Source organism: Impatiens glandulifera, chromosome 1, assembly GCF_907164915.1.
Source record: "Impatiens glandulifera chromosome 1, dImpGla2.1, whole genome shotgun sequence".
NCBI lineage: Eukaryota > Viridiplantae > Streptophyta > Magnoliopsida > Ericales > Balsaminaceae > Impatiens > Impatiens glandulifera.
In genome coordinates, this window is record NC_061862.1 from 22,098,138 (window position 1) to 22,242,316 (window position 144,179).

Below are 144,179 nucleotides of genomic sequence, written 5' to 3' on the forward strand. Positions count from 1 at the left end.
AAGATCATATTTTTCGTCGAAGAAGCCCCGAAAAATGGGGTATTCTCTTCATTGACTACTGACTCTCCATTGGTTATTGAAAATGTAAAGTCCTAAAATCATTGCTCTGTCTTTCACACATCACACATGTCAATGATCAGTTAGACCAGACCCGAATTGAGACCACCCAATCTTCAAATAGTAGGCATGAAGACTTTTCTGCTCAAGTTGTTTGTCACGATGCTCCTATGGGAACCAATCGAATGCATGAATAGGGAGTATCTGAAGAACCTAAGAGTATTCTTCTTCATCATGTCCTTTATGCCTTGGGCGACACACGTGCTACAATGGCCGAAACAAAGAGTCAAGATCATGTGAAATACTTTTCTCAAAATTTGAAAAAAATGACCAAGAATTTCATCTAGCATTTGTTAGGTGGGTCAACCAACCAACTGAGTTAACTCAAGCTCATACAAAGAAGTAATTCCACATAGACCCATAGGACAGAGGTCTTCTAAACCTATTGGACACATTTTTTTTCCATATTAGTTTTTTTAGGTAGCATAGATATCATTATGGGAGAAGTTGATCGTTGAAATGATAATTAATACAACAGAAGCTAGTCTACCATTGCTCGCGCGAGTGCTTCCTACTAAGGCGGAACGCTCCCTTACCAATGTATTTTTACATCCCATAGCTTCGGCAGATTGCTTAGCCCCGTTCATCTTCGGCGCAAGAGCGTTCGATCAGTGAGCGGCTCAATCCTTTTAGTAAAAGATTGGGCCGAATTTAATTGCAATTCAATTAACCACTCTACAGAACCGTATATGAGATTTTCACCTCATACGGGTTCAATTCTTTCAAAGTCATTGGATCCTTTTCTTCGTTCGAAAATATCCTCCCTTCTTCCACTCCGTCCCGAAGAGTAATTAGGACCAATTTAGTCACGTTTTCATGTTCCAATTGAACACTTTCCATTTTCATTTTGAATTATTTTCAAAGGAGAAGATTATTCTCTTTACCAAACAATTCAAATCTTGGATTTTCGAATCGAAAGAGATATTGAGAGAGATCAAGAATTCTCACTATTTCTTAGATTCATGGACCCAATTCAATTTAGTGGGATCTTTCATTCATATTTTTTTCCACCAAGAACGTTTTATAAAACTCTTTGACCCCCGAATTTGGAGTATCCTAATCCTACTTTCACGGTCCCCGATAACGCAACATAAAGACTCCTTAAATTTATTAATATCTTCATTAATTTATATAATTATATAAATTAATTATTTTTAAATATGAAAATTTTCTTACAGAAAAAACTAAATTAAATAAAAAAATCAAGCAATTTCAATGCTTTTTTTTTTCTTAGTTTAGTTGAGAAACTATTCGTAGACCACATAAAAAGGAATATTGATTAATTATTTGATCCATATCCTGGTGACAAAAGATCAATCAATTTTAAATTTAATTTGTTATATTGATTGACAAAGATTCTTCATTTCAAATACACAAAATTGTGAGTTATTGCATTGTTGGTGCGGAAAATATTATAACTAAGAAAATAGGATTTTATTGATAGAATTCTTAAGTAACTACAACTCACTTAATTTTGATATATGAAAACTAATGAGAAACTCTCAATTTAAAGGATAAAATAGAACAATCTAGAACTCAAAGTAAATGCAATTCATGACATTAAATAATGCATCTCTTGAGCTTCATCTTCCTCTCACGATCGATCTTCAACTCTTGAGATTCATCATCACATTTAATGTTTTCCAAGATTATTAATTATTTATTATTTTTAACACCCCTCTTAATTAGTAATCTTGAGTTTCTTCTTGAATTTGTCGAACTTGTCAATCGTGACGGCTTTGGTCATGATATCTGCTGGCTGATCCTCTGTCTTGATAAACTTCATGGAAATTACTTCTTGAGTAACCAAATCTCGAATAAAATGATGTCGTAGTTCAATATGTTTGGACCGAGCATGAAAAACAGGATTCTTTGTCATTGCAATAGCTGACATATTGTCACAATAAATAATTGTCGGCTCACATTGCTCAAACTTCATATCCTTTAAAATTCTTTGAAGCCAAACAACTTCACAAGCTGCATCGGTACATGCTATATACTCTGCTTCGGCTGATGACAATGCCACAGATTTCTGCTTTCTTGAACTCCATGATATTACATTTGATCCAAGACAAAAGATATAACCGGAGGTACATTTTCGATCATCAATCGAGACTGCCCAATCACTATCTGTATAACCAACCAACTTACATTCACTTTCCTTTTTGAATTCAATGCCTTGAGTTTTTGTGCCTTTAAGATATCTAAGGATTCTTTTTGCGGCTGCAAAATGAATTTGACTTGGCTCATTCAAAAATCTAGAAAGCAAGCTTATCGAATGTGTGATATCCGGTCTCGTGTTGAGATAGATTAATGAACCAATCAACTTTCTATAACTAGTTGAGTCAGCTTTCTCACCGTCGTCGTTAACTTGAAAATTTTCATTTAACGCCATAGGAGTGGAGAGGGGCTTGCATTAAATCATATTGAATTTCTTGAGCAGATCTTCAATATATTTTTCTTGAGATAAAAAGATTCTTCCTGGACTTTGCTTAACTTGTATACCAAGAAAATATTTCATGAGTCCCAAGTCTGTCATCTCAAAATCTTTCATCATTTGATTTTTGAATTCTGCCACCATAACTTTGTTTGTTCCAAAATAGATGAGATCATCTACATATAAACATACAATCAAGAAATCTTTGTCAATAGTCTTCACATAGAGAGATGATTCACTTGTACTTCGATTAAAGCCTTTCTTGATGAAAGAGTTATTAATTTTGTTGTTCCACGCTCGGGGTGCCTACTTTAACCCATACAATGCCTTTTTAGTCGATAAACTTTCTTCTCTTTTTCTTTGATCTCAAAACCTTCGGGCTGCTCAACATACACCTCTTCTTGAATTTCTCCATTTAGAAAAGCTGATTTTACATCAAGTTGAAATATATTTACCTCTAACTGAGCTGCAATAGCTACACAAGTACGGATTGTCTCCATTCTTGCAACAGGAGCATAAGTTTCTGAGAAGTCAACTCCTGGTTGTTGAGAATAACCCTTTGTGACAAGTTGAGCTTTATGTTTTTGAATCAAACCATTCTCACTGTACTTTACTTTGTAGACCCATTTTAAACCAATAGTTTTCTTTCCATCTGGCAAGTCCACGAGTTCCCATGTTGAATTTTTCTCAATTGTAGATAACTCGTCCTTCATTGCTTTTTGCCAATATTCTTTTTGAGAAGCTTCTTGGAAGGATTGTGGCTCACAAGAAAATAATCCAAACTCAATTTCATCATAAATGTCTTGAACCATTCGGGTCTTTCTTGGAGGACTATCTGAATCAGGTTCTGAGTCTTGTACAAAAGGTTGAGATGAGCTAGCTTGGGATGTACTAGCTTGGGATGTACTAGCTTGGGATGCAATTGGATCAGTAAATGGTTGTGATCCCAAGTCTTCAACTTCTTTCCCCTTCCAATTCCATGTAGCTTTTTCATCGAAAACAACATCTCGAGATACAATAATTTTGTTGGTCAATGGATTCATCAATCGATATCCCTTGGATTCATCACTGTAGCCAATGAACACAAGTTTTTGGCCTTTCTCTTCAAACTTCTCCCGACTTTGAGATGGGATTAGAGCATAAGCAATACTCCCAAATATTTTTAAATGATCAATGACGGGCTTTTTATCATACCAAGCTTCAAATGGAGTCTTATTTCTGACCGCTTTGGTTGGTGATCGATTGAGAATATATATAGCTGTGTGAACAGCTTCAGCCCAATATAGATTTGGAATTCCCTTTCCTTTCAGCATGCTTCTCGCCATCTCTACAATCGTACGATTTTTTCGTTCAGCTACGCCGTTTTGTTGTGGAGATCTACTGACGGTTAATTGTCTTTTGATACCATTTTCTTTGCAATATTCTGTAAAGGAATTTGAGAGATATTCTCCTCCACGATCAGTTCTCAAGCACTTCATTATATGACCACTTTCCTTTTCAGCTAGAGACTTGAATCGTAAGAAAATAGAAAATGCTTCGGACTTTTGATTAAGAAAATAAATCCACATCATTCTTGTATAGTCATCAACAAAGAGAATGAAATACCTCTTATCTCCAGGAGTAGGAGTTTGCATCGGGCCACATATATCAGAATTGACAAGTTCAAGTGGTCCTTTTGCTCTCCATGTAGTTTTGGGAAATGGGAGCTTGTGCATCTTTCCATAAATACAACCTTCACATATATCATTCATCACTTGAATAGAAGGAAGTCCAACCACCATATTTTTCTCTTTTAGCAGCTGAAGTCCCCGTTGATTTAGATGACCATATCGAAGATGCCAAAGCTTAGACAAATCTTCATTTTCCACTTTTAATGCACAATCATTTTTCAATGGAAACGTGAGAGAAAAAGTCTTATCTTTCATTTCGACAGTTGCCACAACCACATTCTTCTTTTTGTCAAATATTTTGCATCTTCCATCATCAAAATATACCGAGAAGTCCTTCTTAATAAGTTGTCCAATACTAAGAAGATTATATGAAATATTAGGGACATAAAGAACATCCGTGATAAGCTTTTTATTACCTCCCGAAGTTGGAACAGCAATGGTTCATTTTCCTTTCGCATCTTGATAAGAACCATCTCCAAGAACAACGGTTGAAGTAATGTCTGAGTTGAGCTCCACAAACATATCTTTATTGCTGGTCATATGGTTGCTAGCACCGCTATCAAGATACCATCGAATTTTTGACTTCTCTTCACCATTTAGAGAAACAAACATAACGTCATAATCTTCTTTCACAAATTTTGCATCATCTTCTTTCTTCTCCTGATTTTGAAATCGACAATCCCTTTGAGAATGATTAGGGATTTTGCATCTTTTACATTTGAAATAACAATCTTTTGACTCATGATTTGTTTTCTTGTAAATGATACAGGAATAAGAATCACCAGATTGTTGTGGTGCTTTGCCTTTCAACCGAATGTCTTTTCATTTTTCTTACTAAATTTGTTGTGATGGCTTCTTGAAAATACTTCTAGTACTTGCTTGGATTTGAAGGCTTGATCAGTTGATGGAGTACAAGAGCGATTAATTATTTACTCATGTGCTAGAAGAGATCCAGTCAACTCATATATTGTCATCTTGGACAAATCTTTTGATTCTTCAATCGCAGCAGCAACATGATCGAATTTTTGAGGAAGGCTTCGAAGAACCTTTTCAACAACTTTTTTGTCTTTGATTTCATCTCCGCTGCTTTTTATTTGATTGACAATAGTAGAAACACGAGAAGAAAAATCTTGTACCTTTTCTCGATCCTCCATCTTTAGATTGTCAAAAATTTTCCATAGGGCTTGGAGTTTTAATGCGATCGTTTTCTCCGTACCTTGAAATTCCTGTTTCAATATCACCCAAGCATCTTGAGCCTTTTTTACTCCAAAAATACGAGGGAATATGGTTTTCCCAACTCCTTGTTGAATATAGCGCAAAGCTAATGCATCTCGTTTTTTTAGATCCTTTTCAAATTTCGCATATCCTTCGTCATCTTCATCGGGCACATCGAGTTCTTCTTCATCTATCATATCCCAAAGACCTAGGGATATGAAAAATGTTTCCATTTGGCTGCTCCAAAATTCATAGAATTCGCCTTCAAAGATAGGAACTTGACTTGGAGAGTATGAGAATAGAGTAGATGCCATTTCAAGATTGAAACGTAACCTTGCTCTGATACCAAATTTGTTGGTGCGGAAAATATTATAACTAAGAAAATAGGATTTTATTGATAGAATTCTTAAGTAGCTACAGCTCACTTATTTTGATATATGAAAACTAATGATAAACTCTCAATTTAAAGGATAAAATAGAACAATCTAAAACTCAAAGTAAATGCAATTCATGACATTAAATAATGCATCTCTTGAGCTTCATCTTCCTCTCACGATCGATCTTCAACTCTTAAGATTCATCATCACATTTAATGTTTTCCAAGATTATTAATTATTTATTATTTTTAACATGCATAGAATCTATTTGAGTATCTTTAGAAGGTTAGAGCCACCAAGCTTAATTGAATATTAAAAATGTCATAGAAATATTCTTTCAGTCAAAAATCTCCCTTCTATTCTTGAATAGCTGCTATTAAAAGAATTTATATTTTCTTCTCGGTTTGGTCCCAATTGTTAAGTCAACCATAAAGGAATTGAAAAACATGAATGACTTTCATTCAATACTTTATGGCTAAAACGATCAGTATCGGGTCAAATAAGAAGAACTAGAATATGAATCCTCTTTCAAGCGCCTACACCTACCGAGTTCTTTTATAAAGACCCTACATAGCCTAAATCAATTTAGAGACCTCTCAACTGGTGGAAGACTCACATAATAAGATTATTTTCCTACATAGATCTTCTTGTCTTATGGCCCTAATTGTTGCTTATAGGGAGTTTAAAGATCATTTACGCTCTTCGAGACAAGCTCATAGTTTGCTCTTTCCCGTTTTCAATATGCTTATTCTTGAATTTTTCCTTGCCTTTACTGGACAATTTTTGTTATTTTTTATTCACTGATGGATAACAAATTCAAAACCTCCAGCTGGTGATAGTAACACATCCTAATGGAGATCTTCTCTATTTCAGTTGTGGGGATTACAATTTGAAACTCCGTACCTCTGCCGCTCTAAGTGGTCTTTCCTTTGCTGCATCGATATTGCTAGTGAAGCTCTATGATAGAGCACCTTAAGAATTTGTGGCACCATAGTAGAATCATTACCAATGGCATGTTATATGCCTAAGTGCGAAAAGAAAATGCAAGCTTTTTTATGTTGAAATTTACTCAGAGTTCTCTCTCAAAAATATAGTTATTTATGTCTCTCGCGTCAATCCCACAAGCCTCTTATCCATTCAGGCGGGGAGAAGTCAAAATTGAAAAAACTCACATTGGTTTAAGGATAATTAGGCTCGAATTAATGGAACCATCTTGTCATATATATTCAATAAATGAAAAAACATATTCTATATTTGGCCTCTTAGCTCTTTTTGGTTGGTTTTTCTAAAATTAATACCTTAAGTTCGTTAGGGAGATTGATCAAAAATGGGAAGGTGATGAAGGGTTCTCAATCTTTCTTCTATTTCTATTTGATAAGAATAGATATTTTAAATGACTCAAATTCGTAATATCAACAATATTCGTATGACTAATCATTTACTTTAAGACCACTGGGGTAACACCTCGATGTTGACTCATTACATCCTAAGGTTGAAGAAGGTCTAAGGTGTTTGGGATTATCATTTCAAGAGTGAGAAACTGATATTGAATTCCTTAAGGCAAAACTCTTAATTAGATTCTAGGGTTGGACCCCTTGAAAGAAAAAGGTTTTGTGTGTTGTATCGATTTAAACCACATGTCCAAGGCACTATCACGTAGTCATTCTCTTAGATTGAGGACAAGAGGTTGTAGGGGTCATAGTCATATAGCTTGCTTATTGGTGGTTAGACATTCCCCTCCTTATCCTTTATTGCCAAGGAAAGTTTGAAAGCAATAAATGTTTAATGAATATTGTCTATATTGTTATTTTAAAATTATTAATTATAATAATGTATATTTTTTTATACAAACTATTATATTATTATTAAATAAAATTAATATATGTTGAAAATTATAATGAAATTAAGTCTTATAAAATAAAAAATAAAGTTAAATTATTATATTTTGTATTATTATTTTTAAATTATTAATTATAGTAATTGTATATTTTTATACAAAATATTATGTTATTATTATTTTTAAATAAAATTAATAATTGTTAAATAAAATATTATTGTTATTCACGATAGTTGTTCTACAACACTCGCGTGTGATGCACTTTACACGACAGTTGTTCTACAACACTCGCGTGTGATGCACTTTACATGATAGTTGTTGTACATTGCTCTCATGTAATGTGCACTTTACACGATTTCTATTGTACAACGCTATCGTGTGATGCGCATTTTACACGATAGTTGTTGTACATCTCTCGTATTATTGTTATGCTCAAACTTTGTCTCTATTTATATGACATTTGCACTAGCTCTCAAAAAAATGATCTGCCTCATCAAGATTTCGTTTTGAAAAGTTAACACAAGACTTTGAGTCCTCGACAAATAGAAAAGGGTTAAGTTCTCTAAAGAAATTCACAATACTAAAGAAACACTTGATTATATTCACTCAATTTTTTTAGGACGTCTAAAGTACCTTATATAGGAGGTGCATATTATATGTTGATTATTTTATTGATGATTTCTCTAAAAAAAAGTTTGAGATTTCTTTTTAAAATAGAAGAGTGATGTATTCTCTAAGTTTAAGGGATGGAAGATTATGATTGAGAATCGGACTGAGAAGTCAATAAAACGTTTGTGTATCGATAATGGTTTGGAGTATTGTTTTAAAAAGTTCAATACTCTATGTACGAATAAATGAATAATGAGGCACCACACATTGTCTAAAAATTTACAACATAATGGTGTGACAAAGATGATGAATAAGACTTTGATGGATAAGGTGCATTGTATGCTCTTTAATGATGATTTACCAAAGTCATTTTAGGCTGAAGCTGCAGCTTCAACATGTTTCCTTGTCAATCATTTTTCATCAATTGCGGTTGATACACAGACTCTAGAAGAAGTATGGTATGATATTCCTTCTATTTATTTTGATTTGAGAAATTTTTGTTGTTATGCGTATGCTGATGTTGATGAAGGAAAACTGAATACTCGATTTGTGAAGTATATTTTCATCATCCGCAAGTCCGGTATAGATGGTATAAGCTATGATGTCCTGAAACCAAAAGGTAATAATTAGTCAAAATGTTATTTTTTATGAGATAAGATTCAACAAAAGTTTAGGAAGTATGGGAGTTTGATATGAGATCGGAATCCGAACATGTGACAGTATCAACAATAACACCATAGTTATCTTTGTCGCTTGCACCACAATATCATATTGCCACAGATAAATTTATATGTGATATTATGAGAAATGTTATAGTCAAATTCCGAAGATTAATTTTACTGAGGTATTTTCTTTTGTTGTGAAACATATTGTTATTTGAGCATTACTTGCATAATGACAATGCATATTTTGGAGCTTGAGTAGATAGATGTAATGATTTTGTTTCATACCAAGATTTAGTTGAAGACGTCTATATGCATCAACCTAAATGATTTACAGTTTTAAGAGAAAATTACTGTATTTAATATTGAATAAATTATTTTATAGTTTAAAGCAATCGCTAAGGCAATGGTATAAAGTTTTGACACTTTTATGACAACTCGTGACTTTAAAATAAGTAATTTTGATAGTTACGTCTATTTTAAAGCTTATTACGATTGTTCATTTGTTTATTTCCTCTTATATATTGATCATATGAAGATAGTAGTTAGTGATGGAAATGAGATAAAGAAAGTATATGTACAACTTAATAAAGAGTTTGATATGAAGGTTGTTAGATTATGGTGATCGAGATGAGTTTTGATTGGGGCTTGACCTAGGCTTGCGATATAATAAAATAATATAAAATAATATAAAATAAAATCCTAACCGTTTGATATTTGGCCCACTAAGCTCAATTATGTGACTATAAATATATTGTCTATTTTACTTTAATCATAGTGAATTTTTCCTCCTATGCCTGTAGTTTTTCCCATCTTGGGTTTTCACGTAAATCTTGTGTTATTTATCGTGCTTTTTGGTTGATAATTTATCTCTTATTTATCTTGATTAGTCTCATATTTATATCTTGTTGTTCAATAATTGGTATCAGAGCCTTGAACTTTTTTTTATTTTAAGACTATATTTATTTTTGGAGATGTCAAAGTATGAAGTATGGTATTCCGTTATTGGATCACAATACCATATTTTCTTTATGGCAGATAAAGATGTGAGGTTTTCTCACTCAGATGGATTTGGACGAAACTCTATTAGGGTTTGGTAATATGCCCAGTTCATAGACAATAGAAGAGAAAAAAAGAAGAATAGCAAGGCTATGTCTCATATACATCTACATCTATCAAACAACATTCTACAAGATGTTCTAAAGGAGACGAGTGCTGTTGGGTTATGACTGAAACTAGAAAAACTATGTTTGACGAAAAGTTTTACTAGTAAGATGCATTTGAAACAAAATTTATATTTTCATCGTATGTCTGAAGGTACGACTCTACAAGAGCATTTATCAGCATTTAAAGAAACTGTTGCTGATCTGGAAGCCTTGGAATTCAAGTATAATGATGAAGATATAGCTTTAATTTTTTTGTGTTCGTTGCCCCCATAATATATCACATTTCGTAATACTATGTTATTTAGTCGTGATATTATCACGACTAATGATATTTATAATACATTATTCACTAGTATAAAATGAAACATCTTGTTGATTCAACTGACGGTCCGGCAAATAGCTTTATTACTCGAGAGAAAATTCAAGAAAATGGTTTAAAATGTTATCAAACAAATGGATCAAATTCAAGAAAATTTTGGAAGACTTGCCATTACTTCAAGAAAATAGGCCACATAAAATCTGAATGTTGGAAACTACAAAATAAAGTTAAGAAAGAGGATGATATTCTAACTGAAAATCTGACAGAAAATTGCGGCGAAACCAGTATTGTTGATGCTAAAGACAATGAATTCCTCATGCCTTCTATTTTCGATGCAATGTCGCAAAATGATTGGATGCTTGATTATGGTTTTACATATCATGTGTCCCAGTCGAGATTGGTTTTCAACATATGATGCAGTTTCCAAAGGTGTTGTGTTAATGGGAGACAATTAATAATGTAGGATTGTGGGTATGGGAACAATAAAAATCAAGATGTTTGATAAAGCTGTTCGAACACTTGATGATGTGAGACATGTTCCTGATTTGAAGAGAAATCTTATTTCTCTGAGTACCCTCGATTCAAAAGGTTATAAGTACACTATTGTAGATGGAGTTATGCAGGTCAGTAGAGGTGTTTTTGTCGTGAAGAAAGCTAAAAGAAAACTTGATATGTTATATGTTCTTAAAAACTCCACAGTTGCAGGCGATGTTGTTGTCTTTACCTCCTCGTTATCTAATGATGATGTCACAAAATTGTGACATCTGCAACTTGGTCATATAAGTGAGAATGGCATGACCGAGTTGAACAAGCGAGGACTTCTTGATGGGAAAAGTATTAGTAAATTGAAGTTTTTTGAGCATTGCGTCATCAACAATCGGAAAAAAGAGTTAGGTTCTTTAAAATAATTCACAACACTAAAGGAACATTGGATTATATCCACTCTGATCTTTGGGGACCGTCTATAGTGCCTTCTATGGGAGGTGTTTATTATATGTTGATGATTGTTGATGATTTCTCCAGAAAAGTTTTAGTTTTTTTCTTGAAACAAAAGAGTGATGTGTTCTTTAAGTTTAAAGAGTGGAAGACTATGATTGAGAAACAGACAAGGAAACTAATAAAACGTTTATGTACTGATAATGGTTTAGAGTTCTGTTATGAAGATTTAATTCTTTATACAGAACTGAAGGAATCGTAAGACACCACACAATGCCTAAGAATCCACAACAAAATGGTATTACAGAGAGGATGAATAGAACTTTGATGGAGAATCTGCATTGTATGTTTTTTAATGTTGATTTATCAAAGTCTTTTTGGACCAAAGATGTAACTTTAGCATGTTTCCTCATCAACCGTTCTCCGTTAACTGAAATTAATAAACAAACTCCACAAGAAGTATGGTATGGTATTCCTTCAAGTTATTATAATTTAAGAATTTTTTGTTGTTCGACGTATGCTCATATTGATGAAGGAAAATTGGAGGTTCGATCTATGAAGTGTATTTCATCAACTACAAGTCCGGTGTAAATGGGTATAAGTTATGGTGTTTTGAAATCAGAAAGATTGAGCAAAAATCTAAACTTTTTTGAGATAAAATTCAGCAAGAATTTAGCAAGTAGGTGGAGTTTGACAGCATATCAGAATCTAAACCTACAACATTACTGTCAACTACACTAGAGTTGTTAGATAATTCACCGTTTGCACCACAATATCATATTGCTACAAATAATCCCATATATGAAATTAGAACTCCTCGAGACTCGATGAGGAAGGTTATGGTCAAATTTCAGAGATTGATTTTATTGACATATTTTCTTCAGTTGTGAAACATATTTTGATTAGAGTATTATTAGGCACCGTGGCGATGCATATTTTGGAGCTTGAGCAGTTAGATGTGAAGACTGTATTTCTACATGAAGTTTTAGATGAAGACATATATATGCATCAACCTAAATGATTTACGGTCTTAATAGAAGGACTGTATTTGTTATTTGAAGAAATTCCTTTTTAGTTTAAAGCAATCGCTAAGGCAATGGTATAAAAGATTCAACTCTTTTATGACCACTTATGACTTCAAGAGAAGTGATTTTGATAGTTTTTTCTACTTCAAAATCTTTTATCTTTTCAACAATTTTTATTCTAGTCCTATGAGTTCTCCATTTATAACTCACTTTAAACTCTCTTCAACTATGTCACCTCAGCCTGATAAAGATATTGAGTATTTGTTACGAGCTCTATATTTCATTGCAATTAGTTAATTTATGTATGCAATGATTTGTACTCGATTAAATTTGACATATTTAGTAAATGTAGTTAGCACTAGAAGATACATGATAAATTCAAGTAAAGAGCATTGAAGATCAGTTTAGTGGATCTTACGTTATTTGAAAGGTTCAACGGATATTCACCTACAGTTTGATAGGACTAGAGATGGAGTTGTCAGTTATGTTGACTTTGATTATACTAGCAATCTTAACAGGAGAATATCATTTACATGTTTTGTTTTATGTATTGACGATTTTGCGATTAATTGGAAAATTACTCTATAAAGTGCAGTCGCATTGTTCACTACAGAGACAGAATACATGATCATTACAGAAGTTTGTAAAATTGATAATTGGTTGTAAAACCTATTCGGGGAATTAAGAAGGATTTATTGATGACGATAGTCTTTTGTGATAGTCAAAATGATATTTTTCCAACAAAATACATTAATGTGCGATAACATTTTGTCTATGATGTTATTGCTCGTGGTAATATTGATGTGAACAAAATTAGTACGGTTGATAATCATGCTAATATGATGATGAAGACGCTCCCCATTACTAAGTTTGAGCATTACTCGAACTTAGTTGGTCTTGGTTGATGAAGCCCATAGGGCTTTTGGAAGAGGTGGAGACTGTTATGGTTATTGTCTATATTTTGAAGATCAACTTGTCTTTTGACATACTAGATCTGTGTTAACATGAAGATTATTAGATTATGGTGACCCAAATTGGATTTGATCGGTGCATGTGCCTAAGCTCACATATAATAAAATAAAATCATAACTGTTTGATATTAAGCCCACTAGGCCCAATTATGTGACTATTATTCTTCTCTTTCTAAGTTATAATATTATATTTTAACCATAATGAATTATTCCTCCTCTGCTCGTGGTTTTTTCCGTCTTGGTTTCCACATAAATCTTGTAAATCTTGTGTTATTTATTGTGCTTTCTTGGTTAATATTTCATATTTTTTTATCTTGATTAGTCTCAAATTCATATCCTGTTTTACAATAAAAAAATTAAGAGATACAAATAAATCAAAGATAGAACATCTAGAAAATTATACATAAGTCAAAAATGGTATATTGAGAAAGTCTTTTGATATTTCAACATGTTTGAAGTTTGATGTTATTCCCGTGAGTTTTCATTAACAATTCATTTTAAATTATCTTATAATATGTCACCTTAGTCTAATGTGGATATCGAAAATATGTTACGAGCTTCATATTTCATTACAATTAGTTCATTTATGTATGTACGAGTTTGTACTTTATCAAATTTGACATTTTTAGTAAATAAAGTTAGCAGATACCTGAGAAATTTAAGTAAAGAATATTTAAGAGTAGTTTGTTGGATCTTACACTATTTAAAGGTTTAACGGATGTTCATCTACAATTTGGAAAGACATATTCTTATTAGTGAGCATGTTTCGTACATAATTCATTATCGTACGATTTCTTCTTTCAACCAAGGTTTTGAAAACCGTTCCGGTCATCAACCCGGTTTTTTGGACGAACTTCGGTCCAACCGGTTCAACTAGTTGAACCACTGGTTGGACTGAATTTTAAATTTTAAAAAAATAATTTAAATATATTGGTACATAAATGATATATATATTCAATTATACATGTACAAAATTAATCAAATATTTTTTTAATATTAAGATATTTTCCAAATTTAATACATTTTTTTATTAAACATTAATTTAAAAAGACATCCATAAACGCATAAATTACCAGAGATATTAATTTAATAATTTATAATTATATTAAAATAAAATATAATATATATCTTTATTTCTATAAATTTAATTTAATAAGTAATAAAAAAACTGAAGTATAATTCATCTCTCATCTTTATAAAAAGTACAAAGAGAGAAAGAGGCAGGACAGACTATAAAGAGTACAAAGAGAGAGAAAAAGGCAAGAGATGAAGATGATTTTGGAAAACCTTTCTAACCGGTAATTTCCGGTTTGGATTTCCGGTCGGACCGGATTTTGACCGGTTCGAAAGGTAGACGTATTAAAGTAAAAAATTAAACCGCCTCCTCTAGTGTTTCGCGGTCGGACCGGTTGGACCGGCGGTCCGACCACGTATTTTAAAACCTTGCTTTCAACTACCACATTCTGTTGTGGAGTGAATGAAGTTGTGAGTTGTCTCTTAATTTCTTTTGTCTCACAAAAAGTTTCAAATTCTCTTGATGTGAACTCACCTCCTCTGTCACTTCTTAAACAAGCTACTTTATCTGTACATTCTCTTTAATATAGGCTATGCAATTCTTAAAAGTTTTAAATGCTTCAGATTTTTCACAGTTAAAAAACAAACCCACATTTTTCTACTATAATCATCAATAAAAGAAAGTAAGTACCTTATTATATTTGTAGATACTGGATTTATAGGTCCACATAGATTAGTGTGAACTAGTTGCAAACTCCTATTACTCCTCCATGTACTCCTTTTTATCATCTTGTCTTTATACTATTTTCCCACAAGACATTATTCACATCTCCTTTCTGGTGTTATAATATTTGGTAAGTTATTTACCATATTTTTTAATGTATTTTCTTTACACAAGTATGAATCATTTTTTAGACAATCTTTCTAGAGTACAGTTTACATTTTATCTTTCTGGAGCATAGTTGATAGGTGATATTTCTGGAGCATAGTTGACAGAAACTTTTGAGGCAGCTTGAAAATATGATCTATTTGGACCATAATTGAAAGATCGTGCTATTTGTTTAGTTGAGAAATTGAATAACTTGTTTTTCATCATTTTAGTAGCCACAATTAGCCCATGTCGAAGACTATACACCATGTATTGATCTTTCTCAAACAACATACTTAGCCATTTTCTTGAATTTGCCCCACACTTAGTAAAGAATTTTCATCTTTGGAACATAATAGACATTTGAGATAAAATGATTTGTATCTCCAATCTCTATTCTCACATTTCTTCTTCCTTTAACTTTTTGTTGTGCATTGTTTCCTAATCGAACAATGTGTTTAAAACTTTGATCAAGTTGTTCAAACCATCATTTATCACCACACATGTGATTAGAATAGTTGGAGTCTATGTACCAGACCTTACTCCCTTGTCAATTCTTTGGTTATGTTAAAATCATCAACAAGACATCTTCTTTCTCCTCCTTTGTAAGTTTATCTTTTTTCTTCCTATTTGAGATATTATGACCGATGGTGCCCTAGTGGATGGCAATTATAATATTCAACTAAAGTTTTATCATATGGTCTTCCTCTACCTCTTCCTCGATCTGTATTTCTTCATCTACCTCTCTTGTCACGTCTGCTCTTAAAACTTGTTCTTTTTCTTTAGTCTTTAGGAATTTATGTTCATAAACCTGTAAAGAGTTTTGTAGTTGATCCATACTCATTATTCTAGTGTCTCTAGTCTCTTCGATAGAGACCATCACATAACTTAATCTATCTGTTAAGGTTCTTAGAATCTTTTCCACAATTATAGAATCACCAATTTTTTTTCTCCATTGCTCCTCATTCTGTTAGTAATACCTATAACCTCAGAGAAAAACTCTTTAATGATCTCACAATTCTTTATTTCCAGAAGCGATCTTCTTACTCTCTCATTCCCTCCATATTTAATTTTAAGAGATTCCCAAATAGTTTTTGTTGAACTTCTATCTAGCACCTGCTCGAATGTAGTCTTATCTAAAGATAAAAACATGTCCTTTGTTTTTGCTTCTTCTAACATTGTTAGTTGTTGTCAATCGAGAGCATCAGCTTCATCTAGTTGTTCAACACTTTATTCAACCAGGTTTCACAACCCCTTTCACCTAAGAAAATTATTCATCATTGCACTTTAGTGGTCATAGTACTGACCGTTGAACGCCGAAATCTTGGATAGATCTTTTTTTTCCTCGCCCATCTTCTTCGGTCGTGGCTTAATTCTAAGTTTTCTCTTCTTGATTGTGAAGTTTTCTCTCTCTCAATAGCCCTCAACCTGGAGGGCTATACCAAATGTAAATAAATTATTAAAATCAAAAGTATGTCGCTTTATTGATAAATGAGACTTTAAATAGCCAAAGTAACAAGAATAAATGCGTATCAATTTCTCTCTTTAATTTAAAATTGTAGTGATAGAGAGAGGGAATTTGAGAGAGAATAAGAGATGGAATGATGTATTACTACATCATCACTGGTTGGAAAAATAATAAAAGATGAGGAGAGAGAAGAGAGAAGAGAGAAAAATTTTGTTATTTTTTTGACTAATCAAATTACGCCACATCATTCTCTCTCACATTCTCTCTCAAATTCCCTCTCTCAATCATTTCTCATCATTTAAAGTATTTAATATTTTTTCTCTCTTTAACTTTTTATTATTTAAACTATTTAATAATTTTTTTCTCTTTAAATTTATACTATAAAATCATTATAAATATTCACTTCATCAATTGAAATTGGATCATCATGAGATAAATTCTTAATTATTAAAATAATTTAACTCAAATTATAAATTACTACTATTCAAAATTAAGTATAAAAGAGAAGTTCTAATATTAAGTGCTAGTTGAATTGAATTTTTAATACATCTTATAAGAAAATGAAATATGAGAAAAGAAGAAACTTCTAAAGAGAGAAAAAAAAAAGAAAAAAAAATTTAAAAAAAATAACAAGTTTAGTAAAATATAAATTTATATATTTTATTAATTTGATTTATTCATACTCCTTATTATTACTCATTTTAAAAATATATAAATTAATTAATTATTCACAACAACAAAATTAATAGATACAAAATTAGTTAATTAGATTAAAAAAACAATTAATATTTATTATATTTAACTTCTTATTCTCTTCCACTTTTAAAAAAAATATATAAATTAATTAATTTATTTAAATTTATAAACATATAATTAAAAATTAATAGAGAAAAAGAGAAAAATATATAAATGAAGAGAAAAATATATAAATGAAGAGAAAATATAAATTATTAATGAAAAGAAATAAATAAATATTTTGAATTAGACTTAGTGATCAATCATAATTACCTTTTCACATCATCATTAGTTCCACTTCTGCTACAAAATTTTTGATTCCCTATCATTACTCATAAAAATGGTCAATTGTTACAAGAAGAATGAAGCTACATTGGAGACATGGAGAGTTTCTAATTAAGAAGTTTTTTAATGAAGGTTTTTTTGTGAGCTCGGGCCTTGACGGCAGATTTAGGGTTTCATCATTTTTGTCTTCTTCCAGCGTTGAATCAAGGAGCTGTGTTTATTAGGAGGCTCTACACTCTTGGGCATCGTAATCTTCATGTCCATGGGTATGGGATCACCTTTTGTACTTTGAGTAAGTAGAATTATATTCTAAATAATTAGTTGGGTTAGATATATTTAAAAATTATAAAATTAGTATATAAAAAATCGAATGTCAACAATTACAAGCTTTTAGTAATTTATTAAAATATGATTTTTACATCTCATTTATTGAATTATTTTAAATTTTGAGATATCAGACATAAACTTTCTTTCTACAAGTTATTCTGATCTTATTGTACACCTACACTTGTTGCACTCTATTTCTAATCACTACATACAATAAAATAAGGATAAACGTGTAATCATACAATCCAAAATGGCACCCAAAATGGTACTAATAGCTTAGAAAGCTTCAAAAATACCTTAGGAGACAAACCAAACGATCACATGTTTAAAATCTAAAAATCCGTAAATTCAAAGCTTGAAACTTCAGCTTTAAAGAATTGTTCCCCTCCTATTAGAATAAACAAATTCAAAGTCTTTTGATTCTTCTATTGTGATTTTTATTTTATTTTTCTCTTTTTTCTATTGAAAGTTTAACGAGGTAGCGCATTTTCTCGCACCTCGTTGAATGGGAGTTGACCTCATGGGTTGATTGAGCACACCTCTACTGCTAACTTCGGAGCCAATCTTGTTTGCAGCGTGGCCACCAACGATTTTTCTGATTCAATTAATGTTTTTTAAATTTATAACAGAAACATTAAAGGATTAATTTAAATTTCATAAAAACTAGTTGTTTTTATTTTATTTTTATTTATTTAAAATAGTAATAATTTAATTAATTTAAAATCCAAATAACACTACATCATTTCTAAACTAATTATTTGTTTTAATATCTTGCAATAGTTCGTATAGAAATCTTTTAAAATTATTTGTTGGCTCAATAGACTTTCAAGAACTAAGGAACAACGGAGGCTTGGTCGAGCTAGTCTAGTGATCCGCATACATAATTATTTATACAATCAGGGTGTCTTTGGTATTAGGTATAAGGGGTATAACACTATTGGTATAGTATACCAATAGTGTTTTAATATGATATTTTGTTAGGATTTTATTATAAATTACAACTAGTTCCCTTAGGTACAACATTTTTTTTTTATATCACTTAATTTTAATTTTTCGTTATAATCTTTATTAATATTATATATAACTTATTATTATATAATATATTAAATATATTTTATTTAGTTTTAATATTATTATAATATTTAATTATTTTTAATATATATTTTTAAATATTTCAATATTTTAATTAAAATATATTTATTTATTTTTTAATGATAATTTTATTATTTATTAATTTATATATTTAATTATATTATAAATAATAATTTTATTTTATTACAATTATTAATAATATTTAAATTAAATAAACATAATTTATTATTTATATTATAATTAATTTTTTTATATGTTAATTAAATTTACCTTAATTATTAAATAATAGTACAATAATTTATAATAATAAATAATATTATTTATAATATAAATAAATATAAAATAATTAAAATTTTAAATTAATATCTATACAACTTATACTACCTTCTTATACTATATATCAAGCACAAAATTATAAACCATATACAACTTATACCATTTTTTTAATTCAAACCAAACATCAATAACCTATATAATTTATACTACCTTATATTATTTATACCCTTTTACAATTTATACCTCTATACAACTTATACCCTATATAATTTATACAATTTACCAAACGCTACCTAAGGTTAGTTTCTCGGTAGCTAGTGAGACCATACACATCAAAATTGGATTATTTAAAATTATAAATTTAAATGAAAAATGACTGGTACTGAAATAGTAAAAGTAAATCATTTTTAAAAACATTTAAATAACGTGAAAATAAAAGATAACGGTCAATTTTCTAAGATATTGAAATAGTGAAATTCTAGTTTTGTATTTCTATTGCTTCACGGTATGAATGAATGTGTTGAGTTAGGTTGTGTTGATTAAATTAACTTTATTTGAAAAGAGTTAGATGAATTCAATTTTTATTTGATGAAAATGTAAAGTGTGACAATTTTAGAATATGTCAACTACAAAAAAATTGGTTTTAATTACTGGAATTGATCTTGTGTAAAATATCTCCTAAACATTTGTCTAGAGCTCAAAAGAGAAAATTGAAACAAAGAGATGAGACATTAATTTAAAGTCAAGCCGGTGATATTAACATATATTTTAGTATAAATAACATAACATAAATAAAGGAATTATGAGATAGTTTGGTGATTGAAGAACAAAGTCACTACAAAGTCTCGATGGACGTTTAGACAATAATGGTGATGAATTGTATTCAGAGTTGCTAGTCGTGGGTGTTATTTAACAAATGAAAAAAGAGCAATTGATATTCTACAATGTTTGACAAAACTGAAAGATTCATTCCAAGTATTTACATTACCTATAAGATTTTGTTAATCATACCAGTAATAGTTGCATTGGCAAAAATAAGTTTCTCGAAGTTGAAGTTGATCAAGATTTATCTTTGATGAACAATGTCACATGATAGACTAAATGGGCTAGCAATGTTGTCGATTGAGAAAGAAATAGTTCGTCAAATAGATTATACATATTTTATCAATATTTTTGCCTCTAAAACAGTTAGACGAGTGATATTTATTTAGTTGTTTCAAATATTATTAACTTTTGTCTTTTTATTGATAATGGCATATTGTTTTTGGTTTATATATATATATTGCATATTGAACTTTACCGTAACAAAAGGGACCATTTTTTATTTTTTGCTACAGGCCTTATCGAACACAGGTACGATTATTCTTGCCGTTGGGAATCGTAATCCTCATGTCCATGTTCGAGGTATCATTTGACCTTTTGTGTTTGAGTAAGTAGAAGTATATTCTAAATAATTAGTTGACTTTGAATATATTTAAAATTATAAAATTAGTTTATAAGAAATGGGATGTCAACAATTAAAGCTTTTAGTCATTTTTTAAAATATGATTTTTACATCTCATTTATTGAATTATTTTAAACTTTTGAGACATCAGACATAAACATTCTTTCTACAAGTTATTATAACCCTATCATACACTTACACTTGTAGCACTCTATTTCTAATCACGATGTACAATAAAATGAGGATAAACGTGAGATCATACATGTTAGTAATGTTTAATCCAAAATAATACTTATAGCTTAGAAAGCTTCAAAAATACCTAGGAATAATTCTAGACAAACCAAACGTCACATGTTTAAAATCTAAAATTTCAAAAATTAAAAGCTTAAACTTCAAAAGTGGCGACTTTTAAAACTCCATCTCGTTCTAAAGAATAAATAAACAAACCCCAAGTCCTTTGATTCTTCTATTGTGATTTTTTTCACTTTTATTCTTAAAGAAAGTTTAATGAGTAGTTGTCAAGACGTATAGGTAAGAGACATAGATAAGTCACGCATTTTCTCACAACCTCGTTGACTTAGGGGTTGACCAGGCTCGCTTATTCAACTCATGAGTTGATTGGGCACACCTCTACGGGAGCCGGTCTTGTTTGTAGCTGTCCAGGAGCTGTCAACGATTTTTCTGTTTCAATTAATATTTTTTTTAATCTATAAAATAAACATTAAAGGATTAATTTAAATTTGATAAAATGTAGTCCTTTTCTTTTAATTTTTGTTTATTTAAAATAGTAATAATTTAATTCATTTGAAATCCAATCACGTTAATTGTTTATTTTAATATCTTGCAATAAGTTCGTACAGAAATATATTAAAATAATTTATTGGCTCAACGGACTTTTAAGATTTGAGAGACAAAGGAGGTGTTGGTCGTGGTACGGAGTTCTAAACCCTCTGGTCGACTCAATTACATTAATCATTCATTCTCATCTCCCATTAGTCATTTTTTCGAGCTGTTTCTGGTCTGGTCCACAATATAATACGTAATAATTCATACAATACAATACGTAATAATTCATAATATGCTCCATGTTATTTCCTGTAACTGGTGAGATAATACGAGTCAAAGTTGAATTATTTAAAATTATAAATTTAGATAATAAAAAATTACTGATACTAAAATAGTAAAAGTAAATCAGTTTTAAAAACATTTAAATGACGTGCAAATAAAAGATAACTTTTAATTTTCTAAGATATTGCTACCTAAAGTGTGTATAGTGTTTCATTTTTAACTTTTTAACTAGTAAATAACTATAAATACATTATTTACGGACTTTAAAAATTAGCAACTTTAGTTTAATATATTTTTTATTTAAACAACTTTTTTATTTAAATTTCTTTTTAATAATATATTTTTAAATTATTAAATTTTTTTTTTTTAAATAATAATATTAATATAGTGACTTAGCCTGACCTACCAAATTTTACATGTAAATAACCATTATTTATTATATAATTTAAAATTATTAATTATTCTTTTAAAAGTAGTATATAATACGATTATATATATATATATATATTTAAATATTAAATAAAATAATGAATCCTATTATATTTTTATATATTTTAAAGTGTTGGTAAATATTTATTATTTATATTTATAATTTATTATAATTGTTACTTATTTAACTCATTAAGCTACTCATAATAGTTGTGCATACCAAATTTCAAGTGAAATCATTCTATTGTTCAATTGTTAGGAAACTAATTTAGAGTCCAAATTTATTAAAAAAAAAAAAAAATCACATTACAAATAAATGAATTGTTCTCAACCAAGGTGTAAAAGAACATAAATAGATATTTCGAGAAATAGGTAAAATATAATCTTAACTAGATACATAATAATATTATGTATAATAAATTATTAATTAAAGATATGATTAATTAATCATCTTTTAATTAAGGAAGTTCTAATATTATTGTTATTTGTTGAATACTTCTTATTTTAGGAAGGTGTAATGTTATTGTTATTTGTTGTATACTTTTTGTTATTTTAGAAAGTTCTTTTATAGAAATAGTGTAATTTGTAATATATTTTATTTATGGAAGTTGTAATATTATATTTTAGAAAAATAGTAATTAACTAAAATAGTTAGATTTTGACTTATATATAGCGATTGAGTAGAAAGAAAAAACAAATCATATTGGAGAAGCTAAGAAGAATTAAGATACTTACGATGAATTCGTTATCCATGGAAGTAGCGAAAGAAATGGTTTCGAAGAGAATTATTGAATTGGTGGATTTTCCTAAAGATATTGTTGGAGAAGATCAACGCATGATGAATTGGTCGGATAGACTTCTAGAAGCTAAAAGGCTCCACCTTGAATTTTATCGAACTTTCAATACTAGTCCTCTTCTCCCTTTATATTCTATTAATTCTCCACCACCTCAGAACAATCTTCACCATGTTGATGATTCTGTTTCAACACTACCACCCATGGTTCCTCCTTCTCATACGGTAATTAACTCTCTATCTCTTCTTGTTATGATTAACATGAAAATATTTATTTGAAACTGACTTGTTTGGTCTTGTTTTTCTAAAGAAACCAGAAATCCATACAGACAAGTTGGATAAAGTTGAGGAATGCAATATGGGCTCTTCAACGGCTCAGCAGAATCAGATCAATAAAACAGTATTAATCGGCAGCAATATTCATGTTCCTATTATTATTATTGATGACGACGAAGATGATGCAAACATGAGAGGAGGAGTGGTAGAACAGAGGACGACGATGAATATGACAGAATTCGAGAATAATGCAAAGATGAGTGTAGTGGTAGAAATCGAGGAAGATGATTTGGCAGGTGCTGATGATGATGATCCAATCTACTTCATGGATATAGAAGAATATAATAATAATGATTCGAGTCTAGGAGGAGGAGGCAGCCTGATTGTAGAGGAACATGAAACACCATCATCCAAGGATAGCTGCTGCTTAGAGGAAGACCATCATGAAATAATACTAACAAAAAAAAGGAAACAAGAGACTATGAATGAAAGCAGCAAAAGATACAACTTGAGGGAGAGGTGTTGTAATTGTGCAACTAGATCAAGTCCATTATGGAGAAAAGGTCCGATGGGCAAAAACACCCTTTGCAATGCTTGCGGGATTCGATACAAAAAATATGGACTTCTCAATCCCAGATAGTCAAATATCATATACTATTGTATTCTCTCTTTGGTTTTGCTAGGTTGGTTAATAGATTTTAAAATTTTCAACAGTGTTACATGTTTTTTTATTTAAACTTAGATTCAATTAATCATTTGATATTCACTATTAAACTTTGTTGACAAAAAAATTATATATATAAAGTGTTGAACTCCTACTACATCATTCAGCAGTAAAGATGAAATAAATTAGAGGAATGTAACGCACACATCCACTAATATAATATAATTTATAAACTTACTACAAAATCACTAAATTGCTTCTTTACTCAACCAACTCACACAAATGACCAGTTAACAAACGAGAAAGCGAGGCAGTGGACAGCATTTTCTTCACCGGCAAGGACCTTCCATGCGATGGCCTGTTCGTATGAAATGTGGCGCCCCATCGCCGACATGCAAATTCCACCCGGTAAATATGTAAAACCCTGAAGGATATCATCCATCAGCAAACCAAAACATATGTTTCAATCATATTTACTTACTTGTCATTCAAATAGTAGTATTAGGTGTGTAATTGGAGGCCAAAAATATCAATTATTACCTGCTGCATTATTTTTGACAACTCTGAGAATAATGTTTTTCGTCCAGATTCGTCAAATATCTTGTCCAATGTTATGTCTTGTAATGCCACCAAAGTTGTCTCTAACATGTCGAGCCCCGCCTGGTTTGCAAATATGAATACTGGAAGCGACTACACACAATGTTCAACACCCTCACAAATAAGCATAAAACAGTAAAATTGTGGTAAATGAAGAAAATATACATGTAAATCTTGAGCACAACCACAGATTCTTTCCAATACCTTTGTTGAGCAGCACAGTATGGCATCCTGATGTTGCCACAGTTGCTTTAACATTGCATCCCCACTGCCATGATCAGAGCTCAGCAACTGGTTTCCTATATGGTAACTGAGTAAAAACAATACAGAATCAATAAAAGGATTACAAGTGACTATATAGAACAGACACAAAAGGATCAACTATAACTAGTACTGGTATAAATACAATTAATTACCTATAACTCTGGCAGATCCACTGAGATAGTGTTAAAGCTTCTGGAGAGCTTGCAGATAGCTTTGGTCCTACTGTGGGACTCAACCCAGAAGGAGATATAGCCATGGCAACTCTCTGGACCGAGGAGATTACACTGCGGACATACTGCCTAGCCATTGCAGCAATGTTGTCCTCCATGTTGGTCTCGAATGGGAACTGAAAGGCTATGGTCAAAACTGATCTCATGTTTTGGCTTGATGACGCGTCTGTAGACGAATGACCATTTGCTGGGCCTACTTCAAGACTGGATGTTAGATCCAAGGTCTGGTTTGTTGTCAATACATCCTGAGTATTGGAAAAACAGTTTAAAAAAATTAACAAAAGCAGTTAGTTGTTGAACAGAAATGTTAAACCACAATTGAATAGACTGAACTAATTGAGAGAAATGTGACCATCAAAGACAGTGTTTAACTCAACTGGTTTTGCCTCCAATGGTATGATTCGAAAGCCAGATGGCAGAAGCGGGGAATCATCTGCAAACATTTCATCAATTGGAGCAAACACCAGTTCAGAGCATGCTCCCACAGCATTCTCATCAATTCCACTACATATCTGCCCAAATAAAAGACATGCAGATGTATAAAACTCCACTATTTATCTTATTCTACGAAGTGACTGTATTCTGATCATACCTGGAGTAAATGAATGTCCCTTGACATGAAAGGGTCTTCTTGAGCCAATGGATGACCTTCGAGTCTAACAACTTCAAGCATCTGATCAAATGTTTCAGAAAGGAAAAAATTAGCAAAAGAACAGCCATTAACCAATTTAATGACTACTTCAACTTGTAAGATATAACCAGATGCTATTTTACCCTAAATAACTACTAGGGAACATGTCTCTGTAAGAGCATGCATCTTTTTTGGGAATTAAAAAAGAACTAACATGACACCCCACAGTCATGGTCCCGTTAAAGCATGCATCTTATTATCAAAAGAACAGCCATTAACCAATTTAATGACTACTTCAACTTGTAAGATGTAACCCGATGCTATTTTACCCTAAATAACTACTAGAAAACATGTCTCTGATCAAAAGAACAGCCTTAACCAATTTAATGACTACTTCAACTTGTAAGATGTAACCCGATGCTATTTTACCCTAAATAACTACTAGGGAACATGTCTCTGTAAAAGCATGCATCTTATTATCTTTTAACTTGAGTTCTACGCACACTTTAATTTGTTCAGAGGAAATCATTCCATTGGACAAGCTTACCTCTTGATGTTCAATTGTATGACCTAGTGGCATGATGATTTGACCTCCAGTAAATTTTGTTGGCCTCATGCCTGGGTACGTGTATGGGCTAGTTTTCAACGCAGCAGCAGAATAAGCATCAATGTTGAAGTCAGCCCATTCTGAACGATGCTCCCTAAGGAAACGAACCAGCACTGCAGGTGGAACATTCTGAGAAAGAAAATATGAAATGGCTTAAATTAGAAGATGTTAAGCTGTTGAATGCGGAGTAGATGTGCTATTGTTTGTATTGCTATGGTGAACTTGAGAAATAAGTTGGACAAAATTTCAATCGTCGGGAAACTAATTCGGAGTAAAAAAATTCACATGTATCCAAATACCAAGGACAATATGAAGTTTGCAAAAGCTTACTGGTCAACTAGCCTCAATAACTCCGGTTGGTTTTCAAACAAGTTTGCCAACAATATAATAACTAACTCCAACAAAATAAATAAATGAACTGTTCTCAACTAAGTTAGAACATAATTAGATACTCAGAGTTTTTAGCAGTTAAAGACATAGGGCGAATAGATAAAATCTCATCTTAACTAGAATTGAATCTTGAAGCAATTAAAATGATCTTACTAACAGTAGCATTAAATAACTTAACCAACCAAGTTTATTTTGGATAATATAAATAACCTAACCAACCAAGGAAATCAAACCAATATATATATATATATAGTATATGGATGTCATTTACTCAGGCTTGCAGAAAACTACTAAATATTTTCATTTATTTAACTGTTATACTACCTCCTTGGGTAAAGAGAGATCCTTATTCAACCAAAAGATTGATCTAAGAAAAGCATAGTAGTTTGTATCATCACTTACTCGCAGTAGCATAGATGCCTTAGCACAGAGTACACCTCCAAGTAAAGGCAGTGAATTAGAATGAGAGGATAAAGCACCCAAGCTTTTTGTTGAATTAATGGAAACTATGACATCTTCAGTCTCGTCACAGTTCATTAGTGACCAGCCATCATCATTGAATCCATTGACAGCATCTTGGAAACCCCTGTAAGGAGCACAAAAATCAGAACAGAAGAATTTGGCACACATTCCAATGAAACGAATTTTATAAAATAAAAACTCCTTTGCATCATATTCATCACATAACAAAGGGGTAAAAAAAGTCATGATACCTGCTCAATCTCTGGCTAAATGTTCGCAGAACAGCTGGTTGCCTTCCAAGACCATAAACCACCTCACCACTTGTCTCTTGAGCTATTTGCCTAATATAACGTAGAGCCTTCAACAGAGAAGGCAGAATTAGGATTTGACAATTGGTCTACTGATATTAAGGGAAATGAGGCCTATGTGGACATTTACAATACAATAACACAACGCATGCGCAACTTCTAAGGGGGGCGAATAACCAATTTCCACATAAGCAACTAGTGAAATATATAGCTATAACTCACATAGAAACAATGCAACAAAATTTATCAATGGATACAAACAACAGAGAATAAGAAGTTAAGAAACCACAACTCACCGCAATAGTCATTTTTTGGGCAACTACTTTTGATGATTGATAAAGAGGCCGCAACACCTCTGGCACGCTCCAAGCCTGATATGACGACAAAAGTTGAGAAGTATTCAACGGGAAACTAAAATTGGGAAAATAAGGTAGTCAGAATAAACATACCTCAAGGTTAACATGATCCACTATATGGATAATTGAACCTCCACCCTCACACGGCCGAATCAAATAGCCACTTGGAAGCATTTCTGCTCTAGAAAATTGTGAGACAGCAGCTGGATGTGGTCCGGAACCAGAACCCGACAAGGATCTCTCACAAACCTTATAAAATGGTTGGACAAAAAATTAGTTTTAATTATCCCTTGTGGGAGAACAATAAATGTGATGAAGCACTAGAAAAGCTCACATGATAAATAATGGTGTTACTATGCGAAGTTCTCTATGCACATCAGCATAGAATTTTAAAATAATAGTGTTATGGACTTTTTCAATTATGTTAGTCTATGCTACGAGGTTGATTGGTAATTAGTATATGATTAATAAGTTAATTTACACATAAATAAAAGACCACTACATCAACATGACATTACGGATTATAAACAATTAGATTTACAATTTTTCCACTACATTATCCCAAAGAAAAGGATAGACATACCACAAGACTGCCATTGTCTAAACTTGTGGTGTATCTTAGAGTCCAAAAATCCCGTGCAGGGGCTAGTGTAGTTGGCGCATATGTCTGCAAGCAACTATGAACTTGTTAAGTAGCCTTTTGTTAGTGGCATTTAAGTGAAACATAGTCTGAAACATTATTCTGATTAACCTGAGTGTAGACAAGTTCTATTGTGCCACCATTCCCAGCGGGAAACATCGTGAAAACTTCAAGGCTCCGACAGTCGCGGAACCAAGCTGGGCGATCTTTGAGTATTTCAACTATCTATAAGAAGTTGCATGCCAAGAGCAATTATCATGCATCAGAAGTTTATATCAACATATTAAAATGGTCAAATCAACATATAGAATACATTCCTCTAGCAGACCTTCGTGGGGTCTAAACTAACTAAGCCACAGGCTCTAGCAGCCACACCACTGCAACTCTGTGAAATAGCAAAGATCCCAACCGAATCCGGACCAGGCTGGAAAGATATAGCAATAAATCAGTTTAGAAAAACTTGGACTTAAAAGCTGGATCAATTCATCGAACATGAATAAATATAAGAAAGAAAGTAGCAACCTTCATCCCAGGCATCTGGACCCAATCAACAGCAGTTCCTGTAGCCTTAGAAAGGAACTCTGCCAATGTTTCCTCTGCAATTGACAGGAGTCTGCAGAAACAATAACAGGAATGTTAGAGTGATAATATAAATCTCCAAATCCCTCTACCTTTAAGCCTATGGAAAAATTTTAAGGTTTACCCAGCAGGGTTATTAGCATCTCTTAAGGAATGTTGAGGAGTGGTAACTGCAGATTCACAGCTTCCATCAGTAGTTGCTGCAGATGCCTGTCAACATCAGAAGCATCAATAAGATTTGAAGAACAAAAGCACATCAAAATGTTTAGCAGAAAAACAGGAATATCAAAGATGCCGTTCATGATGAACAAATGTACCCAGCTATGAATTGCTGGGGATTTGAAATGGCATCCCCAGCCTACTTCTAAGTTTGAGGGAATATACAGCATAAGAAAATAAAAATGATAAGGTATGAACATACACTTTGCAGTTGATGCTTCATGAATCCATTCTCGCATACCAAGTGAGAGACCTGTTTTTGCAACCGATCATTTTCCTCCATCAATAACTTATTCATCGCATTCAACTTCCTGTTGACAGACTGAAGCCGTGAAGCCTCCTTGCGTTGCTTCTCGCGACACCTGCATGGCCAAATTAACTTATCGAGTGAATTCCAAACATTTTACTAGATCCAAAATCATGACAAGAAGAAGTAAAACCATAACACACTCTTTAATTGGCTAAATTGAAGGCGTACATACATACATACAAGGGGAGTATCAACAGAAGATGGCAGATTTCATAATGCCAGTACAATGATACATTAGCAATTCATAAAAGGCGCGCGAATAGGTAAAAAACGACCTACTATTGGTCAAACATTTTTAACTTTAAAAAAAAGTGACCTATTAAGAAGATTCAAGAATAAACAAAAGGTGCCCATTCATTACCTACGGTTCTGAAACCAGACTTTGATCTGCTTGGGCTCGATATTTGCTAAAATGGGACACTCCCGGATCAGCTGTTGCCTGCGTAAAGAGCTAGGTTTTGGACACTCTGCATATACCCGTTCAAGAGCTTCCACTTGCTCAGAAGTATAACGAACATATTTCCCAGCGTCGAGATGTTTATCGATGCTATTCTCTCTGTACTGATGTTGCACAACCATCGCCATTTTCGTCACCTTAACAACTCTTAATCTACTTTACTTTTGATCAAATGAAGCCGAAGCTATGTGAAAGAGTCGACTTCTTGATATAAAATGATTGAACCCAGAAGAGTGTCACTTTACTTTTTCGAGGCACAACCACCAACCACCAACCAACCAACCCTCTCACACCTTGCAAATCCAAAATCTGTATTTTTGAAGATACCCTTTGAAATATGGTTATATAAGGATCCAATGACGTAAGAAACCACCTTGTATCAATCTATCTATCTATCTTTCACAAAGGAGTTGTCATCTTAATGTTGAAGAAGCAAATAAATAGTCCTGGATCTAAATCGAGCAGAAAGCAATCAATAATAGTTGAAACCTTGAAACCTCTGAGCTGAGATGAAGTTAAAATGGAATTGAAGCGGTGGCTAAAAGACAAAGTACAAAAGAAGAAAAACAGAAACTCTCATCTCAAATTAGGAGGTTGAGTAAACCACCACCGGCGAAAATACATTGATTGGCAAGGAAGAGTTGTGATCAGTGGACGACGACGGAGGAGACGGGTGAAACCCTAGGCATTCGTTGCTGAGACTAAAAGGAAGAGGAAGAAGAAGATGAGTTGATTTAGAGAGAGAAAAAAGGAAGAAGTGATGTGTCTGGACTCAAAACAGTGGAATAAAAGGAAGAAGACGTTTGTTATTAATTAATTTAATTAATTATTTTATTTTTATGCTCGCAAATCGAGATGATGGACAGTAGCTTCAGTATTTATATATACCTCTGCTATGGTCCTACACTGTTACCTTTATTTTTATTTTAAACCTACTTTGTCAGTAGGCGCCGTAGATTATAATTAATTCTTTTCTTTTCTTTTTTCTCCACTCATTTTCCCAAGTCTTTGTTTTCTTTTTCAAAGAGGTGTTTGATTTCGGCTATTTAAAGTTTTTTTTTTTTTTTCTATCATCATTTAATATATTAAAATTTATTTTAATTTTAATACAAAAATATTTAGTTCATTTATCTTTAATAAATCTAAAATAATTTATTTTTTTATTAAATAATATTTTTTTAGAAACTTATAAAAAAAGTTTATAATATCAAACAAGCCTTTAAGGTTTATTATTTAATAAAAAAAGTTGTTTGAATTTATAATTTGTTGAATTATTATGATATTATTCTGTATTTAGAAATTAAATTTTATAAAATTAAATTAAAATTATTGTAATATTTAGTTAATTAGTTAAAAAAAATATAATTTTAAATATATAAAAAAAATAACTCAAGATAAACAACTTTTCAACGATTCGAAACTTTGTCTAATTTATTAAAATAAACTTAGATTTATTTAAAAAATTGTTTATGGGTTATGATTTTGGGTCTAGATATGTTGTCTCATAATATGTCTTACTAGCTGTTCTATGTTTAAAATTTTTTAGAAAATTTTTATCAATACAATATCGGTAATAAAAAAATTTATACATTTACCTTAACTTGATTTTGGTATATCTTAATTTCGGTACGGTATCAGTATTATACCTTTAATATCTAAAAAATATATTAACTTGAATAAAAAAATCAATTTAATATAATTACTACATAAATGTTACACAAAACTAAAAATTAAAGATATTTAATAGTATCTTTAAAATTCAATATTCTTAAAAACTAGCTAAAGTTAAAAATTAAATTTAATTACAAAATTGGAATTAATAGAAATAACCATAAATATATAATATTCAAGTTAGACTAAAGCTAAACACAAAATTTAGACATGATCTCTTGATACGGGATCCCCTCTCTTTTGACACTCGTTGTGAGGGGGAACAAAGGGATCTTGTAACAGATGATCTTTTCTGGACTTTTCTTTCTCCTTTTTTCTTCATTTGTTTTTTCTCTCCTCGATGTTTCTTAACAAAACACACAGGAAACCTCTTTTAGAAAAAGGTCAACCGATAATCTTTACATCAAATCCTCTAAGGTGAGAAGTTAGACGACCTTTAAGACACGAGGATCACGAGACACATGAAAAAATCACTATAAAAGGAGGAGGATATGGAGAAGGAAGGGGGAGGTAGAAGAGGAAGAAGAGCCAAATAGCTTTGGGGAAGGAATATCCAAAAGGAGAGCTTAGGTAGAGATTGGGCATTCTTGCTCTCGGATAGTGAGGAAGGCATCTTATACCATTCATCGAGCTTCGCTACTCGTATACAGGTACTAACATTTTTATTTTTAGATTTAGAAAACATGACATAGACACATGTTTAGGTTTGGATTTACCTTTAGATGCATACTTTAGGATTAGATAAATAAATAAGGTGTAGAATAATATTATTTTAAATGGCCAAAAGTTTAAAGTAGAGACTGTAATGTGACAAACACGTGAGACATAGCACATGAGTCATTTCTCACGTGTAACCAAGCACCGAACTAAGAACGGAATCTTTAAAACGTGTTTGAACACATAAAATATTTTTCTTTCATAATTTCTGGTGAAGTAAATTAGGTGACGACTCTAAAATGTAAAGCTAGTCTAAATCGACATTTTTAAATACACTTTAGTCATCCTTGCTAGTTTGGTTTCTCGTCTCACTCGAGACCCGAGAGGAATATAAGTTATGGGGAGCGATTGTCGAGCAGTAAAAATCCCTTAGCGGGAATGGTCGATTTTTGGCGTTACAGCTTTTTTGGCGACTCTACTAAGGAGTAGTCGATGCTTAACTTGAAATAAACTTTTGGCCATTTTTTAAAAATAATGTTTTACACCTTCAACCAAAAAATCAAAAAATCAAAAGTAATAAATAAATGCAAAAAATGGTACATCACTCAATTTCGTCTTTCTACTTTCTATGTGGATTGGTTCTAATCTTAGGCTCATTATCCTATATTTTTGAGGTAGTGCACGATGTGTGTTGTGCGACGTCATCTATACACCTATAGTATTATGTGCAAAGATTAGACAATGAGGAATGACAATATGTTCCAAATTTGAGCGATGATACAAGAGAATGAACCTAGATACACAAGATTGATCCTTCTCCCCGACGATGAGGTCCCTTTCGAGATATATGCATCATGGGGATGAGGAGAATTTCCCAATTGAGACGACGCTTCCTCTTGTTGACGAATTTTTATGCTCTCTGGTCGGGGTGAGTGGACTCTCTTTTATGATTTTTTTTATAGAAACAAAATCCTAGCTACGATTCCCAAGACTTAATCATTTGTCGTTCCCGAACGGTCAATCCACGTCGAAAGTCTTTAGTGCCTACTATACTTATGTAAATAAGTGTATACATGTAGTTAGATAGGCGTCCACAAGTACATTATGGCATTTAAAAAACACAACAAAAATGACATCATGTTTGCTTTTCTTTAATGTTTGCTTGTAGGTATGTCTACACCACAACCTTAGACATTTGGATAATCATGATGTGTTCAAGTTAGATAGAATGCCATCTCCCGAGGACGATGACTTAGTCATAAAATTCATAATCAAACCAAAAGTTCAATGCATCTTACTCTTATGAGCGGAACAACACAAAGACGACGACGGTCTTGACAAGAAAGAGATTTGACTTTTATGGTTGAGTTTATACAAGAGGAATGCAAAGCAAACAAAGAAGACGAAATATCAAACGACGGAAAGGAGGAGCTCAAAGAATACTTGATTTTCTTGCCATTGAACGTAAAATCTTTCTTATACTTCACAAAACATTGTGTGCATTATAAGTCAAGTACGAGGGTTAAATTTTGTAACAATTTATTTTGTTTACTACTAACCCACATTAATAATTTCATTTTAAATAAAAATGAAGAGTTGGAAAGTGTCTTCTTATTTCTCCTTAGGTATGCATAAATGACGACACGAGTCGTCATACGATTGATGTGATTTCTCTTCTTAACCATCTTTCTAAGATCCATAGGTTCTTCATAACAAACTAAAAACGAGATTCATTAATTGAAAGCATTACAAAATTCGCATAGATGATTAGGTTTTATGCACATAACATTTGTATTGCATATAGACATTGAAGGATCTTCATTTCATAAGACGCGCTTATGACATTTTGATTTTCCCTTGCTTCGAGACAAGGACGGTCATATCATCTGGACGAAGACATTTCTCAATCTACACAACAATAATGAGAAACATAAAGACGAGAATGGAAACTTTTCCTTAAGGTTCTATACATTGGTATGCTCAACATTATGTGCGTAAGCCCATTTTATCATTTTGAAGAATTTTTTTAATTAATTCAAACAAAAAGAGTAACTAGAAAAGATAACCATGTGGCAATGGAGCAATGCATTGTGGATATACAAGCATGCGAGGTATGTTTCTCGATGTAAAAAAATGAGAGATTATACACTCCATTGACGGGAGGCTATTATAGTTTGATGGAGTTATGACATGTTATCATATGTACATACGATGACATCTCAAAGCAACTCAAGTATGCAAAGATGTTAAGGACAAATACGTGATTTAGGGTTGTCACGCCATTCATCAACCTTCAATTCATGATCATAACTCACAACTTCAGATCTCTATAGCTCAACTAAAGATCAAATACAAGGACGAGAATGGACAACAATCCTCAAATGTCTTGTGCGTTTGGTATGCTTAACAAAATCGAAGTGGCCTCGTTAAATCGTTTTGAAAACATTTGATTCCATTCGAACAAAAGGGTAACTATAATAGCCAACCATGTAAATAAAGCAATGTATTGCGAATAAATAAGCATGCGAGAAATGCTAGACCAGTATCAAAACTGAGAGATGATGCACTCCATCAATGAGAGGCTTATTATAGTTTTGATGTGGCCTTAATAAGTTATTCGTACGACATCTCGGAGTGACTCGAGCAAGTGACAATGTCCGATATAAATCTGAAGTCGTCAATAATTGTGTTTGTTTTATTGGTCTTCAACTAAGACATGATCTCTCAATCATAAGCAATAATTTTAGGTACTAAGACCGCAACTACATCTTAGAATCCAGAACTATTCTTGTGGAAAAGAATCATAATGTTTACTCAAGCTAGTAAGTCAAACATTCAAGGTAAATCACGGAAGGTGATGAAGTACCTCCCGAAAAATCTAAGCACAAAATTTGGACATGATCTCTTGATTATAAGTAATGGTTCTAGGTCCCAAGAACATGACTAAAGTTTAGACTCAAAAACGATGTTCATGGAAGAAAAATCTATGTCTACTCAAATTAGTGAGTCAAACATTCAAGGTAAAATCACAAAAGACAATGAAGGGTCTCCCGGACAACCTAAGGATGCAAATTCTTCCCATAATTGATTGATGGTACAATTGAAGGTATAAAAATGTCATGAATGAAGAATTTAGAAATGATCGACCCTTCGTAGGATTGTATTTGCATATGCATGAATTAACATCATTTGCATTAAAAATATTTGTATCAACAAAAAAATAATGAGAATGACGATAACAACATGAACAGTAATAAAATCCTAGTTTTACGTTAAGGGAACTACAAAATGATGATGAATGAAAAATAAAATAAAATAATATCAGAAAAACATAAACGGTGATAAAACTATAATTCTCATGCTAATGAGTTTTCTAATAAATAGCATCATAATTCATACGCTAGAGTATATAAATAAATGAAAAAATGAAAACCATGAACTACGTTAATGACTTGATACTTTGTCAAAAATACGCCGCCTCAAAGCATCGCAATAGACGCAACAGCAACCTGCATCTTCGTGTTCACTTCTTTTTCGCCAGGTTTCATTCTCTTATCAAAAGATTGGATGATGGAAAAACCAAACAACATATTCACTAGGCCCGGTCATAATTGTCATGTCTCTTTGTAAAAAAACAAATAAGACGATATTCCTAATTTCAATACTATGGGCATTCTTCTAAAAATACGAATAAAAAGTCTATTCCTAAAAAAATAAAAAATGATTTGATATAAGACGTTTATCCCCGATAATGCATTGTAAGTCATCCAAAAAATTAAAAATAAAAGAGATATGATGTAAGACGCTTATCACTGATAGCGCATTCTAAACCATCTGATCAAAAAAAGGAAAAAAAATGAAAAAATATAGAGATGATATGTAAGAAGCATTGTAAGCCATCTTTAAAAAAATGGTCATGAAGCGTAAGTCGTTTACCGCAAGTAGTGTATTCTAAACCATTCAAAATAAATAAATAAATAAATAAACCTAGTTCACACTAGGGGTATTCCAAAAATGAAACCGAAGAAAAAGAATAAAACCCTAGTTCACACTAAGAGAATTTCCAAAATAAAACTAATATTTTACATTTTTGAACTACGTTTCCACTTGATTATTCTCTCAAAATGATACGTAGGAAGTCTTGTCTCGAGGTCCGGCTATAACCATTCGTTTTCAAAAAGATAATGTGAGGAAATGTCGCCAAGATCCCTCTCTCATAAAAAAGAAGACAAGAAAAAAATTAATATTAGAAAACAAGTACGAGCCGAGAAAATAGTGTCCCTTCGACAATTGTTTTAAAAAAGGAACTTGATAATTTCCTAAACGGTTCGAGCAAAGGATATCCAATTGCATCATTTCGTGTATTCACGGCTAATTCTAAAAAAAATGGAAACTCGTGAAAAAATCAAAGCCTAAGCTCAAACCACGTGAATAAAAAAATTGTTCCGCTTCCTAAAAGAAAAGAAAAATGTTTCAAAAAATAAGAGATGACTCAAACTCTAGGCTTAAAAAAATAAATAATAATAAATGAGTCAAAGAAGTCATCAAGGTTGAATCATTGAAATCACCACTACGTATTCATCTAGACTCTTGTCTTTATTGTCTAAAAGCAAAAACGCGAGTGTATCGATTATGTTAGATGTACCTATATTGCTAAAAAAAGAAGAAAAGAAACTTCTCTCATGGTTGAGATTTTGAAATCACCACATAATGCTCACCCAGACTCTCATCCTGATTGTTAAAAGTAAGAGTATATGTATATCGATTATATTAAATATACCAGATCGCTACAAAAAAAAACAAAATATATAATAATACTCAAAGTGGGTGAGACATTGAAACTACCACTCAATGTCATTTAGACTCACGTCTTGATGTGCCTCAAAAGCAACACGAGTGTACCGATTTTGTTAGATAGTACCCCGAGTACAATAAGAGATCTCTCAAGTCGAGAATGACGAAGAATCTCTTCAAAAAAAAATATTAAATAAAGGAAGTGAGACAAAATTTTAAAGCATGTAGCGCAAAGTTAAAAGTTTGATTTAAGACGTTAGAAATAATGCTTGGACAAAAGTTTCTCTTTCATAAAAAAAAAATATATATATATATATATATATATATATATATATATATATATATATATATATATATATATATATATATATATATATATATATCCCAAATAATTGCGAGAACACAAATTCTAAGTGCATTTTTTTATGACATTTGCGTTGTAAAGTCTCAATATCCATGCTCGGATGAGACACTTACATCACCAGTCAACACATTGGCTAGAGTTAAAAGCTAATCATACCATGTTTCATGGACACAAGACGAACATCTTTCAAGATCAAAACCTCTCGACAAGGCAACCAACGAGCACCGAAATCGGGATATTATCGATCATGTGATCGTCATGTTTTATCTATTCATCATTTTAATGCTTTCAAAAATAAATAAATAAAAATGAGTCTAAATAAAACTATAAATTAGGTTGTTTGCAAATGTGGCGTTTATGCTGTCAAATTTGGACATTCATTTTTCAAAAACTCGTCGTAATTTTTTCAAACACTGTCCAAGAAAAGCATTATGTAGACACTCTAATTGTATAATTTTAATATATTAAATGATCTTACAATAAAATTTTATATATTCATTAACATTATTTGCTTCTTTTGTTTTTCAGAATGAAGAGAAATAAAATTAAATAGGGCTCAAGCACGGATGCCGAGACCCCAAACATGCAAAATAAACAGGGCCCAAGCGCAGATGCCTAGACCCTAAAGAAGCAGACTAAACAAGGTCTAGGGGCCAGAAAAGTACTCAGACCCTTCTCAAAAATGTTCCCCTATTATGAGATCCCTTTGTTCCCCTCACGGGGAGGGGCAAAAAAAGTTATATTTAAAAATAAAAAATAATAATTTGACCGTTTTGCCCCTCATAATGAGGGGGAATAGAGGGATAGAGGGGATCTCATAACATGTGATCCTTTCTAGACCATTCTTTCCCATTTTTTCTTTATTTGTTCTTCTCTTTCCCCGATGTTGCTTAACAAAACACACAAGACTTTCAGAAAAAAGCAAACTGATAATCTTTAAATCAAATTCCATAAGGTGAGAAGTCAGACGATCCCTAAGACACGAGGATCACAAGGCACATGAGAAAATTACTAGAAAAGGAGGAGGATCTGGAGAAGGAAGGGGAGGTAGAAGAGGAAGAAGAACCCGATAGGTTTAGGGGAGGAAGATCCAAAAATGAGAGCTCGGGTAAAGATCGGGCGTTCTTGCTCTCGGATAGTGAGGAAGGCATCTTGTACCATTCCTCGAGCTTCGCTACTCATCTACATGTACTAACATTTTTATTTTTAGATTTAGGACCATGACATAGGCACATGTTTTAGGAATAAAATGATATAAACTAGACACATGTTTAGGTTTGGATTTACCTTTAGACGCATGCCCTATGATTGAATAAATAAATAAAGTGTAAAATAATATTATTTTAAATGGCCAAAGTTTAAAGTGGAACCTATAATGTGACAGACACGTGAGACATAACGTGGGAGCCCTTTCTCATGTGTAACCAAGCACCGAACTAAGAACAAAATCTTTAAAACACGTTTAAACACGCAAAATATTTTTCTTTCCTATAAGTAAATTAGGTGGCGACTCTAAAATGTAAAGCTAGTCTAAATCGACATTTTTAAATACACTTTAGTCAAACATTACTATTTTGGTTCATTGTCTCACTCGAGACACGAGAGAATGTGAGTTATGGGGCGCGACTATTGAGTAACGAAAATCTCTTCTCGGAATGGGTCGATTTTTGGCGTTACAATAGTGTTCCCAAAATATATAAGAGTTACTATCTTTTGAGTCATATTTTGTATTTGAGATGAACTTGACAACATATAGACTATATTGAGTATATTATGAAAACTAAATCGAACATTTTATAGTGAAATAAAATTATATATCGTAAAATATAATATTAGAGATTGCATATATTAAATAATATTACAACATAAATATATTTTGATTTGATTTTTAAAAATTATGTTCTTATCATAGTTTTGAAACCCGATCCGGTCATCAACATAGTGAAGGGACTAGGTCATTGGGTTACTAGTTCAACCGGTGGATCAACTGGTTCAACTAGTGGATGAATGAAAAAGTTTGTCATTCTTAGTGTCTACAACTAGAAATGGATAATCTACCCACATGAAACTATAAATAGGTAAACTCAATGGGAACCAAAAAACGGGGAGTGATAAGTGATTTTTTTTAAAATAGGATAAACCCGCTAGGTTAACTCGGACGGTTGGATTTCCTGTCCAATTGGCGGGTTGGCTGAATTTAACTAGGTTGATTACATTTCTAATTTTTTATTAACTCAACCCGGTTTGACAACTGGTTCACCGGGTTTGCCAGTCTGACCGGCGGACCATGCTAGGTTTCAAAACTATGATTTTTATAATTAAATTAATATTAAATTTATTTATTTCCTTCTAAGTATTATATATTAATTTATAAATATTATTTCCGTATACCAAAATTTTGAAAATCACCTATATGTACAAATAAATTCGGTATCGGTATCATACTTTACCTTTTTTTATATACCTAAAAAATCGATATTTTTGATATATTACAGTACAGTATTTTCGATATACCGATAATATCGGTAATTTTTTCTCACCTCTAAAAATACTCTTTAATTTAAATTATTATTATATATTTTATTTATATATTAAATACTTTTAAATAATTTTACTAAAAAAAATATTATCTCCTCAAAATCATTTACCATCATTAATTATTTTATACCTGTGACAAACAAACATGTACATAACCAACTCTAAATCGAGTTATATTTATATATATATATATATATATATATATATATAAACATGACCGGACCGACCGACCAGAGCAGTCCAGCCTTAATTAGTAAATAATTAAATTGGTAGGCAGATGGATTAATAATGGTGGTAGGCAGATGGATTAATAATGGTGGGATGAGGATTAGAGAGAATTTCAAAGTGGTTTCTTAATTCCAGACCTGTTTTTATTTATGCACAAACCCCTAAAACTACGCGCCAAACTTCACTTTTTCATTCTCTATATATAATATTAATATATATTGAAATTTTTTATTCTTCTTTGTTTGATTAACTGACATATTCAAACATATGCTTTGATCTGGTTTGAGAAAGTGGTTGTTGAGTTTTATCAAGATTTTTTTTTTTTTAAATCTATTCGATAAAATTTACAAAAAAATATATATAATAAAATACTTTTATATTTAATATACTAATCTTTTATATTTTCTTTTTTTCTCTATTTCTTATTTGGGGGTTTTTTGTAAAAGATAATATTGTTATTTTAACAAATAAAAAAAATTATTAAATAAATGAATTGATAATTACATTTTAAACAAAAATCTAAAGACCAAATGATCAAACAATCTCTTTATGTATAATTAAGAATGAATTTTTAGTTAATTTGTGTTCTCATATATTATATATTTTGACATCTTTGTGATCAAACCATTTTTATGCATTCAGATGATTTCACCATGTGTAGTCATAGATAAATGTTTATTTTATTTAAATAATTCATTTATAACATGATAAATGCAGTCATTTATAACATATAAATAAAATACTTTAAGTGTAACATCATATTAAATAATAGGAAAGTAAACCCAGTTTTAAAATAGAGAAAAACAAAAAGAAATTATGACAATCAAATTATACACACAACAACCTATAATTATTAGGATAGCTTTATTTAAAGTCAGAGATGAAATAATCAGAAAAATATGTGACCTAGCTAAACGATAAAAATTTATGCAATCCTTCAAAATTATTTATAGCTAGATTTATTTGGTAATCTAGTGACAAATTTAAAGTAGATAGAATATGATTAATTGTGCTGTATAATTTATTATTAACCATATCATGTTAATGCATTAATACTAGGAAACTTCAAAGTTATTTAAACTTTTCACTATGCAATCAACAAAAAGAAAGGCATTTTTTCACCATCCATCAGTAACAGTAAAAAAGTTGATTGCTATGTTTTTTATAAATAATATTAAAAAAACAAAATCATGTATGAATCATCATGCATGGCCCTTCATCTAAGCAACTAATTGTTAATACAACTTTTGACATGTGAGATTAATCATGATTATGAACTTTAAACTTTCCTATTCCAATGAATGATAACTTGCAAAGAATACTTAACACTTGTAGTATTCAAACTAATTAACCATAAATGTGAATTTTTAATATAACTAGACCATTTTAGTTCAAAGAATTAAATAAATCCATTGTGTTTTTTCAAATAAGGATACATCACATGCATAGTTGATAATAATCAGTCTGGATTATACTTGATGGATTACAATTTAAGGGTAATTTTAAATGATAATTAAACATAAAGACCTAGTATTATATGTCACTAGTTAAACTATATATCTTCATATCTCTATATTAAAATGTCAAATGGGATGACTTTCTTTTAAGAGATTTCTTTGTTAGAGTCTACTAATTTGTATATTAAAATAGTATAGAACAATCAATGAGGCATGATGAGTAATAGCAAAGTCAAAATGGGTATGTTTTCTTTCTTCTTTCTTCCTTCTTCTTCTTCTTATTCTTTTTTTTTTCAACTTTAGGTGATTGGGAATTTGGGATTAACAATATTCTTCCACTTTGTCCCCCTTCCTTGAATCTCTCTAGCTAATTTGTCAATCTTTCTTTTTCTTTTGTTTGTTTGCTTTAATGAGAGTGATGTTGTTGTTACTTGTTATACTGTGGGTGGAGGGTTCCCATCCATCTCCTTTTGCCTTGAGCCATTGCTTTTTATTTTATTTTTTTACATTTATATTTAATTTTCTCTCCATAGAGAAGGAATATGTTTAAATCCCCTTAAACCAATTTATTTATGGGGGTCCCTCTTGAAGGGGTCAAAAATCAAAGTCCCCCACTTCTTCTTTGGTGGGGGCCAATTATGTCTGGGCGTGATCCCATGCATCAACCCCTACCAATCCCAAGAGATATGTTGCTTAAATACCCAATAGAATGATGATGAGGTGGACATATCACATTTTGGGTTGTTGAAGTGGAGATTGGACCCCACCACCACCACCACCATGATTATCATCATCATCATCCATTTGCACATGGAGATGGAGGTCTTTTTTTTATTTTATATATATAATTAACAAACAAATCTCTCACAAATAAAGAAAATCAATGTCTAATGTATTTGGTTTTATTTTGATTATAAAATCTCAACATATTTATGTAAATCTAACTAGGTATGTTTGAATAAATTGGTTCTACCCTAGACAAATAGGGAAAATGAGTGTGTCGGTTACTCCCATTGACTCTATAGATATTAAATTTTAGTTGTGGTTTTGAATTGACATTTGTCATAGGCCTCTTGCTCTTGTTACTTTCACCCAAAAAAGTTTTTACCCACAAATGGTTAATAAGAGAAAAGGAAGTGTGTGTGTGTCTTTTGGCAGTTTGGGGTGTAATTTAAGCAAGCAAGCATTTGCTTTTCTTGTGGGTCACCACTCATCACCACCACCACCAGCCTACTTTTTACACCATTTGCATCTGCATTTGCATTGTGGGTGATGATGATGAGTCTCATAGCCATACCCATTTTGCAAAAAAAAAAACATGAGAATGAATGGTCCTTCATAGTAATAATTCCCCTTGTCTCTTCATCCCACATCTCATGACATAACTACCTCTTGTCACCTCTTGTCCCAAACAATATAAATAAATACATGAAGAAGAAAGAAAATGAAAATAACATTCATTCAATCATTCATATGCTTAATCCTAAAGTCTCATAATAATAATGGCACAAGTAAAGTCTTGTATGGTCATATATGGTAATTTTCTTTTCTTATTTAACATGGTCCTGCATGCTTCTTATACACTCTTGCTTTTGAGATGCCAATGACTTGTTTGACCTAGGCTTACTTGAAAATAAACTCTCATCAAACAAGGCCCCAACAATAAAGTGTTTTGAAATCTTTGTCATACATGATTTGTGGTTAATAATACCAATTATGCAATAATAATTAACACCCACAACTTATTGTGAGACAAATTATGAGATTGAAACAAACATTAGGAGACCTACTAGTTGAGATATTGAACACAAATATTAGATACTAATATAATCACCATCAAGTCATAATAAGAGTTTTTTAACCATTAGATTCTACTACTCCAGTCCAGAAGAAACTGATCAATACAAGGCAGCAGCTTCTACAGCTATATTAAACTGCACCCATATATGTAGCTTCCAATATTTAAACGAACATTGTGGCAATAAACAAAAATGGGAGACCCAAAAAGAAAAACATAACAAACAATTACATACCAAACGCTTTGATTTCTCTAGAGGATTGAAATCCTGCATGGGCTTTTCATTATCATCAGATCTTGAGCTGCTCCAAAGATTTTACTGCACTGACTTCTCCTTCTACACGAGGCAATTCCTTTATTGTTGACAAATCTCCATTTGGAAATGGTGGTGAAGAAGGACCCGAAGCTACTTCAGCACGAGGAAGTTGCATAGACAGAGGATGATCATTTTTATTACTCTTATTGTTTCCAGTTCCTTGTGAAGTAGCAGCAGAAGAAGATAATACTACTACAGGTGTATTATTACTATTATTATTATTAACCTTAGGAAGAAGGGGTGAAGAAGAACACACAGCCTGCCTAATACAGACAGGTGGAGGCATTCGAATTGGAAACGGCTGTGCAGAATAAACTGGTACTGCACTTCTTACTGTGACCGGTGGGGCTATTCTACTACTACAGTGAGGAGTTCTTGAATACTGAAAAGGGACATAATGAGGAGCGGTGGGAAACTTCTGGGGCAAGATTGGACCAGTTTCGATCATGGATGGTGGAGTTTTGGGTCTGGTCCTAGAAATCGTCGTCTTTTGGGAAAAGAAGGGCAGGATTTTAGAAGTATTTTGGGGACTTGATGGTCTTCTAGGGGGATTAAGGATTTGAAATTTCTTTTCAAATGGAACAGGTGGAGCATTTGATGATGTTGAAATCTTCGCCTTCAAAAGGTGGTTAAACAAAGCTCGTGCGATTCTAACTTGTTCTAGCTCATCGGTGGTGGTGGTGTTATCTGCATCCGACGACGATGATGATCTAGAAGCAGCAGCATCTCCTTCTTGAGCTACTGTGGTCAAAGCAAATTCAACTTAAGAATTCAAAGCCCAAACAAACAAAGCATTAATATGGAGAATTAGTACTGACATTGCTTAAGAGATGTCCAAGCTGCTAAGGCGGCATTCTTCTCTGCTTGCTTCTTGTTCTTGGCCGGTTCACCAGTAAAGGTGATTCCAGCTAGTTCAACTACACCGGTGAAGACAGGTAAGTGTCCAAGACCAAACCTGAAAGTTGTATATTGAGGCAAAGGCGATCCAACTCTCTGTGCAATCTCTTGCAACAGATTCTTGTAAACACCCGTTTCATCCTAACCACGTAAAGAACATTTTAATTTTAAGCCATTAGAACTATAATAATTCAAATTATTTAGTGGAGCAGAGCATAATATTAGTTTTGAATAACATAACTGATCAGAAATATTAATACACAAACAAGAAAATATGGTTGTGAGCATAAAGAAAATGTGTGGCCAATAGAAACATCATCAATTAATAAATCATGAAGCAAAGCACATGCATATGTACCTAACTCACCCAGCACATTAAATTAATGGAGACAAGACCATAAATTATGGGTGGGTTTTCAAAAGATTTTCCATATATAAAATGCAACTATTTAAGCCGCATCAGCAATAGCTTCTTTGTCTCTGTACATAATCAGTAATCACATTGATCTCAATAACCAGGTAACAATTCAATGAAAAGTGGACAATCTCAAACATGGGTCTTTTTCATATTCATATTAAGGGTGCAATAACAATAACTCTACACTACTACTCTAAAGTCTAAACTAACCTATATAGATTATAGACATAGCATGGTCTTGTACTCTTGTTGGACAACTCCGAGCACAACCCCCACCTCAACTTACAACATCGAAAGTAAAAATCGAACCCATAACATTTTGTCTTTTGGACACGAAACCTGATTATATCCAGTGTGGATAATTAAGCCAAAACAATTGATTGTTGACTGATGCCAAACTAGGGAACTTTCCACATTTAATCAATCACTAACTAATCAAATAATTATTAACAAGTGTGATAGTTTTAGAAAGTAGTTTTTATAAGCCAAACAAGAATCATCCTCATCATAATTTGCTTTGAATTAAGTAAGAAATGAAGGGCATATTGGTAATTTCGCATGTAATCAAAACTCTGCCTCAGAAGATCTGAAATAGGGGTCAAACCGGCTGATCAAGAACGGCGCACGATAGCTCCATTGATCCCTCATCAATTGAAAAATTAAAGAAAATAAGAAAAACAAGTTTAATATTACTTACAAGGATCCTGGCAGCGAGGGAATGGGAAGGACCGTGGGAGGAGAGCGAAGAGAGTGCGACTTCAGCAGCTGCGTGTTCGGCCTGACGGAGAGTTGTGCAATAATTGGGACTCTCGAAGGTCTCGCGGTTGAAATTGACGGTGGCCTTGAAACGCGGGGCATGGTCGGGACCTTCTCTTATGCAGGTGTAGGAAGGGAGATTGAAGCAGCTCCTCTGCGCCAATTCTTGCAGCTGGTTCTTGTACATCTCCTCAGACAGAGTTAGCAATGGAAGTTGAAGTAGTAGTATATCAATATCTAAGGGTGAAGGAGTGTTGGGGAGACGAAGACGATGATGCAGGTGTACTTTGAGAGGATCATGTTATTACTTGTAATGTAATGTTGAAAAAGGTAAAATTGGTTCAAAAAGAACAGATTTTTAGGGTTTTGCTAGAGAAGAAGAAGAAGAGTGGTTAAATCAAATGGACATAAACAGAAAGTGGGAAGAGAGAGAAAGAGATGTTGTTGGCCAGTGAGGAGTAAAGAGGGGTGCTTTTTTGGAGTTATTTTATTGGAATTGTGACTTTGTTTTCAATTTTAAGAATCATTTTTTCTACTATATTATTATTATTATTATTATTATTATTAATTTTAACTTACAATATAAAAACCAATATATGGAAACAGCCCTTGTGTGGGCATTAATGGCAAACAAATTCATTAATATAGCTCACATCCTGACTTGGAAATAAATTACCATTATTTGAAAAAATAAAATGTCAATCACTCTTTTATAAAAAAAAAGTCAGATATATATATGAATTTCAAATATACATAATCTAACATATCCAATGGATATGTATTGAATTGAATAATGTAAGAGCTTGCTTGAGAAATAAAATAAAAAATGATAAAGGAAGTAAATAATTTGACAAGAAATATAATGATGTGATATTTATTAAGTAAATTAAAAATTTAATAAAAGATGAAATTTTTGAATCCTTTCTTGTCAAATTATTGCACTATTTATAACTTCTCATAAAAATTAATTTTTTTTAATGAAAGATTTATTGATTTTTAAAAGATCAAACATTATCAAATGTCTATTCAAGTTTAATTCTTTTCTAAAATAAAATAGTTTTTTTTTTCTATTACCATTTTGGTGTGGGGGCATTAGTGGCAAACAAATTCATTAATATAGCTCACATCTTGACTTTGAAAGAAATTACCACTATTTAAAAGAAAAAATGTCATCACTCTATTAAAAAAAAAAGTCAGATATATGTGAATTTCAAATATAAATAATTTAACATGTGGATGTATTGAATCAAATAATGCAAGAGCTTGTTTGATGTGATAAAATAAAAATAATCTTTATTTAGATTGTTTGAACAAAATAAAATAATCATAATTTAATTTTTTTAAGGAGGGATGATGATATGACAATTTATTTGAAAATAAAAATGAAAAAAATTATGAAAGTCTTTATTTTATAGTAGTTGAAAGTAAATAGGAACAATAATTTACTTACAGTTGAAAATTTACTACCATGTCATAAATACTTTAATGTAGCAATAAATATGGCCATACATACATGCCTTATTAATAATAAATGTGGTCAGTCATTAATACATGAACCTTTATTAAAATCGATGATTGACTTCAGATATATTTAAATATGTATAGTAATAAATAAAATTAAATAAAATTAAATTAAATTAACAGTAACAGAAAAAGAAAAAAAAAGAGAGTACCAAGATTAATAAATATCAAAGAGAAATAAATGACCAAGTATAAATTGAAGGAAATTTATATTAAAAATTAATATGGACAAGCAAATAATAATTAATAAAGAACACATCTTTCCTATTTCCTTCCTCATAAATACAAATATATAAATGTTATTAATATTATTATTATCTAAATAAAGTTGTTATATGAGAAAAATGGGAAATGAAACAAAGAAAAATAGTATGTTATTTATAAGCAGGTTCAAAGTTATAAATAACAAAGAAGATGCAGATAGCTTTGAAACTGTAGAGTGTTTTCTGGTTTTGAAGAAATCATCACCAGGAAAAGGGGCTACTTCCCAGCAGAAATATCTCATTTTCAATGTCTTTCACCCATTCGCATACCCGATTACAGGTCTTTATCGCTGTTTCCTGTAAGCAAAAACCCGTAAAACATACTGTGAAAAGGATAATGTAACGAAAAAATCATTGAAAAATATAAATGAGTGATCAATCTCAGATCCTGCATGCTTCATGTAACAGCCAATGAAGGAAGATTTAACCTGGTTCAATAAGATTGAGTCTGAAACTATTTTTCATCCCTAACAAGAAGCATTAATAGTCATTGTTTAGAGAAAAAACAATAATGGTAAGTAATAGTGTACCTTGTCAGCCAGGGGGTCAAATGCTGCATAGAATTCGAATTCAGGGGTGACCCAGTAAAGCAATACTGTCATATAAAGAACCCATTGCCAGAAAATGGAAGATTAAAGTTTTCTTTTTAGAAAAAAGACTAAATTTAATGGTATAATGACTTTACCATAATTCTCATCTCTTCTAAACTGTGTTTTATGTGGTCCAACATCTTTGTCGTGCATGGAAGCATACATCTTTTGATAACTTATAAACAACCTGCAACCAGATATATATAACTGTCGCACAAAAAAAGAGCGGCAAAGAGAAAATCACATCATAGGTTATTTGTCATTACCTTTTTTGCTGCCGAAAACCATTTATTGGAGAAGAGAGCTCCGAAGACACATATTGGTCTAAGGATATACTATGATACATGAAATGCCAAAGTCCATCAGGACCTCCAATACCCACGAATGTTTCTCTGAATATATCTGATGAATTAGCCACAACCTTGGACTGACGATCTACAGAAGGAGAGGAAGAACCAGTACAAGGTAGATCCTCAACATGCATCCCTCCTTCTAACATAGATCTTTGAGCTTCACCAAGAACGTTTGATTTCAAAAGGACTTTTTCGATGCGTAGCCTGGAAAATGGATCCAACCTTTTTAACAAAGGAAAGGTACATTTCATATAGTAATCTAACATAATCAAATAGGGTTGTGATAAAGATATTCAGGAGGCTGGTTTAACAAGTTTAGTGTAATCTGTTTGAGTCCTGCTCAAGCCGGTAATGACTCAAGGCAGTTAACCCGTTTGTGGGAGCCGACCATGAGCAGATTGAATGCCAATGGGTCTTTGCACCTCCATTCTTTGATGTACGTAACATTTTTCCATTTAATGAAATGAACTTTTTTTAAAAAAAAAACTAAAAACAAATTTAGTGTAATCTAGTGGCACAGACCTTAATTGTTCTCTAATCTAGTAGCACAAACCTTAACTGTTCTATAAAATAACAGAAATAGTTATTTTACCTACAATCTTTGAGATGATAGAAGGCAGATGAACTGGTTGTAAGCAACATTAAGTATGTATCAACCTGGCAAGAAGCACCATGATTCTGAGGAACTCTTGGATGGAAAAAAAATTGTATTAAAAAGTAAAAGAAGAGAATAATGCGTCTTAATTTGTAATTTTGGAAGAATGCATTTGGATTAGTTTTGAGCAGTAACTATTGATTTAGGCTTCACTCACATCAAAATAGCAAACATAAGCATACAAGAATCCCATGGGATTATATCTTGGAAGACAAATTGGAGAGAATGACTCGGACATCCTGCAACAACCAGTAAAACATAGTTTTAGGAATGAAAGTACTATTCCAATTTAGCCGTGCAAAAACTAGTATGGCTAAAAGGGAATTTTGTATGGACCTCTAGCACCTGAAGAAAAAAAACGGGACATTGGTGTGCAAAGCTAAATATGCTTGCCTAAATGATTCTGATGACATGACAAAATTTGAAAGCAGCATCATATCGTCAGGATGAAGTGAAGCTTTTTGTGCACCTACAAGGCTGATCACCTGCATGTGATCCAAACTAGTGCTTATAAAACATCAAAGGAATTCTCACTTCTTCGGTTTTGGTTGAAGGATAGGGGAAGTTCTTTTTGAGTGGTCCGAGGAAAGACCTTGTGTTTGCACATCAATATTGCAAATAGGACACCTGAATCAGCAATGTCTTGCAATATGGAAGCAGTTGCTTGTCTCGTTGCATATGGAAGTGGAAGACATGTGTAAGCATGAAGAAAACTGGCTGGATTCCTGCAGTTGAGGAATTTGACATCTATTTAAATAAACATGAAAACGTCATGATTTTCCCTATAAAGCTGCAGACCCAATTATGAAGGATGAAAAAATAGAAGAACAAAAAGCCTTTTCTACTAAAAGCTGCACAAGTGCAAACAAGTCAAAAGACCAAAAGGAAGGAGCAAGGAAAACAATCTGGATGAATGGATAGTATGGAACAGAGAAAAATAGTTGGCTGTAAGGGAGCATAGAACAAACCAACCAAAAGAGTGGATAAGTGATGAGAAGACGGCATCTGTTCCTCCAAGCAAAGGAGTCATATCAAACTTCGGATTCTTCTCAAAACATCTATTTATAGACTTTGTAAGAATGAGAATCATCTGCATTTAAATTTTTTTATAACGTTAATTTAGTGACTGAAGAAAGAGTTTCATCTCTGCTAGTTACAATATGCTAATAGCGAGCAAATATGCAAAAGGATCATTTCCGTATATATGACAGAATCTTTAAGATTTTAATTTTCAAAGTAGGAAAAAAATGGGTACCTGACCATATATGAGCTCTAACTGTCCTTTGAGTGACTCATAAGTCTCCTCTGTGCAGCTTATGCAAACTAAGTAGATGGAACCTTTTACAAGAAATACCACCTGAAAATGCAACAAAAACTACAAATGCTAATTAATATACAAACTCTATATTTTATGTTTTATCAGGGCATGCTCTAGTAAAATTCATTATATTGTAAATATATTGATCATTCTTCAAAAACTAAGTGAAATACAAAGATGGCTGTAGAAATATATATAAATAGAAGTTAAATATGGCCAGAGTCAGTAATAGGAAGTATCATTAATTCGTGAAGGGAAAACCCATAACACGTGTACACTGAAATACGGTTAATTAAGATCATATACTAAATGAGAAAACATTGATGCCCATGTATGAAAACAAAATCTGAACAATTGTGGAATATTAAAATGAACCCAATTTAAGTGAAAACAGCGCAATATTAGCATGAATAAGAGAATCTGACCTGGTGTTTGCCTGCTCTTACCCATTTAATATGATCTCCCCTGAAAAGTAGATTGCAGGAAACAATTGAATTCTCCTAACTGACATTTCCTCATATTATTTACCAGTTCTAGGAAAGCTCAAACTTGCTGATAATATTCTTGATAAAATATCCAAATGTGTAGATATAGCAAATTATTACCCATTATCAACAAAGGAAATGATAGCTTGTAAAGTTGCTGAAAATCCAGCGAGCTTGTGTTCATCCCCATATCTTTAAGTTGTTACATACATCAATGAGATTATAGAAGATGATTGATCTGAGAAACAAGACAACTAGGCAAAGACAAAACAAGTTGTTGATACCCACCCACCTCGAATAGATTGGTTTGCCAGAATTACTCAAAATGAAAAAGTGTTTCTTTCTTTTCCTCCACGAAACAGAAGCATCATCCTGCATATAATTAATTTGTTATTTTACTAGATGATCCTATTGTGGGGGATCACAGGCATCAAAACTGTTGGCAGCTATATAAATTTTAGTGATAGATTTGATCTTAAGTTTTTAGTAAGTATTTATTAGGATATTTGAAACTTACTCAATTGCTTCTTACTTATATTAGAGTAGAAGTTTGCAACTGTTTAGACCATGTGCATATATACATTAAACAAGTCAAAATGTATGCTTTTTTGACTCACTTCATCGATGTGTCGCTTTCCCGGAACCCACGAAGAAGAAGAAGCTTGAGCAGCCGATCCTTCACGAAATGCATTAATGTGACCAACCTCCTGATCAATTCCAGACGCAGCAGCGATAGGTCTGGTGCCGGTGGGGTTGAATGTCCGGTGTATTTGAGGATGAGAAGAAAAACCAAGAGATGAGGTATCTTCTTCTTCTTCTTCTTCTTCTTCAAGTGAAAGTCCTTCTTGGATGGAAGAGAATTGAGGTTCATTAGGTTGGCCTCCCCCCAAGGCAATGGTTGTTAGCTGAGTTTCGATGGCGTCAAGTGACTGATCAATGGAATTGGGGTTTTGGTCCTCTATTGTGCCGTCGGAGTCAGATGACGTATCGGATTTTAAATCCAACGCCATTGCCGCGATAATTACTGCAATCAAAAAGGCGTTGGACACAAAGTTAACACTTCAATTCGGCATTTCCTCTCCCAATTCTCAAGTCTCACATCCATTCTTGCTTGCTAAATTGCAATTCCAACGGTTGGACGAGTTAACGGACCGGACCTTAGACCGGGAACAGTTTTTTATTTATTTTTATGAGAAAGAGGGTCCTTTGATAAATCAATACGAACTCATCGATGTCAATGGATACTCGTAATTTTGATACCCGTGGATATCTATCCACGATAGTCTCGGGGTTTGAGTATTTTAATTCAGATTCGGGTCGGATGTTGGGAATGAAGAAGGTAACTTTTCGGGTCTGGGGTCGGTCTCAAATCCGATACCCAACTATATATTTTTATTTTATTAGTGTCGCTATTTTGACTTCAACGTCCATGAATGATAAATCCAATTTGATGGGGAAATTGGATGAAATGAACCCTAATACGGACGAAAATATTCCCGTTGCGAGATGATCGTGCCGTCGCGAGACGATCATGCTGAACAATTATACTCAATTTAGTCTTGAATTTCCGTCGCGAGACGATCGTGCCGTCACGAGACGATCGTGCCGTCACGAGACGATCATCCTGAACAATTATATTCAATTTAGTCTTTAATTTTCGTCGCGAGACGATCGTGCTGAACAATTATACTCAATTTAGTCTTTAATTTTCGTCGCGAGACGATCGTGCCATTGCGAGACGATCATGCTGAACAATTATACTCAATTCAGTCTTTAATTTCCGTCGCGAGACGATCATGCTGGACAATTATACTCAATTCAATTCAGTCTTTAATTTCCGTCGCGAGACAATCGTGTCGCGACAAGGTATTTTCATCAGAAAAATAGGAAGTGGTCATTTACACAATTTTTATTAGGCACGAGTAATTTACCCAATTAAGGCAATTATTAAGGTTATTTCATCAAATATCCCGTTTGATGACTATATATGAAGTTTTTGATCCATTGATGATGTTATTATTGATCCAATTTGGAGACAGGTATGTATGTGAATTTGTCGCATATTTTTTTCTTTTGTTTATTTAGAAAAAATCAGCTATAGATGGTCAGTTAAGATTTGACCAAACATTTGCTTACCAAGCCTTACAAAAAAAAAAAATTCACTAAGGTTCAAAATTCTGGGTAAAAATTCTCCGACGCATTATTTCATCTCATTATTTCATCACCCATTTATATAAACATCAAATCAGTTCGTGTTAAAAGTCACGTACAAAAAATTGCTAACTGTTTGGATGTTTTTTTTTTAATTTTTTATATTTTAAAATCTGAATATTCATTATTTTTTATTATTATTTGTAAATTAATATTTTATTTGTATTTTAATAAAATTTAATTTCTTAAAAAAAAATATTAACTTCATTTAAATTGAAATAATAGCATTGGATTTTAAAAAAAGGATATAAAAAAACTCAACCTCTAATCGTGACGATGAGATTAACTTGTGATCTCTCATGCACATATAGTTCTAATTGTCCGGTCAAGCCATAAATAGTAGAGCATTGGATTGGATGTTCCAATCTCATTCTGTTCTGTTCTGATCTCTTAAGTGAATGTTTCAGCATGCAGATGGTGAAAGAAGAAGAAGAGTCTGCCGCGAGGCAAGGCGACGCAATTACAAAGGACTACCAAGATCCGCCACCGGCTCCGTTAATAGATCAGCAAGAGCTAATCAGATGGTCATTTTACAGGGCAGTGATCGCAGAATTCATAGCCACATTGTTATTCCTCTACATCACCATCCTTACATGCATCGGCCACAATAGCCAAACCGATCCCAACAATCCCGACACCAACCAATGCGATGGCGTCGATACTCTCGGCATTGCATGGGCCTTTGGTGGCATGATCTTCGTCCTCGTTTACTGCACCGCCGGCATTTCAGGTACCTAACTTATCATTCTTATTTTAATTTAATTTAATTACATGCATATATATAATTAATATAGGTGGACATATTAATCCGGCTGTGACATTCGGGCTGTTCGTGGCAAGGAGGGTGTCGTTAATCCGATGTATTATGTACATGGTCGCGCAGAGTGTGGGCGCGGTATGTGGCGTAGGATTGGTGAAGGCCTTTCAATCGGCTTACTTTGACAGGTACGGTGGTGGTGCCAACGAGGTCGGATCAGGATACAGTAATCGTACCGCACTTGGAGCCGAGATCATTGGCACTTTTGTTTTAGTCTATACCGTTTTCTCAGCCACGGATCCAAAGAGAAGCGCTAGGGACTCACATGTTCCCGTAAGTAATTTAATTATAAATCATCAAAATCATTTCTTAATTAATTAATAAATAATATATATTTGAAAATCAGGTATTGGCTCCGCTTCCTATTGGATTTGCGGTTTTCGTGGTTCATTTGGCGACAATTCACATCACCGGCACCGGAATCAACCCGGCTAGGAGTTTTGGGGCTGCAGTCATCTATGATAACAAGAAGGTGTGGGATGACCATGTAAGTTGCACTCACTTATATAACAAATAATTAATAAGTTTTATTTATAATTAAATAAAACAAAATGCATTTATATAATATGGCAGTGGATATTCTGGGTTGGACCATTAATTGGGGCAACAGTAGCAGCAATTTATCATGAATATATTCTTAGAGGAACATCTATCAAAGCTGCCTTGACTTCATTCAGGAGCAGCAATACCATGAGTTCTTTCAGGAGTAATGGAGCCTTCAGTTCTTTCAGGAGCCATGCCTAAAATTATTAACATTTGTAATTCCTATTTATTATTAATTATTATTATGTTGTAAAAGCTCATACAAACTTTTTTTATTAAAATATTCTCTTTCTATTTTTATTATCTAAAAGAGCTTCCCACCGACTTTTCCCTCTCTCCACTATCTACCACGTGTCCTCTTATCATTGGTCTCTCTCTCTTTCTCTTTTACGCGGCTCGTCTTTTAGATCTGCTTTCAAGTTTAAGTTTCTACTGGCTAGGGTTTGGATCTCAGATTTCTTCATCTTCTGTTGAGAGAAGCATCGTTTTGCCAATGGCGATGGCTATTCTCTTGGTGCTTCTCTCACTCATCACAATGACTACATCTCAAGATCCGTCTCCTCCAATTCCTATACCACCGAGCCCTTCCCCCGGCGCGCCACTTAGTCCTACACCATCGCCTGAATCGATTTCTTCTCCCCCTGCGCCTCCACCAGATCTACATAGTCCTGCCTCTCCACCGTCTCCAACAAGTGAAGAATCTCCATCTCCAGCTCCAGCTCCTGCGCATGGATTTGCTGCCCCGAGGATCGGCGTCGGTAACTTAGTGGAGGAGGAGACGTCAAAGGAAAAATCTGGAATGAGCGCCGGAAAGAAGGCCGGAATTGCATTTGGAGTGATTGCTGGTCTATGCGTAGTAGGATTTGCAGGATTCGTGTATAAGAAGAGGCAGCAAAACATAGAACGATCTCAGTACGGCTATGGCGCTAGAAGAGAGATTCCTCTATCCTCATTCTAATCTCTAATTCAATTCAATTCAATTGAATTGATCTTGATATTCATATTCATATAGATCAAATCTATGCAATAGTCTATCCCATGCCCTTTTGCATACTTTTAGATAGAGTTGTTGTTATTGGATATTGATGATTAGAAACCAAAAAGAAAAAAGAAAAAAGAAAAAAGATTGTTCAATTATTTTCACAATTTATATTAGAAATATTATTAAGCTCAATCAATGTACTTACTAGTTACTACATATATGTTTGTATTGAATTGCAATTTATTCTTCTGCTGGAGGAGGATCTACCCATCGTCCATTATCTTTAATCAGTTGGATTAAGGCGTCTGTTGCATGCTCCATCTCAATTCCTCGTTTTAGGACCGTCTGATTTATTTTATTTCAAACCATTATTATCAGAAGAAAGAAAGCTTATTATAATATAAATCATAAAAAAAAATGTTGTTACCTTTCCAACATATAGATCAATCTTCCCTGGTGAACCACCAACGTAACCAAAGTCAGCATCCGCCATCTCACCGGGTCCATTCACAATACATCCCATTATAGCAATCTACAAGATTTTACTTTAAATCAGGACTATTATGAATGAAGTATTGATTGATCATTCGTAATTAATCGTGATACAACTTACAGAAACACCGGGTAAGTGCGATGTTTTCTCTCTTATTTCCGCACTTATCTCTTGAAGGTCAAATAGTGTTCTTCCGCAAGACGGGCACGACACGTATTCCTGGAATTACAGTAGAACAATGAGGATGAGGAATCGGGCATCCATATGTTATATATGTGTTTATACTTACTGTCTTTGTATTGCGCATTCTACAGCCTTGTAGCAAATTGAAAGAAGTATTTCTAATGAAATCAAAGTCTTGATCCGGTGCTTCTAAGAGAACGCCGTCTCCAAGCCCATCAACCAATAGTGCTCCGGCATTACTACCGGCACCAATGACCAAATCGTCCCTGCAAATACAAGGATAAACTTTCAAGACCCTAGTTCCAACAAGCATCCTCAACAAGTTTGTAAGACATTACTTGTGAATGCCACTGGGGAACTGAATATGGTGGATTACTGGGAAGTTCAGAACATTTTCAGTAAGAAATTCTAACAGCCTGCAGTAAAAGGAAAGACCAAGTTCAGACCATTTACTTAACTATATAACTACTAATTATGATTTACGATACCTCCTAGCTGCGTGTACTCTGCTGATCTTTTGCTCTGTAAATGGGAGATCATGAAGAATCATCATAGCATCAATGGATTTTAGAATTTCAAGCTGTTCATAAGTTTCATCTCCGCGGAGAGAAACAACCAGGCGTGTTCCTGCAAATTTACTTTTAAATAATGTTCACACGGAAGAAGGCTGCATATCATAAAAGCTCAAAATTAGAAAATGCACCTTCTGGCAAGAGCTTGTGAGCACCGGTTGATATTTCTTTGAGATTTGCAAGAACAATGGCATGAGGTAATGGCTTAGTCAACTGCTCTGACAAAGGAGCAATGACTCCCATGCTTACATCTATCAACCTCTTAAGAGCAAGCCGCTGATCATGGAACAAGGATAATAGTAAAGTGTTTTTTAAAAAGCTTAAATGATGAACTCTTTTTATATTTTAAGAGAGGATTACTTACAGCATCACTGTCGTCTAATGGAGGAAGCTCTCTCAATAAGATAGAATCTACTGTTGCAAGATCCTATATTGATATTTAGTGAATTAATCAGTTGTTTAGAATTGAGGCAATAAATTTCATAGGGGAAAAGAAAAATAGGGTAGTAAACCTTAAAGGGCATGCCCACAACAAGCTTAGCTGCTAGTGATTTGTAGAGGAGCTCAGGTTTCTGGGAAAAAAACAGACAAGAATCAGACAAATTTAATGAAAACAGATGATCATATATATATATGGAGTCCAATTGAGAATAACCTTCAATTGATCCAAGGAAACAGACATAAGAACAGAACCATCGCGGTGTAGTACGCCTCTGTAGTCCACCTCTTCACCCTTCATTAAGCAAACATTAATACTTTAGTTTAGATGTCTTAAAAAGGCATGTAAGAGCCAAAAATAGAAATCCTCCCAACAGAAAAGGATTAAATTTGACCTCTTTCTGTAGAGGCAGTTGACCAGACCGACGTTGAAAATCAAAGTAATTTCTGTGTTTCTCTTCAAATGGTGCCTAACCAAAAAGTTTAACCAAAATAATATTATTTTTTTTATAAAAAAAGATTCTACACTGAACTAATCTTACCACGCCTTGTTGAATTTCAGCAGCTCTTTGTCCGAGGTTAGCCAGCCTCCGACAAGGATCTATCTCCTCTTCTGGAGGCTCTGTAAGGGAGACTCTAATGGTATCACCCAAGCCATCCTGAGTTTTAAATATCAAATGTTATTGGCTCAATCATTATACGGGAATTTGTGTACATTTATTATTAGCAGTTACCTGAAGAAGGGTTCCAATGCCAATGGCAGATTTCATTCGTCCATCTTCACCTTCCCCAGCTTCAGTAACTCCCAAATGCAATGGGTAGTCCCATCCTTGAACATACATTTCAGCCACTAGCAAACGGTATGCCTGAACCATGACAACAGGGTTGCTTGCTTTCATTGAAAACACAAAATTGTGATAGTCCAACTTCCGACAGATTCGAGCAAATTCAAAAGCAGATTCAACCTGTTTTGGATATGAGATCAGTGGAGTTAAATCTACAATTGGAATGAAATTAAGGGCAGTTTAGTAGCAGTAATAGTCAGGGTTGTAAGAATAAATATTCACACCATTCCCCTGGGAGAATCTCCATAGTAGCTCATTATTCGATCTGAAAGACTTCCATGATTTGTTCCAATTCGCATTGCCCTTCCATATTTCTTGCATTTCTCGACCAATGGAGAAAACACCTGCAATAAAAGTGGAAAATGTGTAAATAAACATTTTCTACAGTTAAAATTTGAAAATGCACATCGATCAAGTTTCTATGGACCTCACCTGTTCTATGTGCTCAAGTTCTTTTTGATAGTCATCCTCTGTGTACTCCAGTGTCTCAAACTGAGCCCGTCTATCAGCTGCAACAAGTCACTCTTACAACCAAAAATATAACTTTTTCCCAATATACAATACTGAAAACATTTTCCACTATGATTACCAAAGTTTCCAGGGTTGACACGAATTTTTTCAAAACATTCGGCTACTCTCATAGCAACAGATGGTGCAAAGTGAATGTCAGCCACTAGAGGTATGTTGTAACTGCATGAAATAGGAGATTCCAATGGTAATAAGCAAATGAAGAATTGAGATGCATATTTATATTGATGCAAATAACAATATTTCATAGCCATACTTCTTCTGAACAAGGGAATTTTTAATGTCATAACATGCATCTGCTTCTTTCTTCCCTTGTACAGTTATCCGAACAATATCTGCCCCCTTATCGGCTATTTTGATCACCTGTGACACATATTAACTAACTTCATTATGACAATATCACCTTTTCACATTCTTTTTGTGTCTACCACTTACAATCTTCATCCAATTTTAATCAACATCCATAAGAAAATGTTCTATAAACTCATCATGCTAGTTTGTTGCAAATTCTAATATTTGATCTAATGCTAATACTCCTTTCAGCAACCCTAGACATTTGGCATCTTCTAATTAGAAAAGTAGGATGCACATCTTGCTTCATCTCAACCGTTGACCAGTCATCCATATTTTTTATGTGCATCACAAAAAACATAACAAAAGAGTTAATCTGAATGCATCCTTCATGTGAATCAGTTGAAAGAATTGATGGTAAATAATTAGTATTCAAAAGTGAAGCTATGATGCATAAGAGTGGAAAAAATCAAGTACCTGTTCAACCGTTGCAGCAACATCCTTTGTATCAGTTGTTGTCATAGTTTGAATCCTTATTGGATGCTCGCTCCCAATAGCTACATTGCCCACCATTACTGTCCTAGTCTTCCTTCTAACAGTTTTGTGCGGGGATTCACAGTACTTTTGCCTAGGAACTACATCCACAAAGGTAGGTTTCATGTATTTAGTAGTCTTTACATACTTTAATGGGGCAAACCAAATGCTCAACTTTACATCCAATGTTATTTTCACAATTACTCTATGCTTTATTGAGGTGTTGGGAGGGGAAGATTGGAGAGGTGACAGTGTTTCCTCATTCGGTTAGGAAAACTAGAGGAGCTCAGGTTTGTTTGGTTTATGTTAAGAATAGAGGGGTAGAAAATCTCAAACTTTATAGCATCTTCCACTACTCCAACTAGGAGGGAAAAAAAAAGAGGACAAAGGAAGAGAAGATGAATGATTTAAACAAGAGGTAATATTAGCCTTTCTCTTCTCCTCTCTTCCCTTCCATTCCCTTCTTTCCATTTTAATGAATCCCCTCCATTTTCTTCCTTGGAAATGATACCCTTTAAGAGTATGATGGAAACTATATATAGACTAAGTATCAGAAGTTAAATTTATGATTTGTTCATTATGATCTGTTATAGTTGTAAATACAGAAGAAATAGGTGAACTCTTTGAAAAAATATAAAAGTTAATTCAATACCTAACAGAGTGCTCCCTTCAGATGCAGGCTCAAGTTCAGCCATTTCTGGACCAGGATTTGAGTTTTTAATCACAGAGACACTCCTCCGTCCAAATTTCACCCGCTGCACATCAGAAATCTTCACAAAACCTGCACTTCTTGTTAATCCTAAACCATAATAATCTCTCCTTCTCAGACCAGTGAACGACGCTGGAACAGCTCCAGACGCCATTTTTTCAACCACAAGCTATGTATTAACCTTTACATCCACACAGATAAAAAAAAGAAAATAGTTCATCAGAACAAATTAATCAAATAGTAAGCTAGAGTAGAAAAATAAAACAGAATTTTCCTTCTCAACACAACTCAGTCATAACATCAAACTCACAAAATCGTTCACGATGAACATAAAAGAAGATAATAAGGAAGAAATGAAAGCAAGATGAGCGAAATCTATTACAGGAATCGGAGCGTTCGGTCGCTATTCGGCTCCTGCTCTTCTCCTCCTCTCTAGAGTAGAAATGCTGCACGTACGGATGGCTGATCGAGCTCGAATTGAAGAATCTAGAACGAGAAAGGGACAGAGAGAGAGAGTGGTGGAGAGGATTTTGGTGGGATTAAATGTGAAAATCACTTGCAAAACCAGACAAAACTAGAGCTTGAGCATCTCTCTAATACACTACATGGGCATATGGGGAAATTTGATAATATAACCCTTAAAAGAAGGGTATTTTGATTTTTAACCTTACTAATAAAGTTTTTGTTTTTTAACCTTTTTTTTAAATTTTTTCCAATTTTACCCTTAATAACCTTTTTACTTTTTTTTTTCCTTTTTTCTTTTTTTTTCTTCCTTTTCCTTTCCCCTTCTCCTTCCCGTTTTCCCTTTACTCCCCGTCTCTTCCTCTTCCTGGCGACACTGTCCCTCTCTCTTCCCCGGCGACACAGCCCCGCGCCACCGTCCCTCTCTCTTCCTCGGCGACACAGCCCCACGCTCAACCCCTCTCTTTCCTTTGCTCAACCCTTCTCTCACTATGACCGCATTCTTCGAAACATGGTACTTTTTGCGTTTTCTAGTTGATAGTTTGTTAAAGTGAAAGTTCTTGATATACTTTGGTTGTTCCTCTAATTCTTGCTTTTCATAAGTTATTAAGTAGTATTTAGTTAGAGTTAAAATGCTTAGTTTAGGGTTTGGGCTTTGGGCGTGGCTCTTGGGCGTGGGGCGTGGCCCTTGGGCGTGGGTCGTGGCCCTTAGGCGTGGGTCGTGGCCCTTGGGCGTGGGGCGTGGCCCTTGGGCGTGGGGCGTGAATCCTTGGGCGTGGGTCGTGGCCCTTGGGCGTGGGGCATGGCCCTTGGGCGTGGGGCGTGGCCCTTGGGCGTGGGGCGTGGCCCTTGGGCGTGGGGCGTGGCCCTTGGGCGTGGGGCGTGGCCCTTGGGCGTGGGGAGTGGCCCTTGGGCGTGGGTCGTGGCCCTTGGGCGTGGGTCGTGGCCCTTGGGCGTGGGTCGTGGCCCTTGGGCGTGGGTCGTGGCCCTTGGGCGTGGGGCGTGGCCCTTGGGCGTGGGGCGTGGCCCTTGGGCCTTACTTCCCTACCCTGTTTCTGTTTTCATTATCTTCCTTCACTACTAGCTAGATACCAGTACTAATATCTGATTTGGTCTGTAAAAATAGGGAAATACCTAGAAAGTTATCGAGAAAGATGTCACATTTTTCTTCTGTAAAGACTCTCCTCCTCCTTGGTTCGATGGCAGGTATCCACATTTACTCTTTAATCTCTATTAATCTTGATCATAATACTGTTTGATATTCTAAATAATAAAAAAAAACTTGTATTTATTCTTCTACACATACTGCATCACTAAATTCCTTGTCATTTTTTGTTCTCGTAGTATTTCAGGAGATTTTGGATTCGACCCACTTGGATTAGGTAAGCGTGCATTTGTTTGATAGATTGAAGAAAACCAATCATATGTTAAATGGATGGTTTGATCTCAGGATCTGATTCGGAACTGCTGAAATGGTTTGCACAAGCTGAGCTAATACACAGCAGATGGGCAATGCTTGCTGTGTCTGGAATTCTGATTCCAGAATGGCTAGAAAGTCTGGGGTTTATTGAGAAGTTCTCTTGGTACGATGCAGGAGCACAAGAATACTTCGCAGATTCCACAACTCTGTTTGTGGTGCAATTGGGGCTAATGGGTTGGGTTGAAGGACGGAGATGGGCAGACATAATAAAACCAGGGTGCGTGGATATAGAACCGAGTTTTCCACATAAGAAGAAGCCAGAGGTCGATGTTGGCTATCCAGGCGGGCTTTGGTTCGACCCTTTGATGTGGGGTAGAGGGTCACCGGAGCCAGTGATGGTTCTTAGGACTAAAGAGATCAAGAATGGTCGGCTTGCCATGCTTGCATTCATTGGGTTTGTTTTTCAGACAATTTATACAGGACAAGGCCCTTTAGAGAATCTTTCAGCTCATATTGTTGATCTAGGACACTACAATGTCTTCTCGGTACTGCAACTTTCATGCTTCGATCATATTCTTAATTTTCCAGATTGAAACATCAAATTTTGTACTAATTTTGAAAACATTTGGTTTGCAGGCTTTCACATCGCACTAGTGCTTGCTCTGCAGTAAGGAAGGAGCGCCAAGAATTTACATGCCAACGATGCTGTGTTTCTTCTTGTCTTCTTGATTTTGTCCATTTGCAAATGTAAATATTATTTGAAAATGACCATTCGGATTATTTGTTGGTCAAATCTCGATGTGCTCTTAATGAAAAGATACGAAATTCATGCTATATTTCTATAAGTTTAAACATGGTGAAAGTTAAGTTTAAACATGGTGAAAGTGAAAACCATGATCCAACTTCAGAATTGAGCTCAAATAACATGCCTGAAATTCCTACCTAAGTCAAGTGAATTAGATGCAACTGCATAGAAACTTGACATGAGTTAGGTTACTCAAAAAAAGGATTTCTATTTGACAGAATTCAAACCACTAAATCAAAGATGAGACAAAATTATAATAAATAAAAAGATACTATGTATTATGTAACCCCTGAACTAAGGCATTGCTTGATGTTTTAATGATACTTTTCTATGAATATCTTGTTTTATATAAAAAAAAATATGAAAATTAATCCAACTAAAAAATCAAAAAGTAATAAGTAATGACAAAATATATACTTCCCCTTGAAGTAAGAATCATTTTGTAGATTGTATGATATGTATATACATTATACAATATACATAGGTCCAACTTTAACAATAAATGGCTATATATGACAGGTCGTCCTCATGTTTTTCATGCCTAAACCCGAGCAAATAAATAAATGATTAATTATAGGAGGGAGATCTCTAAAACGACAAGTACAAAATATCACACAACATTGAATCTACATAAAGAATTAACAAAATCTGAATGACTGACAGTAATTATAGCATAATAGATTATTAGTGTAGAGAGAAAGGTGGATTTAATTTGATCATCCTCCCTATCGTTTCACACGCATATCTTTCACACATGAAATGATATGGGGTTTTCCATTTTCAGAATATATATAAAGGTGTGGAATCTGCGAAGTATTCTTGTGCTCCTGCATCGTACCAAGAGAACTTCTCAATAAACCCCAGACTTTCTAGCCATTTTGGAATCAGAATTCCAGACACAGCAAGCATTGCCCATCTGCTGTGTATTAGCTCAGCTTGTGCAAACCATTTCAGCAGTTCCGAATCAGATCCTGAGATCAAACCATCCATTTAACATATGATTGGTTTTCTTCAATCTATCAAACAAATGCACGCTTACCTAATCCAAGTGGGTCGAATCCAAAATCTCCTGAAATACTACGAGAACAAAAAATGACAAGGAATTTAGTGATGCAGTATGTGTAGAAGAATAAATACAAGTTTTTTTATTATTGAGAATATCAAACAGTATTATGATCAAGATTAATAGAGATTAAAGAATAAATGTGGATACCTGCCATCGAACCAGGGAGGAGGAGAGTCTTTACAGAAGAAAAATGTGACATCTTTCTCGATAACTTTCTGGGTATTTCCCTATTTTTACAGACCAAATCAGATATTAGTACTGGTATCTAGCTAGTAGTGAAGGAAGATAATGAAAACAGAAACAGGGTAGGGAAGTAAGGCCCAAGGGCCACGCCCCACGCCCAAGGGTCACGCCCCACGCCCAAGGGCCACGACCCACGCCCAAGGGCCACGCCCCACGCCCAAGGGCCACGACCCACGCCCAAGGGCCACGCCCCACGCCCAAGGGCCACTCCCCACGCCCAAGGGCCACGCCCCACGCCCAAGGGCCACTCCCCACGCCCAAGGGCCACGCTCCACGCCCAAGGGCCACGCCCCACGCCCAAGGGCCACGCCCCACGCCCAAGGGCCACGACCCACGCCCAAGGGTCACGCCCCACGCCCAAGGGCCACGACCCACGCCCAAGGGCCACGACCCACGCCCAAGGGCCACGCCCCACGCCCAAGGGCCACGACCCACGCCTAAGGGCCACGACCCACGCCCAAGGGCCACGCCCCACGCCCAAGAGCCACGCCCAAAGCCCAAACCCTAAACTAAGCATTTTAACTCTAACTAAATACTACTTAATAACTTATGAAAAGCAAGAATTAGAGGAACAACCAAAGTATATCAAGAACTTTCACTTTAACAAACTATCAACTAGAAAACGCAAAAAGTACCATGTTTCGAAGAATGCGGTCATAGTGAGAGAAGGGTTGAGCAAAGGAAAGAGAGGGGTTGAGCGTGGGGCTGTGTCGCCGAGGAAGAGAGAGGGACGGTGGCGCGGGGCTGTGTCGCCGGGGAAGAGAGAGGGACGGTGTCGCCGTGTCGCCAGGAAGAGGAAGAGACGGGGAGTAAAGGGAAAACGGGAAGGAGAAGGGGAAAGGAAAAGGAAGAAAAAAAAAAGAAAAAAGAAAAAAAAAAGTAAAAAGGTTATTAAGGGTAAAATTGGAAAAAATTTAAAAAAAAGGTTAAAAAACAAAAACTTTATTAGTAAGGTTAAAAATCAAAATAACCTTCTTTTAAGGGTTATATTATCAAATTTCCCGGCATATGCTTCCACAGCAGGAAGTTCCTAATTGTTTTCAAATCAGGCCCCTTTACTTTTCAAATACATATTTTGACCCCTGAAGTTTCATTTAATGCTTAAATATTGTCAATTGAAACAAGAATAAGAGGACCATTATGCTTATGTATTATTTTAAGCGTTTCTTTTATTATTATACTCCCGGGCCGTGTTTGACACGATTCACATGCCCTAACTAACATTTGTTCCCATAAAATATAAATAATATGAATTTGTTAAATATTGTATTTAAAAAACATTATTTTTTTTAAAAAAATTTAAAAGTATTAAAAGTATTAACCTGATATATATTTATATATATATATTTTAATATTTTAGTTAATGAATTAAATATATAATTAATAAGTGATATATGAAATAATATTTAATTATATTATAATTTTTATAAAAAAAAATGTTCGAATTGGTCCTTATTGATGGTTAATTAAGATTTTGGACTATTTGTTTCAAATCTTACCATTTGAGACTCTATTATTGTTAAAATTATACACGAAGTTTTGTCTTAATGGTTTCAAACGTAGTTAATTTTAACTATCGAATTTTCAATGAATTGAGGAATTTCACTATTAATCCTATAAAATTCGGTAGTCAAAATCTTCTGAGATTCTATAGTTAAATTATAACATAATTTTTATTTATTTATAAATATAATGTAATAATAAGTTAACGATGTTTGAAATCGTTAAAGTAAAATCTCGTTTTTGTATAATTTCAAGAATATAAAATCTTTAAATTATTTAGTTTAAAAGAGATGTGCGAAATTCCCAGTGGCCACAATTTGACCATTCCTGCTTATTTTTTTTTCTTTCAAATAACATATCCTTATATACAAGATCATATGAAGCTAAAATGGAAATATGAAAAACCTTCTTAATATACTTTTTTTTAAACTTGTAATATGAGTTTTTTTACTACGTAATATTATGACAAATTAGATTGGAGTGGTTCAAATTATTGTCATAAAATATGTTTCTTAGCTAGAAGGTAACATTCACTATCTCCAAAACTGGAATTTACTCAGGAACGATGAATATGAAGTGATAGTAAAATGGTCTGTTGCAACAATGAGGGAGTTAATGAATGCTTCTAAATCAAAAACATATACTATCATAAGTAATTCTACATAGAAAATCAATGAAGTCTGGAAAAACAACATTGGGAAAAAGGTTGAAGATCATGCATACAAATGAAAAATCTACTTGGGCAATGTACAAACAAAAGTGGAGGTACTGAATTCTTCTTTTGAATTTAAATTGCCTGTTATAGTAGAAGAAAATTGTGTTCGGGAATGAGAAAATATAGTGGTGGGAAACAACATAGGAAAGAATAGAGTTTCCTTCATAGTCACCAAAGAGGCACTTATGAAGCAATAGGAGGAAAAGGGATTGGAGAAAATTTCAACGAATGTACATGATCTCTACTTTCTAAAATTTAAGAAGGGATCAAATCTGGATGAAATTATGGAAAATGGGCATACATATATTGGATCCAACTACATGAAGTTGGAAAAATGGTTTGAAGATTTGAACCTATTAAGCAAGCCTAAAGAAACAACTCAGATATGGTTCAAACTTTGAAATATCCCTGCACACATGTATAATGTAGAAGCTCTTAGTCATTTTACAGGTTTATTGGGTACGCCCACTAGTAAAAAATCGACCTTTACCGACGGTTTTTTACGAAGGTTTTATAAAACTCTCCTAAATACTCCCGAGAGGAATAAATCTTTCGGTATTAAAAATAGATTCCGAGAGGGGTGTAAAACCTTCGGTTTTATTAATTATTACCGAAAGTTCTTTGTAGAACTTTCGGTTTTTACCTTCCCAAAAAACCAAAAATAATTCTAAGTGTTGGATGTGGGTTAATTGCGAAGGTTTTTACAAAAACCTTCGGTTTTGCAATCCCGGAGATTTTTAATTGCGAAGGTTATTCAAAGAACCTTCGGGTTTACTTTTTTTGAAATTCTCTTTTCCGAAGGTTTTCCAAAAAACCTTCGGTTTTGGCTCAATTAAAAATAATTCTAAGTTGGTAATGGTTATTTCCGAAGGGTTTTTAATAAACCTTCGGTTTTGACTAATATCAAAACCGAAATTTATATGAAAACCTTTGGCATCTACCTCTATAAATACAAACCCTAACCCTTCTCTTTTTCATTCCACTCTCTCCTTTCTCTCTCTCCCGCACCGCAGCCGCCTCCTCTACGCCGCTTCTCTTCTTCTCTTCTCGCGTTCAGGTTTGTTTCATTTGTTTTTTTATTTTTTTGTTTATTATTAGATTTCTTATAATGTAGTTTATATATTATCTAGATTTAGGCTAGTTTAAATTATTTATTTGTTTCATTGATTTAGATTTGTCTATACGTTATTGTTTATATTATATTTAGGTTAGTTTGTTAAATATATATATGATTTTGTTAGATTTGTTATTTTGTTTGATTGAAGTTATATTAGATTTAGGTTACGGTTATTTTGTTTGATTAATATATATATACATATATCTGAAATGCATTTAAGATGGGTGATTCATGAAATAGTCTTCGGCGTACACCGGAGAAACTGCCTCCGTGTTACCAGAATTTGTTAGCACAAACAGAAACTGCGGCACGTGAGGAAGAGGTGAGACAGATGACGCTGGAAATGGAGCAAATCCGATTGAGGGATGCGGAAAGAGTCCGATTTCTGAGTGAAATTAAAGCGGACAGGGCTGAAATGGCCCAGAGATTAGAGAATCTCGAACAGGAACTTGTATTGTTGAGGAGTCGACTGAATCAACCCCCTCCTCCTCCCCCCATCTAATAATTTCTAGATTATATTGTTTGATTAATTTTGTGTTTTTTTTCCGTACGAACGATGACATTTTTATGGTTTTGTTTTAATAATTATGAATTATTATTATTATATTTTGTTTGGTTTTAATATGTTGTTCATGAATTATTTTATTTTTGTTTGCTTTTCACTTTTTTTAAAAAAAAAACAGCATGGCCAAAACCGAAGGTTTTCAAATAAACCTTCGGTTTTGACCCTCGGTTAAAAAATATGAAAATTTTCTAAGTATGGGGAAGGGTAAAAACCGAAGGTTTATTTGAAAACCTTTGGTTTTGACCCATGTTTAAAAAAATCTGAAAATTTTCTAAGTACGGGGAAGGATAAAATCGAAGGTTTTCAAATAAACCTTCGGTTTTGACCCTTGGTTAAAAAAATCTGAAAATTTTCTAAGTATGGGGAAGGGTAAAACCGAAGGTTTTCAAATAAACCTTCGGTTTTGACCCTTGGTTAAAAAAATCTAAATTTTTTCTAAGTATGGGGTAGGGTAAAAACCGAAGGTTTTCAAATAAACCTTCGGTTTTGACCATTGGTTAAAAAAATCTGAAAATTTTCTAAGTATGGGGAAGGGTAAGAACCAAAGGTTTATTTGAAAACCTTCGGTTTTGACCCTCGGTTAAAAAAATCTGAAAATTTTCTAAGTATGGGGAAGGGTAAGAACCGAAGGTTTATTTGAAAACCTTCGGTTTTGACCCTCGGTTAAAAAAATCTGAAAATTTTCTAAGTATGGGGAAGGGTAAGAACCGAAGATTTTCAAATAAACCTTCGGTTTTGACCCTCGGTTAAAAAAATCTGAAAATTTTCTAAGTATGGGGAAGGGTAAAACCGAAGGTTTATTTGAAAACCTTCGGTTTTGACCCTTGGTTAAAAAATATGAAAATTTTCTAAGTATGGGGAAGGGTAAAAACCGAAGGTTTATTTGAAAACCTTCGGTTTTGACCCATGTTTAAAAAAATCTGAAAATTTTCTAAGTATGGGGAAGGGTAAAAACCGAAGGTTTATTTGAAAACCTTCGGTTTTGACCCTTCCTAAAAACATTCTGTTTAAGGTCAGGACCGAGAGGTTTTCTTAAAACTTTCGGTGAAACCCATCAAAACCGAAAGTTATGTTATTAACTTTCGGTGTTACCAAATCATAATTTGGAAAATTAATTGGTTTTCTACTTTCCAATCTAGATTCTTAAAAAATCTAATCAAGTGTGTGTTGTTTTTTAAAAATTAAGATTGTGTTTAATGTTAAAATGTTTATGATTGTGTTTGATTATATAAAGAAGTGTATTTATGTGTTTGTGTTTGATGATGACATGAATGTGTATAAAGTTTGATCATATGAATTATGTAATGTGTTAAAGTTATTAAATGTGTTAAATTAATAATGTTCAAAGTCATTAGAAGATTAAAAACCAATTAATTTAACAATTTGTGAAATGGTAATTCCGAGAGTTTAGAGTACAACTTTCGGAAATACCCATAAAAACCGAAAGTTTTATGATTAATTCTCAGAATTACTATTTCACAAATTGTTAAATTAATTGTTTTTTTTGTTATAATCTAGACTCCTAACTAATATTATCAAGTGTGTGTTTTATTTAAAAATTTTAGATTGTGTTTAATGTTAAAATGTTTAAGAATGTGTTTGATCATAAAGAGAAGTGTATATGAATGTTTATGTAGGATTATCCTATGTATTTGTGTAATGTTTGATCATATGGATTGAGAAATGTTTTAAGGATATCAAATGTGTTAAATTAATGTTTTTTCAACGTTATTAGAAAGTGAGAAACCAAATAATTTAACAATTTGTCATGTTGTAAAACCGAAAGTTAAATATATAACTTTCGGAAATATGCATAAAAAACGACAGATTTACCAAAACCTCTCAGTTTTGTGTATTTAAATTTAATTGTAAAAATGTAAAAAATAATCAAAACCGAGAGTTATATGAAAACTCTCGGAATTTAGACAATCAAAAACCGAGAGTTTTCATATAACTCTCGGAATTAATTTTGTTAATAAAAACCGAGAGTTATATGAAAACTCTCGGAATTAATTAAATAAAAACCGAGAGTTTTCATATAACTCTCGGGAATCACCTATTTAATTAAAAAAAAACCTTCTTTCTCTCTTCCACGTTTCTGTTCCCTAATCGCACACTCTCTCTCTCCCCGCCGCTTCTTTTCGCCAGCGCCGCCAACAAGAAGCCCCCGCCATCCGATCGACGACTCCCTTCGGCTGAAGAAGACGACGCCGCCCGTAGAAGACAACGCCGCCAAGACGTTGCCCCTCTTGAAGTCGCGAAGACGCCTCTCCGGTTGAAGATCTACCGCGGATCCGGTTGAAGAACTGCCGCCGCGCCTCCGCCGCTCTCAGCCTGCCTCCGCCGTCCATCTGATTGAAGGTCAGTTTCAAACTTTTAGAATTATTTAGATATATTAGTGTTATATATGTTAGATTTTAGGGTTAGTTGTTAGGATTTGTTAGATTTAGGAATTATTAATATTATTATTGAATCTGATTGGTTATATATGTTAGATCAATGATATAATTGTTAGATTTGGTTTGTAATCTGATTGGTAATATATGTTAGATTAATGTTATATATGTTAGAGTTGGTTTGTAATTGTTAGATTTAGGTTGATTTATGTTAGATTTTGTTTAATTTAGGATTATGGTGTAAAATTGGTTTTTATTAGTTTAGATTGGTTTGATTTTGGTTTGATTTAGATTAGATTGGTTTGATGTTGGTTTGGTTTAGGTTGGATTGGTTTGATGTTGGTTTGATTTTGGTTGGATTGAGGTTTGATTTTGTTTTGATTTAGGTTAGATTGGTCTGATGTTGGTTTGATTTTGGTTTGATTGAGGTTTGAGTTAGGTTAGATTGGTTTGATGTTGGTTTGATTTTGGTTTGATTGATGTTTGATTTTGGTTTCATTTAGGTTATATTGGTTTGATGTTAGTTTGATTGAGGTTAGATTTTGGTTTGATTTATGTTAGATTGGTTTAATGTTGGTTTGATTGTAGTTTGTTTTTGGTTATATTGAGTTACATTTATGTATAATATGTTTTATATTGAGTTTGATTATATTTATTGTTATTAGGTTTCATCCACCGTCTAATGAAGATCGTCGAGCTTCCTCCACCTTCAGTCGCCTCCTCCACCGTCGCCGCCGGCACAACTGCTAAATAAGATAAGTTTTAAATGTTTTTAATGAATGAATTGAATTGAATGAATGAATGAATGAATTAGAATTGAATTGTTTGGATTAGATTGGATTTTAGGTATAAATTGAATTGTGTATGATTGAAATAGTGTTGGATTAGATTTGAATTAAAGTTAGGTATGAATTTTGTATGAATGAATTAGATTTTAGTTGAGAATTGCATTGTTTTGATTAGATTGGATTTTAGGTATGAATTGTGTATGATTGAAATAATGTTGAATTTGATTTGATTTTAAGTTAGGTATTAATTATGTATGAATGAATTAGATTTTAGGTGAGAATTGAATTATTTTGATTAGATTGGATTTTAGGTATGAATTGTGTATGATTGAAATAGTGTTGAATTATATTTGATTTGAAGTTAGGTATTAATTATGTATGAATGAATTAGATTTTAGGTGAGAATTGCATTGTTTTGATTAGATTGGATTTTAGGTATGATTGAAATATTGTTGGATTAGATTTGATTTTAGGTTAGATTTATTATAAGATAAATGAAAGTCTAATTAAGTAAATTAGACTTAATTAGATTTATTAGATTGGATTAGTCTAATGCGGGTTGTTTTCCATTTTATTAGAAATATGGAAGTACCCGATAAAAGCTGGATGACCTTACGTCGAGATCATCCAGATTACGAGGAAGGTGTTGACAAATTCCTCGAGTATGCTGTTAGGAATACATCCCGACAAACCGTGAAATGTCCCTGCATGAAATGCTTGAACACGTCGTTTATGGAAATAGACGAAGTGAAGACTCACCTCATCATTTATGGAATAAATGTTCATTATGAGTATTGGTATTTTCATGGAGAAAAGAGACGTACTACTCAAGTGGTTAATGACGATGTCGATGAAGATGCCGATGACTTAGATGATGATGACGATGATCAGTCGGAGGATGCCGTGCCGGAATTCAACGATGCGAGACAGGAGATGAATAATACAGTTAATGAAGAGGTTAATGAAGAACGTTATATGCACGAATTTATAAACGATATGTTCCCCAACGTTAATAATGTCCCGAGCAACGATGAACCAGTCGAAGATGCGCATAGATTTTATAAATTGCTTGATGATTGCAAACAACCATTGTATGAAGGTTCTCGAATAACGAAATCATCGGCACTACTGAAACTACTTCACATTAAAAATGTATGTCAATGGACAAATTCTTCGTTCAATATGTTGCTGCGTCTACTTAAATACTACATATTACCGATTGACGCTAAATTGCCAAACTCATACTACGAAAGTAAAAAATTCATTACTGATATCGGGCTTAAATATGACAAGATAGACGCATGTAAGAACAACTGTATGCTATTTTGGAAGGACGACAAAAATGAAGATTCTTGCAGAGTTTGCGGTCTTTCAAGATGGAAAGTCGACCAAACAAGTGGGACAGTTCGAGAGAAGCAAAATGAGAAATTCATTCCAAAAAAGGTGTTGAGATATTTCCCTTTAATACCAAGACTGCAAAGACTATACATGTCTTCAAAAACGACTCCAATGATGAGATGACATAAAGAAGGAAGAGTTGATAGTGATACGTTGAGACATCCCGATGATTCCTTAACTTGGAAAACGTTTGATGAAAATTATACAGATTTTGTGTCGGAATCTCGAAACGTAAGACTGGGTTTATCAAGCGATGGGTTTAAACCATTTGCAAATGGGAAAAAATCATACAGCGTTTGACCAATTATTCTCGTTCCTTATAATGTGTCACCCACGACTTGCATGGATTCTAACAATTTCATTTTATCTATGTTAATTCCGGGTCCAAAGAGTCCGGTAGATGCAATTGACATATTTCTCCAGCTATTGATCGAAGAGTTGCATGAACTGTGGCAAACTGGTGTGAAAACGTTTGATGCACACACCTCGCAATACTTTAACATGCGAGCGGCGTTGTTGTGGACCATTAACGACTTTCCCGCCTACGCGAATTTATCAGGCTGGAGTACGAAAGTTAAATTCGCCTGTCCTTGTTGTAACAACGACACAATATCTCTTCGATTGGTTCATGGTTCCAAACAATGTTACTTGGGTCATAGACGCTTCCTTCCACCAAAGCACAAATACAGAAGGGATAAAGAGTCGTTTGATGGTCGAACTGATTATAGAGAGCCCCTTAGATTGTTAACGGGGCAAGAAAGTTACGAACAAGCACGAGATCTAGAAGACATAATTCTTAGTACGGATCTGAGCAAGAGAACCAAGATATATCATGAAACGCGGGGAGACAATTGGAACAAACTTAGCATTTTCTTCCGTTTACCTTATTGGAAATTACTTTTATTGAGACATAATTTGGATGTGATGCATATTGAGAAAAATATTTGTGATAGCGTGTTGGTAACAATAATGAATGTGAAAGAGAAGACTAAGGATGATCCTAAAGCCCGTAAAGACTTACAACTCTTAGGCATAAAATCATGGTTACATCCTATAAATGATGAAGGAGTTGTGCATTATCCAGAAGCGCCTTTCACTTTGACATCCGAAAATAAAAAACATCTTTGTAACTTCTTGAAAGATCTCAAGTTGCCTGATGGTTTTTGCTCAAATATCGGCGGTTGTGTAAATTTGGAAGAGAAAAAGATTTCGGGATTAAAGAGTCATGATTGTCACATTTTATTGGAATATCTTATTCCTTTAGCAACTCGTGGATTACTTCCAGATAATGTGTATGATGCGTTAGTAAATTTGTCTCGTTTCTTTCGGTTGTTGTGCTTCAAAGAGTTGATTCAAGAGGACCTCGAACAATTGTACATGGATATTACATTGACACTTTGCAAATTTGAAATGATTTTTCCGCCGTCAATCTTCGACATCATGATGCATCTCCCGGTTCACTTGTCATTTGAGGCTTTACTTGGAGGACCTGTTCAGTATCGATGCATGTATCCATTTGAACATTATATGGGTACAATAAAAAGATATTTGCGGAATAATAACCACCCCGAAGCCTCTATAAGCGAGAGCTATCTTGTTAATGAGAGTATTAGTTTATGTGTCAGGTATATGGAGGAAGAAGAGCAAGAAAATGCACAACCTGAAATCTCGGGCATTTCAATATTTGCATCGTTAGAAGACCTATCTAACGGAAAAGTATACAACTTGGATTATATCGATCGAGTGACAGCTCATTCTTACATTTTGAAAAATTGTCCCGAAGTAGAACATTTTTACATGTAAGATTCGATGTTGCTGTTACTAATTAGCATTAAAGAGTGTGTTATTTAATATTCGATCTATTTGCAGAGATTATAACAACGAGTCCAGTGGAGAAACGTTTGCCGCCTATTTCAAGCATCGAGTGAGTAATTTATAAACCATATATCCTAACTCTTTTTATTCATTTTAACAACTTCATTTCGGATACATATATAGGTCGCCCATTTAGCAGAATTTAACGACATATCAAGAGACCTCAAGATCTTAGGAGAAGGTCCAATTATGTACTCGTCTATGTATGTTTGGTGTAAAGTAAACAGATACAAATTCTGTACAGAAAAACACGACGAAGGTTTGACCACTAAAAATAGTGGGGTGGTTGTTGAGTGGTACAACGGGTCTGAAACTATGTCATACTACGGAGTTTTAACAGATATAATCGAAGTACAATACTTTTCTCACAAACGAGTTGTTTTATTCAAGTGTAAGTGGTTTGATACACACTCGGGGGAACTAGGAGTGAAAGTGGATAAATATAGCTTCGTAAGTGTAAATGTAAACCGAATTTTGAAAACCCAAAGTCAAGACCCGTATATATTGGCGAGTCAAGCGAAACAAGTATTCTACGCCCCTGATATGTCAGCCCGACTCAGTTGGAAGATTGTGACAAAAATAAAACCACGGTTTACAAACATATAGTTCAGATTAATTAATTAGGTAGATTTATGTTTTTTTACTTTATATTCATTCTTATTACTACTTTATTTCAATTATTCACTCATTTTTATTAATGGTGTGCATTAAGAATGTCAAAACAACTTGGAAGAGTATGAGGAAAACACCCAAGAAATTGGATAAAAACTACCAAAACCTACTTGCCCAATCCGAGACCTTAAAGCTTCGAGGATCGTCTTTTAGAGACCAACCACCTATTGCTGTGGTCCTGATAGCTACTGCTCCCCCAACAGACGAGGATGTTGAGGCTACGGAGCTCGAAGAGTTTATAGAGAGCACGTTTGCTGATATGGTGGATGACGATGAGGCTGAAGACGAGGGTCTCGAGGAGCCTATCGAGGAGGATGACGAGGAGGAGCACAGTTCCACTCCCGACCCATCATCGACAGGTAACTCGTTTACAAATTAGTTATTGTTTCAATTGATTCACATATCTAATTATGATTTTGATAATTTTGAAGAATCTTCTGCCCATAAGAGACAGGGGAAGAACAAAAATATTGCGCTGTCTAAGAGGGTAGCGGGGACAAGGATTCCTCTTACGTTTAGAGAGAAGGATGGGAGGCTAGGCGGTACAGACGTGGGAAGAACATAGTGGTCTAGACATGTGGGGTCGATTATCCAGGACCCTGCAGTCGTCTCACACCGTCTTCTAAACTGGAAGGCATTAAGTGCAGACCAATTGGATTCATTGTGGACTGCTATCAATGTAATACTTATTACTTGATTATACATTAAGTCATTATATAATTATTTTTAACATTTGGATGTTATTTTTTTCAAGATCCGTTCGAAGCTACTAATGGTGATATTGAGTCTTTTCGAAAGACCGGATTGGGACACGCCAATCAGATATGGGATAGATGACGGTCAGATTTGAACAAGGCATATATCCGCGTCCACAAAGGAGACGAGGCGACGGTACTGGCTAATCCTCCACCAGACTACGATCGAGATGATTGAGAGTTTGTGTGTCGCAACCATTTCTTCACGGAAAAATTTAAGGTACGGTTTCATAATTCAAATAAAAGTTTATATTAATTAATCTAACTTCATTTTTTATTTCAAATACAGAAAAACAGTCGTACAAATATTATTAACAGAAAGAAGCTGAAATTCCCACATCGTACGGGAAGTAGACCGTTTGCACAAATTGAAGAAGAGTTGGTAAGTACATTATTTGTAATAACTTAATCTAAAGATTGTTATTAATTATATAAATCATTTATTTCAACAGGCGATTGAAATGGGACGGGCACCGTCTGTAATTGAAGTATTCAAGAGGACCCGTACCCCCAAACCGACAAAAGAAAACCCAACACCCGTCCCGGACGAACACGTGCAAGAGAAAATTGTAAGTGAATTGAATATGCCTAGTTTTTTATTATAGAAATGATACTTTATTTCAATTGTGCAAGTTTAGATGGAGGAGGTTGTTAGTAACGAACCTAGAATATCTGATTTTGAATTGACGGAGAGGGTGTTCGGACAACAAAAACACGGGGTAGTGTTCGGAATGGGATCAGGCGTCCGGCCCACACACTTTCGTGAGGATCGTCGAAGTGGAAACAGTTCACATCGAAACAATGAGCGATTGTTAGAAGAGAATCAAATAATGAAGCTCAAGATGGAGGAACTGGAGAAGAGGGACGAAGAAAGAATGCGCACAATTCAACAAATGCAAGCGGAAAAAAAAGAAACGAATCTGAGAATGGAGAGAGAGAGAGAAGTTAGAGATGAATGCAAGAATAGAGAGAATAAAATTGTTTATGAGGCAACAACCACCTCCTCCCCCCACAAGCTAAGGTTGTTTCGATTCAAAACATGTTTTCATTAGTAGTTGTGTCAATTTGAATTTATAACAGATTGTTCGGATTATTAGTTTGGTTGCGAATTTTGTAATGACAATGATCATTTAATGTGACCGTTTAATGCATGTGTCATTCCTTTTATTATTGATATATTGGTTTGGCTGAACAGGTTTTGGTCGCGAGGTTTTGGTTGCGAGCAAAATAATCAACACATTTTTAAAATTTTACGGGAAAAAACCGAAAGTAATATCGAAATCTCTCGGTTTTTCTTCAAATGGAAAAACCGAGAGATATGTAAAACTTTCGGTTTTTCCATTTGAAGAAAACCGAGAGTTATTAGAAAACTCTCGGTTTTTCCACAAAGAGAAAAAACGAAAGTTTTCATATAACTTTCGGTTTTTCCATTTGAAGAAAAACCGAAAGGTAATTAAAAAACTTTCGGTTTTTCTTCAAATGGAAAAACCGAGAGTTTTCTAATAACTCTCGGTTTTCTTCAAATGGAAAAACCGAAAGTTTTCTAATAACTCTCGGTTTTCTTCAAATGGAAAAATCGAAAGTTAATAGAAGACTTTCGGTTCTTCCATAAGGTGTAAAACCGAGAGTTATTTGTAAAACTCTCGGTTTTCCTCTTTTTGGAAAAACCGAAAGTTTTTCAATTACCTTTCGGTTTTACTCTAGTGTATCTAAACCGAAAACTCTACGATATCTCTCGGTAAATGCCCAATTATTTTTAACGAAAGAGTCAATACCGAGGGATGGCGAGAGTTACCAAAACCTTCGGTAATGTGTCTATACCGAAAGTTATAGGGTCAAAACCGAGAGTTTTTACTCTCGGTTTTGACCCCTTTTTCACCAGTGGCCATTATACATGGACTCAATTACTGAAGGAGGAGAACACCTATCATTTGCAAGAATTAACATTGAGGTGCATCCTACAATCACACTATCGAATAGTATGACAGTAGTAAACAGAAAAAGAAAACCTACTATCTTGAAAATCACTTATGAGTGGAGGCCATACAGATGCACTTTTTGCAATACCTTCTAACATGCAAGCCCAAATTGTGATCTGGCTAAGGAAGAAGATCAAAAAATTCATAAAGGCCAGAAAGTAGAGATGTAGGAAAATGAAATAGAGATGCCTATTATCAAAGAGCAAAATGTGGTTAAAAATCAGGAAACAGAAGATAAAGAAAATTATGTACAAGACGAAAGCAATACGATGAAGAAGGTGGAACCTCAACCTAATCATATTGAATAGATAGTTGATGATTCTCAATCCAATCAAGTTGAAGTGATTGCTGATGAAAACAAAGAGGAAGATACTCAGGCTAATCAAGAGGAAGAAGAGAATTATAAGGTTGATATAGAGGAATCCAAAGTTGTTGATGATTTTAAAGCTGAAATTAAAGAAAATAAAGACAATGATCTTGAAATTCAAGTTGAGAACAACAAGGTGAAGAACTCAGAATTTCTGAAGAATAATTCTTTTTATCAAATAAGAACGGATTCATATAAAGGAAAAAATCAAAATGAGAATAGACAGTACTCATCATCATCTTCAGTTCACCCCTCTTTCATTACAAGAGGAAGGGGAAGGGGAAGGACAAGGGGAAGAGGAAGACAACCTGTTGAAACATCAGGTTGGTATGGAAATAAAAATCCTGATTAGGATAATTAGGATTTGATATAATTTGTAATCTTTGTTTGTAATCTCTGTTTTTCGTATGTTTGATGGCTACTAATCAGTTTCTTTAGGGTCGTTTGATTGTCATCTTTTAATTATAGTTAGGGTTTGTCTAGTTTTGATTCTTGATCATCCCACTTTTGAGACTTTAATGAAACGGTTTTAACCATTTTCAAAAAAAAAAAGTTAGAAGGTTTTTGGGTTACAATATTATAAACACTTTATAAATTTTATAAAATTTTATTTTGTAAGAATAATGTTTAATGAATATATAATATTTATTGAAATTTTGAATAACCAGATAGATATTAAACAAACTCTTGAATTAAATTCCATTTAAAAAAAAAACAAAATATTGAAATAGATGACAATGAATTGACTTCACTGTTCACATGTATAATTTATCTCACCCTTCAAATATTTGATAGGGGCATAGGGCCTTAGCATAATGCTAGTTTTTTCATTAATTATTTTTTGCCTTTATTCTATAAGATTTTTTTATGTCAAGTTTTGTAGTCTTATTTAAACAATCATTTTCATAATGCATAAGTTATTTAATATATATATATATATATATATATATAATTGAAATATGCGACAACTTAAGCATTCAGTTTACAGTTACTAACCACAATTTTTTAAATAATATCTTCTTGGTCCGATGTTGGACTACGAACTGCGACTTTATGTTAAGCCACAAATATCAAGTTGTTTTGATGACTAACACTTCCTCCAAATTCTTTGATAGATTGTGATCATTATTCATATTTGAACAAGAGCATCCACAATGTTACACTAATCAATCTTTTTAAGATCTGACCCAGGATTAAGCATAGGGTGAGAATTATCTAAAACATGAGATTAACCCTAATGGATTGTTGTTTAATACAAACTCAATCCTATGATACATTTATAAAACCAGTTTTAACTCTCACAATGTCTCACATAAACTAATAGTTGATATCAAGTATATTCCCTCATTATTACTTAATCAAAAGGACACCAAGACTTATTCAGATTAAGGTTAATGTTTAGGATGAATATTATTACGAAGTAAATATTTATTTTTTATTCTAAATTTATAAATTTTAAAAATTACAAATTAATAAATTATTTTTCTAGAACTATTAATATATAATACTTAGTTAAGTACATATTCTCGTATAAAGTATTGAATAATTAAATATAATTAATATTGTGTTTTTAAAATATATATTTAATAATTTTTTTTAAATGATTCATTAATTTTATTATGAAATGGATAGTCGTTTAAGCACAACGACAAAAGCATAACATTTGTGAAAAAAATCACACAAATAAAACAAAAATTAACGTGTGCGAAGATCTTCCAAAAAGACAATGAGCTCTCCGACTGAATTTGTCGGCTTCTCATTTCGGACCTCATATAATGTTAGGATGATAGCATTGTGAAGGATTTGCAATGGTCGTTTGAGATTGTTGAAGGTTCTACGATTTCTCTCTAACCAAATTATCCACCAGAAAATAATGGGGATATAACCCCATTGTTTCAGGCCCGCAAAATTAGCTGCCTGAATCCACGTTTCCCAACACACACTAATAATTCCTAGCACAACCCAATGAATACCAGTAATACTCCAAAGAAGACTCCAAATACTAGCGACACCCTTATAATATAAAAGGAGACGATGAGACGTCTCCAAATCCTTAAGACATATACGGCATCGACTAACTAAGATAAGACTCTTGTGCATACATCTATCATCAGTTAGAATACCACTGCAGATCGCACTCCACCCAAAACAAAGATCTTAGTGGGAATCTTAGACTTCCATAGTTTCTCCCAGTACAACTCAATTAACGACTCTATTAAATAGATAATAACAATGTCCCACATCAAACTTGTACAAATTTCTCTATCACATCGTATCATGGTTTAACGGAGACACCCCTTTGTTGGATACTAATAATAACAATCTATCACGAGAAGAACTTTCCTCCAATGATAACCTCCTTCTATATCTGATACGATGCGCAAACCCTTGAAAGCGATGATCGTACATATCTTTGACTGTGGTTTCTCTACAAAAAGTAATAACTGCCAACACGGGAAAGAGAACAACAAAACTCTTACCTCCACACCATGCATCCTCCAAAAAATTGATAAATGAATCGTCACCCACGATAAACAAAGAATATTCATGATAACTTTTCCACATGATTGAAATTCCACTCCATATGCTATATCCCACGGGATGACTGAAATTTTTTGTAAACCAACTAGACCAATTCAACCCATATTTTCTTCTGATCATATTTACCCATAGACTTCCCAATTCTGAACCAAAACGTGCACACCACTTTGTTAATAAGGCCTTATTAAAAGCACAAAGATCACGAAAACCTAAACCTCCTTCATCTTTGGGCATTTTTACTTTGTCCCAACTAGCAAGATGTGAAAATTAAGACTTAGAAGTCCACCATAAAAATTTACACATCAACCTCTCCATTTTTACTGTCACACTTTTAGAAATCACAAATAATGACATCATGTAAGTAGGCATAAATTTCAACGCACTCTTAATGAGGACCATACGACCTCCCTTAGAGATCAACCTTCTTTTCCAAATAGGGAGTATTTTTCCATCTTATAAATAATCGGTTCTTAAGAGACTTTAGATCAAGCCTTTGCACATAGTGGAAGACCAAGATACGTGGCCGGAAAACATCCAAGCCAAATCCCAAAATACTTGCCAAATGAGATTTTCTCCTAGACGACACAAAATTAGAGAAGAAAATTTTAGATTTACCAAGATTAACACGAAGTCCCGAGCAAGCGCCAAATAATCACAAAATATCATGAAGGTGCTTGAGATTTCTATGGGAAGCCTGGATCATACATAACGTATCATCAACAAACAACAAATGAAAAATGAAAAATGGAGCTCCCCTCGATCCGCAATCAACCCCATGTAAAAGTTCGTTATTTTCAGTGAAGATCATCATCCTAGAAAGAGATTCCATGACAATGACAAACAAAAAGGAGAGAATGGGTCACCTTTCTTAATTCCTCTCGATCTCTCGAAAAAGCCTTAAGAACTACCATTCACAATAATAGAAAACTAGCTGTGGAAATGCAAAATTTTATCCATTGTATCCACTTTTTGCCCATTCCCATCCTAGCCATGACATTGAAGAGAAAGTCCTAATTAACATGATCATAAGATTTTCAATATCAAGTTTGACGAAAGTGCATTGAGAACCATTAGAGTTAGTTGAATCAATGCACTCATTAACAATCAACGCCACATCAAAGATTTGACGCCCTTTAATAAACGTCATTTGATTAACATATATAATTGATTCTAACACCACACACAACTTGTTTGCCAATAATTTTGAAATAATCATGTAAAAAGACATGACTAAACTTATAGGCCTAAATTTTTTTAGGTCTATAGTTCTCGAATCCTTGCGGATTAGAACAATCAGTGTCGAATTCCAACTTTTGTCGAAAGAGGAGAAATGATATAAGTGTTCAATAGTCGCCATAACATCCCCTTGAGGAAGGTCCACACCTTTTTGAAGAAAGCCAAAGTGAAACCATCACTACCTGGAGCCTTGTCACTACCGCACACATTTAATAGAATCTTCCACATCTTGTACCGTAAAGCGTCTCTTAGAATACACTTTTGCTCAAAACTAATAGCCACAAAGTTTATGCCGTCTAACTTTGGCCTGTCGATAAATGGTTCGAGAAATAAATTCTTATAAAACTAATTAATGATTGCAAAAATAGTTGGCTCACTCTCATGAGTAACCCTGAGATCCAAGATAGAATTAATCACATTATTTATAGCCCGAGCATTCGAAACACTATGAAAGAACTTTGTGTTCTTATAACCCTATCTTAACCAAGTATCCCTACTACGCTAACGAGCTCCGATTTCCTCATCCTTGCATAGAGTTAGCAACTCACTAATCAAATTATTTTGAGAGCTAATCTCAGAATCTGACAACTCTCACACCTTTTCAGCCCCATCAATAACTTTGATCTTATAACATAAGGTATCGACCTTATATCGAAAGTAATCACGGTACCCTACAAACAAACTTTTAAGCAGCTTTTGAAGATCTCTAAATTTAACAAAAATCTTAGAATAATGTGACCCACATATCACTTGGTTCTCCCACCAAGTTTGCACCCTCGGAAGGAAATTTGGTATAAATAACCGTTTATTCTTGAACCTAAATGGATGACACACCCTCAAAACCAACTTACGCTCAATCAAGATTGGTCGATGATTAAAGCAGCTCCATGGAAGAACTTTCTAAAAGACATTAGCTACCACACAAAAAAATTGAATCGCTTAGAAGAAACCTATCTAAACGAGACTGAATGAGCCTACCGTGACCGTCTCCTCTCTTAAAAGTATATTGACATCCTTCTAATGGTAAATCAACAAGTTCGAGATTCTCATTGGTTTCAGAAAGCTCACACATACCGCTTGTGAGTCTTCTCGCACATTTTCTTTCAGAAGGGGATCTAACATCATTCATGTCGCCCATGAACACTGTAGGAAGATCTCATAAAATAGCTATACTATCCAACTCAGAGAAAATTCCGTCTTTAGTTGAGGAAGGACAGACCCATAAACAGCCGATATAACCCACCTAAAATTATCCCCACGATTTTTCAACTGAACGCTCACAGAAAAATCTTTCAATACTAACATCCATTCTCTCGAACATGTCATCATTTTATGTCTCTAAAATCCCACCTAAGTGTCATGGCCTATTGGTATGGGGTGCACATGTCAAGCCCACAAGGTGCACTTTCTAGAATATTCCGGGTTTTTATGGTCATTTATGGAACTCTCTAGAATTCTCTAGGAGTTCCTGGATTTTGGTTGGTCATGGAACTCTCTAGATTTCTCTAGGAGTTCCTCTTTTGTAAGTAGGGTCATGGAACTTTCTAGAATTCTCTAGGAGTTCCTTTTTGTATGTAAGGTAGGAGAACTCTCTAGAATTCTCTAGAGTTCTCATGTATAGGTGTAAGTAGAATTCTCTAGAAATCTCTAGGAATTCTTGGGTCTAGGTTAGGTAATAGAAGTGTCTAGAAATCTCTAGGAAAAGGAAGATCTAGAATGATCTTCCCACTTGTATATAAACAAGTCTTGGCCATAAACCAAGACACTCACTCAACTCAACTCAACCATTGTTCAAAAACTCAACACTTGTAATACCTCACTCTTGTAAGCAAAAAACAAGATATTCTCTAAGCTCTTTCTCTCTCAAATTGTTCCATCTTCTTGCATCTTTTAAGAGGCTGACTAGCTAGGATTGAGGCAATCTAAACTAGTGCCGCACGGGACGAGGTGATATTCGACGACCGAGTTTCTGCCCGTGACATAAGGCACCCACAAAATCAAGAGCTTTCCAACCACAAAGCCGTCAATTACAATATGATTTCAAGTTAACCTCAATCAAACAAATATTTATGTTTTTTTTTTCATAAACAAATCAAATAGGCTCAATTCTATTTTGATGCATAAAACATTTACTTATATTATTTTTTTCCTCTAATTTTTTTTATATAATTTTATTAAATACAAAAATATTTTTCTATAAAATCATTCTACTAGAAAGTATATATATTTTTGTATAAATATTCTTACATATATATTTTTAAAACAATAATTGAAATTTTGAATTGAAACAAATATTTATTTAACATTTTATTTAGATTTTTAATATAATATTTTTTATATAAAGTATTATTTCAATTTATTTTAATTTGATAAAATATTTTTGTTATAATAAAATATTAATTAAACGGTTTGTTTCTTTTACATAATAATTGTTTTTATAATTTTTTTTATAAAACCTTTCTTTTATATTAAAAAAGTTTATATATATATATATATATATATATATATATATATATATATATATATATATATATATATATATATATATATATATATATATATATATATATATATATATTTTAAGTTTTAAATTTTGGTTTTAAGTTTTATATACATATTTTTATAAACAGTTTTATTTATTTAATGTTGATTATTTAAAAAAAATCAATTTATTCAATATTATATTTATTTTTGAAAAACAATTATTAAGAGTTTCTATATTATAAATTACTTTTACATAATAAATTATTTATTGAACATATATTTAATTTATATATATACATTTTATTTTATTATTAATGTTTTTTATAAATTTTTATTTTTATAAAATTTATTATTTTCTATTATAATGTTTTATTTAAATTATTAAAACTTTATATATTATTAATTACCTTGAAATATTAAATTATTTATTTCACATATATTTAAATTTTAATTATATTAATTTTATATAATAATTAAAACATGTTTCATTATTTAATTTTGAATATAAATAATGATTTTTTTTAGTTTAAAATTTTCTGTTTTTATAAATATTCTATAAAACTTTATTTATTCAATATAATATTTAAATGAAAAATTTTCTCATTATATATTTTATAATTTAAAATATTTATTTCTTTAGAAAATAGATATATTTTAAATTGTATTTTAAGATTTGGATTATTTTTTATTATTTTAACATTATTTTAATTATTAATTACTTTTTAATAAAAATATTTGTACTATATTTTTAAACATTAATTATAAATTAGTATTTCTTTCAAAAATAATATAAAATAATTTTATTTTTTTGTTTGATATTTTAATATATTAAATTTTTAAATAAAATAAATAATAAATAACGATAAATTTGTAGATTATGTTATTCTCATATATGGACAATGGGCTCAAGCCCGATCCAGCAATATCGCGTGAGTGAAGAAGGGCAATGCCGCTTGTAAAGCTCTTTCGTCGAGTGCGCGATCATGACAGGACTCGAGGAAGAAGCCACGGCTAACTCCGTGCCAGCAGCCGCGGTAAGACGGGGGGCAAGTGTTCTTCGGAATGACTGGGCGTAAAGGGCACTACGGCGGTGAATCGGGTTTCAAGTTCAAGTCGCCAAAAATAGGCGGAATGCTCTCGAAACCAATTCACTTGAGTGATGAGGACTTATCCAGGGAGCAAAGACGGAGGTTCTCTTTTGTCTTTTTTGAAGGAGTCGAACGCAGCCTAAAAAGACGCTACGAAGCGGTCGAGGGTTGAGGGCGAGTGGACAGTTGGCGGCTACTCTCCTGCCTTGGAATAAGACAGAAAGAAGAGCGCGCCATTATGAGGCTAAATCGAGTCGCTGACCAATCAACTAATTCCATTGTAGTCTGATTTTGCTCATCCAGAAAGTCAAGGATCTCCAAGACGCTCGACCACAGGGAGAGGATCTGAAGCTCACACCGGACCGCGACCTCCTCTAAGTAGGCCTTTTGGGCAGTGGGGTGTATGTATCGATGCCTTTCTTTACAAGAAGAGCCTCGAAGAGCGGAAAGAAGACCACTGAGTCCGGATGAAGGAGTCAGTTTTTAGAAAGGCCTTTCAGAGCCTAGCAACAAGGTGACCTCATAAGTCACTCTGGTCCTGTCCTTCTTTCTTAGATACATACTGAAAAAGTCCCGAATTATAGGTATAGGGGCCGTGATTAGATCTTCGCCTACCACTATGACCAGGTCTGGCTTTAGTGACTATTTGTTCAAATTGATTTATCTCAGCTTACATAAAGACCAAAGATTTCCTGTCCAGCCCACCGCCGGAGCAGTCTGCTTAATATTCTAAGAAAATGATAAAATGAACTTCTTGCTAAGAAGAAGATTATGTTCTAAGATCGGGATTCCTATTAGATTAGATTTAGATAGAAGTATAATAATCAGGCTCAGGACATAAGGATTAGTGGGCAATTGCCTTATTTTTTTATAAAGGAGGAGAGGAATAGCTCATTAGATCCATGCCACTTCGAACTCCAAGTCTTAAGCGGCATCTACCTTGCCTTGCTCTGTAGCCGAAATAGATAGATTCAAAGGGCGACTACTTTATACCCACCCTAACTCAATTGAATCACAAGAAAGCTCTATGGGGCGCTCTCCTGGAATCGCTTTGAGGCAATCCCATTCTATAAATAAAATTACACCATGAATGGCGAGAGATCTAGTAAGAGCCTTAGCTTGACTACAGAAAAACAAAGGACTGAAAAGAGGGCGATCGCGGGGTCACTGAATGAAGTCCTCCCTTTCTTTCTCCGGACCCGCAGCGAGGCAGAGATGACTAAGTGACATATGGAATATGGCGACGACAACAGCATGTCGTAGAAGAAGATAACAGGTGGAGCCAACGACCCACTAAGACTAACGTATCTATAACTACATCCCTGAGCGGCAGTCAAACGGAGGCGTGAATGCAAGATGCCAGCGGAATGATCGGCCGGATAGAGGCTAAGGCTGCTTCCTTCCCACCGCGTCCTTCCTTGTGTGTCGGAGATATAAAGCGAGTGCACCGGAAAAGAACGGGAGGTGCTGCGGGACAGACGTTAGCTTGTACAGGGTCGTGCAGAGACAGGGGTACTATTGGCGGAACATGACCAAAGAAGCAGGGGAAATCCAAGCGGCATGTCTCACATGCCGAGAACATCCGCGAAAAGAGGAATACCACTTCATTGAAAACTTCTCAGATTGGCCTGTAGAATATCTAGTTGGAAGCAAATTCCTCACACCGGAATTCCAACTACAATGTCTTTTGGTGCTAACCACTGGTGTTTTCATCTGTGGTATGCGATCCTTGGATGGTTGGGATTTCCACCTCTAATTATCCCACTCATTTTATCTGAATGCAGTGGCAGTGATGTTCAAGGTAGCTGTAGCTTGCTTCCAAGTCCAAGCACTAGCGGTCAAAGCTAGTTGCCAAAAGCAAAAGGGCCGGGAAAGGGAAGGAGCCAAGCCAAAAAACCCTACGCGAGCCTTATTGAAAACTAAAGCAAGAAGCGAGAAAGTTGACGAAAGAAGTTGTTGCTACTTTATTATTAGATTAGTAAGGTTGCTTGTTTTTTATTCGATTAAAAAAATCTCCGTTTCAGAACCGTACATGAGATTTTCATCTCATACGGCTCCCCGTTCAATTCTTTTGGTGAAATCTAGCTAGCGACTTCTGTTAATTCCATCTCTCTCTCGCCCTTAGCCTGAGCCTATTCTTCTTCACGTGAAAATGCCCTATCTCCTATTGAACAGAAAGCCCTTAATGGGCGGGTCAATCAGGTTCATCCCTTAAACAAATTGGCCTACTTGCCTTTTTTTTCCCTTACAGCCATATAGACTAAGGGCATTCTCGCATCCTGGCTCCCGAGACTCTTTCATAGAATTCAAACAATTTTTCCCGCTCTTCAAAAGCCCACAGGAACGGAGTTGATGCTCCCACATCCATAGCATGAGTAGTTAAAGCAAGTGAATGATTTGAAATTCGAGTTATTTCACAGAATAACACTCGTATATATTGAGCTCGTAATGGTACCTCGCAATTCAAAAGTCTCTCTACTGAACCATTTGACTTCTTCCTTGTGTAACCATAAGGTGAGGTCCATTAGTCTCACTATCTTTTCCCTTTCCTTTCATCTCTCTTCTAGAGCAAGATGGGGGATGGATGGGAGGAAATTTGCTTCTTCGCTAACCTTTGCGAAAGCTCTCTCTTCGCGCTCTTTATAATCTCTACTCTATTCGTCCTCGGCGTTAACTGCTAATTCGAAAGAGGAGAATGAAAAACTTCGGAGTCACTTTCTTTGCCTGCCCCCAGGAATGTTCCAAAAGTAGACGAAATCACTATGGAACCGGACCTCCTGCCAGGAGGAATCATTTCTCTCTCAGAGCTATTATTACAACAACTGCTGATACGATCACACCAAGAAAGACTAGAGAGCCGTCAAGGCTAAGGAGTAAAGCAGTCAATCCACTAATGTTGTAATTAAGGCACTATAGCTATTCACTGACTTCGGATCAGGGTAACTGGGCATGGGGATTGATTTCGTCGAACCTCTTTTCAATTGTCTTGAAATGTCTCAGCCCGAATGCAAGTCGTTGGTGATCTTCCTTTCACTTCGTAAGTTGGTCAGCTGCCTTCCACGATCTTGCACGCTTCCTTAGGACCGTGAAGTCAAAGCAGAGGAAGAAAGAAAGGTGTCTTCTCCTTATTTGTCGGGTCTCTCTTTCGAGCAAGTTAGAAAGGAACGTACCTCCGCTCTCGCTAAAGTTCAATTGTGGGGTTGGTTTCGGAGATATTCCTTTCAATGCTCAATAGGAATCTATCTTCCTCTTTTTAGGCAAGTCAAGGCTTGGTTAGAAAAACCTAAATCATTCGGGGCGTCAAGCCTCGATACTGAATTCAGTGTCCAATCTACCGTCAATCGACTTTCCTGCGCTTTCTATTGTTACAAACCCCCCAGGAAAAAGATGCCACCATTGACTATATTTATTATTATGGTAAATCAGTGTATCAAGATGTCAATATGAGATCTTATTTCGGTTCGATACGTCCACCTACGAGACTCGCCTTTGGCTTTCGTCTTGGTAGGGGTATTATTCTACATTTTCCTAAAAGAACATTCATTCATTTCTTTCTTCCCCGTCGACCACGACGACTGAAACGAGGCGCAAAATCCAAAACCGGAAAGGAGAAGGGCCGGTGGTGGGCATTTGGGGAAGTCGGGCCGATCGGGTGTCTTCATTCAAACGACGGTAACAAGAGGGAACCCGTGCATGATAATGAGCATTGGTGGGTGGACACAGCGCCATTGAATGTTACAAACTAATATGTCGTTTGAAAGTTGCTTCAAGGATCCAACGAATAGCTAAGGTTTGTTGACGATCCCTGGCTACAATCCCAGGGACATCATAAATAGTACCAGCGACTCCTACTTTTTTAACTTCGCATATGGGCTCTATATTCTGACGGGCGTCAACCATAAGTTTGATTACATCGCGTTCAGTTCGAGCTAGGCCTTACACTGGATAGGCTTAAGACTTAGAGGCTGCTAGAGACCTTTAAACCTCTATTTTACACCTATTAGGTATCAGGTAAAGACTCTCAAACCCAAAGAAAGTGGCAATACGGAGAAAGCTGCCTAGCTTCTTTCTTCACAGACAGCGTAGTGATAAGAAAATGCTAATGCCGTTGACTCAGATCCAAGACGGAAAGTGGTTGATGACGAATTTGAGTAGGAGGACAAATTCATCACATTCCCCTTCCTAAACATAGGGTAAAAAATGAATAATCTCATTCAACTGTGGAACTCATTATCGATTCACTTCACACCATCGGAAACTTCTCAATTGTCATCCCTTTGCTTGATGAACCTTCCAGTCGAGCCATTGCTTTCTTCACCTTCCTTTAGCTATGTGGGGCGAGCTTAAGCCTTGCTTTCCTCTCACTTCGTTCTCTTCCGTACTGTGTTCTTTTTCTAACATCCGATTCTGGCGAGTTGTTGTTGTTCTTTCTTCCGGTCCGGTAGCACTAAGAACTTTCTGACAGATGGTCAGAACTTCATCTGGGTTCGAATCCTACTAAAAGGTCCACCAGAGATCAGAAATTGTTGAAGAAACAACAAGATCTTTCTTTTGTCCCTTCCAGACGATCGGAAAAGAAAGAAATGGTTAATATATTCAAGATAATTACGTATTTACAAAATACCGTCTCAATTCATCGCATAGAGGGGGAGGTCATAAGCGTCTATACCGTAAAATCGATTTTCGACGGAATGAAAACACAGATATGGTAGAATCGTAACCATCGAATACGACCCTAATCAAAATGCATACATTTGTCTCATACACTATGGGGATGGTGAGAAGAGATATATTTTACATCCCAGAGGGGCTATAATTGGAGATACCATTGTTTCTGGTCTTGGAGTGGAGGAATAAGAGAATATTTGATACGGATTTAAATATCCCAAAGGACCCAGTCAGTTGCATATTGACACTGGCAACAGAATTGGGGACCACACTGAAATAAAAAGGTGGGAGGATTAATCGTCGTTTTCCCCGAGAGTTGAATGGATGTTCGCCCAATATATTTAAAATATAATATTATATTTTTTTTATTTTACAAAATTTAAATAAAATTATATTTATGTATTTTTTAGTTTTTATTTTAATTATTTTTTACAATCTAAATTCAAAATTATTTTATTTTTTATACATTTTAAATTATATTTTAAAACAAGTTTAAATGTTAAAAAAATTATGTGTTTCAAAATTTAATTATTATTTTAAATATTTTAAAATAAATTCAACTTTTCAAAAATATAAATTTATAAAAAATTTATATGTTTTAAAATTTAATTATTATTTTAAATATTTTAAAATAAATTCAACATTTCAAAAATATAAAATTGTTTTTTAATATTTATTTAAAAAATGTTTATACACAATTACAAGTTTTTATTTTTGTAAAATTATTAAATAATTAATGTATAAATTAACTTTTTATACTCATACAAATATGTTTTATTTATAAAATCAAATTCATAACAATTTCTTTTTTTAAAATTTAAATAAAGAAATTATGTATTTTAATATTTTTTAAAAGCTTATTAAATTTGATATCATGTTTAATTATTGTAAAATAATGTTTTGGTAATTTCTGAAATGAATTACAAAATATATGAAATATTTTCAAATATTTATTTAAAAAATGTTTCTATACAATTATTTTTCTTAAAACTATTTAATTAAATTTTATTTTTTATACTTATACTTCTATTTTTTATTTATAATATTAAATTCACAACAATTTTTTTTTTATAATTTAAATAAGTTATAAATTTTAATTGTTTTTTAAAGCTTATTAAAATTTATATCAGCTTAACATTTTATCAATTCTTTTTAAATATTTAATTAAATTTTAAGTTTTTTTTTACTTAAAATATGTTTTTTAAAATGTTTGATTTAACTTATGATAGATAACATATTTATAGTTATTTACAGTATTAATCATAATTAATTTGTGTTTGTTTGGATTAGTACATTTGTTATTGGTTCTATATTTAGATTGGGGGTTACTATTATATATTTAAATTGAATATGTTATTGTTATTGATATTAAGGAATCATTAATTAATGATATTTATAATTAGATTTTATATAAAATTAATTTTTAATGTTTTATGATTTTTTTAATGATTTATGATTCAGTAGTTTTGAAATGTTCATATTATTAGTATGTTTTTATTTATCTTTTTGTATTATTCTGATATATTATAGGATGTATATTTTGTTGTTATTTTTACTTCAAATTTATTTATGTCTAAATTATTATTAGTTAAGAACTACTTAGTTAAATCTAGTCACCAAGAATTTAACATAGGTCATAATATAGGAGTTCAAATCTATTATTATTTGAATATATATATTTTTATAGTTTTGATTTAATTATTGAATACATCTATTTATGACTTTTTGTTTTTGATTGAGTTTGGATTGGTATATTTTATAAATTTTTGAATCTACGAATTTCAAATGACAATAATGTTATTACTTATTAGTAAGTTTCTACTTATTTTTTTTTTTCTTTTATAATTATTCAGATTTATTATAAGGTGAATATTTTGTTATATTCTTCCATTATGAATTATCTCTTATATATATATTTTTTGTATGTTTTTTAATAATATTAGGTTGTTTAATAATATTACGAGATCATTAATTAATAATATTTAGAACTCAGGTAAAAAAAAAAAATAGTTAAAGTTTGACTTTTGATTATTTTTCTTTCGAATTCTCTATATTATTACAAAATTAACTTAAATATAATCTATTATTATTACAAAATTAGCTTTAAATATAATTTATTATTATTTGAATGTATTTGTAAACATTAAAATTTAAACTACCTTAATTTATAAATAATATTTAAAATTTATAATAATATTTAAAATTTTAAATTTAAAATAACCCAAAACAAGATTAAAGATCAAATTAGGATTAATTATTGTGATAATTAAACTATAATTAAAAAAATTAAATAAAAATTCAAAAATTATTTGAGCTTAAAATATTGTATTTATTTTACCAAAAATATACCCCAAAAATGGTTGAAATTGTTTAATTATGATTTTAGACCTAAATTATGTATAATTTATGTTTTATTAAATAAATACCCTAAAATACCCAAAAATAAAATAAATAAACATAATTTTTATTATATTGTTAAAAATATTTTTTTTTGGATTTTTGGTGAAGAGAAACGCAAGAAAGGGATTAAAATTCGATTTCAAATAACTCTTTTAATTAAAATATAAACTGATAATCCCGTCTAGCCGAAATTATGTTTAATTGTTACAGCTATGATTTAAGCAATTGGATTAGCGCTGGATTTTTATCCAATGCCCAGAAACACGCCACACACCCTCTATAGCGGAAGCGCGCATGCCCTGTCTACACTTCATCAGCTAACGGGACGTTAATCTCGTTAGCCTAATATCCCAAACGTAGACGGATCTCCACGGAATGCAACAACGCGTTTCGGTTAAAACGAAATGACGTCGTTTCGTTCGTCTTTCCAGGTCGAACAGGACGATTGCTAGAGGCCGCGCTCGACGCTGACATTTCTTCCAAAAACCTTATCTCCGCCTACAACCATCCTTATCCCTCTATTTTTTCACCATGTGCACGTCTTGTCATCGCCATCATTACCCCAAGATAAGATTTCAAATCTTATCTTGAATGGGCCTGGAAAGGACAAAACATAATCCTTGAAGAATAACTTTGATTGCCAAATCGAAGTTGAATTCGTCCAAGTTAGCTAACCTAGTTTGATATAAATACCCTCTAAGTACTCTTCTTTCAATCCATCAAATAATTATCACATCTTACAACCTAAATCAACGAATTAAGATTCCGACAAGAACTGGATTTTTGTAAAATCCTCTCTGGTGATCAAAGCTTTGATCCAGGCTTCGGGAAAGCTTTTAACACATCCTTAGAGTGTTCTCCAAGTGTTGGTCAGATTCTAAATATTCTGTATTTTGATTTGTGATTGAAAATTGGATTTTTCAAGTTTGATCGGTTTGATATGTTCGAGGGTTCAATTATGTGATTTATTTGTTTAGAATCATTCCCTAAATGATGTATGAACTTTATGTCAAAAAAGATTTGATCAAATCAACCTTAAACGAAAAAAAACGAAAATTTAGTTTGAAAATTTGGATTTTTTGAATTTGATATTCTTAAGCTTATAAGCTTGAAATTTGATCAAATAGTTGCCTAACATGTTTGTAAACATGTTAGGATGATTTCCAGATATTTATAACAACATCCCGATCATGTTTGATCCAAATAAAATTTAAAAAAATTGATTTGAATTTTGATTTCAAAAATTGTTACAGAGTGCTATGATGTTATTGTTTTGGTTGTGTTCAACTATGTTTATCATTTCAAAGCTAGTGGAACAAGAATTAGGCATTTAGATGGCCTAATTCAAAAGATCCCAAATTTTGACCTAAAAATGGTTTTGAGAAATTGATATTTGTAGAGATCAATTGATCGTGATTAGGGTTAGGTCTTTTAATTCCCACAATCATATGAATTGATTGAAACTTACAGATTATGATTTCATGTTATGTATCAAAAGGTAAAAGACTAGCAATTCTTGACCAATTCAAGAACACTCGGTCCCAGACGACCGAGTCTTGTAGGACCGGGATCAAGAATCATTAGTCTTGACCGAAACCAATGACCGAGAAAATTGACCTAGGACCGAGACCAATAACCAATATTCTTGAGTTAGGACCAAGCCCTAAGACTAGTGTTCTTGAGTAAGGACCGAGGTTTTTAACCTCATACCGAGCCTCCCAAGTCCCACGACCGAAAAAGCAAGATCTGGGACCGAGCCTCCTAGACCTAGTACCGAACAACCCAAGTTATGGGACCGAGCCTCTCAAACCTAAGACCGAACCTCCAAAACCTAGGACCGAGTCCTCTGGATCCATGGACCCATTCTCATGAACCCTAATCCGAACACCCCGATCTAGAACGAGCCCGTTCGAGCCCTAATTAACAAAAACGGACCCAGACCCTAGGACTTCAGTCCTAGGGCCTGTATGGTTCCACTTTTCAAAATTCAAAATTATTTTTGTAATTTTGGAACCCCAATCCATTTTCAAATAATCCCGAAAGGTCAGACAATGATATTTAAATATTTTTGGGATATTTTCTAAACCAATATTTTAGATAAGGCCCCGTTTGGAATTTATTCTAACACTTTTTTGATATTTTCAGGGTTTTTTACTTAGTTTTATTTCAATGCAGTCATAGGTACGCCCTTTTAAATAATTGTGTACAATTATTTACGCAATAAAAATATCCTTGTTTAGGACCCCCAGACTACTAATTAAAGAAAATAAATGTTATAAATAAATCTTATGATAGCTACACTCTTACTTAGAAAATAAAACTATCATTTGACGGGTGCGGAGGACATAGCGCGAAAGCCATTTTCCAAGCGTAACAAAAAACCGAACAACTTATAGAGTTTCTAGTATAAAGTACGTTTATACACATACCTTTTACTGATTTTTCTAAAATTATATGTCGACTCTGTTTTTAAATAAATTATTTTTTAAATTAATTATGTTTAATCAATTTAACCGAGTTTTAATCAATTATTTGATCCCTAGATTATTATAATTTGAATAAAATTAATTATTTATACACAATTGATTTTAAAAGAAACTAGGTATTATCAAATCTTTAAAAAAATAAATGTTTTATTTTTAAAGATGCCTAACATGCAAATCATGGTTGAAACACATCGAACCCTAAGCCACCTCGGGTCTCCCCCCATATTGTCAAGTGTCTTTCAAACACGTGCTAAGCTACATAAGGGGACCATTCCTAAGGGTTAAAACTTTCTTGGTGACTCTGTTAGGGATGTAACTTTTGATATATAAATAAACAAAACTCTAGGTATATAAATTTTTATTTATAACAATTAAAGAGCCTTCACTATAGTCCACCTTATATGGTTCATCACCCCAAAAGGTACGTAGGTTATACCTTAATAATTTCTAGAAACCCAAAACGGGTATATCCACCCATCATTACGTGAAAGAGTACCAGATTGGAATTCTGTACTCCTACGAATTATGTGAAGATCGATAATATCGATCTGTGGCCGAGAGATGCTACGAGAAGAAAAATTTGGAACCCAGAATGGATCCCCTCTTTTGGCTTTGATACATCCGTCAGGATGCGACGTTAGTGATGGTGGGGAGAGATTCTGACCCAAACCTCTACCAAACCTTATCATACAAAACTGGTTACTTTACCCAACCATTGTTTGACGTGCCCGAACAACAAAGCCTTGACAAGTCAACATGTACGTGCTTATTTATTATACATTCATACATCTATAATATATATAATAAACATCTCTAAGCGTATTTTCTTTATCAAAATAAAACGACATGTTTGTCAAGTTGATTATATGATCGCAAAATGTCTCTTCTAGAGAATGAATATATGTTCCTATGGAGTCACCATTTCTACAAAACAGAATGGCACTACTAATTTTACGATCTAAGTACCGCTCTCAAATACACCCACTTCTGAATCTATCATAACTTCATGATGGAGATGCAACAAAAATGGGATTTGGTGCATAGGGCCTTCATGTTAGGAAATCACCAGATTTGTCCAATCATCAAAGAATTCAAAGCCATCATGATGACCGATAACAAGAACATCATAAGACTCAAATCTTACACAGAGTCCATGTCCCTCTAACACCTAATCCACAAAGAATTTGGGTATACCCATGACAGACAATATCCTAGCGAGAACCTACCTGGATCTTCTACACTATGTAAACTTGGCCACTCAAATTGGAGAAATCCCACTAAACTTCAGTACTTCTCTGCTCACCATGACGATCATGATGGGTCACTTTATCCTCGCCTCGACAGGCAACCGTCTATCATCCTCCAAAATACTAGAAGTGACTTACCACCATAGGACAAGAAATAAGGATCATACTAGAATTATCTTAGTTGAGATATTATTAGGTTTAAATGAATCATATTTTACCTACTATCTCAACAAGAGAGGAGCTCCAATCATCCTCTACATATGGCTCTTTGAAAAGATAAAACGTATACCTCCTCCACTGCCTAGAAATGTGATGAGTGTTGCCCTCCAATGCCGGCGCATTAGGAGTGCCAAGCCAGAAATACCCATCAATGACAACGATTCCATACGTGAACTTCTATCCTAGTATGGTATCAAGAAAATGGTTTATCTAATGGATGACCAACCCATAATTATTCTTATGGGTCTCGAATGAATCACTTCTTACTACACTAGGAAGCTTTTTAAGCAATTCGGTCGAGACTACATGCCTCCCTGTTGTGACTATGTAGTCTCTATAGACAGGCCCATCAAATACAACGATTTTGCAGACTAGCTTGAGTTGTGGACGACGCAGTCAAGATGGGTATCCCTAAAGACGGTAAGAATTATCTTGACTAGATCATTGATGATTTCCAACATTAGCAAGAGGAAGAAGAAAGTGAATGTTTCGTCACCTTTACCTGTTGCAACAGAACTCGCCCATTGAAGAAGAGCTCTAAATTTTACCCATTTTTGTATAAACAGAAAAAGTTAGAAAGTATAATATAATCAACTTGCAAACACATGACTCCAAAATTTTGAAATATGTAAAATCGGAAGTTCTTTAAAGCAAATATATAAAACGCTTATGAGATGCTTACTCTAAGTCATGTTATTTGCATATGCATTTGCTATTGTTTTTAAAATTGCAATCCTTTCTCTTCTTTTATCACACTCATCAAACAATGTACATGCTAACAAATGTCGAGTTGGTCTCTTGGATCAATAACTTTCACGCTAATCAATGGAACTATGAAACTTATGGCCTCATCCCCATCATGAGCTTCATAAAGTTCAAAATAAACTTCACCTTCATGATGTAAATACAGCAAAGGTGGAACCCTGACAAACGAGCATACTTCCTTAGTGAAAGGTCTATGTTTCCAATGCGGATAACAAAAATGCTTTACATTTAAGATCATTTATAGACTCGATATCCATCGGAAAACTCTTACAAGAGGAGTACAGATACTTCAAAGTTACAACCAATACTTTCATCACAAGCACTCACATCAATTTCCATGCTTAGGACTAAATGGAAATAAAAAATGGAGAGATCCCTTTGACATTGGGATCATCTATGATAACAATATCGGTCATGCTGGCTCACTTCTTCATAGCACCAACAAATGATAAGCCCTTCTCAAGAATTATTGAGGTATCACATCAAATGCGAAGAGGCAATAAAGATCCCTCTGGTATTATTCTAGCAGAAACATTAATGGGTCTAAATAACTCATGTAGGTCCTCTATCATGAGTAAAAGGGATTCCCCCTTGATCCTCTACATCTGATTGCTCGACAAGTTCAAGCACCTACCGTCAGTTCTTCCTGATGGTATCATATCCCTTTTCATCCAATGCCAAAGAATGAGAGAAGTTTTTCCTGATCTCCCAGTACAAACCAATGATGAAATCTGAGACATTCTTCTCTGACATCCCATCTAGAAAATGACTTTCATGATGGATGACAAGCCAATGATTATGCATATGGGTTTGGAATGAGTTACTTACTACTATAGCCATGACCTATTCAAGCAATTCAACTACAACTATATTGAAGTTTCCTTCGTGATGAATAAACCTATCAACCGCAAGACCTATGCAGGATATCTCGAAAAATGACACAATGTCTTTCAAATGAATATCCATCCAAAGAGAACAAAATACATGAACCACATCCTCGAACATATTACGTTTGGACTTAAAAGTCTTTAAATTCCGTCAAACACCTTTTCCCCTTTAGACTCTTTTTATAAAATATCAATAAAAGAGTCTGCCTGTAACAAACGCTGCAAGTATATTTATATTAGGGGTATAAACGAGCCGAGCCGAGCTCAAACTAACTCTGGCTCAAGTTCGGCTCGACTCGTTTTTTATTGGCCCAACTCGAGCTCGAGCTTGATCGAGCTTTCAATATTAAGCTCGAACTCATATCGATCATATAACCATAGGCTCGAGTTTGGCTCGAATTTAAATATATTTATATATTAATTTCTTATATTAAAAAAATATAAGAGTCCATTCATCGAACCGTACAATCCTCCACATATTTTTTTTTGTTTTACGCCCCGTAACTCTTCCTCAGCCAGGACTTAATTCACGTAAGAATGGACATATTGATTCGCATAAGAATACACATAGAATACCTAAGGGAGTTATTAAAGTTCAAGCACGTTTGAGAAAATACTTTCAAATCGTGTATGTATTTGAGATAAACTTGAAAACATATTAAACTCTATTATGTTTATTTTAAAAAATAAAACACTTTATAGTGAAATAAATTTATTTTATATCTTATAAAATATAATATATTGAGATTGCATATATTAAATAATATTACAATATAATTATATTTTAATTTGATTTTCAAAAATGATGTTTTTTGGAATTAAATTAATATAAAATTTATTTATTTTCTTATAATTTATAAGTATTATATAATATATATTTTTAATTTATAAATATTATTTTGGTATATCTTAATAAATATTTTATAGTGAAAATAAAAATAGTTTTATATCTTATAAAATATAATAGATTGGGATTTCATATATTAAATAATATTACAGAATAATTATATTTTGATTTGATTTTCAAAAATTATATTTATGTATTTAAATTAATATCAAATTTATTTATTTCCTTATAAGTATTATATAATATATATTTTTTAATTTATAAATATATTTTGGGGAATCCCATAAGAAATAAACTCATAGATGGGTATATTTCAAATTTTGATTAAAAAGTAAAATATAATAAAAAAATTATATGATTAGGTTCGAAAAAACTCGACGAACCATCAAGAGAGTCTTACTTAAACTCGAATTCGGCTTGAATCTTAAACAAGATGGCTCGATCTCGGCTCGAATTCGATTTTAACCGAACTCGAATCAAACTTTGACCGAGCCACTCACGAGCGACTCAGCTCATTTACACCCCTAGTTTATATGCAACTCTATGTTTGTTTTTTATCGAATCATGAAAGAGATGTTCACAATGATATTATTAATATTTTAAGTAAGATATAAAATAATGTTTAATTATATTATAATTTTTATAAAAAAAAAGTTTCAAATTGTTAAATTGTGTTTTTTATTAAGGTTTAATTGGAATTTCGGACTTTTACTTTGGTTAGAATATAAGATAATATATATAAGATATTATTACCATATTATAAATTGTGATATTATAAATTGTGATATTATAAATCGTGATAATATTAATATTATATTATTTATTATATTATTTTTTTTTTATGTTTATTATAATGTCTCTATAATATACATAATCTATGTAAACAAAGATATAAAAATCAATATAATCTCTCATTCTAACATGGTATAAAAGCTAAAGTTTTGTTCTTGAGCTACAAAATTTAGTCTTCCGCTACCCCTATCAATGGGTTAATTTAGCCATTGATGGAGGACTCTAATTATGCTAAATTAATTATTATTATTATTATTATTATATTTTTTTCAAATAATTAAGTTTATGTTATTATTTTATTAGGCAATTATATTCTCTAAGTTTTGTTTTCAGTTGTTTTGCTTTATTCCAATAGTCAGTGCTTATTTTTTATTTGTCTTAATTCAATCATACGTGTTTCTTTACTAGTTATGTAGTCAACACACTTCTAAAAAAATTTCATGCTTACAACATTATCATTCTTTTGTTAGGATGAATTTCTTTTCAGGTGTTGTTTCACCCCAGCATTCTATGCACATGGGATTTTACCTTCTTTGATGGTTTTATTTTATGCAACACACGGACATTCCCGTCGTTGGATGGATCTCAAGGCTCACGAGTAACTTTTGAGTTCATTTAGTTGTTATTTCACTCTAGCATTTAATGCCCATGGGATTCAGCATCTTTGCTGGTTTATCAGTCAACACGCCGCCATCCTGTAACAAGATGGAGCTCATTATTTTCTAAAGCTTGAAGAATACATCATCAATATTTTAACCTCTCGTCTTCAATCTCAAGTTGTTCAAGCGTTTTTCATTATAAGTTTGAGAAGGGATGTTAGAATATAAGATAATATATATGTAAAATATTATCAAAATATTATAAATTGTGATAATATTAATATTATATTATAATAATATTATAGATTATTATAATATTAATATTATTTTATTTTATTATATTAGTTTTCCTTATATTGATTATAATGTCTATATAATAGACATAACTTATGTAACTAAATATATAAAAATCTAATACAATCTTTCTTCTATATTCTAACACTCACAATTTGAGACCTCTTATTGTTAAAATTATACACAAGATTTTGTTTTAACGGTTTCAAATTTCGTTAATTTATTTTTTACGTGATATTTATAAATAAATAAAATTTTTTATCACTAATTTAATTATCGAACTTCAGTGAATTTAATAATTTGACTATCAATTTTATAAATTCGGTAGTCAAAAATCTTATGAAATTATGTAGTTAACTTATGACCTAATTTTTTTATTTATAAATATTATATAAATAATAAGTTAACGGTGTTTGAAATCGTTAAAACAAAATCTCGTTTAATATAATTTTAAGAATAAAAACTATATATTATGAAGTTTAAAAGAGATGTGCAAAATTCAAGAGCTACAGTTTGACCATTCTACTTTTTTTTTTTTTTTATATGTATTTTAAATATTATAAAAATCAAACTATCCTTATATACGAGATCATATTAAGCTAAAATGGAAATATGAAGTATTTGAACAACTTCTTAATATATTTTTTTCTTTATTTGTAAATATGAGTTTTTGTACTACTCTATTGGGTGTAATATTATGACAAATTGGAATATTGGAGTGGTTCAAATAATTATCATAAAATATGTTTTTATCTCATTGGGGTCATAATATGTATATGAAAAATAAGTGAGAAGGCACTGGGTCACAATATTTGACTTATTTAAATATTTATTTAACTAAAAAATATATTGTTTGTATTAAATACTTTATAAAATTTATAAAATTTTATTTTGTAAGAATAATGTTTAATGAATATATAATATTTATTGAATTTTTGAATAACCAGATAAATATTAAACAAACTCTTGAATTAAATTCCATTTTTACAAAATCAAAATAGTGAAATAGATGACGATGAATTGAGTTCACGGTTCACATGTATACTTTATCCCACCCTTCAAATATTTGATAGGGGCATAGGGCCTTAGCATAATGCTAGTTTTTTCATTAATTATTTTTTTAAATTTATTATATATAAAAAAATTATGTCAAGTTTTTGTAGTCTTATTTAAACAATCATTTTCATAATGCAGAAGTTATTTTACAGAAATATATAATTGAAATATTCCACTACTTAAACATTCTTTTTACAAATAACAACAAATTTTTAAATACTTGTTTGAAACCATAGCTCTGGTTACAAAGTTGGTTTGAACAATTTTTGGTTTAATTAACTTAAAATTTAATTTTGTTTTAAATATTTTATTATGGTATTAATTTAGATTAAATAATGTTTAAAAATACACTTTAATTATAAATTTATTAACAAATTTAATAATATTTGTTCATTCAATTAAACTTCAACTCAGCGTTACGGGCCTCTTCTTAGTCTGTTCCTGACCCCTAACTGCAAAATTACCTAAAGTCACAAATATGACTTGTTTGGATGGACTAAAATCCGAATTTTTGATAGATTGCGATCATTATTTATATTCGAACAAGAGCATCACAATGTTCCACCAATCAATCTTTTTCAGATTTGACTGCAGTATTAAGTTTAGGGTTTGACTGCAGTATTAAATTTAGGGTGAGAATTATCTGAAACATGAGATAAACCTTAATGGATTGTTGTTTAATGCAAACTTAATCCTATGATACTTTTATAAAACCAGTTTTAACTCTCAATGCCTCACATAAACTAATAGTGGAATCTAAAGTATAATCTCTCGTTACTACTTAATCAAAATACAATGGCTTGTTCGATCTTTGATTATTTAGGTTTATTTTTGCCTATAAAGTAAACCATGTTTGATTAAATTTCTAAGATATTGGTTTCTTACTGTTAAAAAGCAAAAAATATTCATAATTTTTTAAAAATTAATTAATTTTATATAATTAAATAAATGGTATTTTTAATATTTAATAGATAAAACAAATAATTAACTTGTTGAAATAATGAATGAAATGATGTTGAATTTTATGATAAAAACGAAAAAAAAAACTTGATCAAACCAGCCCAAGACTAAGGTTAGAAATGCTTAGGGTGAATATTATTACAAAGTAAATATTTATTTTTTATTCTAAATTTATAAATTTCAAATAATTAATTTTGATTATTTTCCAGTACCACCTCCTCATTGAACTATTAAAATATAATACTTAATTTAATACAATTCTCATATCTAAAGGTGACATGGAAATAATTATTAAAAGTATTTGATAATTAAATATAATTAATATTATGTTTTTAAAATATATCTATTTAATAAATAGAATATGATTTCAATTTTCAAGTTAACCTCAATTAAAAAAATATTATGTTTATTTTTTTTTCGTAACCATATCAAATAGTTTCAAGATTTCTATAAAACACATTCTTATATTATTATTTTTTCTTTCTTAATTTTTATATAGAAAGTATATATGTATAAATATATTTATATATTTGTAAAAAAATAATAAAAATTTTGAATTGAAAAATATTTCTTTGACATTTAATTATAATTTATTTACAGTAAACAAAATATTTACTTAACATTATATTTAGATTTTCATTATATTATTTTTTATATAAAGTTTTTTTTACGTTTGTTTCTTGTACATAATAATTATTTTATAATTCTTTTTATAAAACCTTTCTTTTATATTAAAAAAGTTTAAATATATATATATATATATTTAAATTTTGTTTTTAAGTTATATATATATATATATATATATATTTAAAAACAATTTTTTTTTTTTAAAAAAAATTATTAAAAGTTTCTATATTATAAATTACTTCTACATAATAAATTATTTATTAAACATATATTTAATTTAATGATATTTATTTTTATATTAAAATAAGATTATATTGTAATTAATAAATATAATAAATTTTTAATTTTTTAAAGTTGAAAAAATATTTTTTTAATTTTTTTAATTGGTTTATTTATCATTATATTTAATATTTATATTTTAAGTATAATATTATTTATATAAATTTGATTTAATTATATTTATATTTAATTTTTTAAAATATTTATTTTAGAAAATAAATATATTTTAAATTGTTTTTTAGATTTGGATTTTTTTATAAATTATTTCTTATTATTTAAACATTATTTTAATTATTAGTTACTTATAAATAAAAAATAACTGTATTATATTTTAAAACATTAATTATAAATTATTATTTTTTCAAAACATAATATAAAATTATGTTATATTTTAATGTTTTAATCTTCTTAATTTTTTTAATAAAATTTTATATAAAATAAATAATATTATAATTTAGTTATAATTTTTTTTATAGTGTTATTTAATAAAATTTTTAATTTAAAATTATTTGTAAATTTTTAATTATTAAATATTAAAATTTCTAATTTATATGTTTAAATTGAGAAATATTTTAGTATATCAAAGTTTTAAATAAAAATTAATAATAAATATAAATAACATATTACTTATTTTTAATAATAATTAATTTATAGAATGTGTTTAGTTATAATTTATTTGATAAAAATACTCAACGATAATAGATTCAGCCATTATCAAAATAAAATGTCATATATACTATATACAGATGCTGAATCAAATTACCATAATTTACAATTGAAAAAATTATATTATTATTATTTAAAATACAATATTATATTAAATTTATTTAATTAATTTTACAAAATTTTAATAAAAATATATTTATTTATTTTTAGTATTTATTTTAACTAAATCTTTTTATAATCAAAATTCAAAAATATTTTTAAAAATTTATTTTATTTTTATACATTTTAAAATAAATTTTAAAAATGTTTAAATATTAAAAATAATTATGTGTTTCAAAATTTATTATTTAAAATATAATATTATATTAAATTTATTTAATTAATTTTACAAAATTTTAATAAAAATATATTTATTTATTTTTAGTATTTATTTTAACTAAATCTTTTTATAATCAAAATTCAAAAATATTTTTTAAAATTTATTTTATTTTTATACATTTTAAAATAAATTTTAAAAATGTTTAAATATTAAAAATAATTATGTGTTTCAAAATTTATTTATTATTTTAAATGTTTTAAAATAAATTCAGCTTTTTTAAAATATATTACTGTACTTAATTTTATTTATTAATTTGTATTTTTATATATATAATAATGAAATTAACTGTATTTATTAATTTGTACTTTTATATATATAATAAGGTTAAAATAAAATATTCCTTGTAATTCTAAACATAAAATAAAATATTTTTGTAATTCTAAAAATAATTTTTCAAATATATGAAATCTTCTTAAATGTTTATATTTATTTAAAATTTTTTCTACACAATTAAAAGTTTTTATTTTTTTTAAAATTATTAAATAATTAATGTATAAAATAACTTCTTATACTTATACACACATTTTTTTATTTATAAAATAAAATTCATAACAAATTTAAAAATAAAAAGTTTTAAAATTTAAATAAAGAAATTATGTATTTTTATATTTTTCTTAAAAGCTTATTAAAATTTATATCGTGTTTAATTTGTTCTAAAATAATGTTGAAATAAAAAGTTTTTGTAATTTCTGAAACTAATTATAAATATATAAAATATTTATATTTATTTAAAAAATGTTTATATACAATTAAAAGTTTTTTTTTAATTATTTAATTAAATTTTAAGTTTTTATACTTATACAACTATTTTTTATTTATAATATTAAATTCATAGCAAACATATTTTTTAATTTAAATAAATTATATATTTTAATTTTTTTTAAAGTTTTTTAAAATTTATATCAGCTTAACATTTTATCAATTCTTTTTAAATATTAAATTAAATTTTATGTTTTTTTTATTAAGATTTAATATACAATTGATATCTTATTAGATTTATTGAAGAGATAATTGTTATTTTTTCCTTCACTTAATTCTTAGATTATTGTGCATAGTGAAAACATAATAAGCACCAAAAAAAAAAAAAATCATCACATCAAGTTATTTCAAAATCAAAGAAGATATGTGAATATTATATATCATCACAGTGTAGTTTTTTATGCATTTGGGCCACTAGAACACTACTCCATTGACAAATGATCTGAAAATACATATTACTGTAGTTTATATTAGAACAAATTAAATCTATCTTATTGTCATAACTCATATCTATTATTACTACTACAAAACCCCTTCATTTCTTCTTACTTGAGAAAGAGTTTTTACACATACAACATCACCGGTTAACAAACATGTAATCCCTACACACGAAAAGAAATAAAAAGATGGAGGAACATGGAAACATTCGTCTGTTCAAAGAAAACAGGACTACTTGTCCCTCTAGTGTCTCCTCCCTTGCTGACCCCAACCAAAGAAGGGACAAAAAATCTCCAAGTATACACAAACATTGGAAAAAATATGAAAAAGGGACTTGATGAATTCTATGTTTCTGTTTGGGGCCGAGAGATCATTGCAGGAAAGGCATCGGAAATGATGTGTTTTGCAGACCCAATTCAACGTTTAGTCTTCTTCTCCATCTAGAGAATTCAACTAGAATAGAACTCCCGTTTCACTGCACGTCAGAATAACAAAATTTTGAAGTATCTTTTCTTTTCATTTTCGGAGACAAACAAAAAGGAAAACATTTGTTTACCCATGGTAGAAGAAGTCATGGATGCAAAGGACCCAATACACAAGAGAATGGAAGAGATATATGGCTATAGCAAAATAAAACAGAATTTTCCTTCTCAATCATAACATGGGCATATGCTTTCACAACACGAACTTCCTAATAATTTTCTAATTAGGCTCCTTTACTTTTTAAATACATATTTTGACCCCTGAAATTTCATTTAATGCTTAAATATTTTGTGAATTGAAACAAAAATAAGAAGACCAATATGCTTATATATTATTTTAAGACAGTTTCTTCAATTATTATACTCTCGGCCGTGTATGGCACGATTCACATGCCCTAACTAACAGTTGTTCCCCCCATAAAATAAAAATAATAATATGAAAATTACATGAATTTGTTTAAATTTTTTAAAAAATATATTGTATTTAAAAAAAAACTATTAGATTTTTTTTCTAAATTTTTTTTAAAATATTAATATATAAGGATAAATATATATATTTTAGTTAATGAATTAAATGATTATTAATATTTAAAGTAATATGTAAAATAATATTTAATTATATTATAATTTTTATAAAAAAAGTTTCAAATAGTCAAATTGTAATTTTTTTTTAGAGTAAATTCAAATTTTGAACTTTTTCTTATCTTAATGTTAGAATATAAGATAATATATATAAGATATTATCACAATATTATATATTGTGATAATATCAATATTATATTATTATATTATTATATTGTATTAGTTTTCTTATATTAATTTTTTTTTATATTGATTATAATGTTTATATAATAGACCTAAGCTATCTAACCAAATATATAAAAATCCAATATAATCTCTTTCATTCTAACATGGTATAAAGATAAAGTTTTATGTAAAGAATTATTACCGTTTTATTATTCTCATAACTTGAGGGACTTGTTTGTTTATTTTGTTAGCACTTATAATGAGAAAGCTCTCTCAAAGAGCGTGTGTGTTTTCTAATCTCTCAATTATTCTTTTAATCTCTTAAAACATAATCTCTAAAGTTCTCAACTATTCTCATTTTTGTTGATTGCTTAACATGGTATCCGAACACATTGGTGAAAGATATTAATAGACAACTAAACTCACCATGGCTGAAAGTGGATCTGTATGAGAAGGCGCAACGAAAAGAGGAACAGTGGGAGCAAACCAGAAAAGGAAGTAGAATATTGATCCTCTAAAGCTCTACAGTGCTGATAATTCAAACATCATTCTTTTGCTCAAAACTCCTAACAAGATTCAACTATTTCAACTAGTGCAAATCAATCAGGTTAGTCCTAAAAGCTAAAATTAAATTAGGATTTTTGGATGATTCATGTCATAGGCCGAAAAAAGAATTTGATGCAGAACAATGGGAGATAGTTGATGAAATGGTCCGTTCTTGGATCATGAATATCAAGTGAGATACAAGAAAATTTCTAAAAAAACTAAAACAACTCAAGAGCTATGGACTGAGTGTTGAAATTTTTAACCTAATTCTATAAATTCTATTAATGAATGGAAATTAGAATATGGGTAATAAAATTAAATCAATTTCATGTGAAATTCAAATGTGAATTATAGGGTGAAATTTGATCCAAAAGTTTGAATTAATTAATTTAAATTAATTAATCAAAATGCCTTGATAACCAATTAACAAAATATTGTTAATTTGTAATGTGACTTACATGAGTTTGTTATTATTATTAATTGTGTTAGGATCTAGGTCGCGGCTGGAGGACCGGGGTTGGGCCGGTTAGCGCGTCTCACTCAAAGGGTGGTGATTAATTCGGTTAGAGATTAACACCGGGGTTTCAATACTACACAAACTGTCACAAACCCTTGAACTATGTTCAAGCGCGGAAGAGGTTTATTTCAGGTTGAAGCAGCACACTCATGAGATAGGCAGAACCGGTTCTGGATGATATAGGTTTGAAAATTGATGGGTCGGTTTTTGTGACCTGGTGATTCGGTTTGGATAGAGTCAAGTAGGTTAGAGCGGTGTAGGTAAGTTAGTACAGGTCGGTTAGAAAATAGAACCGACAGAAAGTAAATAACAAGACAGATTTTATGGATGTTCGGAGATAAAACTCCTACGTCACCCCTTCCTCTCGAAACCGCGAGAAGGATATTCACTAAGGAATACAAGTACTATCCGATCGAGACTTATTTCCTGCCCGATAATACCCTTACAATTTACACCGAAATTGTAAAATACACACTTCAACTTTAGCACTTAGGCCTTTTCTAGAGAGAGAACACAATCTTATCACTTGTAAATTAATTGCTCGCTGTGTCACCTGTGTCCCGCATTTACTCTTCTTCAGCTGCTCCTTTTATAGGTGAAATATGCCAACGGTCATATTTCACTTCCTTGAATTTGATTGGCTGAGCAGAGGTTCTGTGATACAGATCTGACGGTCATCTTCTCAGACCTGACGGTCAACTTTACAGACTTGGCAGTCTGTTCTTCCGGTGTGTAAGACAAACCTGCTAGGTTTGTCTTTTTCTCAATATGGTGACTGTCTGTTGGAAAGTTGTATGTACTTGGAAGATTTCCTTTCTGATTTATCCCGAAGTGGAAAGATCTTGTAGGACTGTCTTCTGCAGCCTGCAAACTTTCCTCAGACTTGTATGAATGTAGAAGTGTTCAGTCTGTCCCTTTGGTATCATTCTCAACAGATACCCGAAGTGTCTTCTTATGCTGGTCGGTCATTTGACTTAACCGAATGGCTTCTGGTGTGATTGGTTTAACCGGACAGTTTCCGGTTATTCCTTTGCCTTGTGGCTGATCGGCTGTCTGGTGTTTCCGGTTTTTAGTTCTGGCCGATCCTTTCTTTGTGTGGTGATGTTCCGGATGTTCCTGGTCGGTTTAATAGCTTGATCGGTTAATCTTCTTAACCGGTCCATTTGTTTGTCCGGTCCGGTTCCTTGTTCCTGCATGGAAAGTTTATGTGTTAAGTTCTGTAAGCCGATCTAATTTTATATAACAAATTGTTATGATAATTTAATATTATTAACAGATTAAAAAAACCATGTAACGTGAGTATTGCAAAATAAATGTCTTCATTAATTTTGGCAAACAATTATCCTTCATTAAGAAGAAATATTAAGGCAAATGAAGAGGCAAGTAATGCCAACCGTTGGATCAATTGATGATTTAATTAACAGTTTATTATTTCAACAATCTAAATAGGCATTCTATCCCACATCATTCGATGGACAAAAAAAAACCACATCACTTCATCATTTTAATTCTTTCTCACTCTAGAATTCCAAAAGTCTTCTTCTTGTTTTGTGAGTGTTCTTCGAGTTCTTCGCTCGATATTTTCCGTTGAAACCCAGTGATAGTTCAGGTACTTTATCAAGCTCGTTGTGTAGTGATTCCGGTGCTGAATCACTACTAGATTCGTTGTACCCTGGGAGACAATCATCTGTGATAAGCTCTAGCACACGGGGAGACGGTGGAACTGTTTCAAGGGAAATGTGTCTAACACATGCCTCGAATCAACCATCAAATACGGTGATATTGTTCTTCGTATATCTTATTTTATTTTTATTTATTTGTAACATCGTATGTATATATGTTTTTCTGTTATTCAAGACAAGATATCTAACAATCTTAAAACAGTTTTGTGTGCTAAGTTATTTAGTAGTTTTTACCGTCGAAAATATTTGTCTTTGATATTTCAGAAATATGAGTTGCGGTGTTGCGAAAGAGATGATGTTCATTTCGAAAAAAAAATGAAAAAGATTCATCTTAAGGAATCAACAAATAAAGATAAGTCTTTATTGCATATAAATATATTTGATTATTAACACATATGTTCTTATGCTTTTAAAGCTTAGTTTTATAAGCTAATATATTTTGATATGAAAATTTCTCAAGAAACATTAATTTGTATATTCATTATACAAATGTTATATATAAAATAAATTAGAACACAATAAATTAATTTGTTCTAGTCTTATTTAAATATTTGTTTGGTTATTAAAATTATTAATAATAATGAATGAAAATAAGAAAGTAGTTAGCTTTTAATTTTTATAAAATTTATGGTGTTAAAATTAATTATAATTGAAACATATGGTTTCAGTTTTAAAATAATTAATTATAATATATACCTTCTTTTTAATTAAGCAATATAATTAATAAGAATATGGTAGGATGATTTAATAAATAAAGAGAGATGATATCTTTATTTATACATTATTTTATATATTACATTTTATTATGGTAATAAGTTATCGTTTTAAATGTGTATATATTCATTGGTTGACAGAGTCTAGTCAAATATGAAGTATAAGTTGTCTCTAGAAAGAAGACAAAAGTCATAAAAGCGGTACAATAATGAAATGGCGCATTGGTGCAGTGGCTCAAAGTGTAGACGCAATGGTGCGTGACGGAAGGGAGGTCCCCTCTTCAAATCCAACTGATAAGATGATTTCTTTTGTAGAAATCAGACGTGATAAAATGACATTAGTCATTTACGTTGATTTCTTTTATAGAAATCGGACGGACGTGATAAAATGACACTAGTCATTTATGGTGGAACCATTCAAATTTCTTGTATAGAAATTATTAGATGAATGGAGCCAATGATTTCTTTCATAGAAATCTAATGTGTTATAAAATGACACTAGTCATTTATGTTGAAACAATTCCAATTTCTTTTGTAGAAATTATGAGTTGAATGGGGTAGTCAATGATTTCTTTATAGAAATCAGATTTGTTAAAATGACTCTAGTCATTGACATTAAAACCATTTCAATTTCTTGTGTAGAAATTATGTGTTGAATGTGTAGTCAATGATTTCTTGGTAGAAATCAGACTCGTTAAAATGACTCTATCCATTAATGTTGGAGATGAATGAGGTAGTTAATGATTTCTTTATAGAAATCAGACTTGAGTCATTGATGTGAAAATCATTATAATTTTTTGTGTAAAAATTATTAAATGAAATGAAATTGGGCACTATAGAAATTATGTGATTCATAATGACAGAAAATGAAGGTCATATGTATAATGAGATTAAATAAGTTATTTGTTTTAGAACTTATTCTAATCATGCATTTAAAGAGACATGACTATGTTAGTCGAAATTGTCTTCGCAAAAATTGTCTCGGTGAGAACAATCTACTCAGATTTATTTTGAGCATGCATAGTCGCTTCACGCCGATTATTGTTCAAAACATGGAAATGTAAGTGCTTCGATTAATATATGAAATATATTTGATTATGTGCTAATTGATTATTAATATAAATCATGCATATTAGCTAATAATATGATGATTCATGTTATTCATAATAAGTATGATTATCTAGAAATTTATATATATATATATATATATATATATATATATATATATAAATTAAGATTTATTTTCTATCTATTTTTATTTTAATAGAAATTATGTGTTGAATGTGTAGTCAATGATTTCTTGGTAGAAATCAGACTCGTTAAAATGACTCTATCCATTAATGTTGGAGATGAATGAGGTAGTTAATGATTTCTTTATAGAAATCAGACTTGAGTCATTGATGTGAAAATCATTATAATTTTTTGTGTAAAAATTATTAAATGAAATGAAATTGGGCACTATAGAAATTATGTGATTCATAATGACAGAAAATGAAGGTCATATGTATAATGAGATTAAATAAGTTATTTGTTTTAGAACTTATTCTAATCATGCATTTAAAGAGACATGACTATGTTAGTCGAAATTGTCTTCGCAAAAATTGTCTCGGTGAGAACAATCTACTCAGATTTATTTTGAGCATGCATAGTCGCTTCACGCCGATTATTGTTCAAAACATGGAAATGTAAGTGCTTCGATTAATATATGAAATATATTTGATTATGTGCTAATTGATTATTAATATAAATCATGCATATTAGCTAATAATATGATGATTCATGTTATTCATAATAAGTATGATTATCTAGAAATTTATATATATATATATATATATATATATATATATATAAATTAAGATTTATTTTCTATCTATTTTTATTTTAATAGATAATTTATAATTTGTCACAAATCATGTGTTCTTTGATTGACAAAGAATTGTTATAGAATGTTAAAGGTCATCTAATTAATTAAGAAACGAATAATTGATGACATGAATATTTATTTTTATAATTAGTTAGTTTTATATTCGATTAAAGATAAATGATCAACATTCTAATTAAGTGTAATAATTAATATTCTAATTAATTATTATGTATTTTTTAAACGGTATTTTTAATGATAAATGAAGTTGTATATATATTTGTTTAAGAATATATATGACATATTATTTATCTGATTACGTTTCTATGTTATTGACTATATATATATTATAGTTGTTTTGTCATCGTGGTGACTAAAATGAAAGAAGAATAATATATAATATCATATATATGGATGTATTAATTTTGGTTTAATATAATATATTTGATAATTTTGAAATCAAATAATTACAAGCAAAGTATTGTTTGATTTGAGAATAATGTGGCAAACGTGCCGATATTACGGGATGCAAACGTGCAACCGGAAATAAATGTTTAAGCGACTTCGGTCAAAGATGCTTGAAACATTATGATTTCTTTTGTATAAATCATGTGATATGGTTAATATTTATTTGATTAAATATTCTAATTTCTTTTATAGAAATTAAGTGTTGAAATAAATATTTTAATTGATTAAATATTTTAATTTCTTATGTAGAGATTATGTGAAGAATGATTTATATATGAATAAATATTGTTAGGATCGGGGACGCCCTTGGAGGACCGGGGTGTTTCCGGTTTCGGTAAGGGTGGCCGCTTACAACACACACACCACTTTGGTGATAGTCCGGTTAGAGACTATAATCGTTCTTAGCACTGCACAAACTGTCACAGACTCTTGAACCGGGTTCAAGGGCGGAAATGTCTATTTCAGGTTGAAGCAACGAATGCGACTTTAGATGATGTTTAAGAAGGAGTCGGTTTGATGGATGTGAGTGACCGGTTTTAGGAGTATGATTGGTTTTGAGGTTAAGGTTAAGTAAACAAGAAATGAAAGCAAGGGAAAGAACACGAGACAAGAGATTTGTTTATGGATGTTCGGAGCAAACCCTCCTACGTCACCCCTTCTTCTTAGGTTATGAGAAGGATCTCCACTAACTCTTTAGAGTTACAACAATACAGCCGGTCGAGCCCAACTTCGCTACTCGCCGGTTACACCAAACTCACGCTTTGATGTAATACAACAACACAACACAACAACACACAAAGAACTTCTGGTTTTAGACACACGGGTTTTACAGTATAGAACTTTATCTCTCTAGAATTTAATGCTTTATGACTTTCAGTACTTATAATGCTCACAACTACAACTGCCGAACTGCATTGAATGAAGACGATCCGTCTTCCTTTTATAACTGAAAGTAGCCAACGGTTACTTTCTTCTCTCTCTTGCGGATTGGTCGATCATTAGCACGCCTGTTTGCAGAAAAGGTTGCTTGCACGCTTCACCTTCCTCAACACCTGGCATTCATGCAGGTGACTCTGAGCATAGGATGACATAGCCGGTTTTCAGATTGAGACACGTGTTGAACATCCACTTCCGGTTGTCAGCATCGGATTAACAAAGCATCATTGCTTTCCTCGCATGCTTCTGATCGGATCTGATCTTCTTTTATTCTTTTAAGACACGTTTCTTCCGTCATGGTACGTCACTCTTGAAGTTTGAATCTTCTGACTTTTGTTCTGAACCATCCGGTTTTTGTGTCTTGTGCAGTATCATCCGGTTGGAGTGTAAATTTCTGTCTTGGCTAACCGGTTGCTTGATAAAGTGAAAATCGGTTCCTCTGATCTTTAACTTGATCACTTGAAGCTGGTTTCTTTGAATTGTAGTATCAGCCGGTTTTACAACGCCAACCTGTTCATGCGGTTTTAGAGGTACCTGCACATGAAGATTAACTTCTGTTTAGTTCGTCTGGCCGGTTCCGAAATTAATCTACTTAATTTTTTTCTATCAATTTCTCCCTTTTTGATTATTTAAAATAAATATTCAAAAATTGTAATGTATGGCCGGTTCCAAAATTAATCTACTTAATTTTTCTATCAATTTCTCCCTTTTTGATTATTTAGAATAAATATTCAAAACATGTAATGTATGGCCGGTTTAAAAGATTTGCTTATTAGCCAGTTTAGAAAAATTAATTTACTTAATTTTTCTATCAATTTCTCCCTTTTTGATTATTTAGAATAAATATTCAAAACATGTAATGTATGGCCGTTTTTTTTTTTTTTTTTTTAAAAAACATGAGTTTTAAAAATAATGATGTTTCAAATGCATGGGTTTGATTGTTTTAGAAAATAAGTGAGAACCTATCAGAAAAAGCAAAGTAACCAAGTTCTGAAACATAGTAAGGCATAATTTGTTCAAAGTACACAAAGAAAGAGATTTAAGGCTTGGATGATCCCCCCTTGTGTGACTCCTTTTCCAGCTCCTTCTCCAACCGTCTTCTTTCTTCTTCTTGCCTTGCTCTGTGTTCTCTATCACGTCTTTCGACATCGATCAGCACACCAGCCCATACACTTGAGTGACCGGTGCCCTTATTCTTGAGATTGAAGTTGGCACAAACTGGCTTTGGTGGTGGAGGTGGTGGAGCATTTGGAGGTCTGAAGCTTGGAGTTTCGGTGGATTCTCCGGTTGTCCTTCTCTTCCGTTGATTGAGTTCCTCCGGGTCTTCTTCTTCTTCCTCATCAAGCGGTTCCGCATTTACCACGACCGGTAAGGCTGTTTTCTGTTCTGCCCGTTTCATCACATTCTTAACTGCACTTCGCTTCTTCTTGTTCCTTGTATTCATGGAGTGGGACGGTTGAGCCAGTGGAAGTTCCTGGACGTTGGCCTGCTCTTCCTCGTTGCATTGTTGGGCAAGCGCATAGTCTTTATCTTCAATCTCCTTCTGTAACCGTTCCCTTTCTATCTCTTCCTCTTGCAGTTTCTTTGCGGTTTCAGCATCCTTTTCGATTTGCGTCAGAGTTGTGGTGTCTTGAACCTTGGACATTTCCCTGATTTGAATAGCCATTGCCTGCAGCATGTCAACTAATGGAGCGGTTGCGGCTTTGACGGACTCGGCAATCATGGTTTTTACTGTTGTCTGCATGGTCGTGTCCATCATGGTTTGTAGAGAGTTTGACAATTTATCTTCAGCCACTGCAATTCTTTCGTCGGTTACGGCTTTAAAATTTCCAAGGCATGAGTCAACTGTTTCAGCCATCGCTTGCTTGATTTGATCTATTTCCAGAGCTTTGACCGGTTGAGAGGCTTCTTGTTCCAAGTTTTCAGAGGTTCCGGATGTCTCACCACTTATAAAGAATGGCTTACTTTGATATAACTCGGCATTGTTGAATTGACGTTGGCAACCTTTCCTCCATTGCATGTCAAGACGATCAAGATTTCGCACAAGTTGTTCTCGTACCCCAAGAAAGCGTTCGGCCATCCTCATTTCAATCGGGTTTAGCGTCTTTCCTTGGGTTTCTTGAAAAGCATTCTCAACTGCCTGTAACCGAGCATTTTCAAGGATTACCGGAGCTTTGCTAAACGCCGGTTGGATTAGGTTGGTGTTAGCTAGGTTAAGTGCCCTTTCTTCCAGCTTGATGAGCTTGTCCCACTGTTTGTTGCCACTTAAACCTGGAACCATGTCGGATAACTTGGTTTCGCATCGGAGCTTCACCCACAAGATGTATGGCGCTAGCGCATCACTTGCACCTTTGTTCATGTCTTGAATGAGTTCCTCGAAGATCTCATTTTCTTGCTCTATGGTGTATGGAATCTCGTCCCCGGTTAAGGCTTCATGTTGAGGATTGGTTTGCAGCGTGCCTGTTCCGGTTTCCGTTGTTTCTTCAATGAGAATGCCTTTGCCTTTGTTTACCTTAGTGGAACCTTCAGGTGTTGTGCCCGGTTGAATTTCTAAGGCTGTCTTCCCTCCTGCGGAACCGGAAGGTTCCTGTTCTTCATGATTTCCCTCCTGAGCCGGAGATGCAATTTCTGTTGTGTTGGCCGTCTCATCGACCGGTTGTGCTTCATTCTGATCAGGTATTTCAACCTGATTATCTGACTTCCGACGACTTGAAACATCGTCCTCTTCGGTTTCCTTTGTGATCTCTTGGACCACATTATTGATTGCTTCTGAGGTATTCAAGCCCACATCGGCCAATACCTCTCCAACTCGTTTACTCGGTGACTTGGAGTTTTCAGAGTGAATGGTTACCTCTGCTTCCTCCTTGGAAACTGACTTGTTCTCCTTGCTCCCCGAAGATTCGGTTTGCTTTGGAGAATGGGATGGAATAGGAACGGGAATGACGGTGTTGAGTGGGATGGGCTGAAATACATCTACGGTTCTTTCCGGTGGATTGTCCGAGGAAAGCGTTTTCTCGGAGTCCGCCGGTTTCTTTGAGCTCTTCTTCGTAGCTACCTTCTTCCTCCTCTTTGGTTCTGGTGGAACTTCTACTTCAACCGCTTTTCTTGACGGTTTCTTCTGTCTGGTTTCTTCTTCAACCGGAACCGATGAACTGGCTCCCTTGGATGATTTTGTGTTTGAGGATTTAGGTTTAAGTGTCTTCTCCGGTTTTTCGATCATTGATTCAGAGTCAAGAATGTTGGAGATCGGAAGCGGCATGCCTTCACCTAGTTCCACTTTGAGGAACTCAAGAATTTTTACGATTTGCATAGCATAGGCCTGTACCCGACCATCTTTCTTTATTACCATTTGACAGAATTCTTCGTAGATGACGTACCCCCAGTCCACCTTGTCACCGCGGACAATAGCCAGCAACATTCTAAGTTTAAATTTTGTGAGGTTGTCGAAATTACCTCCCCTTCCTTGGATTGATTTGGCGATGACGGTCACCAACCATCTATATTCCGGTTTGAGCTTGATTTTCCGGCTGTTGTGGATCACCAGATCCTGACCTGAGAAAGATACCACCAACCGGGCAGCATTTGATTCTGCCTCGGTTAAGTCAATTTTTAGGTCCGAACCAGTGTTGGGCAGACCAAGAGCTTCCGCAAAAATCTCTTCGGTGATGAGAACGTCCTTCCCGTTAACAGTCGCCGAGATCTTCCTCTTCGACAGCGTCGCCGTCGCCAGGAACTCCGTCACCGCCGCCGGATGGATGACGAACGGACCAGAAAGGAACTTTTCCAACCCAGATTCCCGTAGAAGTTGAAGAACAGCCTTGTTCTTGTCGTCAGTATGCTCGTCAATATCCGCGAAATCTACTTGTAACATCCATTGAAATGGAGCTTTGCCTAGATCCATGATAGTTTTGAAGATAGAGGATGAAGAACGATGATGATCGGAGAGAGAAAAGCCTTTGAAGTTCTGGAAATTTTTAGAGAGAGAAAGCACATGTGTCGAATGTGATGATTTTAACTTATATAGATGGCGGTTCCAAGCGGTTTTGAAGATGAACCGTCAATTTGATGTTTTTGGCGCCAACTTTCCCTCCAAAAAGTTACTGCCGTAACTTTCGGCGGTAAAAGCGGGATTTCAGTGGGCGGTAAATTTTGAGGGGTAAAACTATGGGCGGTTTAAATTTTCAAACTTTCATCTTTGCTCGAAAGTCCGGTTTCACTTGTCGACTTGCTAACCGGAAGTTTTAGGTTAACTTCAACATTTTTGTATGAGTTTGAAAAACCGGAAGGAATGATAAGACAAAGGAAAACCGGAGACTTTTAAGGATTGAAATATTTCATTAATAAGGGAAAATGATTAACATTGGGGCGGTTCTGGTCGTACAGCAAAATGACCAGAAACCGGAAAACGAAAAGAAAGAAAATTATTCTGTGAATCATCCTCCTTCCATCCTCCTTTCATACCATTTCTCCATGGTGTTTTGAGGAAACCGTTCCTCAATTCTTGACACACATCTATAGATCATTTCTATGGTGATGGTGTTGAATGGTCCAACCGGAACACCGGTTCCAAGGTTGCGACGCTTGGACATAAGAAACCGGGTGATTTGAGGAGCATAGCTGATCTTTCCTCTTTTACCAGTCATAAGCTGCTTCAGCTTGTTGAAAAGATAGGACGCCCAGTTTATGGCGGAGTCGCGGATGATGGCTATCATAATATCGAATGCCTCCCGGCTGTAGTTCTGGTTGGGCATTCGGCCTATGATAGACCTTTGGACCAAATCGTGGAAGACTTGGTAGTGAGGAGCGATATCTTCTTTCTTCCCAAAATCCTTGATAGGAGTGTAGGAGGAGGAGAAGATCTTGAAGAAAGTTTCCTTAGCCGGTAAATACGGCGTCGGAAAATCAGAGAAACCTTCGGTCGGAAGGTGAAAGAAGGTGGCGAATTCCTCCTCGGTGAATTGGAGGAATTGACCGTCGATGATGGTGCGAATGCTGCCATCATCCAAAATATGACCATTATTGAAGAATTCACACACCTCCTCCACGAGGATGGTGTCTGAACCCTTGAGAAAGCCTTGCAATCCAGAATCTATGATATGCTGAAAGATGCATTCATAGTAGGCGCTATGCTTGATATCTTCAAAATCAATGATAAGAGTGTTTCTTAGCTCGGCAGACATGGTGATGAGTGGTGAAGAAAAGTTTTGAGAGAGTTCTTGATCTTTCGAGTTTTAGAGAGAAGAAATGCTGGAAGCGTGATTTGAAAATGGAGGTTGAGTCCCCTTTTATAGCCTGGAATGAATGAGAGCATTTAATGAGAGGATTTGAAAAATCTAGCCGTTTATGCTTAGTCATTAATGTTTTTGTGATTTTCCAAGGGAATAAAGACATGTCTTGTCAAATCAAGTCAAGCATGCTTTTTGATAATGAGGATTTGTGTTTCCAAGAGTGATTTGATGTGACGCATTGAATATTTTAGATTTTGACTTGAAAAAGGAAAGAAATCTGATTCATTAATTGGAGTACGAAACCGGTAGTACAGCAAAAGTACCGGTTTTGTGAAAAGAAAATAAAAGAGAGAAAGAAGGAACATGTTTAGACATTTGATGACTCAGCCGCTTGAGCATTTGATGCCTCAGCCGCTTGGATTCTTCTGGCTTTGACAGCTTCCCACCGGTCGATCATCTCTTGTACTCTTTCCTTGGTGAGCACGTGCCTTGGGTGAAGAGTGACGAAGGGTCCGGAGTGGATGTCCAGACTTGCACAGAAACCGCTCAACTGAGGAACGTAGCCGGTTTTGTTGGAGAGAAGCATCTTCTTCAGGTTACTGAAGATGATCCAGGACCAGTTGACCGGTGTCCCAACCGTTACGGTGATCATCATCTCGAAGACCCTTTGGGTGTAGTAGTAACTTTTCTCTCTGCACAAGACAGATTTTCCCAGAATCTCGCAGAGAAGCTGGTACTTGTGAGAAAGTTGACTCTTAGCACCCCAGGGTTTAACCGGGATGTCAGATCCTGAGAACCGGCGACACATCTCTTCCATTGTCACCGGGGAGTATGTTAGATCGGTTACCCCTTCATTGGGTAAACCGCAATATACAGCGAAATCCGTCTCGCTGAATAGGAATTTCTGACCGTAGACCTGTGCAACGAGTATATCTCGATGCACCTCTTTCGCGGTCTCAAAGAGTTCTTCGACTACAAGGTAGTCGATGATGAACCTGTTCTCAAGAAAACTTCTTAGCTCGCTCCTTTCTATGGCTAAGAACATTTCCTTTACTTCGTGATCCTCATATTCGTAGATTGATTCAAAATCTGCCAATAGGATTTTCTTGGCTAATGAGTTGGTATTCATGTTTTTGAGAGAGAGGATTTTATCTCAAGAATGATACTTGTGAATAGTGAACTTGTGATATTTTTGAGAAGGATTAAGGATGGTTTATATAGCCCGGGAAATCGGCTTGGTCTTTAATGAGGTTAAGCATGCCTGATGATGTCATCAGCTATTAAATAGACTTAACTTGTTGAAGTAACTAATGGTTATTTCCAAGGTAAATCTAATTATTACTAAGATAGCAATGATGAAAAATATCTATTGACAAGATGTGAGTCTCCCTCTCTTGATGATGGACACATGTCGTCATCTCGATTGTGGTAGACTTGTTTTTATTAATTACAGGCTTCATTTTTCAGAATATGCATGAAAACTTAGTCAGTCATCACAGGTTAACCGGAAAAATTCATTTCATTAGACCAGAGTGCATATGTACTAAGCGGTTTTCCATGACCGGTTTTAGTAGGATATTTCCATTTATGAAGAAAAGTTGATTAATGTCAACAGTTGTTCAACTTTGGATTTGGCTTATCCACTTCAGCCCGGTTATTTCAACCGGATTGTAAACATACATTTGATTTGAGATTATGAAATAATTGGGTATAGCCGGAGACTCCCTCCCGGTTGGCATATTTGATTTATTAATGGCCTATTTGAATATGGTTTGAGAAGCGATAGCTTCTCCCTGAACGCATATCCTGGTTTTATATACAAGCATGCATTATGATTATATCAATTGATTAAGATTAGTAAGACCCAAGATATTTCGAAAGTGAGAAAACTTAGCTTCCTGTAGCGGTTTCGTGAAGATGTCCGCTACTTGTTGTTCGGTCGAGACATATTCCAGCCGAATGTGTTTCTCCTGAACATGCTCCCGGATGAAATGATGTCGAATATCGATATGCTTTGTTCTTGAGTGCAACACCGGATTGTATGTAATTGCTATGGCGCTGGTGTTGTCACAAAAGATTGGAGACTCCTTTGCTTCTATTCCGAAATCCCTGAGTTGCTGTTGAATCCAGAGGAGTTGTGCACAGCAGCTTCCAGCCGCTAGGTACTCCGCCTCTGCGGTTGACGTTGCAACGGACGTTTGTTTCTTGCTGCTCCAAGTGACTAACCGGTCACCCAGGAACTGACAGGTTCCACTTGTACTCTTTCTGTCGATTTTGCATCCCGCGTAATCGGCATCTGAGTAGCTTATTAGGTTGAAGCTCGAGTCTTTTGGGTACCAAAGTCCCACTTCTTGAGTTCCCTTCAAATATTTTAGAATTCTTTTGGCCGCCGTATAATGAGATTGTTTTGGATTTGCTTGGAACCTTCCGCACACTCCAACTGCAAACAGAATGTCAGGTCGGCTTGCCGTGAGATACAGCAGCGATCCGATCATTCCTCGATATGCTGTGATGTCAACGGCTTGACCATCATCATCTTTGTCCAGCTTCACGGAAGGACTCATTGGTGTAGCCGCTTTGGCACATGTATCCATCCCAAATCTCTTCAGCAATTCGGCTGTATACTTCGGTTGTCTTATAAAGATTCCGGCTTCAATCTGCTTAACTTGAAGTCCTAGAAAGAAACTCATTTCCCCCATCATACTCATTTGAAATCTATCAGTCATCATTTTCGAAAACTTGTCACATAATTTTGGATCGGTTGACCCGAATATGATGTCATCAACATAAATTTGAACAAGTAAAATTTGTTCCTTTCTTTCAAATTTGAAAAGGGTTTTGTCTACCGAACCTATTGTAAATTTGTGATCAAATAGGAATTGTGTCAAAGTATCATACCAAGCTCTTGGAGCTTGTTTCAAACCGTAAAGAGCTTTATTCAGCCGGTAAACGTGATTTTCATGTTCTGGATTTTTAAAACCTGGAGGTTGGTTAACATACACCTCTTCATTTACTTTACCGTTTAGAAAAGCACTCTTAACATCCATTTGATAAACTTTGAAATTTTTGAAAGCTGCATATGCTAAAAATATTCTAATGGCCTCAAGTCTAGCTACAGGGGCGAATGATTCTTCAAAATCAATGCCTTCTTCCTGCTTATAGCCTTGAGCCACTAACCGGGCTTTGTTCCTCGTAACTAAACCGTCTTCATTGAGTTTATTTCTGAATACCCATCGTGTGCCTATAACCGGTTTGTTTTTCGGTTTAGGGACTAGGTACCAGACTTTATTTCTCTCAAACTTGTTTAATTCCTCTTGCATTGCCAAGATCCAATCTGGATCTGACAGTGCTTCATCCACCTTTTTCGGCTCAATTTGTGATATGAAAGCAGAGTTTCCATAGTGATCCAAATTTTGTTGCCTAGTTCGGACGAGTGAGGATATGTTACCTATTACTAGTTCAAGAGGATGATTTTTGTTCCTTCTGAGATTAATCCGAGACGTGTCTACCAAGCTTTCGGTTGGCTGATCAAGGTTAGACTGATCGGTAGGCTGAACAGAGTCAGACCGACCGATTTCTTCAGTAGAAACTGAAGCGTCAACTTTCTGCGGTAAAGCAGCTTGATCAGGCTGAATTTCAACATCAACCGCTTGGTCCTTGACAAAGCGTCTAAAAACCGGAACCTCGTCTTCATCATCAGAATAGATATTGAAATTTTCCATTCTGTTGTGAAGGTCAAAGGGTAATGCAGTGTTTCGCTCAACCGATTCATCGAAAACAACGTGTGCGGTTTCTTCAACTGTTAAAGTCCTGGTATTGTATATTCTGTAGGCTTTACTCACAGCTGAATATCCCAACATTACTCCCTCATCGGATTTAGCATTAAAAGCGGTCAAGTAATTCTTGCCGTTATTGTGAACAAAGCATTTACTACCAAAAATTCGAAAATACCGTACACTTGGAACTTGATCAAAATAAATTTCAAAAGGAGTTTTCGAAAACCGTTTAGTTACTAAAGATTGATTTTGTGTATAGCAAGCGGTGTTGATAGCTTCAGCCCAAAACTTTTGAGCGATACCCGAATCGGCTATCATTGACCTTGCGGCTTCCTTGAGAGTTCGGTTTCTTCTCTCAGCCAGGCCATTTTGTTGAGGAGTTCTGGCACTAGACAACTCGTGCCTAATACCGGAATCATCAAGAAAAGTAGTTAAATTACTGTTTATGAACTCAGTTCCTATATCACTTCTGATTTTGTTTACTCGAATAGATTTTTCATTTTGTATTCTCAAAATCAGTTTAATCAAGTTTGGAGTTTCTTGATTCTTAGAAGCTAGAAAAGTAACCCAAGTAAATTTGGAGTAATCATCAATAACTACCATAGTATAATGCATGCCTCCTAAACTGGTTACTTTAACCGGACCAAACAGATCCATATGCAAGAGTTCTAAGCATCTTTCAGATTGATAATTTCCTTTACTTTTGAAAGATGATTTCACTTGTTTCCCCATTTGACATGCAGCACATACTTTATCTTTTGAAAACTTAACATTTGGAAAACCGTGAACTAGTTCTTTGGAACAAATAAAGTTAATAATTTTGAAGTTCAAGTGATTTAGCCGTTTATGCCAAAGCCAGTTTGGATCATTTCCGGCTATCATACACACAGGTTTTTTGAAATCAGTTTTCCAATCTACTTTGTAAATGTTTCCTATCCGGTTATCGGTTAGCAAAGTGTCATTATCTTGATTTTTGACCAAACATGAGTTTTTATGAAATTCAACTTTGTAGCCCACATCGCACATTTGGCTTATGCTTAACAGGTTAAAGCTTAGTTTTTCTACCAATAGTACATTATTTATGGATAGTTCACCATGGACAATCTTACCCTTTCCCACGGTTTTACCTTTTGAGTTATCCCCGAATGTGATGAATGCTCCGGTTTCGTACTTGATGTCGGTCAGTAGCTCCTTATTTCCGGTCATATGCCTTGAGCATCCACTGTCCAAGTACCATTCAGAATTCTTTAACCGGTTGCTCCTCCTAACCTGCAACAAACAATTATTTACACCTTTTTGGTACCCACATTTAGTTGGGTCCATGGTTGATTAGTCCCTTTGGGATCCAGACTTGAATGAGTCGGATCACTTTCCCGGTTATTGTTTTGATAATATTTGGCTTAACTTCTTGGCTGTTGCTCAAGAATGCCTTATGTGGTGATGGGCTTCTTTGATGTCGGTTTTTATTATTTTTACTTGGTTTCCGGTTGACTTTCCTTCTCTCAGGATGAAGCCATTTTTCAGATTCGTTAGGACCTACATACTTAAGCGTTTCTTCCGGTTTTAGGTTATTTTCGGTTTGTGAACTTTTAACAAATTTTATAAATGGAAGATTGTTTTTCGTTAGTTTCATCCCGTTAGGTTGTTTTGTTTCATTTTGTTTATTTGGTTCATAGCCTATACCATATCTACACTTCGGATGTCTTTTATAGTTACACATTTGTTTCACTGCTTGACGTGATCTCTCCCACGCAGCTGTGACGTACATTGCTCGTTCATCGGTTTCGGTTACCGGTTGAACTGTCTTCTCATTATCGGAGAATAGTTCATCCGGTTCATACGTTTCGATTTCACATGTTTTATCATATACATTATTTGTTTGTTCGGTTTTAGTTTCTATAGGAGTTGGTATATACGCAGATATATTTCTGAACTCAGCAACCATTTGGTTGAGTGCAGAAACTAGATCTTCTTTAGTAAACTCATCAGAGGAGAAATCAAATACCTCTTCGTCGTTTGCCATGAAGCAGGTTACTTTCTCTTCACCATCTTCATTATCGGAGTACGCCCACTCGCTTCCACCGTCGGAGGCAATGAGTGCTTTTTGAATTTCCTTTCCTTCATCAGCATGTTGATCATCATTTCTCCGTTAGTCGTTTCGTTGGTTATTGTTGTTTCCCCGATAATTGTTCCCTTGGTAGTTGTTTCCCTGATACCGGTTGCCTTGATAATTATTCCCTTGATAATTGTTTCCTTGATAGTTTCCTTCCGGTTTTCTATCATCTCTTCTTGGTTTTTTACACTCTGACCTGAAATGTCCAAAACCATCACAGTTATAACATCTCTTGTTTGATTTATCTACATAGTTATAATTAAAATTATTATTAGATGGTGGCTGGCTCTTCTTCATGAATTTCCCGAATTTCTGAGCTAGCATCGCCATCACATCGTCGGTAATTTGATCGGTGTTTTTGACTGGAGCCGGTGCGGTTGATACTGGAGCCGCCGGTTCCACCGATGTAACCAATGCTCTTGTTGTGGTTGATGTGGATGCTTCATCTTCGATCCGAGACTTGATCTCGAATTCGTAGGCTTTCAAGTCCTCAAACACATCATGCAACTTCATCTTCCCAAGGGTGCTTGATTCCCTCATCACCATGGTCTTGATATCCCACGTGCTTGGCAGTGATCTTAAAGCTTTGATGATCACTTCTCGGTTGTCATATTTCTTTCCGAGTGTCTGAAGCTCGTTTACTACACTAGTGAACCGGTTGCTGAATTCCTTCATATTTTCTCCCGGTTTCATCCTTATGTTTTCATACTTCTGTGTAGCCACCAAGATTTTGTTCTCCTTGGTTCTTTCGTTTCCCTCGTGGATCTGAATAATCGTTTCCCAGGCTTCCTTTGCATTTTCACACTCTGATATTTTGTTCAAAGTGTTGTTATCTATAGCCTTATAGATATGCCTCATGCAATGGTTGTCCAGGTTACTTCTTCTCCGATCTTCACTCGTCCATTGACTTTCCTCCTTGTTGATCTTGATCGGTCCCTCTTTCAGGACTCGGCTCATCTCATCATCTAACGTAATCAGATGTAGATACATCTGTTTCTTCCAACTGCTAAACGCTTCGCTGTTTAGCATTGGCGGCTTGTCGCTGTGGGTCATGCTTCCCATCTTCTTCGGTTGCTTGAGTGCTAAGAACCTCGCTCTGATACCACTTGTTAAGATCGGGGACGCCCTTGGAGGACCGGGGTGTTTCCGGTTTCGGTAAGGGTGGCCGCTTACAACACACACACCACTTTGGTGATAGTCCGGTTAGAGACTATAACCGTTCTTAGCACTGCACAAACTGTCACAAACTCTTGAACCGGGTTCAAGGGCGGAAATGTCTGTTTCAGGTTGAAGCAACGAATGCGACTTTAGATGATGTTTAAGAAGGAGTCGGTTTGATGGATGTGAGTGACCGGTTTTAGGAGTATGATTGGTTTTGAGGTTAAGGTTAAGTAAACAAGAAATGAAAGCAAAGGAAAGAACACGAGACAAGAGATTTATTTATGGATGTTCGGAGCAAACCCTCCTACGTCACCCCTTCTTCTCAGGTTATGAGAAGGATCTCCACTAACTCTTTAGAGTTACAACAATACAGCCGGTCGAGCCCAACTTCGCTACTCGCCGGTTACACCAAACTCACGCTTTGATGTAATACAACAACACAACACAACAACACACAAAGAACTTCCGGTTTTAGACACACGGGTTTTACAGTATAGAACTTTATCTCTCTAGAATTTAATGCTTTATGACTTTCAGAACTTATAATGCTCACAACTACAACTGCCGAACTGCATTGAATGAAGACGATCCGTCTTCCTTTTATAGCTGAAAGTAGCCAACGGTTACTTTCTTCTCTCTCTTGCGGATTGGTCGATCATTAGCACGCCTGTTTGCAGAAAATGTTGCTTGCACGCTTCACCTTCCTCAACACCTGGCATTCATGCAGGTGACTCTGAGCATAGGATGACATAGCCGGTTTTCAGATTGAGACACGTGTTGAACATCCACTTCCGGTTGTCAGCATCGGATCAACAAAGCATCATTGCTTTCCTCGCATGCTTCTGATCGGATCTGATCTTCTTTTATTCTTTCAAGACACGTTTCTTCCGTCATGGTACGTCACTCTTGAAGTTTGAATCTTCTGACTTTTGTTCTGAACCATCCGGTTTTTGTGTCTTGTGCAGTATCATCCGGTTGGAGTGTAAATTTCTGTCTTGGCTAACCGGTTACTTGATAAAGTGAAAACCGGTTTCTCTGATCTTTAACTTGATCACTTGAAGCTGGTTTCTTTGAATTGTAGTATCGGCCGGTTTTACAACGCCAACCTGTTCATGCGGTTTTAGAGGTACCTGCACATGAAGATTAACTTCTGTTTAGTTCGTCTGGCCGGTTCCGAAATTAATCTACTTAATTTTTTTCTATCAAATATTATAATCTCTTGTATAGAAATTATATTTTATTCAATTAAATATTTATGATATAGTTATCTTATTCATTGTATGATAAGTATAACAAAAGAAATTTGTAAAAGAATTGTTTGACCATTTCTTGATTAGAAAATCATTGATTTAAATCATATAAGTGTGTGATTTAAAAATGGTACCAACACGAATGTGGGGCAAATATTTTTATTGATTATAACACAAAAATAATTGTGTATATTATGATAAATAAAAAGATAATTTATTGTTAGAGAAATATGTTCTCTATAAAAGATAAAGTTGCGCAACTTTACAAAAAGAAAGAAAATAACAAGAAAATGTCTTGTTTATATTTGCTGAGTTGGTGTTCAAATCGATATTTTAGATTTGAGGATTTTGAAATCAAGAAACGTGTCATATTTTGACATTATTTTCATAAAACTTTGAAGAACCAATGTCTTCAAAAAGATTTTATGAAATAAATGAAAAAGAAAGTTTATAAAGTCATGATATGACTTATAACAAATTTTATAATAATGATATGAAAATTTGATCATACTTTTATTAAAAAGTGGATGTGACAATTATATATATCATGAAGACAATGAAAATTATTTTATTACGTGTCTTTTGTACGATATTTTTATCGTTGAAAATTACGATAAAAATGATTAAATCTATTAAGGATTTGAATTGCACTACACGAAATATCATGTTGTTATCAAATGATATATTGATATTATTAAATGAAAGACTTTACGTCTTAAAGTGAATATGTTTATACTTAGAAGTGCAATCTACATATGGAAATCTTCTAAGAAACTTATGATGGATAAATTAAACGTTATAATCTATATTTTTGACTTATGTCGAAAAATAAAATATTTTTATGTAAAATATATAATCGTTTACACGAAGGCAGAATAGTTCAAAGACATTTTGTCTACTAGTTAGCCAAGTAAACAATATTTTCATAAAATAAAATAAAATAAATGATAAGCATGTACGAATGACAATGCTTCTTAGAAGATGTTCCAAGGTTAACTAAGAATGTACCCACATAAATTTCTAATTATTGTGATAGTAATTATAAATTGGACAAGCTTAGAGTCAGTGACAAGTCTAGACATACACGTCTTAGACATAATGTCATTAGACTATACTCTCTAATGGAGTTATCAAATTTGACTATGTAAGTCAAAGATAACATTGTGGATCCACTAATCAGATTATTGAATAGAGAGGTAGTTTGAATTCTTTTGAAACATTAGCCTACTATAAGTTGGTATGAAGAAAAACCCAACCTATGCAGACTGGAGATCCCAAGAACTAGGTTCAATGGGACAACCTAATTGTACTGACTTGGAAAGTTATTGTTGAGGATTAATCCTATAACAAAACAATATATATTTTGACGAGGATAAGTATATTGCTTTTAATGATTCTTTGTGAGCAAAGAGATCACCTATGTGAGGGAGAAGTGGGGTCGCTTCAAAAGAATTGCACGGCTCAATTCTAGACCCTCTCACAGAACCAGACGCGTGTTCCATGGCCAAAACGGACACAACCATGAGAGCTTGACATGTATCAGGGAGAATTCTATGTGAAAGTGTGTAATCGTTTACACAAATAGCAGAATAGTTCAAGGACATCGAGTCTACTAATCGGCTAGTAAAGTTATATACTTTCATAAGGGAAGGTTCAAAGGGTTACACATACCTATCCTATGTAGAATTCAATTGTTGAACCTTTCACCGGGTTAATCATTCAATTTCCATTAATGTGGGGGATTGTTGGAATTTTTAAACTAATTCTATAAATTCTATTAATGAATGGAAATTAGAATATGAGTAATAAAATTAAATCAATTTCATGTGAAATTCAAATGTGAATTATAGGGTGAAATTTGATCCAAATGTTTGAATTAATTAATTTAAATTATTTAATCAAAATACCTTGATGACCAATTAACAAAATATTGTTAATTTGTAATGTGACTTACATGAGTTTGTTATTATTAATTGTTATGATAATTTAATATTATTATTAACAGATTAAAAAAACCATGTAACGTGAGTATTGCAAAATAAATGTCTTCATTAATTTTGGCAAACAATTATCCTTCATTAAGAAGAAATATTAAGGCAAATGAAGAGGCAAGTAATGCCAACCGTTGGATCAATTGATGATTTAATTAACAGTTTATTATTTCAACAATCTAAATAGGCATTTTATCCCACATCATTCGATGGACAAAAAAAAACCACACCACTTCATCATTTTAATTCTTTCTCACTCTAGAATTCCAAAAGTCTTCTTCTTGTTTTGTGAGTGTTCTTCGCTCGATATTTTCCGTTGAAACCCGGTGATAGTTCACCTACTTTATCAAGCTCGTTGTGTAGTGATTCCGGTGCTGAATCACTACTAGATTCGTTGTAGCCTGGGAGACAGCCATCTGTGATAAGCTCTACCACACGGGGAGACGGTGGAACTGTTTTAAGGGAAATGTGTCTAACACATGCTTCGAATCAACCATCAAATACGGTGATATTGTTCTTCGTATATCTTATTTTATTTTTATTTATTTGTAACATCGTATGTATATATGTTTTTCTGTTATTCAAGACAAGATATCTAACACTGAGATTAAAGGGCGTTATGAAAAATACGACCCTAGAAGATTTAGAGTAAAATAGGAAATCACAAATATGAAACATGCTTTTCTAACTCTTGAAAGGTATTACTCCAAAATCAAACTTATATGAGATGATCTCAAAAGGGTTAAAATTAACATTCCACTGTCAAGATGAATAATACAGAGAGCATACTGCTCAAAATGATGAAGATGACAAATTGCTTTAATTTTTGATGGGACTCAATGATCGTTATGAGCACATCATTGATCAAATACTTGTTGTTGATCAATCTCCTACAATTTACAAAGCATATACTATGCTTTTGAATGTTGAGATGAAACAAGAAATTGATGAAAATAATACAGAGAGTTTCAGTTCTCTCCACATCAGAAATGAAGAAAATAAAAGTCTTGACTTTGATAAAAGTGTGACTCTTGTTGTTGAAAAAAAAATGACTACTAGTCAAGTAAAGAACAATAAGGTTGGAGCAGACAAAGGACAAACTTCTCAAAATCCTTACAAAAATACATTTTGTAAAAATTGTGGATTGAAGGGGCATATTCAAGAAGGTTGTTTCAAACTTATTGGCTATCCAAAATGGTTTAAGCAATCAAAAGAGCAAAAGAAGGAAATATTTGTGAATGTTGTCAACACTATGATGTCAACAACAACCCCGATAGTGTAATTGCTGATGATTTTAAGTTGTTTCCGAGCTTTTATGAAAAATATGAAAGAAGATGAAAAAACAACTTAGAATTTTAAGTAGGTAACATTCTAACATTGCATTAAATTTTAGTATGAATCTTAATCATGTTGATAATTTTAGTATAACTTGGATTATTGATTCTAGAGCTAGTGCTCATATTTGCAATAATATAAAACTTGTGAATAATATTCATACAATATTTAAACCATTAAAATTATTTTTATCAGATGGTATTAAAAAAAGATTAAAGAAATATGTACAGTTGTTTTAAATAAACATTTACACCTTAAAAATGTTATGCTTTTTCAGATTTCAAATACAACCTTATATCTGTTGCACAATTACTAGAATAAGATAACATTAAATGTTGTTTTTCTTCAACATATTATGTCTTGCAGGACCTTGAAAAAGATTTAATATTAGGAAAGGGGATTAGGGTGCACAACTTGTAATATTTTAAAAATGATCTGGATGATTTCAATGGTGATCCTTTTGTCAAAACAAAAACCAATTATTCCTTTTGTAAGCAATGTAGTATGATAACTTCTATTAATACAAATGAAAAACTTTCATTTTGTAAACTTTGTAATGAGTAATCTATGACTACTATAAATGAAAAAAGTTTTCATTTTCAGTTCAAGTTTATTGTAATACATTGCATAAAGACTTTGTCATCCTTCTCATAAGGTTTTACAAAAAAATATTTCCAAATATAGAACATGAGCTTAAACATTGTGAAGTTTGCCCTTTTTCTAAAATGACTAGATCACCCTTTTATACTAGTCAATCCAAAACTAACTCAACTTTTGAATTAATTCACATTGATTTATGAGGACGATACAAAGAGTCTTCAATTATTAATACTCCATATATGTTAACCATTATAGACGATTATAGTAGAACTACATGCAATTTTATGCTTTCTAATAACATAATGATTTTTAGTACAATAAAATCAATTTTTAATAAGGTTAAAACTCAATATGAAAATTTTGTTAAGATTATTCGTAGTGATAATGAATATGAATTTATTAATTCAAAATATTTTGAACTTTTTTCTAATCTTAGCATTGAACATCAAACCTCATGTGCTTACACTACACAACAAAATGGAGTTGTGGAGCGTAAACATAGACACCTTACTCAAATGGGAAGATCCCTAATGCTTCAATCAAAATTGCCTATTAAATTTTAGCAATTTCCTCTATTAATAGCTACTCATCTCATTAATAAGTTACCTAGTAGTGTTCTCAATTAGCAAACACCAGTTTCCTTACTTACCAACAAAAAGGTTGACTATAGCTATATACGAACATTTGGTTGTCTTTGTTGCATAGAAAATATTCAACCTTATAAAGGTAAATTTGAATCTAGAGGTAAAAAATATTTTTTTTTGAGATATCCTCTTGGTAAAAAGGGTTATATAGTTTATAAAATTAATTCACAAAAATTTGTAACTTTTAGAGGTGTTCATTTTTTAGAATATTTTTCCATTTGATCAATTTGGAATTTTAAAATCACAAGATAACTTGGATTCTCCAGGGCATTTCTTTAATAATAATCAGAATTCACCTTATTTTGATTATAATAATGAGAATTTACATTGTTTTGATTCTAATAATGAGAATTCACCTTGTTTTGATTTTAATGAGTTTGATATTTCTGATAAGCTTGCTATATCTGATGAAATTCAACTTGATGCCTCTATGGAAAATCAATTTAATGATTCTAATATTAATTTGCCTAATCAAGTACAGGTTCAACCAACTAGTTTTGTTTCTAGAAAAGGAACAAGATCTAGAAATAAGCCTCACTAGTTTGATGACTATATGATTAATCATATCATGACTACATAAAATACAAATCATATGCTTCCACCTATATTTCCTTTTATTTCTAATTGTACAGAAACTAATTATAAAAGTTTTGTTGGGTATTGGTTGGCCCAACATTGTGGCCCAATCTCTAGTAATCCGCTTATTGGACTTGACCTAATAATATAAATAGATACTACTCTCTTGGTGGGAGGTAGAGGTCAAATTCCTTTGTGGTGTTTGGATATTAGTGAGAGGGTTGCCTCCTTTGTGTGAGATAGTGGTGAAACGGAATCGATAAACAAGAGGACTGAGCCAAACTTCAATCGCATTCACACCCAACAGTGGTATCAGAGCTAGGGTTTAGGGTTTGTAATTGGAGTTTGAGATTGGGTTGGAGGATATAAGTTATCTTCACCAATAAGCGTAGATTTGTCCTCTGTTTCTTCTTTAATCCTCTTGTCGCTGCCGCCTCTAGAGAACAAGTCGTTGTTGTCTTGTTCAACCGTTGTCGGTGTCGCGTTTGTCGCGACCGTTGAGAATCAAAGTCGCCGTCGTGCCGCTACTGTGCCTCTACCGTGCCGCTGCCGTGCCGATGTCGTGTCGCTACCGTGCCGCTGCCGTGTCGCTGTCGTGCCGCTGCCGTGTCGTTGTCGTGCCGCTGCCGTGCCACTATCGTGCCGCTGTCGTGCCGCTATCGTGCCGTTGTCGTGCCGCTACCGTGCCGCTGTCGTGCCGCTGCTGAGAAGACGAAGCAGCAAATCCCCGAGCGGGGTGGGTAAGTCGAAACTTTCTTTAAGTTTCGCAAGGTATCATATTAAATTCTGCCAATTGATTGTTGTTTGCTTTTAATTTGTTTGATAGCATGTCTAATGTTAATCAATATGGTATGGTTCCGTTTGACGGAAAAACTGATTTTAAGGAAGTCATGCATGTGAGGGGTAGATCTCAGGGTAGGTCGAATGCCCAAAAGAATGTCAGTAATGAGAGTTCTGGTAAGAAATCTCATCTTGCTAGTAAAAGCAGATCTAAGTCTAGGTCTAGTGCTAAAAAGTGTTATAATTGTCATGAGTCTGGTCATTTTATCAAGGACTGTCCTAAGCCTAAGAGAAATCAGCATACTGGAAATGCTAATGTGGCTGTTTGTGAGGGCAATATGGGTGATATTTTTATGATTAATAATCTATGTGATTATGCTAGCTTAAACTCCGTGTTATCTGATTCTTTGTGCAAATCTGATTGCCTAGTTGACTCTGGTTGTACTTTTCATGTGACTCCATTTAGAGATTTGTTTTCCAACTATAAAAAGATTGAACATGGTTTTGTGTCAATGGCAAATTCGAAAAATTGCAAAGTGTTAGGAATAGGTGATGTATGCCTAAGGTTCTCTTGTGGCTCTGTGTTTACTTTGAAGAATGTGAGGCATGTTGCTGAGAGGATGAACAAGACACTTCTAGAGAGGGTGAGAGCTATGTTAGCGTCATATGGTTTGTCTAAGAAGTTTTGGGGGGGATGTTTTGCATACTGCTGCTTATTTAATAAATAGGTCCCCTAGTGTTCCCTTAGGAGGGAAATGTCCTGAATCTGTGTTTTCAGGTAAACCTCTTGATTTGAGCAACTTGAAAGTTTTTGGTTGTGTTGGCTATGTGCATCAGAAGGTTGACAAGTTGGAGCCTAGGTCCAACAAATGTGTGTTCTTAGGCTACCTTGAAGGGGTAAAAGGTTATAGGTTTTGGGATAGGAGTGAACCTGGGCTTAGGATTGTGATAAGTAGAGATGTTGTCTTTAATGAGAATGATTTTCCTTGCTTGTCTATGTCCCCCACTCCTGTTAATGATGCTCCTAATAAGGTGGAGCATGTGCCTGTAGTTTTTGATCAACCTGTTGAACATGATGTGAATGCTCCAAATGAGGTGGAGCATGATAATGTGCATGATATTGATGATTTGCATGATTCAAATGTTTTGTCTTATTCAAATGATTTGTCTGATGATTTGCATGACTATCAACTTGCTAGGGATAGAAGTAGAAGAACTGTTATAATGCCTTCTAGATTTAGGGATGATAATTTGAATGATTGCAATATGTCTGAATTTGCTTTTAACCTGTTTGAATCCCTAGACTGTAATGAGCCTAACTCTTACAAAGAAGCTTTGAGGTCTAAGTTTTTTACTGAATGGATTGTTGCTATGAATAATGAGATGAATTCCCTAAGAATCAATGATACTTGGAAACTTGTTCCTAAACCTCATAATTGCTCCTTAGTGGATTGCAAGTGGTTGTATAAGGTGAAACAAGAGTTTGAAAAAGTTAGATTCAAGGCTAGGTTAGTAGCCAAGGGATTTACTCAAAAGGAGGGAATAGATTATGCTGAAATTTTCGCTCCTGTTGTCAAATTCACTACTGTTAGAATTATGTTTGCTTTAGTTACTCACTTTGATTGGTAATTGAAGCAAATGGATGTTACTACTACTTTCTTACATGGTGAACTTGATAAGAATATTTATATGCATCAACTTGAGGGGTTTGTTGACCCCCAGTTGCCTGATCATGTTTGTTTGTTAAAAAAAGCCTTGTATGGTTTAAAACAATCTCCTAGGCAATGGAATATCAAGTTTGATAAGTGCATGCAATCTTTGATGTTTAAAAGAAGTTCTTCTAATCATTGCCTTTACTTCAAGAATATAGGCTCTGTGCCTGTATTTCTTTTATTGTATGTGGATGACATGTTGATTGTTAGCCCATGTCTGAAGTCTGTTATACATGTGCAAAAATCTCTTTGTGAAAATTTTGACATGAAAGACTTAGGTGATGCTAAGAAGATTTTGGGCATGAATATCATTAGAGATAGAACAAAATTTTCTCTTGTGTTGAATCAAAGTGCATATGTTGCTAAAATTTTCTATGTCTGATGCCAAATCTGTGAATGTGCCTCTTGCTTCCCACTTTGTGTTAATTAAGGATCAGTCTTCTAAGACTGAAACTGAAATAACTGAAATGAAGAATGTGCCTTATTCCAATGCAATAGGGTCTGTTATGTATCTCATGGTTAGTACTAGGCCTGATATTGCATATACAGTTAGTTGCTTGAGTAGATTTATGTCTAACCCTGGTATTCCTCATTGGAATGCTTTGAAATGGCTTTTGAGATATTTAAAAACCACTGTTAATGTTGGCTTGACTTTCTCTAAGTGTTCTGTAGGTACAAAGTTGGTTGGTTATGTAGATTCCAATTATGCTAATGATAGGGATAATAGAAAGTCTACTACTTCCTATGTGTTTACTTTGTGTGGCTCTTGCATAAGTTGAAAGTCTCAACTTCAACCCATTGTTGTTTTATCTACTACAGAATCTGAGTACGTAGTTGTCACTGAAGCCTTTAAGGAAGATATTTGGCTTAGGGCTGTTTTGTATGAAATTGGTTTTCTTGACAAAAATGTGGTTGTGTTTTCTGATAGTCAATCTGCTATTCAACTATGTAAAAATCCTGTTTTTCATGATAGAACTAAACATATTGATGTTAGGTTTCATTACATTCGGGATATTGTTGAAAAGGGCATTGTTAAGTTAGAGAAAATTCCTTCAGAATTTAATCCTGCTGATATGGGTACTAAGTGTCTACCTGCTGAAAAATTTATTTCGTGTCAACGGATTTTAAATTTTGACTTAGGGAAAACTCTTTGAGGTTCGTCTTTTATGGGTATGGCATGCTTTGTGATCTTGCCTTCAATCTTTGTGATTTTCCCATGCTTTGTGCTCTTGCGTTTAATCTTTGTGATTTTCGCATGCTTTGTGCTCTTGCATTTGATCTTTGTAATTTTCGCATGCTTTGTGCTCTTGCGTTAGATCTTTGTGCTCTTGCGTTTGATCTTTGTGATTTTCGCATGCTTTGTGCTCTTGCATTTGATCTTTGTGATTTTCGCATGCTTTGTGCTCTTGCGTTAGATCTTTGTGCTCTTGCGTTTGATCTTTGTGATTTTCGCATGCTTTGTGCTCTTGCATTTGATCTTTTTGATTTTCGCATTCTTTGTGCTCTTGCGTTAGATCTTTGTGATTTTCCCATGCTTTGTGCTCTTGCGTCTGATCTTTGTGATTTCCGCATGGTTTGTGCCTTTGCCCCTGGACTTTGTGATACGAGTTTACCTTGAGTATTCTCTTTGTTGCCTCGGTGGTAATAAATTGGCGATGATATGTCTTGCGATTCTGTGATTATGTTTTGCACTGTTTTGGGCCAAAGGTGGAGATTGTTGGGTATTGGTTGGCCCGACATTGTGGCCCAATCTCTAGTAACCCGCTTATTGGACTTGACTTAATAATATAAATAGATACTACTCTCTTGGTGGGAGGTAGAGGTCAAATTCCTTTGTGGTGTTTGGATGCTAGTGAGAGGGTTGCCTCCTTTGTGTGAGATAGTGGTGCAACGGAATCGTTAAACAAGAGGACTGAGCCAAACTTCAATCGCATTCACACCCAACATGTTTTCTATCTAACATTTCAAATGTTTGTGAACCACAAACATACAAAGAAGCATCTCTTAATTCTGATTGGATCAAAGCTATGAATGATGAAATTCGAGCCTTGAAAGTCAATAAGACTTAGGAAATTACCACCCACATGGTAAAAAGACTATTAGCAGCAAGTGGATTTATAAAACCAAATTTAATCTGGATGGTACAATTGACAAATTTAAAGCTCGGTTAGTTTCCAAAGTATATAATCAAATAAATGGCATTGATTTTCATCAAAGTTTTGCTCCGGTGGCAAAACTTGTGACTATACGACTTTTAATTGCATTAAGTGCTGTTAAAAATTGGTTTCTTCATCAAATTGATGTGCATAATGTATTTCTCCATGGTCATTTGGAGGAAGACATTTATATACAACAACCAGATTATTATATTGAAGGTAATCCAAATCAAGTTTGTAAATTAAAAAGAAGTTTTTATGGCCTCAAGCAGGTTTCTAGAAAATGGAATACATAATTTTCAAATAATATTACTAGTTTTGGTTTTGTTCAATCATCTCATGATCATTGTTTGTTCATTAAACAAATGAACTCACACTATTACTGTGGTATTGATTTATGTTGATGATGCTTTAGTGGTTGGTAACAATCTTGATGAAATCTCTAAAACTAAAGCATTCATTAACTCTAAATTTCCTATTAAAGATTTAAAGGACGCAAAGTACTTCCATGGTCTTGAAATTGGCAAAACCTCCAAAGGTTTGTTTGTGAATCAAAGAAAATATATTCTTGACATCATTGCTGAGGTTGGACTCATTGAAGCTAAGACGACTAAACCCCTTATGCTTAAAGGCATCAAACTTGAACCATATTCACAAAGTGTCTTTGTTGAACTAGAATCATTCTGTAGACTCATTGGCCGGTTAATTTACCTAAATTTTACACGGTCGAACATTGCATTCTCAACTAAGTCAATACATGCACAAACCAACTAAAGTTCATTGGGACGCTGATTTACAAATTGTTAGATATCTCAAAGGAACACCTTCCCTTCAAAGTTTTTTCCCTTTTCTAATCTTGTTATTCTTGAAGCTTTTTATGATGTTGATTGGGCAAAGTGCTCGGATAGTCGACGATCGCTTACGGGATATTGCATCAAATTAGGGAATGCACCTATATCTTGGAAAATAAAGAAGTAAACCACATTATCTTGATCTTCTACTGAAGTAGAGTATCGCAATCTTACATCAACTGTTTGTGAATTGCAATGGATATCGTACCTACTCTCATATATGGGCGTCAAACTACAAATTTACATTCCTTTGGTGCAACAACTAGGCTGCAGTTCATATCACTCAAAACTATGTCTTCCATGAGCGTACAAAATACATTGACATCGATTGTCACGTAGTTCATGACAAATACAAAGCCAACTTTATTGATCTTTGACATATCTCAACTAAAAATGAAGTTGCAGACATTTTTACTAAGGCTTCGGATGATACCCAATTTGATGATCTGCATTCTAAGCTTTATCTACAAGATTTTCATCTTGAAGGAGGAGTGTAAAGAATTATTATCATTTTATTATTTTGTTTTTAACATTCTCATTTTGTATTTACCTTATAACTTGAGGGACTTGTTTGTTTATTTTGTTAGTACTTATAATGAGAAAGCTCTCAAAGAGCGTGTGTGGGTTTTTTAATCTCTTAAAATCTAATCTCTAAAGCTCTCAACTATTATTCTAATCTCTCAAAACATAATTTCTAAAGTTCTCAAATATTCTCTATTTCTGTTGATTGCTTAACAGTTTTTGAGCTACAAAATTTAGTCTTCCACTACCTCCATCAATGGTTAATTTAGTCATTGAGGGAGGAATCTAATAATGCTCTATTAATTATTATTATATTTTAATAATATTTTTTCTTTCAAATAATTTTGTTGATGTTCTTATTTTTTCTTCAGCAATCATATTCTTTGAGTTTTTGTTTTCAGTTGTTGCTTCATTCCAGTAGTTAATGCCTATAGTTTTATTGGCCTTAATCCAATCATATGTGCTTCTTTACTGGTTATTTAGTTAATACACTTATAAAAAAAATGCATTCTTATAACACTGATATTCTTTCGTTAGGATAAGTTTCTTTTCAGAAGTTGTTTCCCCCTAGCATTTTATGTCCATTGAATTCTACCTTCTTCGTTGGTTTTATTTTATGCAACACATGGACATCCCCGTCGTTGGATGGATCTCAAGGCTCACGGGTAATTTCAGAGTTCATTTAGTTGTTGTTTCACCCCATCATTCAATGCCCGTGGAATTCTGTATCTTCGCTGGTCAGTCAGCACATCATCATCCTATAACTGGATGGAGCTCGCGATTTTCTAAAGCTTGAAGAATATATCATCAATATTTCTACTTCTCGTCTTCAACCTCAAGTTGTTCAAACATTTTTCATAATGAGTTTGAGAAGGGATATTAAAATATAAGATAATATATATGTAAGATATTATCATAATATTATAAATTTTGTTAATATTAATATTATATTATTCTATTATATTAGTTTCCTTATATGTTATTATAATGTAAATAAAATAGACATAACTTATGTAACCAAAGATATAAGAATCCAATGCAATCTTTCCTCTATATTCAAACACTCACAATTTGAGATCCCTTATTGTTAAAATTATACATGAGATTTTGTTTTAACGGTTTCAAATGTTTTAACTTATTTTTTACATGATATTAATAAATAAATTATTTTTATCACTAATTTAATTATCGAATTTTAGCGAACGGAGGAATTTGACTATCAATTTTATAAAATTCGGTAGTCAAAATCTTTGAAATTATGTAGTTAAATTATGATTTTGATTGTTTTTATTTATAAATGTCATATAAATAATAAGTTAACGGTGTTTGAAATCGTTAAAAAAAAGTCTCATTTTAAATAATTTTATGATTAAAAAACTATAAATTATGAAGTTTAAAAGAATGTGCAAAATTCCCAAGAGCCACAATTTGACCATTCCACTTATATTTTTTTAAATATTATAAAAATCAAACTATCCTACATACAAGATCATATGAAGCTAAAACGGAAATATGAAGTATTTGAACATCTTAATATATTTTTTTCTTTAAAATTTGTAAATATGAGTTTTTGTACTACTCTATCGGGTAATATAATATTACGACAAATTAGATTGGAGTGGCTCAAATTATTATCATAAAATATGTTTCTTATCTCATCGGGTCATTATATGGATATGAAAAATAAGTGAGAAGGCAATAGGGTCGTCACAATATTTGAGTTATTTAAATTTATTTAACTAAAAAAGATATTGTTTGTATAAATATTTTAATATTTTATTTTGTAAGAATAATGTTTAATGAATATATAATATTTATTGAGTTTTTGAATAACCAGATATTAAACAAACTGTTGAATTAAGTTCCATTTTTTTTAAACAAAATATTGAAATAGATGACAATGAAGAGTTCACTGTTCACATTTTACTTGGTTCAATATTAAGATGTAAAATTTATCCCCACTTCAAATATTTGATAGGGCCTTAGCATAATGCTAGTTTTTTCATTAATTATTTGTTTTCCTTTATTATATAAAAAAAGATTATGACAAGTTTTTGTAATCTTATTTAAACAATCATTTTCATAATGCATAAGTTATTTTACAAAAAAAATATCTGTGAAATATTGGACAACTTAAACATTTTGTTTACAACTCATCACAAAATTTTAAATACTTGTTTGAAACCATAGCTCTGATTACAAAGTTGGTTTGAACAATTTTTGTTTTAATTAATTTATTTTATTTTTGTTTTAAATATTATTATGTAAATTTAGATGAAATAATGATGGAATAAACTTTAATTATGTATATATTAACAAATTTAATAATATTTGTTCGTTCAATTAAACTTGAGCACAAGCCCATTCTTCTTGGTCTGTTCCTGACTACGAACTGCGACATTACCTCAAGTCACAAATATGACTTGTTTGGATAGACTAAAATCCGAATTCTTGTATAGATTGTGTTGGGTCAAATTATTTTGACTAAGTGTCAAAGTATTTTGACTATTTGAATTTTGATGATGAGTGTGTATAAAACTTAATTTAAGTCGTCTAATCGTTTTTGGTGCATGTGTATCAAAAACATGTTATATTAGACTAAGTCTACATGAGCTCTATTAGACTAATTGGCCATTAGATGCATATAGTTAGACGTGCAGTCTAACAGACGTAGTTAAACGTGCAGTCTAACGGACGTAGTTATACGCGCAGTCTAACGGAGACGTAGTTACACGCGCAGTCTAACGGAGACGTAGTTACACGCGCAGTCTAACGGAGACGTAGTTAGACGCGCAGTCTAACGGATACGTAGTTAGACGCGCAGTCTAACGGATACGTAGTTAGACGCGCAGTCTAACGGATACGTAGTTAGACGCGCAGTCTAACGGATACGTAGTTAGACGCGCAGTCTAACGGATACGTAGTTAGACGCGCAGTCTAACGGATACGTAGTTAGACGCGCAGTCTAACGGATACGTAGTTAGACGCGCAGTCTAACGGATACGTAGTTAGACGCGCAGTCTAACGGATACGTAGTTAGACGCGCAGTCTAACGGATACGTAGTTAGACGCGCAGTCTAACAGACGTAGTTAGACGTAAAGTCTAATGGGAACCGTAATTAGACGTGTCGTCTAATCACATTAGACTAGGTGGTCTAATGGATCCTGCTATTAGACGTGGACGTTTAATTTCATTAGACTTGTTAGTCTAAGTGAAAAACGTTTAATGTCATGCTTAAGCAGTTGCTTGAAGCTAGAACCCGTCTACCCACGATCAATTAGGTGTATGCTACTTCTATTCCACTTTCCAGTGAAGATTAGTACGACAGCTAGTTGCAACCAATTGATTAATGCCACGTAAGCAAATATTCTTCTCATTACTTGTTTCTTGTAGGAATATCCTAGAAGAATATTTGGCGCACTACCAAATTTGTACGGCCGAGATCCTGGTGCTTAGAGTCTGTTGTGTACTATGGAGGCGTTCCAATGGAAGATCGCCACATGTCATTATGGAAGATTCAACCGTTGGTACCTGCTCTCTATTTAAAGATCTTCAAGGACCACAGATGAATCATCGATCTATTGATACACGGAGAATTCTACGCGAACATACAAATTGATATACGAAAGAGCTACTTTCTTGCTTGACTATGTGTTTATCAAGAGAGAGTTAGTATCAAATCATTGTTTTAGCTGAGTGATATACTTCATCATATTGTAAGTTAAACAGAGTCTGCTCTGTTCAACAGTGAGCTAATCGTGCAACTATATTTGATTCTAAAAAACTTATAGTGAATCCTTCCGGTGGTTGGAAGAAGGGGTGACGTAGGAGAGTTTGCTCCGAACATCCATAAACAAATTGCTGTGTCATTTTCATTCTGTCATCTTCTCATTCTTGGTTCTTAGCTTCAAACCTGAGCAAACGTTTCCGCACTTGAATCGTTTAAGAGTTTGCAAGGGTTTGTGTAGAATAGAAAATGATTTAAATCCTTAACATGATTTCTATTAAACCGTTTTCCCAAAGCCATTATCAATAGCTAGACCCCCGTCTCTATCGATTACGTCGATCCTATCAATTGGTATCAGAGCTCTGTTTCTATTCTCAAGCTTTTACTAAGAATGTCAACCATAAACAAAATGTTAGTGTTACCTCAATCTCCACTTTCTCTAGGGAAAACTATATCGTGTGGAAGAAAAGAGTTCGTGCTCATCTATCTTCTCTCCATGACGACATGTGGAGTGTTATCACATATGGTTATATCAAGATCGATAAGGAGAAATCCGAATGGACCAGTGAAGACAAGAGGAAGAACAACTTCAACAACATGGCTTTAGATGTTCTGTACAAATCTCTTGATGACAACATGTTTAACTACATCATCGAGTGTGATACTGCTAAGGAGATCTGGGACAGACTCACTCAACTGTGTGAGGGAAATGAGCAAACCAAGGAGAACAAGATTATGGTTGCCACTCAACAGTTCGATAGCTTCAAGATGCGTCCTTGAGAAACGATGAACGAATTCGACATAAGGTTCAGCCAAATTGTCTCCACTCTATCTATCATTGGCAAGACCTATAGCAACAGGGAGCTTACTATTAAGGTCATACACGCTCTTCCGAGGGAATGGGACATAAAGACGATGGCTATGAGGGAATCCAAAGACCTCAAAAAGATATCGCTCTTCGATTTGTTCGTTGATCTCAAGGCCTACTAGTTCGAGTTGAAATTTAGGATTGAAGAAGATCAATCCACATCCATTATCATTGCCAAAGCGTTGGTGACTTTTGAAGAGCCTCCTACTGCTCCTGATGTGCTCATGATGTGCAGATAGTAGCTCATCATCTTAGCAACGATGCTATGTCTCTCTTCGTGAAGAAGTTTGGCGACTTCACGAAGAAGATGAACTCTAACTCAAGCTCTTCAAATTCAAATGATAATAAGAAATCCAAAACTAATGCTAAGTGTTATAATTGTGGCATTTTAGGTCATTACCAATCGGAATATCGGAAGCCGAAGCGTGAAGAGAAAAAAATGACAATGAAAATGAGCTGAAGGCTCTTATGGAAAGTGACGGGAAGAACAGACGAAACCACCATGATTCTTACTTCTCATCCAACGACAATGATGAAGATGAGGTGGCTTGCTTCATGGCAAGAGAAGAAGAAACTCAGGAAACTGAGGTATTTGATTTCTCTTCTGAAAAATTTTTAAGGGAACAACTGGTTGTTGCACTAGATGACATGGTCATAGAGTACAAAAAGCTAGCAGAATCCCTAAATGAAACAAAATCTTCACCCAAAATGTCTCAATCGGTTTTATCTAAAACTGAA

The 144,179-nt window shown here is 33.3% G+C and overlaps 9 protein-coding genes across 9 annotated transcripts; 4 read left to right on the top strand and 5 right to left on the bottom strand.

Annotated features, from left to right (window-relative positions):
• Window positions 1–23,083: 23,083 nt before the first annotated feature.
• On the top strand, window positions 23,084–24,056 carry LOC124920859 (GATA zinc finger domain-containing protein 9-like). The gene is made up of 2 exons (XM_047461431.1): window positions 23,084–23,365; window positions 23,451–24,056. Exons 1-2 carry the CDS (start codon window positions 23,084–23,086, stop codon window positions 24,054–24,056), a joined length of 888 nt encoding a protein of 295 aa, XP_047317387.1.
• A 141-nt stretch (window positions 24,057–24,197) lies between these two features.
• Window positions 24,198–30,967, bottom strand: LOC124920706 (homeobox-leucine zipper protein REVOLUTA-like). Its single transcript, XM_047461261.1, has 18 exons — window positions 30,035–30,967; window positions 29,566–29,725; window positions 29,269–29,354; window positions 29,088–29,178; window positions 28,894–28,989; window positions 28,677–28,790; window positions 28,509–28,592; window positions 28,019–28,174; window positions 27,866–27,940; window positions 27,513–27,619; window positions 27,202–27,385; window positions 26,350–26,538; window positions 25,764–25,844; window positions 25,549–25,683; window positions 25,094–25,416; window positions 24,882–24,987; window positions 24,621–24,770; window positions 24,198–24,504 (listed from the first exon to the last, which is right to left on the bottom strand). The coding sequence occupies exons 1-18, from the start codon at window positions 30,256–30,258 to the stop codon at window positions 24,355–24,357; spliced, it is 2,511 nt and encodes an 836-aa protein (XP_047317217.1). The 5' UTR covers window positions 30,259–30,967; the 3' UTR covers window positions 24,198–24,354.
• A 12,713-nt stretch (window positions 30,968–43,680) lies between these two features.
• LOC124921839 (double-stranded RNA-binding protein 2-like) lies at window positions 43,681–46,517 on the bottom strand. Its single transcript, XM_047462539.1, has 3 exons — window positions 45,966–46,517; window positions 44,772–44,991; window positions 43,681–44,694 (listed from the first exon to the last, which is right to left on the bottom strand). Exons 1-3 carry the CDS (start codon window positions 46,209–46,211, stop codon window positions 43,928–43,930), a joined length of 1,233 nt encoding a protein of 410 aa, XP_047318495.1. The 5' UTR covers window positions 46,212–46,517; the 3' UTR covers window positions 43,681–43,927.
• Window positions 46,518–47,906: 1,389 nt separating this feature from the next.
• Window positions 47,907–52,375, bottom strand: LOC124921344 (vacuolar fusion protein MON1 homolog). The gene is made up of 14 exons (XM_047461989.1): window positions 51,827–52,375; window positions 51,502–51,581; window positions 51,330–51,401; window positions 51,150–51,189; window positions 50,662–50,763; window positions 50,375–50,496; window positions 49,999–50,131; window positions 49,800–49,891; window positions 49,564–49,645; window positions 49,344–49,408; window positions 48,665–48,955; window positions 48,494–48,585; window positions 48,339–48,403; window positions 47,907–48,105 (listed from the first exon to the last, which is right to left on the bottom strand). The coding sequence occupies exons 1-14, from the start codon at window positions 52,217–52,219 to the stop codon at window positions 48,010–48,012; spliced, it is 1,725 nt and encodes a 574-aa protein (XP_047317945.1). The 5' UTR covers window positions 52,220–52,375; the 3' UTR covers window positions 47,907–48,009.
• Window positions 52,376–53,834: 1,459 nt separating this feature from the next.
• Window positions 53,835–55,738, top strand: LOC124920868 (probable aquaporin PIP2-8). The gene is made up of 5 exons (XM_047461443.1): window positions 53,835–54,150; window positions 54,215–54,510; window positions 54,584–54,724; window positions 54,811–54,943; window positions 55,221–55,738. The coding sequence occupies exons 1-5, from the start codon at window positions 53,835–53,837 to the stop codon at window positions 55,736–55,738; spliced, it is 1,404 nt and encodes a 467-aa protein (XP_047317399.1).
• Window positions 55,739–55,895: 157 nt separating this feature from the next.
• Window positions 55,896–60,914, bottom strand: LOC124920713 (4-hydroxy-3-methylbut-2-en-1-yl diphosphate synthase (ferredoxin), chloroplastic). The gene is made up of 20 exons (XM_047461267.1): window positions 60,738–60,914; window positions 60,299–60,536; window positions 59,590–59,747; window positions 59,078–59,184; window positions 58,883–58,983; window positions 58,726–58,802; window positions 58,518–58,637; window positions 58,183–58,413; window positions 57,991–58,107; window positions 57,844–57,918; window positions 57,666–57,743; window positions 57,523–57,582; window positions 57,375–57,437; window positions 57,142–57,286; window positions 56,927–57,065; window positions 56,777–56,854; window positions 56,545–56,704; window positions 56,376–56,474; window positions 56,190–56,294; window positions 55,896–56,107 (listed from the first exon to the last, which is right to left on the bottom strand). The coding sequence occupies exons 2-20, from the start codon at window positions 60,507–60,509 to the stop codon at window positions 56,003–56,005; spliced, it is 2,229 nt and encodes a 742-aa protein (XP_047317223.1). The 5' UTR covers window positions 60,510–60,536; window positions 60,738–60,914; the 3' UTR covers window positions 55,896–56,002.
• Window positions 60,915–62,248: 1,334 nt separating this feature from the next.
• Window positions 62,249–63,068, top strand: LOC124920879 (photosystem I chlorophyll a/b-binding protein 6, chloroplastic-like). The gene has a single exon (XM_047461455.1). The coding sequence runs from the start codon at window positions 62,249–62,251 to the stop codon at window positions 62,828–62,830; it is 582 nt and encodes a 193-aa protein (XP_047317411.1). The 3' UTR covers window positions 62,831–63,068.
• Window positions 63,069–63,822: 754 nt separating this feature from the next.
• LOC124920887 (photosystem I chlorophyll a/b-binding protein 6, chloroplastic-like) lies at window positions 63,823–70,602 on the bottom strand. Its single transcript, XM_047461467.1, has 4 exons — window positions 70,369–70,602; window positions 64,256–64,335; window positions 64,082–64,119; window positions 63,823–64,013 (listed from the first exon to the last, which is right to left on the bottom strand). The coding sequence occupies exons 1-4, from the start codon at window positions 70,600–70,602 to the stop codon at window positions 63,823–63,825; spliced, it is 543 nt and encodes a 180-aa protein (XP_047317423.1).
• A 65,088-nt stretch (window positions 70,603–135,690) lies between these two features.
• On the top strand, window positions 135,691–136,095 carry LOC124920897 (secreted RxLR effector protein 161-like). The gene has a single exon (XM_047461478.1). It carries the CDS (start codon window positions 135,691–135,693, stop codon window positions 136,093–136,095), a length of 405 nt encoding a protein of 134 aa, XP_047317434.1.
• Window positions 136,096–144,179: the final 8,084 nt, after the last annotated feature.

Coding starts and splice junctions, on each gene's coding strand:
- LOC124920859 (XM_047461431.1), top strand. CDS start 23,084: ATGAATTCGTTATCCATGGAAGTAGCGAAAGAAATGGTTTCGAAGAGA. Junction 23,366..23,450: donor TGGTTCCTCCTTCTCATACG/GTAATTAACTCT, acceptor GTTTTTCTAAAG/AAACCAGAAATCCATACAGA.
- LOC124920706 (XM_047461261.1), bottom strand. CDS start 30,258: ATGGCGATGGTTGTGCAACATCAGTACAGAGAGAATAGCATCGATAAA. Junction 29,179..29,268: donor GATGCTAATAACCCTGCTGG/GTAAACCTTAAA, acceptor TTGTTTCTGCAG/ACTCCTGTCAATTGCAGAGG. Junction 25,684..25,763: donor GGGACATTCATTTACTCCAG/GTATGATCAGAA, acceptor TTATTTGGGCAG/ATATGTAGTGGAATTGATGA.
- LOC124921839 (XM_047462539.1), bottom strand. CDS start 46,211: ATGTACAAGAACCAGCTGCAAGAATTGGCGCAGAGGAGCTGCTTCAAT. Junction 44,992..45,965: donor CCCTCGCTGCCAGGATCCTT/GTAAGTAATATT, acceptor TTACGTGGTTAG/GATGAAACGGGTGTTTACAA. Junction 44,695..44,771: donor TTGGACATCTCTTAAGCAAT/GTCAGTACTAAT, acceptor CTTTGACCACAG/TAGCTCAAGAAGGAGATGCT.
- LOC124921344 (XM_047461989.1), bottom strand. CDS start 52,219: ATGGCGTTGGATTTAAAATCCGATACGTCATCTGACTCCGACGGCACA. Junction 50,764..51,149: donor TAAGAGCAGGCAAACACCAG/GTCAGATTCTCT, acceptor TTGCATTTTCAG/GTGGTATTTCTTGTAAAAGG. Junction 50,132..50,374: donor CTTATCCACTCTTTTGGTTG/GTTTGTTCTATG, acceptor CCTCAACTGCAG/GAATCCAGCCAGTTTTCTTC.
- LOC124920868 (XM_047461443.1), top strand. CDS start 53,835: ATGGTGAAAGAAGAAGAAGAGTCTGCCGCGAGGCAAGGCGACGCAATT. Junction 54,511..54,583: donor CTAGGGACTCACATGTTCCC/GTAAGTAATTTA, acceptor TTTGAAAATCAG/GTATTGGCTCCGCTTCCTAT. Junction 54,944..55,220: donor TACCATGAGTTCTTTCAGGA/GTAATGGAGCCT, acceptor TCTACTGGCTAG/GGTTTGGATCTCAGATTTCT.
- LOC124920713 (XM_047461267.1), bottom strand. CDS start 60,509: ATGGCGTCTGGAGCTGTTCCAGCGTCGTTCACTGGTCTGAGAAGGAGA. Junction 58,414..58,517: donor GAGATTCTCCCAGGGGAATG/GTGTGAATATTT, acceptor TATCCAAAACAG/GTTGAATCTGCTTTTGAATT. Junction 56,108..56,189: donor TTGATCTATATGTTGGAAAG/GTAACAACATTT, acceptor AAAATAAATCAG/ACGGTCCTAAAACGAGGAAT.
- LOC124920879 (XM_047461455.1), top strand. CDS start 62,249: ATGGATGGTTTGATCTCAGGATCTGATTCGGAACTGCTGAAATGGTTT.
- LOC124920887 (XM_047461467.1), bottom strand. CDS start 70,602: ATGGACGGCGGAGGCAGGCTGAGAGCGGCGGAGGCGCGGCGGCAGTTC. Junction 64,120..64,255: donor CCTCCCTGGTTCGATGGCAG/GTATCCACATTT, acceptor TTGTTCTCGTAG/TATTTCAGGAGATTTTGGAT. Junction 64,014..64,081: donor ATTCGACCCACTTGGATTAG/GTAAGCGTGCAT, acceptor GTTTGATCTCAG/GATCTGATTCGGAACTGCTG.
- LOC124920897 (XM_047461478.1), top strand. CDS start 135,691: ATGTCTGATGCCAAATCTGTGAATGTGCCTCTTGCTTCCCACTTTGTG.